The 144,179-nt window shown below is 41.7% G+C and overlaps 3 protein-coding genes and 1 long non-coding RNA gene across 7 annotated transcripts; 3 read left to right on the top strand and 1 right to left on the bottom strand.

Moving 5' to 3' along the window:
* The first annotated feature begins 10,115 nt into the window (after positions 1 to 10,115).
* On the top strand, positions 10,116 to 15,038 carry LOC120223470. The gene is made up of 3 exons (XR_005526306.1): positions 10,116 to 10,207; positions 11,119 to 11,237; positions 12,750 to 15,038. It is a non-coding gene; the product is annotated as an uncharacterized LOC120223470 (long non-coding RNA).
* Positions 15,039 to 42,906: 27,868 nt separating this feature from the next.
* On the top strand, positions 42,907 to 72,209 carry CDC16 (cell division cycle 16). 2 transcript variants are annotated; one of them, XM_039221616.1, is made up of 18 exons: positions 42,907 to 43,096; positions 44,552 to 44,606; positions 44,705 to 44,802; positions 45,792 to 45,830; positions 46,159 to 46,299; positions 47,765 to 47,924; positions 48,881 to 48,972; positions 49,705 to 49,838; positions 50,925 to 51,004; positions 52,053 to 52,102; positions 53,036 to 53,109; positions 54,912 to 55,037; positions 61,119 to 61,271; positions 62,603 to 62,666; positions 65,403 to 65,464; positions 66,667 to 66,802; positions 68,266 to 68,356; positions 71,719 to 72,209. In XM_039221616.1, exons 1-18 carry the CDS (start codon positions 43,049 to 43,051, stop codon positions 71,976 to 71,978), a joined length of 1,863 nt encoding a protein of 620 aa, XP_039077547.1. In that variant the 5' UTR covers positions 42,907 to 43,048; the 3' UTR covers positions 71,979 to 72,209. The 2 variants fall into 2 exon arrangements, with proteins under 2 accessions (XP_039077547.1, XP_039077549.1); XM_039221618.1 differs by lacking the exon at positions 42,907 to 43,096 and having other exon boundaries at positions 44,556 to 44,606; positions 44,683 to 44,802.
* A 9,116-nt stretch (positions 72,210 to 81,325) lies between these two features.
* UPF3A (UPF3A regulator of nonsense mediated mRNA decay) lies at positions 81,326 to 103,520 on the top strand. 2 transcript variants are annotated; one of them, XM_039221621.1, is made up of 10 exons: positions 81,326 to 81,592; positions 82,528 to 82,634; positions 84,034 to 84,140; positions 87,685 to 87,783; positions 87,923 to 88,033; positions 92,007 to 92,062; positions 92,153 to 92,299; positions 97,648 to 97,808; positions 99,948 to 100,245; positions 102,565 to 103,520. In XM_039221621.1, exons 1-10 carry the CDS (start codon positions 81,386 to 81,388, stop codon positions 102,715 to 102,717), a joined length of 1,446 nt encoding a protein of 481 aa, XP_039077552.1. In that variant the 5' UTR covers positions 81,326 to 81,385; the 3' UTR covers positions 102,718 to 103,520. The 2 variants fall into 2 exon arrangements, with proteins under 2 accessions (XP_039077552.1, XP_039077551.1); XM_039221620.1 differs by having other exon boundaries at positions 81,327 to 81,592; positions 92,153 to 92,311; positions 102,565 to 103,519.
* A 3,263-nt stretch (positions 103,521 to 106,783) lies between these two features.
* On the bottom strand, positions 106,784 to 137,534 carry CHAMP1 (chromosome alignment maintaining phosphoprotein 1). 2 transcript variants are annotated; one of them, XR_005526305.1, is made up of 3 exons: positions 137,419 to 137,534; positions 133,980 to 134,110; positions 106,784 to 107,070 (listed from the first exon to the last, which is right to left on the bottom strand). XR_005526305.1 is itself a non-coding variant. In XM_039221628.1 (3 exons), exon 3 carries the CDS (start codon positions 129,404 to 129,406, stop codon positions 126,935 to 126,937), a length of 2,472 nt encoding a protein of 823 aa, XP_039077559.1. In that variant the 5' UTR covers positions 129,407 to 129,460; positions 133,980 to 134,110; positions 137,419 to 137,534; the 3' UTR covers positions 125,882 to 126,934. The 2 variants fall into 2 exon arrangements, 1 of the variants encoding a protein (XP_039077559.1); XM_039221628.1 differs by lacking the exon at positions 106,784 to 107,070 and adding an exon at positions 125,882 to 129,460.
* Positions 137,535 to 144,179: the final 6,645 nt, after the last annotated feature.

Genomic DNA, 144,179 nt, shown 5'->3' with positions numbered 1-144,179 from the left:
GGAATCTGGGCCTGCAGCAGAAGGAGGGAGAAGCACGGGAGGGCATTGGAGGGGAGGCCACGCTGCCCTGCCTGGAGGCATTAGTGAGGGCCACCACCCAGACCTCACCACTTAGCACTAAAACTTGGCTTAAAACAAATTCTTCTTCCTTATGGAGAGTAAGAGGAGCCAGCTCTTTAGAGTTATTTAGTTTCTTATTGCTTGGCTTCCTTGGTCACATACAGGACTTTGATGTACTAGAAGGGGAAAAAAAGAATTGTGCTCAAGGCATCTCTCGAATCCAGTACCTTGTCTTCATCCTGGCATCTCAACAGGACCCTCTATCTTAGAGCCTGAACACCAATTCATGCTAAAAATAAAATTAAAATAATCTTAATAAAATAGAAATTGCTACTGATATTTCCCTAATATAATAGAATATGAATATCTCAGTCCCAAGACAGTATCTCAGTTAATAGGGAAACACTATTGGCATCTGGGCAGCTCAATCAGTTAAGCATCCAACTTTGGCTCAGGTCATGATCTCACAGTTCATGAGTTCAGGCCCCACATTAGGCTCTGTGCTGACAGCCAGAGCCTGGAACCTGCTTCGGATTCTGTCTCCCTCTCTCTCTGCCTCTCCCCAGCTGTCACTCTGTCTCTCTCTGTCTCTAAAAAGTAAATAAACATTTTTTAAAAATAGAGAAACACTAAAGATATTCCTTATGGAGTAAGAAATAAGATACGGATGACTACTATCTTATATATCCTTTTAAATTATGTTGAAGGTATAAGCAAATAGACAAGACAAATCCACTAGGCATGAAAACGAAATGAAATACTTATTGGGCTTTTTTTTCTATTTGTATATGAAATGAGTTAATATCTGAAGAACCCAGAAGAATCAATGGAGAATCAAATTTAAATTGGGAAAAATAATTGCAACTTACATAATAAAGGGTTAATACCCTTATATATAAGGATCCTCTAAATAGAAGAAAAATGCAAACCACGCAATATGAAGATGGGCAAGTGATGTGAACAAAAGTTCACAGAAAAAGAATTGCAAACAGCTCTTAACCTATAAAAAGTTGGTCAATTTCACTTAGAGAAATACAAATGAAATTTGCACTGGAATACCATTTCTCAACTATCAGGTTCGCAAAAATATCCCAGATCGTTGGCAGTGCTCTGGGAAGAGAAGCAGTGTCCACAGTGCTGGTGGGCATGCAGCAGAGAGCAGCCCCACAGGGGATTTAGCAATACCTGATGAAACTGCGCATGCACTTGGCCTTTGAGCCAGCAGGACCCATTCCAAAGGCACACTGGCAGAGATCTGAGAAGAAATTGCACAAGATAATAATTGCTGCAATATTTGTAATAGCAAAGTTGGAGCTAACCCAAATGGCCATCAAAAGCAAGCTGAGTGACTAAGTTAGGATGCGTTTACACACTGAAGTACTATGCAGGTCCAAAAAAGGACGAAGAAACCTCTCTACGGACTGCTATAGAACTAGGTCTAGGATATATTGTGAAATGGAAAAAGCAACATGGAGAAAAATGTGTAAAATATGCTACATTTATCTAAAAAAGAGGAGATAAAAATATATCTATATATACATGATAAATATATTGGCACACATATTATATATCCTTATATTTTCAGAAATGAAAGGAGTGTCAGCAAAATTAGACTTGTCATCAGGGAGCAGCGTAAAGATGACAGGGATAGAGCCCAGACCTCTTAGAAAAGGCAGTTGTTTGACAGATTTGACACTGGAGCTAGGTAAATATGTTACATATTATAAAACAAAATTAAACTTAGAGAGCATCCCAAATATCGAAAATAAAATGAACCTCAGTGTAGATGCAATTGTTTTCATTACCATATTGAGAGGAACTCTTTCAGTTGCCTTTATTTTTTAAATTTATGTATTTTTTTTTATTGTTGAGGTAGAGTTAGCGCACAATACTGCATTAGTGTCAGGTGTACAACATAGTGATTCCATACTGTACATGGCTCAGGGCTCTCCATCGTAAGTGTGGTCACCATCTGTCACCATACAGGGATGTTACAGTATGATCAGCTACATCCTCTGTGCTGTATTTTCATCTCCTTGACTTACTTATTTTATAACTGGAAGTTTGTACCCCAATCCCCTTCATCTATTCCACCCATCCCCCACACCTCTCCCCTCTGGCAGCCACTGGTTTGTTCTCTGTATTTATCCATCAGGTTTTTGTTTGTTTGTTTGTTTGTTTGTTTGTTTTTTAAGATTCTATATTGCCTTTCTCTGACTTACTTCACTAAACACTGTATCTCTCTAGGTCTATCCATGATGTCACAAATGGCAACCTAACCTTAGAATTAGGATCCAAAATCTATAAAGAACTTATCAAACTCAACACACAAAAAACAAATAATCCTGTGAAAAAAATGGGCAAAAGACACGAATAGACACTTCTCCAAAGAAGACATAGAGATGGCTAACAGACACATGAAAAAATGGTCAACATCTCTCATCATCAGGAAAATACAAATCAAAACCACAATGAGATACCACTTCACACCAGTCAGAATGGCTAACATCAACAACTCAGGCAATGACAGATGTTGATGAGAAAGAGAATCTCTTTAGCACTGCTGGTGGGAATGCAAACTGGTGCGGCCACTCTGGAAAACAGTATGGAGGTTCCTCAAAAAATTAAAAATAGAGCTAGTCTACAACCCAGCAACTGCACTACTCGCTATTTATTCAAGGGATACAGGTGTGCTGTTTCGAAGGGGCACATGCACCCCCATGTTTATAACAAGCGCTATTGACAATAGCCAAAGTATGGAAAGAACCCAAATGTCCATCAAAGGATAAATGGATAAAAAAGATGTGATATATATGTGATACATATATACAATGGAGTGTTACTAGGCAATGAAAAAGAATGAAATCTTTCCATTTGCAACTACATGGATGGAACTAGAGGACACTATACTAAGCAAAATTAGTCAGAGAAAGACAACCATCATATGACTTTACTCAGATGAGGAATTGAAGATACAAAACAGATGAACATAAAGGAAGGGAAGCAAAAATAATATAAAAAGGGGCATCTGGGTAGTTCAGTCGACTTTGACTTTGGTCATGATCTCATGGTTCATGAGTTCAAGCTCTGCATCAGGTTCTGTGCTGACAGCTCAGAGCCTGGAGTCTGCTTCATATCCTGTGTCTCCCTTTTTCTCTGCCCCTCCCCTGCTTGTGCTCTGTCTGTCTGTCTCTCTCTCAAAAATAAATAAGCATTAGAAAAAAATTAAACAAACAAGGAGTGAGACAACACATAAGAGACTCTTAAATACAGAGAACAAGCTGAGGGGTGCTGGTGGGGTTATGGGAGAGATGGGCTAAATGGGTAAGGGACATTAAGGAGAACACGTATTGGGATGAGCACTGGGTGTTATACGTAGGGGATGAATCACTGGAATCTACATTATAGCACTGTGTGCTAACTAACTTGGATGTAAAATTAAAAAATTAAAAATATTAAAAATAGAGGCACCTGGGTTGGCTCAGTCGGTTAACTGTCCAGCTTCGGCTCAGGTCATGATCTCAGGTCCGTGAGTTCGAGCCCCACATCGGGCTCTGTGCTGACAGCTCAGAGACTGGAGCCTGCTTCAGATTCTGTGTCTCCCTTTCTCTCTGCCCCTCCCCCACTCAAGCTCTGTTTCTGTTTCTCAAAAATAAATAAACATTAAAAAAGTTTTTAAAAAATTAAAAATAAAAAATTAAAAATAAAAAGAAATAGGAAGCCAGCTGTCTCACTGCCCACATGTGGGACATGTTGAATATCAAAACAGAAGTAAATGACAATGTACGGAAACACATCAAATATGTCTGAATTTTTGACTTTCTAATGATGTTAAACAAAAACACCATATCCACCACCTTTGGAAGGTGCTAAGAACAACTCATTATTTTGAAAATTAATAATTAAAAACAACCCAGTTATCCTACAAAAGTAAAGCTTATCTTGGTAGAACTGTTCCAGAGAATAAATGTGGAATGGATAACAGAATTAGAATATTTCTATTTTTCACAAAACAGAGATAAGCAGAAATGTGTGCCTTGTGATAAAATATCACAGCACCGCCATGAAGTAGTGTAGCCAAGGAAAAAAAATCGAATCTGAATTTCTAGCTATCACTTTACAGGTAATGCCAGGCATTCAGTCAGCAAAATCCAGACCAAGAAAGTCCACGGGACTAATTATCTGATTTTCTTACAACAAGGAGGAAAATGGAGGGAAAAACTATAACTTAAAGAGATGCAAGAGATGTATCAAGTAAATGCAATTTATGGACCTTTTTACCTAGGTCCTAAGTCAAACAAGCAAACAAGAAAGAAGAGAGGGGAGAGGATAATGGAAGAAATGTGGGCAGTCCCTGAGTACTTAATTAAAGAGCTGTTGTAGGGGCGCTTGCGTGGCTCAGACGGTTAAGCGCCCAACCTCAGCTCAGGTTATGATCTCAGTTTATGAGTTCGAGCCCTGCGTCGGGCTCTGTGCTGACAGCTCAGAGCCTGGAGCTTCTTTGGATTCTGTGTCTCCCTCTCTCCCTGCCCCTCCCTCATTCTCACTCTGTCTCTCTCTCAAAAATTAATAAACATTAAAATTTTTTTAAAAGAACGGTTGTCAACTTGATGTGATTATGGTATTGTAAGTATGTACTTTTTAAAAGGTTCCCTATATTTTGGAGACATATCTTAAGATGTTTAAGGATGAAAAAGAGTTGCTTGGTTTGATTTGCTATAATCTCAGATCACTGCAGGGGCAGTGGGTGGGGGCAGAATGAAACCAGACTGGCCTCAAGTTGGCTTAGGTGAAGCTGAGTGAGGCTACATGGGGGTTTGTTATACTATTTTGCTCATTTGTATTCATTGTTAAATTTTGAGTGGAAAAAGAAGTAGAGTGGTAATTATCGATAAACATTATTTCCGTAAATTTAAGAAGATAATAACAGAAAATATTGGTTATAGGTGCCTTCATAGTGGTAAAAATGCAGAAACAAGGTGGGAAGGATACAGGCTGGCTTCAGGGTAGTGTGGCCTGGGGAGGAGGGGGGAGGGGGCCCAAGCAGGGTACAATGTCAGGTGCAGTGCGATGTCTCTATAGAACAGGACGTTTGCACTTGTTAATTTTCCAAGGGGGTGGGAGAGCTCTTCAATATCCTTGCTCCGTCTCTGTCCCCGCCACACTTCTGAAACACATCAGTAGGACCTGGTAGATGGCGCGCTGAAGGAAGTCAGAGCGGGGTCAAGGTTGCTGATCTTCTAGAGCCGTCAGAACCCTCTACTTCATGTGCACACTCCTGGCAAAACCTGACTGGAAGGGACTACGTACACTCTGTTCTACCTGTACCAAGCAGCTGAGGATGGCCAAGGAAAGCCCGTCTGCATCATCGGGGTACCAGGCTCCTGCTATTGGCCAGGGTTGGCTAGTCTCCTGTGCTGCTTGGCTGCTCGCTCTCTCGGAGCCTTCACAGATGATTATGCTTCTTCTCTCCTTTCTAGTCCCCTCTGCACTGGATCTTTTCATTCGGTAATTCTTCAGTTACATTTATTTTTTATCAGAGTGATATAAGCACATTTAAAAAAATTAAATAGTACAAAACGCTTTGATGAAGAGCAGCAGCTTCTCCCCACAGCCAAGCCCCATTCCAAGGCAGTCATGCTCAGCAATTCTGGCAGTTTCTCCGGGTTTTGCTCTCCATTTTCCAGAAGAATATGCTCATTTGCCATATCTTCTCCACATAAATATAATCGGTTTTTATTAAATCAATAACCAGTTATAGTGCCTATGCCGAACCACTTGTTTTTGAGTCAGGTTGTAATTATATCTCCTTTCTTACAATTTTTTTTTTTCTAATTTTTGAGAGACAGAGAGAAACAGAGTGTGAGCCAGGGAGGGTCAGAGAGAGGGACACAGAATTCGAAGCAGCTCCAGGCTCCAAGCTGTCAGCACAGAGCCCGATGCCGGGCTCCAACTCACAAACCATGAGATCATGACCTGAGCCAAAGTCAGACTGAGCCACCCAGGTGCCCCTTACAATTTCTTGTAAGAGTTAATGGTTGCCTTGTTGTCATGTTGCTTGAGTTTTCTATATATTTGTAGCTACTTTTTCTTAAACATTCCATCAGTCATCAAATGCTGATGAATAAATTCTCAAACACTCAGGAACATCGAATAATCTTTTAGCCCCCCACCCCTCTTCACAGTCCTCCACCTTCCTGCCTCCAGCCGGATGGCATGTGGTGCGGTTCTGGGCCTGCTGAGCTAGTGTGCAGGGAACTCCCTTTGCGGTCTCCCAAGCTGAAAACAGTTGTCCTGGGCACCATGTTTTCAGCACCTTGGTTGTCCGCCGCCCTCAGTGGGATGAAGCACATCATGCCTGAGCTTCCCTAGTGCAGCAGAGGTTTTCGTTTTCTGGGGTTTGTTTTGGTTTGGGTTTGTTTGTTTGTTTTGTTTTGGTCTCTGTGTTAAAAATGCTTTTATTCTCTCATCTTTCTTGATAGAAAGTTTGGTATAAGATTCTAGGATGGAAATTGTCTTTCCTCGGTGTATTAAAGGCACTGGTCCTCATCCTAAGTTGTGGTCATGAGAAATGTTATAACAAATAGACCCTAAATGTATAAAGTCCCCAACACCATCATCATGTAATCCCTGCTCCTCTTCCCGGGTGTGGGTGACCCAGACCAGCTCCAGTCACCTGTGGCTCCTCTACCCACTAGCTCTGTGATGACCTGGGTCTGGCCAGTGGGAGGGGAGAGCTCACAGAAAGCACACCTGCTTCATCGAAATCTTGGCCTAAAACTGGAACATCACTCTGCTGATGCTGCATTGGCAAGATCTCATCACATGGCCACACCCAGGTGTCAGGAGTCCTGGGAAATGTCCCTGACAGGACACCCATTTCTCAGTGACAGTCCCAGACTGTGGCTGGTTGAGCATGAGCTATGTTAATGGATGGCCACCCCTCCGCTGCAGCCACCACCTTCTCTTAAAAATCCAGAGCCATTCTGACTCCTGTGTAACTGTGGGCATGTGGAGGTTTCTTTCTGGAAATGTCTGGGAAGGACCTCATCTTTACTACTGATGTTCTGATGTTCCATGATAACGTGCTTTTATATGAGTCTCTTTGAGTTCGTTCTGATGGAGCCTGTCATTTGAGAGATTCTAAAAATTCCTTCCCCTTCCCCTTTCTAGAAACCCTACAAGTTAGATGTCAGAGACCCAATATTGAGCCTCTGGTTTCCTTTTATTTTCTCTTCTGCTGCCCCTCTCTCTTTTTTTGGCTCACTTTGGAGAGGTCCCTTAGTTTCATCCTCAGCTCCTTAGTTTAATTTTTATTTCATTTTTAATTTTCAAGGGCTATTGTCAGTAATCATTCCTTTTTCCTAGAATCACATTCTTGTTTTATGGACACAACATCTTTTTTTGTCTACCCAAGGTTGTTACTTACAGTTTACTTGGTGTTTTCCTCTAATCCGTTCATCTCTGTTTCTTCCAGACCCTTATTTGGATTCTTTATTTCTCTCTTTCATGTTGGAGACATCCCTCCAGTGTCTGGAGAACAAGGTAGTGGACATTGACTGGAGGCTGTACATACTCTGGTTAATCCAGTTTTGTGGACTCCCGATGTCAGGGCGTGTGGTGTTAGGAGCAGCATGATCTCCTTGGAGATCTGTCTGGAGAACCTGCAAATTTTTAGGGGCAGGGCTGGGAGAAGCGCTGCCCCCGCCCCCCCACCAACCTCAGCCACACCTACTGTGCCTTCGGTCAGAGTCTCCCATACCCCATATCTCCAGAGAAGAAGCTCTGGTATCTTCTGGGGGGAGAACGTGGTCCCCTGCCTCATGAGACACGGCAGACAATGTCAGATGTCCCAGCTTCCCAAGAAGACAAAAAAGCCCCTGCTCTGGGCCTTGCCAGGTATTTGTGGTTCCTGATATCTCTCGGTGCTGAGCATCTCAGGGGTTCTTGGAGGTGAACCCTGTCACTTCTCATCATGCCACGTTGGCAGCCGCCTCTGATCCCCACATCAGTTACTCAAGCTCCATCTTTCTTATCGTGCTTTCCCCCAAGACTGAACATCAGTTGATGATTGTGCCAAATAATCTGTACTGCGTTGGCTATAAAATGGCAACTTTTCAGTGTCTCCGCTCTTTCTACATCTTTCAACTGGCATTTCTCTGTAAGAAAGCCCTTCCTTTCATTTGTATGTAATGTGCATAACAGACAAGAGGAACATCTAGGAAGACAGTGTGTTCCAAAGACCCTGGTCAAAAAGTAAGTGCTACATGTATAGGATGATTAGGAGGAACTTAACGAAGGACCACGGGAGAGAAGAAGGGGAAAAATAGTGGGGGAGAGGGAGGGAGGCAAACCATGAGAGACTCTTGAATGCTGAGAACAAACTGAGGGCTGATGGGTGTGGGGGTTCAGGGGGGAGATGGGCATGGAGGAGGGCACTTGTGGGGATGAGCACTGGGTGTTATATGGAAACCAACTTGACAACAAACTATTAAAAAATGTAAGTGCTACAATAAAGCAAGCTAGTGTCATACTTTATTTATTTATTTATTTATTTATTTTAATGTTTATTTATTTTTGAGAGAGAGAGACAGAGCATGAAGTGGGGAGAGGCAGAGAGAGAGGGAGACACAGAATCTGAAGCAGGCTCCAAGCTGTCAGCACAGATCGGGGCTCAAACTCACAAACCATGAGATCATGACTTGAACCAAAGTTGGATATTTAACCAACTGAACCACCCAGGCTACCCGTAGTGTCGTATTTTTAATAACCATACTTAGCTTAAAATTTTTACTTGTTGCCCAACTAAATTGCTTCTAGATAGCTAGCTACACACACACCCAACACAGGGTTTACTGGCCTCTCCCCAGGCTGCTCACCATCTTTATTCCCGTCCTAGAGTCACTGGGCATCAAAATTGAAAGCCTTGGGCCGTTCTTCAGCACCCCTTTCTCCCTCATCCCCACCCCAACAGACACATCCCCCCCTCCCCAGGAGGCCAGACTCCTCTGACCCTAACCCACACCACAGAGGTACACCTCTGCTGACCGCCCCACCGCTGGATGACTGGATGACTACCCCAGCTTGTGGCCCACCAGCCCTCCTCTGGTCTTGTCTTCTTCCACACACAGTGACAGAGAGCCTCCAGTTCATGGATGTGCTTGTGTTTCTCTCTTGTTTCTGTTCTTCAGTGTTTCCTTCATGTTAGGGTCCAAGCTCCAATTCCTTAGTGTGCTTTTCAACCTTCTTGCTACCCAGCCCTTGATCTACCTCAAGTATCTAGAATATGGAGGAGGGAGATTCCTTTTTATTGCAGATGGTAATACATATAGCCCTCATGTATTTACTCCATCACATTTTATTTTATTTTTAACTCCTTATTTATTTTTGAAAGAAAGAGAGAGAGAGAGAGAGCTCGTGCATGGGAGGGGCAGAGAGAGAGGGAGACAGAGGATCCCATCTGCACTGAGAGCTCAGAGCCTGATGTGGGGCTCAAATCCACAAACCTTGAGCTCTTGACCTGAATGGAAGTTGGACACGTTATCAACTGAGCCACCCACGGGGCCCCACTCAATCACATTTTCAACTATAAATTTCTTCCCTTCTTTGTGCATTTTCTGATAGGAAACTGCAGAGATCATTTTTCAGCTAATCGATGTTTCAGGTGCTCATCCTGAGCATATTGCTGAAGGCTCAGAAATTAGAGTGAGGTGGATACAGTTTCATAATTCACTGTCCTAAAGGCTTCTGGCAACAGAACAGAAATGTCCACTGGCAGTTACGTTTAATGAAGTCTCACTCCATATCCACTTCATTCTCTGCTTGAAAACCACAGTGTTAGGTTCCTTTCCCAGGGCCGCACGTTTGCTTCCTGGGAACACTCGAATTCTGAATCAAGGCCTGAGTCTCATTCAGGAGTGTCTGTCCCAGACTGACTTGGAATCTTCAGTGCCACAATTATTTATACTTGTCCCCGGTGCCACAGCCCAGAAGCTGCCCAGTCTGAGTTCATGTTAATTGCCTGCTAAAACTGTGTCTGGGGTCACACTGCCTCTCTGTGTCGCAGGTCCAGGATGCCCAGCCCCTCGTGGACTCTCGCGCCCCACTCAGCCTCAGCCACCTTCACCTGAAACTCAAGAAGCTGAAGGTAATCTAAGTTCTACCTCAGTTACTATTATAGCCAATGAGGAAACGTCACCTCAGAAACCCAAGAAATGGGAAATGCAGGCTCAGTAAGGGATAAACAGTTCCCGTTATCAACAATGACACACCATGTCAGCAGCCAGTTAGCCTCACTTTGCCAGCGAGGCGCCCGTGGGGAGGAGGGACGGGGGGACTCATCTCCAGTCTTCCTGCAGACCCTTGGTCTCCAGGAAGAGAGGGCAGGGAGGGGCAGGGATGCACAGAGGCAGTGGCATTCCAGAGCAACAGTTAGCACCCTTCCTTCAAACAAGACCATTTCCTGACCACTGCAGAATTTTAGTGCTTCAAGTTTAAGCCATCTGGTGAGAATAAGACTCTCATGGTTATGCTGATAGTAATGATTCCCAAGCAAAATGTCGTGTGCTGTTTATGTGCCTGTTAGTAATGATACCTGAGGTGGGCAGAACAGAAGCTAAATAATCATTCTCAAGCAAATCAGCAGATCAGTCAAGTTTAAAACCTAAAACAAGAGATTTTTCATTTCCTCTGGGCTCCAATCTCTTCTTCTGAACAGTATAAAATACCTCTTTTAAAACATGAAGTGATTTCCTCATTAGCATCACTGTCACAGTTTTGGAGGGTAACCTAATTTCACAAAGAATTATAGCATTGCTGCTGTTACTTCCTTTCTGAGCATATGAGCTTTGGCCCCTTCCTAACTATTCCAGTTTATAGACAAAGGAGTCTGCCTGTGTCATGGTCGCTGTTGAAGCTTTCCACAGCAGGTCTTGCTGGTATTTGTAGCAGCGATGTAAACCCACAGTGTGCGCAAGTCAAAGGAAACTTGGGGTTGAGGCAGTCTGCTCGGCAAATCCGCACGGTAGCAGCTCGGATGCGCTGTGTGTCTGTCCGCAGCTGGAGGAGGAGCGGCTCGCCGTCATCGACAGGGACAACCGCTTGCTGCTGGAGAAGGTGTCCTGCGTCATGAGGACCAGAGGACAGACTGAGAACAGAAGCAACTGCACACTTAAGAGGTAACTGGGGCTCCTGCCTACAGTCAGCACCAAACCCGGAAGGACCCGGAGCGCTTGGCTCCAGGGCCTGCATAGAGAGCTGCCCCTGACCCAGAGCAAGGTCTTTCCATCCTCTCTCTGGAGAGCCCTGCGCTTTTTCCTCCGTTGTCTGTGACTCATAGTGTTGCCGGGACTCCGGCTGACTCCGTGCTCGCCATGGAACAGCGGCGTCAGCAAGAACGCTCAGCACTGCGGGCTCACTGAGCTCCCAAGCCTGCTACGTCGTCTCACTGCCTTCTCCTCATCCCCACCCCATGAGGAAGGGGCTGTTGTGGTTCTTGGTGTACAGATGGGGAAACTGAGGCACTGAGCGGTGACAGACCTTGTCGAGGACCGTACCTAGAAGCCAGTGGGAAGCAAGTTCCTGCCCCAGGGTCTGTGCCCAGGCATTTCTCCTGGGTTCTCATCTGCAAAAGCAGCCAAAGTCGTTGTTTTTCTGCCAGCGCACCACAGGCCCAATATCTGTCTGGAAACAGCATCAAAGGCCATATATTCCCGTCTCCAATGTGGGATGGCGACTGGGAGAGGCGGCCGCTCCCAGCCTGGTGCTGGTGCTGCTTTTCCCCAACCACATTGTTTTTACCCAAAGTGGAGTTCTCTGGGGAGATAGAGAACATCAGCCCTCCATGGTCTTTAAAATCTGCCTATAAATGTTTGGAGACATTTATGAATCCTAAAAGTCCCTCTTCTCTAAGGCAAACAACCCCTGTCCTTTACACCCTACAAATCCCCAGAATTTGCTCATGGGCTACATCATCATCCTTTCCTTTTAAATGCAATGATAATTGTAAGTGACAGCAATGGATAATTGTAATGTAGGTGGGTGTTCAGAAGTGATCAATCCTCTTAAAACCTTTAGCCTATACCTGTCTCCAAGAAGCTCAGAATGATTTCCAGATTTTGCAATAAATTAAAATTTAGTTGACCCTCAAACACAGGAAGTGTGCCTTATAGGGAGGCTGTAGTGGGCCCAGACCACAGCTCCATAGGAGGAGCAGATCATACAGTCCTGCTGGGCTGGGTTTGTCTCCCAGTTCAGCAGTGGTTCACCTGAGGCTACACTCTGAGGAGCCTTGGGAGGGTGGGGAGCAGGCCTGGGTGTCAGGAGCGCCCCTCTGCTTCCTGGCTGCAGCGTCCATCCAGCTCATCACTCAAACCCTGGGGCTATGGGTCAACCTCTGTTTTCCTAGGATAGTTTTAATTAGATTTGGAATCACTTTCTGCTTTAAAGACATATTTAACCTGAGTATAAAAATCACTGTTGAGTGCTACTTACCTTAAAGCGGTTATGAGGGATCCTAGGCTAACAGTTAATCTCCATACAACTCAGGCCAGGATAGGCTCCTACGGGGAGCTTCTCCCACCTGCTGCCTGGATTCTTTTTGATAAAGCAAGTCCCTAGCAGCCTGGAGGGAAATCCACACAATCAAATGCCTTCCCCCCCTCAAAACCTGCCTGATTTGTCACACACAGGAAATAAGGGAAGAAGGAGAGAAAAGAGGAAGCAGAAGTGATTTCAGGAGGTACCAGCCAGTCAGAGGCCCACAGGAAGTCCCTGGGCTTGAACAAGGGAGCCAGACAGAGCCAGACTTCAGGAAACATGAAAAGGATGTGAGGGGCCAAAGGTGGCCTGTGAACCGACCCAGCTCCTCCCACGCCAGGAAATTACTTTGGCCGGCATTGCAAGTCACATACCGCCTCCTCGTCTTGCTTGGATTTTAAACCAGTAGAAGACTTCCTTGCCCCTTCCCTACGTATTTCTCGTTGTTCTGCTCTGGGCCATATGCTGAGGACAAAGGGTGGTTGCTTTGCATGTTCAAACTCAAAATAAATTCAGCTTCGCGCAGCTCTGACATTTGGAGTGTTGAAGTAGAAGGCATCAAGCTAGTTCAGCTAGTGACCCCTCACAAAGTAGTGGTAGAAATGGTGTGTCTCCTTGTGATTAGTTTAACGGAGCCCCAGCAAGAATAAAAGTCAATGATTTCTGTCAAGAATGCATCAGCTTGGGCCTGATAACTGGCCATTTCATTTCTCTGTCCTTTATTTAATAAAACACACACTTTATTTCATAAAACACACTTTATTTAATAAAACACACTTCCACGTGGTGGAAGAGAAGCAGCCAATTTTCAGGGACACCTTGGCTGTTCCCAGAACACTACAAACTAGTTGGTTCAATTAGTATAGATGTACCCAGCCAGCTAACTACTCAGTAGCACAAGTCAACACTGTAAGAGAAACTATATGAAAAACAATTGGGCTTTAACTCTTAACTTTATTTTGCATGGCTTTATTGAAATCTAATTGGCATATGGTAAACTATATATTTTCAGTGTACCATTTGATAAGTTTGACATGCTTTACACCTGTAAGAATATCACTACAATCAAGATAATTACATCTATCACTCCTCAAGGTCTCCTGTTACCATGAATAATTACCCCACCCCTCCTCTCTCCCAGCCACATGCATCCACAATCTGCTTTTTGTCCCTATGGACAAGTTTGCATTTTCTGAGTTTTATGTGAGTAGATCCACACAGTGTCTGCCTTTTTCTGCCATTCGCTCCAACTAATATCATGGTTGAGTGAATCAATAGACCATTCCTTTTTGCAGCTGAGTAGTACTCATTGTAAGGAGCTATCACAGTTTGTTTATCCATTCACTTATTGGTGAGCATTTGGATTATTTCCAGTCTTTGGCTATTACAAATAAGGCTGAAATGAGTATTCATGTTTTTTTAAAATAAAAAACCGGTATCTGCCCAAGACTGACAACTAAATGATGAATGAAGAATCTTAAATATAAGTCACACAGAGAAAGTCTTCCATGCACGACAGCATTAAGGAGGTCCCTGGACCCACTCTCCAGTAAAACTGATAAAAATTATTTTTAAAACAACCCTTTAAAGTCTATGGAAATGGTCCTAAGGATATCCACCATATGAAGAAACATATATCCAAGAAAATCTGCTAAAATGTGATGTGGCAAGAACAGACAGATTCCATAGTATTTGAAATGAGACCTACTCCATTCCCCCTCCCTCCCAGCTCAGCAAAGCAGAGATTCTGCTCAAGGCTGTGAAGCCAAGAACATAGGACTCCATCTCTCTCTAACTCCCCACTGGAAGCTTTCTTCCTGGAAAAGACAGGACTTCAGCATTTATCATCCTGTCTCCAGCTGCCTATTACTAAGACCATGTCTCAGGTGAGAGTGGCCCAGAGGTGAAGGCTTCTTTCTGCCCAGCTCCCACCCAGAAAATGGAGGCTCCACCTTGAGGGTGGTGTTGCTGAGAATACTGGAGCCTGGTCCCCTTGGCCGAGTTCATAAAACAATGGTTTGGCTCTGGAACAGTCAAGCCATAAATATCTATGTGTTCTCCCCCACTACAGTGAAAGAGCATGTCACACAGACAGAATCTTGCCATTCTGAGCTCCAGAACTTTGAATTTTGTCCAGGGTGAGATGCAAACCGTGAAACAAATGGTTCCTGATGTTCCCTCAAAGCAACTGACTTCATTTGCAGCAGAGTGTGGTAAGTTCCAAGCATCACTGGACATGAAATAAAAGACATTCAAATTGGAGAGGAAAACAAAAAGCTGTCTCTATTCACAGATGATGTGATCTTGCATACAGAAAATCCTGAGGAAACCAATAAGAAAAAACCCCAAAACTATTAGAACTAATACACAAGTTCAGCAAGGTAGCAGGACACAAGATTAATATATAAAAGTCCATTGTATTTTTATATAGTTGCTATTAACAATCTGAAAATGAAATAAGGAAAATTATTTCATTTGCAAAAACACCAAAAAGTATAAAATACTCGGGAATAAATTTAATAAAGAAAGCACAAAACTTATATTCTGAAAACTTCAAAACATTGTTGAAAGAAATTAAAGAATATCTAAATAAATGGGAAAAAATCCTATGTTCATAAGTCAGAAGACTTCATATTATTAGGATGGCAGTACTCCCCAAACTGATCTGATTCAGTGCAATCCTTACCAGAATCCCAGTTGACTTCTTTATAGAAATTGTCAAATGGATTTGAAAATTTATATGGAATTGCAAGTCAAAACAACCTCAAAAAAGAAGACCAAATAAGACTCATGTATCCTGATTCCAAAACTTTCTGCAAAGCAATGATAATCAAGACAATGTGGTGCCAATGAAAGGGCAGACATAGATCAATGGAATAGAATCGGGGGTCCAGAAATAAACCCATGTGTCTATATCAATGTATTTTCAATAAAGATGCCAGGACAATTCAATAGGAAAAGAATAGTCTTTTCTGCAAATGGTTCTGGAATAATTCTATATTCATCTGCAGAAGAATACAATTGGACTCTTATGACACACCACATACAAAAATTAACTCAAAATGGATGAAAGACAGGGGCGCTTGGGTGGCTCAGTCAGTTGAGCAACTGACTCTTGGTTTCTACTCAGGTCATGATCTCTTCATGGTTCATGAGTTCAAGCCACACATCAGGCTGGCTGCTGTTGGCCTGTCCTTGCACAGCCCTCTTTGGATCCTCTGGCCCTCTCTCTCTGCCTCTCCCTTGCTTGTGCTTTCCCCAAAATAAATATTAAAAAAAAAAAAGTTCAGACAAAATATAAAAACTCTTATAAGAAAGCATAGAAGTGAATCTTCCTGACCTCATATTTGGCAATGGTATTAGATATGACACCAAAAGCATGAACGAAAAAAGAGAAAACAGTAAGTTGGATAAATTAGACTTAGTCAAAATTAAGAACTTTTGTGCTTTAAAGGACAGTATCAAGAAAGTGAAAAGACAGCCCACAGAATGAGCGAAAATATTTGCAAGTCATATATCTGATAAGGGACTTGTGTATATTTGGAATATACAAAGAACTCTTATAATACAACCAAATGATAAAAAGAAATATAACCCAATTAAGAGATAGGAAAATGATCTGAATAAATATTTCTCCAAGGAAATTATACAAAAGGACAATAAATACATGAAAAAAAATGTTCAACATCATTAGTCATCATGGAAATGCATGTCTATACCACAATGTGATTTCACTTTATACCTACAAGGTTGTCTAGAATCAAAGGCAGATAATAACAAATGTTGGTGAAGATTTGGAAAAATTGGAACCCTCATCCACTATTGGTGGAAATGTATAATGATACAGCTACTTTAGAATATAGTCAGCAGTTTTGCAAATGTTTAAACACAGAGTTACCATATGATTCAGTAATTCCACTCCTAGACACATACACAAGTGAAATGAAAATATGCCCACAGTAAAACTTGTATATGAATATCCACACCAGTGTTATTCATAATAGCCAAAGGGTAGGAACAATACAAATTTTCATCAACTGAAGAATGAATAAACAAAATTTGGTATGCCCACACACAATGGAACATTATTTAGCAATTATAAGGGATGAAGTATTTAAAACAGTATTAAACGGATGAACCTTGAAAATTTTATGCTGAGAGAAAGAAACTAGTCCCCAAAGACAATATATTATATGGTTCAATTTATATGAAATGTCCAGAATAGGGAAATCCATTGAAATAAAAAGTAGATTAGTAGTCACTTAGGGTTAGGATAGTGAGTTGATAGTTAAAGAGTACAATGTTTCTTTTTGAGGGCGATGAAACTGTTCCTATTGACTATGCTGGTGTTTGCACATATCCAAGACATTTGTATGGGATCAGGAAGGAGTTTTTCATCTTAAGAGAACAGGCCTTAAAAGGCTAAATAAAGCTCATTGCTAGGAAGATGGTAGAGTAGGAAGCACCAGGAATCTGTCTCTCCACCAACACAACTGTACAACCAAAATCCATCGGAAGTAATTACTTTGGACTCTACTGAAGCTATTTTGGAATCTATTGAAAGCCTGTAACTTCCAGGAGGGAGTTTTGGGCATTAAATTGTGGTTGATTTCAGTCAATATCAGCTCTTAGCAAAGTAGCATCTACCCATTTCCCACCTACAGATTCACGATGGGCAGCTGTACACACGTTCCTAAAGCAGTCTGTGATAGTCAAAGTGGGCAACAAAAGACCCTCCAAATATCAGGTCAATGCTTGATCTCTGGTTGCTGCTTCTGAACACAAACGTGCAGATGAAGAGGTGGCAGCCATTCTGGTTGCACCTCCCTCACTGTTGCAACACCATCCTCCTCCTGCTGAAGCAACTTCCAGGGAATTTAAAGGACTAGTGTCCTTTACCCACTTATTCTCGTTTTTCCCTTTTTCCCCTTTCGGGAGTCAGACATTAAAGACTTGGACATACAAAAACAACTGCATGTATGTGGCAAATTACAAGGTGTCCTTTGAATGCTCACAAAAAGGCTCAGGAAAGAAATAAGAAGGCATTAGGTTTATACCTCAGGCGGATCCTCAGCACAGAGACAGCCTCTGGAGATAAGAAAATAAATATATTAGTTAATTATATTAAAAATCAGCTAGCCCTGAGGAAGGGGGAGAATCTTATTTCCAGAGCTACCACAGAACTGGATTCAAATGTCCAGTTTTCAATAAAAAATTACAATGCATGCAAAGAAACAGGAAAGAAAGGCCCAATCAAAGGGGGGGAAATGCATCAATGGAAACTGTCACCAAAACTGACCTAATGTCAGATATACAATACAAAGACTTTAAAACAATGGTTTTAGATGCTCAAAGAACTGAAGGAAGAAAGATGTGGAGAAAGACAAGAAAATGAGGTATGAACAAAATGGAAATATTAACAAGGAGATAGAAAACCTAAAAAGAAACCAAAAAGAAATTCTGAAGCTAAAAGTACCATAACTGACATTTAAAAATTTACTAGAGATATTCAAAGGAAGATTTAAGCAGGCAGAAGAAAGAATCAGTGAACTTAAGGATAACACAATGGAAAGTATCCAGGATGAGGAGCAGAAAGAAAAAAGATTGAAGAAAAGCACAGAACCTGAAAGACCTGTGGGACAACATTATGTGGATCAACAAATATATTGTGGGAGTTCTATAAGGAGAAGAGAGAGAGAAAGGGCTAGAAAGAATATTTGAAGATATCATGGCTAAGAACTTCCCAGATATCATCCAAGAAGTTCTATGAACTTCAGGTAGGATGAACTCAGAGATCCATGCTGAGGCATATTATAATCTTTGGAAAGACAAAGACAAAGAATCTTAAAAGCTTCAAGTAAGAAGCAAATCTTACATACAGGTATCATCAATAAGATAATTAGCAGATTTCTCATCAGAAACTTTGGAGACTGGAAGACAGTGGTCTGATATATTCAGAGTGCCAAAAGAAAAAAAAAATGTCAACCCAGAATTCTGTATCCAGCAAATCTCCCTCAAAAGTGAAGGAGAAATCAGGACATTCTCAAATAAATAAGGACTGAGGGAGTTCATTACCACTCTACCTTCTCCCCAGGAAATGGTTAAGGGAGTCCTTCAGGGTGAAATTACTAGTTACTATGCAGTAAATCAAAGCCATATGGAGAAATAAAGACTTCAATAACAGTAAATACATGGGCAAATATCAAAACTACTATTACCATAACTTTGGAACTCCAAATCGTATTTTATACATAATTTCAGAGATTGCTTTATTTAAAAGAATTGTTATTTTATGTTTGGAGCACATGATGTATAAGAATGTAGTTTTATGAAATCAACAACTAAAAAGCTTGGGAACACAGCTGTAAAAGAACAGTTTTTATATATTACTGAAGTCAATTAAATTTAAAATGTTATAACTTTAGGATGTCAAATGCAATCCTTATGGTAACCACAAATAAAATAGCTATAGAATATACCCAGAAAGAAACAAGAAAAGAATTTAAATGTTTCACTACAAAAAAATCAACTAAATGCAAAAGAAGACAGCAATGCAGGAAATGAAGGACAAAAAGCTATTAGGCATATGGAAAGCAAATAGCAAAATAGCAAAAGTCCCTCCTTATTAGTAATTAATTTTTTATTTTATTTTAATGCTTATCTATTTTGAGAAGGGGAAGGGGCAGAGAGAGAGGGGGACAATGGATCTTAAGCAGACTCTGTGTTGACAGCAGAGAGCCTGATGCAGGGCTCCAACTCATGAACCATGAGATCATGACCTGAACCAAAGTCAGACACTTACCTAACTGAGCCACCCCAGTGCCCCAGGAATTACTTTAAATATAAATGGATAAATTCTCCAATCAGAAGACAGAAATTGGCAGAATGGATAAAATCAAATAGATTGAAAGTTTAAGTATGGTAAAAAAAAAAAATCTCATGCATATAGCAACCAAAATAGAGCAGAAGTGGCTCTTCTAATATGAAACAAAATATATTTTAGATACAAAAAGTTTATAAGAACAAACAAGGACATTATATGTTAACAAAAGTTTTAATACAATAAGAAGATAGAAAATTATAAACATTTGTACACCTAAGGACAGACCACCAAAATATATGAAGCAAAATCTGACATAACTGAAGGGAGAAATAGACAATTCTACAATAGTCATTGGAGACTTCAGTATCTTGCTTACAACTATGGACAGAACAACCAGACAGCAGATAAGTAAATAAATAGAAGACTTAACACAACAAACCAACTAGATCTTACATACACAGGACACTCTACCCAACAACAGTATACACATTCTTCTCAAGTGTATATGTGGCATTTTCTAGAACAGATCATATTTTAGACCACAAAGTAAGTACTGATAGATTTAAAAAAGGTAGATGTCGTACAAAGTATCTTCTCTAACCATAACAGGATGAAATTAGGTATCAGTAAAAGAAAGAAAACTGAGAAATTCACAAAATTCTGGCAATTAAAAACAAAATACTCTTTTAAAAATGTTTAGTTACTTATTTTGAGAAAGAGAGAGTGAAAGAACAAAGGTCAGCACATGGGGGAGGGGCAGAGAGAGAGGGTGAGGAGGATTCCCAAGCCACCTCCACACTGTCAGCAAAGAGCCTGATTCATGGCTTGAGCTCATGAACCATGAGACCATGACTTGAGCCAAAATCAAGAGTTGGATGCTTAACTGACTGAGCCATCCAAGTGCCCCTAAATAACATACTCTTAAACAAGTAATAAGTAAAAGAAGAAAACCAAAAACAGAAACTGCTTAGAGACGAATGAAAATGAAAGCACAACATACTGAAACTTATGTGACATTCAGGAAATTGGTGCCAGTGAGGGAAATTATAGCTATACACACATTAAAAAAAAAAAAAAAAGAAAGAAATATCTCAAACAACAACCTAACTTTACTACTTGAGAAACTAGGAAAAGAAGAACAAACTAAATCTTAAGTTAGCAGAAGGAAATAATATAGAGCAGAGATAAGTGAAATAAAGAGTAGATAAACAATAGAGAAAATCAATGAAACTAAAAGTTGGTTCTTCAAAAGCATTTTAAAAATTAACAAAATTTTAGGTAGACACACTAAGGAAAAGAGAGAAGAGACTCAACTTATGAAAATAAGAAATAAAAGTGGAGACATTATTACCAATTCTATAGACATAAAAAGGATTATAGGAGAATGCTATGAAGAATCATATGCCAATCAATTGGATGCCTAGCTGAAATGGAAAATTCATAGAACCACAAAACCTACCAAGACTAAATTATGAAAACAAAGAATCTGAACAAACCTATAATTAGTAAGAAGATGTACACAATAAAAAAAAATCCCCTAACAAAAAAGCTCTGGACCCAATGGCTTCACTGGTGAATTATACGAAATTGTTAAAGAAAAATAATACCAATGCTTGTAAAACTTTTCCAAAAACATAAAGAAGAGGAAAAACTTCTTAACTCATTCTATGATGGCAACATTACCCTAATACCTAAGTTGAATAAAGACTCCACAAGAAAAAAAGACTATATACCAATATCCCTTATGAATATTGATGCAAAAATTCTCAGCAAAATACTAGCAAACCAATTAGCAGCATATTAAAAAGATCATACACCGGGGCGCCTGGGTGGCTTAGTCGGTTAAGCGTCCGACTTTCGCTTAGGTCATGATCTCACGGTTTGTGGGTTTGAGCCCCGCGTCGGGCTCTGTGCTGACTGCCAGCTCGGAGCCTGGAGCCTGTTTCAGTCTGTGACTCCCTCTCTCTCTGACCCTCCCCTGCTCACGCTGTCTCTTTCTCTCTCCTAGAAATAAATAAAACATTAAAAAAAAAATTAAAAAAAAATAAAAAGATCATACACCATGACCAGTGAGATTTATTTCTGGAAACAAGGATAGTTCAACATATTGCAGTCAATCAATATAGTAAACCACATTAACATGGGGCACCTGGGTGGCTCAGTTGGTTAAGTGTACGACTTTGGCTCAGGTCATGATCTCATGGTTTGTGAGTTTGAGCCCCGCATTGGGCTCTGTGCTAACAGCTCAGGGTCTGGAGCCTGCTTTGGACTCTGTGTCTCCTCTCTCTCTGCCCCTCCCCAACCGATGCCCTGTCTCTCTTTGTCAAAATTTTAAAAAAATTTAAAAAATTGTTTAAAAAAAGTAAACCACGTTAACAGAATGAAGGGGAAAAACAGACATGATTATCTCAATTGATGAGAAAGAGCATTTGACAAAATTCAATATCTTTTCATGATAAAAACATTTAATAAACTAGGAATAGAAGGGAACATACCTCCACATATTAAAAGCCATGTAAGAAAACCCATAGTGAATACTATAATGGTGAAAAACTGAGAGCTTTTCCTCTAAGATCAGAACAATTTTGTTTTCAGCACTTTTATCCAACATGGTACTGAAAGCTCTGGCCAGAACAATTAGTCTATGGAAATAAAAGGCATCCAAATTGGAAAGGAAGAAGTTAAATGATGTCTGGTCACAGATGATATGAAAATCTTAATAATTACTTACATACACATACACGTGTGCGCACACACACACACACACACACACACACACAAACTGTTAGAACTAATAAATGAATTCAGCAAAGTAGCAGGACACAAAGTTAATACAAAAAGTCAATTGCATTCTATATGTGAACAATAAACAATCTGAAAAGGAAACTGCAAAAATAATTCCATTTTCAATAGCTTCAAAAGGAATAAATACCTAGGAATTAACTAAGAAGATGAAAGACTTGTACAATAAAAAGTATAACACATTGCTGAAAGAAATATAAGAAGACATAAATAAGTGGAAACATATGGCATGTTCATAGATTGGAAGACTTAAAATTGTTAAAATGTCAATACTCTTCAAAGTGATCTATAAATTCAGTGCCATGCCTATGAAAAACCCAATGACAGTTTTGCAGAAATAGAAAAACGCATCCTAAAATTATATGGAATCTCAAGGGACCTAAACAGCCAAAACAAAATTTTGGAAAAGAAGAACAAACCTGGAGGACTCACAGTCCCTGATTTCATAACTTACTACAGAGTTACAGTCATCAAAACAGTATGGTATTGGCATAAAGACAGACATATGGACCAATGGAATAGAATAGAATGCCTGGAGATAAACCCTTACATATATGGTCAATTAATTTTTGACCAGGATGCCAAGATCATTCAATGGGGAAAGGACAGTCTTTTCAACAAATAGCGCTGGGAAACCTGGACACCCACATGCCAAAAAAAAAAAATGAAGTTGGACTTTTAGCTAAACTATAAACAAAAATTCACAAATGGATCAAAGAACTAAATGTACAACATAAAACAATAAAACTCTTAGAAGAAAACAGAAAGAATCTTCCTATAATTGGATTTGGCAATGATTTCTTGGATATGACACCGAAGGCACAGATAAGAAAAGAAAAGCTAGACAAATTGGACTTCATGAAAATTGAAAAATTTTGTACATCAAAAGATCAACAGTGTAAAAAGGTAACTCACAGACTTGGAGAAAATATTTGCAAGTCTTAGATCTGATAAGGGATTAATATCCAGAATTTGTAGAGAACTCCTAACCCTCTACATGACTCCCTGGACTGGATTCTCTCAGGTCCACTCTGTACCAAATCTTCCAGCCTGCAGCTCCATAACCTGGTTCTGGCAGGAAGTGATATGGACCCCTGGGCACCTTCTTCATCCAGTACCTTGTTATGTGTCTGTCCACTTTTCTATGTAGTGGTCTAGACAACCCCTTCCTTTGGGCTGCCATACCTCAAGGAGCAAGTTTCCCTGCTGTATTCAAATTGAATGAGCAGGTAAACAGCTCATTGATGACCTCATCCCTCAATGAATTTAAATAAGACTCCTTTGTGTTTTTTAATATACAAGGAGCTTTTAAAAACCTGAGAGGTAGAATTTGGATAAATGAAAACACAAGAAGGAAAGAAGATACATGAAACCAGCTGCCAGTTACTCATGCAAACAGAGGAGAAAAAGGTAAAGCTTATCCACAAATAAGGGATAATCCAGAAATACGTGCTTTATGTTGGCACGATAGGCGACAGTGAGACCTGAGCTCACACATCAGTCTAAGCCCAGACTCACACCCTCGCCATGTACTCCATTTCTTTTGTCTGCACCTGACACATGTGAAAGGCATATGAGCCTGTCAAGCCTCAAGTAGCTACATGTCATCTGTATGTGTACATTTTAACCTAGAAAGGAAAGCTCAGGCTTTCCTCCACTGACACAACCATCCAAGCAGTGGTCTCTTAAAAGAAGACCAGGTACAAAGTAAAGGTCTGCGTTGTCCATGAAAACATCGCCTCACTCACAACACTCCCTCCCAGGGTGTCTCAGGGTCCTGGTGTGTGGATAGGAATCTAGAATGTTCTTGCAGACCTCGTATCTCTTCAGCCTTCTTAGTGTACATGGCATATCCTGAGGAAGACTTGACCCCAGTCTAAATGGTGTCCTCCTTGACACTCGCTCTGACTGTACCGTGATGTTCTTTCCCTTTTCCCATGTACCACAGTGTGACATTGCATTCATTTATTTGTGAATTAACCTGTTTACTCCTGTCTTTTGCAAACCACAAGCCTCATGATCACAGAGGACTGTCTACACTGTTCATCAGAGCAGACCCAAACACAAGTGCCTTGCACACAGCAGGGGTTGAGTAAATGTTTGCTGAACAACCAATTGAATGAACTCACCAGTGACTTCCCAGATGCCAAATTTATTTGCTTTCTTTTAAAGTTGTAAAAAAAAATTTCATGTTTTCCTAATTAGAAAGTAATATACATTTTTATCAGAGAATAGAAAGGAAAATTAAAATTATGTATAATTCCGTCATCTAGAGGTGATACATTTTTGTATATTTGTCTGCTTTTCTTATTGTTATACTTTTGCACACATAGAAATATATTAAATACAATTAAAATTGTTCCACATACATAATCTTATATTTATGCACCTAATGTCAAATGAGTTTTTTCACCTACCATAAGTGAAAAGGATTTTTACACCTCATTACAATATTTTCTTGAACACCACTTCACGTGTTACTCACATGTTCTCATGGCCCAGCACCACCATTTCCACAATCAGTTCCTTAGTAGTAGGCCTGTAGGTTAATTCAGAATCCTCACTGCTATAAACAGTGCTGAAACGCACTTTATGCACTAATTTTCCTGCAGATTTTTCTGATGCTGCTGAATGAAATTGCTGATTTTTCACTGTTCTTGATCTACAAAAGTGTCCACCTTGTCTGATCGAATTCCTGCAGTGTGCAGCGTGGGGCCCACTCCTGTTTAGTTGTGGCTCTTCCCCAGCCTCTGAAGCTTCTCCCTCCTGATTGTTTCCTTCTGCCCTGTCATGTCCTCCAGTCTCCTGACCTTCTTTCAGTGCTGGGCCCTTCCTATCTCTCTGCCTTCACTGCACATCACTCCCCTGATGCAGGTTTCTTCACACATCATGACTTCAGCCCCGTTGCCTCCCCAGCCATCAGCCTAATAGATGATTCACCTGTGTCCCACCCAGTAGATCATGTGCTCAAATCTAGTGCCACTACCCATTCCGTATGATGTTGTGACATTAGCCTCAGTAAAGCTAATGCTAGAGTAGCTAGCTCTCAGGATTAAGTGAGATAAACATGCCCCTAGACTCTAAGATACAACCCCCTCCCACCATGCACACATACCCCTTAAGGGCTCTGAAGTGGGAATGCATCTTACAGGGTCCAGCATGGCAGGGTTTTGCTGAAGGCAATTTTCCTTTCTTGGTGGCATATACAACAACGGACGGCAAGCTGTTATCAGTCAACACAGTGCGTATCAGTGTTCCGACAGTGGTGAGAATGATGCTCCGCTGGTCATCCTATTTTGACACCGCTCCCCACATGCCCCTAGCCACATACCTGAAGCCTGTGCTCCGCTCTCCACCCCTGGCTCTTCTGCCTGTCTCACAGCCTGTCGGAGCCAGTTGCTCTTGCTACTTCCTCTGTGTAGCACCCGCCCGTCCCCACCAGCCCTGCCTCTGCACTTCTCATCCCTCACTTGCATCCCTGCGGTGGGCTTCCCACTATGTCTCCACCACTCCCATTCTCCCACAAATGCTCTCTACCGTTTCTCCACAATGATCCTTCCAAAATGCAAGAATGTGCTTGACAGCCATTCTGTGGCTCTGCATTGCCTTCGTGGTAAGTCAGAACTCTGGCTGCATCTGGCCCTCCAGAGTCCAGCCTCTGTCAACCTAGATGCACCTGCCACCTGGGAAGTCCTCCCTCTCCTTGCCCACCTGCTGGCACCTCTGTTGTTTCAGGGTTCTGTCCCAGCATCACTTCTAATTGCCCTGTCTTCCCTCTGTCCTCAGGAAGCCCTGAACATCCCCACCTCTGTGCCCCTAGCACGTTGACAACACTGTGCTGCCTTTCCTCCTCTTTGTTGTGCCTGCGCGCCCTCTCCCTTACCTGGGCCATGACGTCACTGCTCATCTCTGAAGGCCAGCACGTCCCAAATCTGGTACCTCCAGCAGGATGGGCTACCAAACATTTGTGAAACAAGTGAGCAAGAGCAAACTTGCCCTCTTTGGGAGCTCTCTCTGCCTTATGAGCACTCCAGCTCATTCTTTCCAATGCAGGAGGGCTTTTGTTGGTTTTAACTCTGTCAGTATTCTGAGATCTATGCTAAGCAGGGGGAGAAGAAAACAGGAACTTTGAAGATTTCAAAGAGAAAAGAAAACCATTCTGGAAAGGATCACAAACCCAGAGCTGGTGTCACACAGAGCCCAGAGTTGGCAGAAGACCAGGATGGACTGACGGACATGAGGCCCTGGCAGGCGTTTCCTAGGAAATTGCAGACGCACACCATGACAAGGTGCCTGTGGTTTCTTGTTTACTATAAATCCATAGCTATTTGCAATTTAGCAAATAGCAAGTTCCAATTCGCTTCATCGGAGTTATGCATATGGACTCACTGATTCTTGCTTTAGGTCATTTTATTCTATTGTCTGCAAGCATTTGCCAAATGGTCTTATCCTAATATTATTAAGACTCAAAACAATGACTCAACTGATGAATTCATCTGTTTCCTCACACGAAGAAGTTATAAGGAGATGAAAATGAACTCAGCTGATTGATTATATGGTGAAGGAGAGAGGTTTGGTGAAAAATAGCAACTTAGCAGGATGGTATGCAGAAAACATCACTAGGAAGTCATGTGACAACCCCAAATTACTTGTAGCACACTGTGTCCAGAAAGGCAAAAAAAATTAATAATTTGAAAACGTGTGTCAGATAATTTAAAATCTAAACTCTCCCTCTTCATCTTGTCCTTGTTACTGACAAAACCATAATCCTGAATAAAGAAAGATAAGAATTTAATTTTGTCATTAATGTCATTTGTAATTAAAGTAATTTGCTTATTAATGTCCCTAGTGAATCAAATTAAGGAGTTGTAACATCGTACTTACTCCCCTTACGTGTATGTACAGCCACTGTGTTGTGGGACATTTCAGCAGATTGCTTTACTTCGAAGTCCAGTCCATCGTAAGAAATCACATAGACACCAAAGTTTAAATAACACCCCTGCAGCTCCAAGACCCTGTCCCCAAGCATGCCCCAGGCCCCATAGGCACCACCAACCCCCTCATTCAAGGCGCCTGTTCCTTCAGGTAGCCACTGGCCTCACAGGGATCTGAGTTGGTACTGGAAGGGATTTGGAGAAGCCCCAGCCTCCCTGCCTGCTTGCCTGGGATGTTTCTTACAGAGTGTGAAGGCACCCAGGGAATAAGCACCTTTCCCAAAGACGCATAACTAATAAACAATTATTAATTACCGAGGCATTTGGAAAATCTAATTTATTTTTCAATTTACATCAAAGCCTTGAATATTTCATTTCAAATCCTTATTTTTTTTTTAATATTTTTTATTTATTTCTAGGAGAGAGAGAGAGAGAGACAGCGTGAGCAGGGGAGAGTCAGAGAGAGAGGGAGATACAGACTCTGAAACAGGCTCCAGGCTCTGAGCTGGCAGTCAGCACAGAGCCCGACGCGGGGCTCGAACCCACGAACCGCGAGATCATGACCCAAGCGAAAGTCGGACGCTTAACCGACTACGCCACCCAGGCGCCCCTCAAATCCTTATTTTTAATTACAAAACTCATATTTGTTTATTGTGAAAAATCAAATGTCAAAGAGTAGAGTGTGTAAGTCAAAGGTGAGACTTCTCTTGGCTTGAACTCCTTAGAAGTAATCATTGTTAACTTGCTGGTGAACATTGGCTTTTACCCACTACGTATATATATTTGTTTATTTAAATAAAAATGGGATCATAGTCCACTCAGTTTTCTGTAAATTGCTCATTTTCATCTATTACGTATCATGGAAATAGTTTCATGTCAGTACGTAAAGATCTCCATGCCTTCTTAGCAGTTACAAGGTAATTTTTGTAGAGCTGTGCCCTACTTCATTCAGTGGGTTCCGTAACTGTAGAAATGTAGGGTGTTTGCAGGGTCTCACTATTCTAGAGGAAACAGACAGTAGCCCTAGCGCATATGTGTCTTTACATGTCATTTCTGTAACTTATATACCTAAAATTGTTCAACCAAAAGGTACGCACATTTAATTTTCTGATACTACCGCACTGCCCTCCTATATGGTCTAGCAACTTGCACTTTGCAGTGGCTTTAAGTCCCTGTTTCCTCATAGCCCTGCCAGCACGTGACATTATACATGTTTTAGGGTCTCATTCTAACCAATCTCTATTAACTGTCCACTCGTTTTCTACTGGTGTGTCTCTTCCAGTTGTTAATATGTAGTGACTGCTTATATATTATCGATACTTTTTTCTATTATCAATGTCACAAATATTTTTGTTCCATTATTGTCATTTCACCTAAGTTTATTTTAGGGTAGCCAACTCAGACACTCTTTTCTTTTAGGGCATCTAGTTCTAGTGCCTTCCATAAAAAGGGCTCTCTCAAGCTCAGACTGGAAAAATATTCTCCTATATTTTCTCCTAATACTCTTATGGTTTTCTTGATTTGCTTTAAACCTTTAATTAATATAAAATTTAATAAATATGGAATTTTTGTATGTTGTGTAAGTTAGAGATCAAAGTTCATTTTTTCCAAATTTATTGCAAGTTAAAAAATAGCAGTTTTCAATATCAAATATTTTCATACTCTTCCTATTTCACACCAGCTGCTTTCTGGAGGCTTCTGCTCCCAGCAGGTGAATAGCGTATGTCCCCACTCCCTTCCCCGCATCACTGCATGGAGTGGGGGGCCCCTCTGCCTCCTCCTCCGGGGCAGGAAAGCTGGTCTCTACCCCCAGTTCTCTGCATACTGGGCCCAATCTACTGCACCTCATGTTTTATTCACTTCTGCTGCCTCCTTCAGTTGGTTTCTGTCCTCTCAGGCAAATTTGTTCTTTGACATCACTGTATGCTTCATATCTGTGTCATTTTATTTCAGGTTTGTGTCTTTATGTAGAATATTGTAAATTTACTTTTTAATCAAGTCCCAGAGGCTTTTTTCCCCTGTTTTATCCACTTGTTTATTGACATAAATACTGTATTTGCTCTCATTTGTTTTTTTTCTTTGTTTTGTTTCCCTACTTTTTCCTCCTTTATATTGTTTTCTTTAGCAAATGTCAAGAAAATGCTGGAACCTACATTTCAAATCCCTCCTTCACTTATTTACGTTGACTCTTGAAATTCCTCTTTTACAAAACAGGAAACAGATAAAGCCCAAGAGCAAAAGGAGATGTTAAGATAAAGTAAAACAAAGGAAGGGAAAACAGAAGCTCCTAGAAATACCGTTTGTTTCCTGCAGCTGCAGCCCAGAGACTGCACTTTATTTGAAGTGTGGCGTGATGCACCAGCTTGGTGCGGTCAGGAAATGGTGCCTTAGCACAAAGGCACTCACAGTTCTGACAAAGACCAGACCCTAGGGATCCGGGCCCTTGGCGAGGTTATCCCTGTTCTCCATGAAAAGACAGACATGGATGGCCTAAGGAAACAACTCCTTGCCTCTAGATCCCAAATCAGAAACAATTATTATCTGAGTGTCCCAAATCAAAAGATGGCTCTGTTGTCACAAGCATCTTTCATGCCCTGTTTTAAGTTCCCAGGGCCTCAGCTTCTGTGTCTGTACGTGCAGAAGTCAGTGACAGACACGGGGCAGAAGGAAGGACCCCAGGCATAGGACCCCTCAGTCAAAAATCCCTTTCCTCCTGTTGGGTCTGACAGCTTTGAAGCAGAAGAACTTTCCCTAAAGGTGTGCTTGTGCTTTTCCCCCAACGAGTCCCTGCCCCCCAGCCTTGGGACCTGAGGGACTAGTCAGCATGAGGGGGGTGGTTAGCAGAACACTGTTTATGGAAGGGCTCTTCCCTCCAGAAAGAAAACCAAAATCAAACTATTTGAAAGCCGTAGGGTTAGGGAGGAAAGAGCTGTTTTAGAGGACCAGAAGCCTGGAAAATGGTCCAAGAACTCGCAGGAGCCCTTCTTGGCCAAGGTCAGATACTCCTCCTGGTCCAAGAATGTTCATAGCAATGTTATTTATAATAGCCAAAAAGTAGAAACAACCCAAATGTCCATCAACCAATAAACAGGTAAGCAAGGTGGTAGAACCAGCCAGTGGAATATTACACAACCATAAGAATAGAGTGTGGATATGTGCTTCTTTGTGGGAAACCTGGAAGACATTAGACTCTGTGAAGAAGGCAGATACAAAAGACCATATATTGTATGATTTCATTTAGGTCAAATGTCCAGAATATGCAAACCAGCAGAGATGCAAAGTGTATTAAGTGGTTGCCAGGGTCTAGGGGAGGGGAGGGGAGGGGAGGGGAGGGGTGGCAGCTAAGGGGCACTGTGGTTTTCTTTTGGTGGGGAAGGGTCATAAAAGTCTTCTAAATTGGATTTGGTGATGATTGCACAACTCTGAATATAACAAAACCACTCAAATATATACCTTAAAAGGAATAATTATATGATATAACATTGTATCTCAATAAAGCTGCTATGTTTAAAAAGGATTATATGATTGATTCTAAATGAAAAGAATTGTCAGTAAATTGAAATACCCCACTTCCCTTGAATTCTAGTAAATAGATATTTTTCTGTCTTTCCCTAAGGAAAGTATTTCTGATCTGTAATTCTGGTCCAGCAGGAGCTGAGATTGTGATTTAGCAAGGCCACATCCAAGCCCAAACCCCAACAGTAAAGGAGGAGGGGAGAACTCAAAACGCAAAGTGGGAAAAGAAGGCAAGTCTGAGAAGTGTGGTGGGGGAAACGGTGAGGTGGCCATGGGCTCCCTGAAGCCACGACAGCGTTGGTCCTCTGAGGCTGGCCAGGCCCTCCTCACCGCTGTCACACTGAGGACAGCTGCACGTGTGCATGAGACAGCGCTCCAGAACTGCATGTGTTTACACAGTGTGCTTGACTGGCTGGTAGAGCAAAACTATTCTTTGTGCTTCTGGGCTGGTAACTGGAAATCAGTTATGCAGAGAAATAGCATTGGGAGCGAAAGGACTTTGAATGAGATTTCTTCTCTGGCCTCTAAAACTTGTCACCATATTTGTGCCATTGTGCATTTATAATTCTCAAGTGGATTGTCTAATTTACCTTAAAAACCTGTGATTGTTACTAGAACAAATATCTAATTAAATCAGTTTAAAACTCCTGGACATGAAAAAACTAGACCTGATTCCAGAACACATAATACAGAGATGTGAAAGGGACCCCTAGGCATTGGTCAGATGGATAGAGTGTGGCAGGATGCCTTGGAAACTACTCACTTTCTCTGTCAGGTGCAGAGGACCATGCTCATGCTGTTCCATAATAGAGAACATCTATCCTGTGTCAGTGCCTAAAACAAAGGATTGAAAGCCTCATACACACTTTCATTCATTCATTCAACAAACTAAATCTAAAATTGAATTTAGTGATGATTGCACAACTTTGAAAATACCAAAGCCACTCAATATACACTTTGAAAAGCTGATTTTATCGTATGAAATTATGCCTCAATGAAGCTGCTATTTTTAAGAAAATAATATGATTAATTTTAGACAATGTGGATGTGCATCCAGGGATGTGCTGGGCATGGGTAGACCTGGAGTTCAAGATGAGGAAGACATATGTAGACCCTGCCTCATAGAGCTGGACCCCTTGGTGAGGTCACAGGACATAATCACTCTTCACCATATTCAACTCATAGTATAGATTGAGGTTGAATTCGCTACTAAAAAAAAAAAAGAGAGGAGAGAGAAATGAGCTAATTTCAGTCCATTATGCACAAACCCTTTAAAGCATACTTGAAGATCAATAGTGATTCTGTTTTCAGGTTTCTGTGTCTTTTTTTTTTTTTAATATTTTATTTATTTCTAGGAGAGAGAGAGAGAGAGAGACAGCATGAGCAGGGGAGCGTCAGAGAGAGAGGGAGTCACAGACTCCGAAATAGACTCCAGGCTCTGAGCTGGCAGTCAGCACAGAGCCCATTGCGGGGCTCGAACCCACGAACCGCGAGATCATGACCCAAGCGAAAGTCGGACGCTCAACCGACTAAGCCACCCAGGCACCCCACAGGTTTCTTTGTCTTAACCGAATCACCCCAGATCCTTAACTGCTCCTTGCAGTGGTGTTTAAAATCACCGACCTGGAGTCAGGCAGACCTGGATGTGAATTTTTACTCTTTGACTGATTTGCTGAGTGGCTTTGAGCAGATTACTCAATGTCTCTGAACCCCTCATCTACAGAGCAAGGTAATGCAGGAAGCCAGCTCATGCCTGCTCATTATTAGGCTTTCTGTGCAAGATAGGTGCGGTCTTCAGAATTCCTCCCTTTCCTATCATGAAACCTCAAATCAGGCACAATTCTGTGTCAGGTCTAGTGCTCAATTTGATAGGAAAATGGTCTCTTGGTAATGATAGTATACCTGATTTACAAGCCTTCATATTTGCACCTTCTGTACAGTCATTGATTTTTGTGCCTCGGTCCTCGTCCCAGTGACGACATTATTCCCAGAGTTGTGTTTTAGTAGCATGTTCTCTGCAGCCCTGTCCTGAAGAACCCCAATGCAGTGAAATTTAAACAGTCTACCACAGAATTGCAAGTGTCGCTCTCTGGTCATGACAACATTGCTCTATTTCTCTGCTTCCATTCCCAGAAAACCAGTCTATGAAGACTGCCAGATGACTCCACACGGTCAAGAAGCAACTCTTGGTTTGGAAACATCAGGGACCTTCTCATTCCAGGTGAGTCCTTTGCTCTTTCTCTGAGCAAAGCTCAGAGAGTCTTTAGTGGGAGAGTGGGTCTTATTTCACACATGCCACTTAGAGTGAAAACTGGCCATCCAGGAGCTCTGAATTTGAAGATAACTTGAATAATTTAGGTACCAGGTGTGTTTTTAGATGTATTTGTCTCATATTACACTGCGCGTCAAGTCAGTTTAAATATGTAGAACTTTTAAATGCTTTAAAATCACCGTAAATATAAAGAATGGGAAGAGTGATGGGTTGGGGGAGATGGGGGCTGAGCAGGAGGAACAGTCGGAGGAACAGCAGGAGAGTAGGTGCTGCATGGGGTGCCATGGCCCAGGCGGGCACTGGGGGAGGCGAGGAGGGGCCTTGTGCAGGGTGGAGGATCGATCCCTGGGCCCCTCCTCTGTATCACCCAGCCTCCAGTGACAGCTGCACAATGCAGTGGCCACTCTCTCCTTTCTCAAAGACAGGGACACATGGGCCTGCCAGAAACCCTGAGGTCTATTTTGGGACCAGAGTAAAGTTTTTATGTAACTCAAGCAGATTAAAGGTAACCACAAATAGTACTGACCCTCAAGACAGTGGCTGAAACAGAAAGAATTCCTAGTGGTTATTAACCTGCCCCTCCACCCCCACCCCATTGATTCTCAGGCTCTACGACCTGGACCTCATGGAAAATTTCCTTAGCCTGACCAATCTCCTGTCCAGCCAGAGACTTGCACCGACATGAAGTCCTGGGCCAGCCATGGCCTCCCACAATGCTTTGAGGAAAACCAGTGGATGTGTGGAGAAGTGGCGGTCACTAGTGGTGCTCCGTGGAACTGTGGCTCCAGCTCCTGAGTGGAAACGCCAGGAGGCACTGTAGGCTCAAACCACAATTTGGAATTCCAAATTGTCCAAGGATCTGGCTGTTCAGATCTTCTCTCTTTCTGCAAGTGTGGTGATGCTGACGCTCCTTTCCCTAAGCCTTAAACCCTGCTCCCCAACAGATTACTGTCCCCAAGCAGCAGACAGTAATTCCCTATAAAGTTCCTGTGGGCATGAGTTACCTTAACTCCCTCAGACACAGGTATGTGATGTGACCCCTAATCACATCCCTGACTTTGACCCCCTAAATAGAATAATAAATACAGTACTCCATAACAGAAAAACGCTCAAATCACCATACCACATACACTCCACTGTTAGAGGCCTCGCAAAATGAAGAAGTAATCAGGTTCCCTGTGCTCAGGTGAACATGGGGTCACAGAAGCAAACAAACACCAGTACTCTAAAGATTCCAAGGTGATCATTTACCCTAAACTGTTTCCCCTAGAACTTGCATTTGTCCTAAAACCCCAAACTTAGAATTACTAATGGATAAAACAGCAGAAGTCATTGTTGTCCTGACATCCAAGTTTTAGCTGTGGCTTTGTGCTGATCAGCTCTGTGACCTTGCATAGGTTAAGTTACCTGGCAGGGTCCCGTTTTCCTTCAGAGTAGGTATTACAAAGCTGTACATTTATAAACCATCATAAAGCCTCTATTTATATTAACAAACATCTTTTATCTATGTGGAGGCTAATTCAAAAGACAATTGTTAATCAAGAAGATCTTGGTTTTTTCCTCAGGAGCCTTGTAAAAGAACACTCGGGGGCCCTGGTATCTGGGCAACCATTGCCCAGCTCTGCTGGAGATGCTTAACAGACCATCAGACCCTAACTGGGTCACTGACCTGTGTCTAAGTAGGTGTTGGGTGCAGACACTTAGCAAGCCTGCAGCAAACACAGCAGGACACAGGAAAATCTGTCCTCGGTAGGAGAGTCTGCCTTGCGTGACTGGAGGACTCCGTTCCAGGAAAGACTTACGTGAGGATCGCATTCAAATAAAAACAGCCGGGAGGAAGGTAGCAAGCACAAAGCAGTCCGTTGAGAACAGTGCACTCTCCAGGTGGGCGAGCCAGCAGCCGCAGAGGGGCAGCTACTCCAGATCAGTGGTCAGCGAGTCTTTTCTTCTCCTGTTTGTACAGGGTGTGGGTCACAGTGGGGGGGGGAGGGGCACTGAGGTTGTTTCCAGTCATCTGAGGGACTTCTCCTATTGGTGGGGAGGTAGAGTTTTTGGCCCTACAGGGTTCTTAAGGAATTGCCAGGACCATCTTCCCCCAAGGGGTTGGATGGAAACCACAATGTAAAAATATTATAATGAAGCTATAGGTGACCCTGGGTCAGAGGTTGAGGAGGAGAATATTCCACACCTGAGATTCTTGGCCCGGATGCTGGAAGCTGTAAGGCCAGGAAGCCACAAAGTCAAGATGTTGTGTCCTCAGGCTTCTAATGTGTCACCTATTTATCACCGTCCTTGCCACCAACTCATGTCTAACTAACTGCCTACTCTATAAAATCCACAGTAAATGGAGAGTTGGTATTTGGTTAATTTCAAATTTATAGAATTGTCATGTAAAGTGACAACAGAGATCTTTGCAAATCATTGACTTTTTAATAATTATTTATGTCTTTTCAAAGCCTCAATATTTTCCTAATTTCAGCCAACAGGAGTCTACCAGTTCTAATTACTCTCCTGTGGTAACAATATCAAAACACTTCACAATCCCATGAGCAAGATTATTGTTCTCTCATTCCAGAGTAATTTAAATTCTTGACAAACTACTTGAGATGTTTAATATGGTTATACTGAGAATCCATGCTTTGTGTTACTGACTGCATTTCTTTTATGTTTATTTTTTGACAGAGAGACAGAGTGTGTGGAGGGGAGGCGCAGAGAGAGAGGGAGACACAGAATCCCAAGCAGCTCCAGGCTCTGAGCTGTTAACACAGAGCCCAATGCGGGGCTTGAACTCATGAGCCATGAGCTCATGACCTAAGCCGAAGTCAAACGCTTAACTAGCTGAGCCACCCAGGTGCCCCTTGTCTATATTTCATGGACAGTTTCAGGAAAGAATCATAAAACAGAGATTAATGCATATACAATTTCATAAAATTTAGTATTGCATAAAAATAACAATGTACAGTTGTTCCCAGTATTTGGCTGACTTCAGAGTAGTTACACATCAGAAAAAAATTTGGGTTAGGGGTTTAGAATCCCTTGACTGAAAATGTATTATCTAATATAATTTGTGATTTGATTGATGATCTCAATGTCCTGTACTCTTTCTTTACATGATTCTTCATTGTCCCATTTTGAAGGCATAAAGTCATCCTCCCCACTGCCCCACGTCACTCTGCTAGCCCTTGGAAACAGTCTATAGCTGTCTCTTGGCCTTTACCACCCCCTCAGACACCTAAGCAGTGACACCTGATTGGTGCATTTAGGTCATGGAAGAAAGTGGGAGAAAGATTGTGCCTAACACATACACATACCATCCTGGTTGTACATCTTTTTCAATTGCTGCTACTCTCACTGAATATGGTGAATCTGATAAGCACCATGGGAACTGACTACCGTTTTACTTCACATGCTTGGTTAGAATCATGAAGATGAATGTGGTGGTTACAAAGTCCACAGGTGGTCATCTGATGAAACATGAAAGGCAGGGAAGCAAATTCAAATCCTGATGAAGCTGTTACTATGGAAATAAAAAAGTGTTGCTCCTTCTGTGGTAGGATTCCAGTGTAGCCAACCTGCCACACAGCAGCTGGTACCCCAGGGCCCATGAGGGCTCACAGCTGCATGCCTGGCTACTAAGCAATGAAGCATCTGAGGTGAGTGAAAGTTTTGCACCTTATCACTGTAACTGTGGCAGAAGGGAAAAAGAAGAAGAAGGAGGAGGAGGGGAGGAAGAGGAAGAGGAAGTGGAAGAGGAAGAGGAAGAAGAAAGAGGGGGAAGAGGAGAAGGAGGGGGAAGGAAAGGAAGGTGTGTAATCCTGGATAGCTGACAAGTGTGCCATCTGGCCAGGCTGAGGCTGGCCTGGAGTTGCTATGCAAATAACAAGTCACCCACCCAAGAGCAGGTAGGGAGCAGGTGTTAGGATGTTAGGTTTTAACATATGAATTTTGACGGAAGGACACAGACCTCCAGTCTGTAGCTGACACCTAGTTTATGCTTGTGCTTTTTCTCCATCTATGCCCACTGCCACATCATCCTCACTGATCCGATAATCATCCTCCTTAGGTTAGAACTTCTTCCACCATTATGTTTCCCTTATCACACTTACTAACTTGGTAAACTGATATGGCTTATAAATATTTCTAGCAAGAGTATTTGAAATGAGAAATGGTATTAACATTTTGGGACTCATTAACAGAAATGTACCATAGTGAGAACACTGCCTGGCTCTCCAGGGGAGTGCTGTGCAAGCACAGGATTCAGAGTGAGTCCGCCCCCTCACATGAGGTGCATCCAATCCTTGAAGCTCAGAGCCCATCCTCCACAACAAAGCTGATGCACTCACAACACAGGAAGGTATAAAGTGAATAACATGCTGTGTGGAAGATACTTGGAAAATGCAAATGTCTCATACAGATGCTTGTTATTACTTAAAGATTCTCAGGACTTTGAAATGGAATGTCCATGGTTCAGATTCTTCAGATAGTCCAATGTCTCACCAATCCTCTTGATTTAAATGCAGTGAAGTGGAGGGCACCTGGGTAGCTCAGTCAGTTGAGTGTCTGACTCTTGGTTTTGTCTCAAGTCATGGTCTCATGGTTTGTGGGATTGGACCATGCTGACAGGGCAGTGCCTACTTGATATTCCCTCTCTCAAAATAAATAAATAAACTTAAAAAATACAGTGGAGTAGATTCTGTAGCTACCATCAAGACCAGGAAAGAACAAGATGGAAAAAAGTAATAAGCTGTACTTTCAAGATATGTATTTACTCAGTGAAGTCCCTTTGCAGCAAAGCATTTAATACAAGAATACAGTGGGAGAGCCTGGCCGCACAGAATGGAAGAAGATGTGTGCACTTCAACATATCTGGGAAATAGCAACATGATTTAGTTACAAAAGGCTTGTAATCCAAACCGAATTCACTATTTTATTTTGTCTTTTTTAAAATGAGTTTGATAGGGGCGCTTGGGTGGCTTAGTCGGTTAAGCATCCGACTTTCGCTTAGGTCATGATCTCGCGGTTCGTGGGTTCAAGCCCCACTTCGGGCTCTGTGCTGACTGCCAGCTCAGAGCCTGGAGCCTGTTTCAGTCTGTGACTCCCTCTCTCTCTGACCCTCCCCTGCTCACGCTGTCTCTCTCTCTCTCCGAGAAATAAAAAAAAAAAAAAAAAAATTTAAAAAAAATTTAAAAAAATAAAAAAAAAATAAAATGAGTTTGATAGAGAGAAAATTTTAGACTGTATTTGTGATTTTGCTAATTACTCATCTCAAGTATTTAACTTTAACTAGGATATATATATTAATAAAAATATTCCATAAAGACTCTAACCATGAAATCAGGTATGACAAGTCACCTGGCCAGTCTTACACAGAGAAACTCCAGGCCTATCTGAGGTTCCGAAAAATGTGTTTGGTGACCTAGTCACTGCTTTTCAGCTGCTACATAGAGCTTAATAGGCACAAAGGTAAGTGGGAGAACAGACTTCAAATGGCACTGGATCAGACCGTCCAGTTTGGGGACAGACCTGAGAGGTGGCTCAGAGAGATTTCCATGCTGCAAGTTTCTGTCCTTCAGACTTACTAGCAAGACTGCTACTAATAAATGGCATTAAAACACAATGTGATGTAACGTGATACAATATACACTGATATACATATTTATTATAATTACAATATGTTCAGCATGATTGTAAGCACCTTACATAAATTATCTCATTGAGTCTTTACATGCATCAATCATGTGAAGTGTGAACTGTTATCATCCAGTTTACAAATGAGGAAATTGATGCACAGAGAGGTTGAGGAAATTGCCCAAGATCTGAACCAAGGGAGGCTAACTCCAAACCCCCTTCTTCACTGAACAGCACACTGTTGCCTCCCCATGGTGTGGCCTTGCGAGGTGGTTCTGAGGATCGTTTTTTTTTTTTTTTTCATTTCCATATTTTATTGTAGTTTGGTATGGACATGAAAATTCTTTTATATCCTATGGCAAAGTGAAAATGACCACTAGTTACACATTTTATATACTATAGTAAATTCTTAGTTTGGGCACTGAAATTCTCATATCTTAGGCAAATTAGGATCGTTGGTTTCCTTACATGTTACCAGTATATGTGCATGCATAGAAAAGGACATGGCAGATTACTCACAGAGGCGTTAAAAGAAGAATTTTTTTTTGAGAGAGAGAGAGAGAGAGAATGCAAGTGGGGGAGGGTCAGAGAGAGAGACACACACACAGAATCCAAAGAGAGGCTCCAGGCTCTGAGCTAGCTGTCAGCACAGAGCTCGACACGGGGCTTGAACCCACAAACTGTGAGATCATGACCTGAGCTGAAGTCGGACGCCCAACCAACTGAGCCACCCAGGTGCCCCAAGAGAAGAATTTAAAAAAAAATTTTTAATGTGCTATTTATTTCTGAGAGAGAGACAGTGTCAGCAGGAAAGGGGCAGAGAGAGAGGGAGATACAGAATCTGAAACAGCCTCCAGGCTCTGAGCTGGCAGTCAGCACAAAGCCGGACGCAGGGCTGGAACCCACGAACCATGATATCATGACCTGAGCCAAAGTCGGACACTTAACCGACTGATCCACCCGGGTGCCCCAAGAGAAGAATTTTTGAGTGAGTGGGGTTTTTTATGGGTAGTTTTATATTAGTTACTCTGCATTTTCTTTCTTTTTTAGGCCTCTTATTTATAAAGGATTTATCTACCTTTAAAAGGTAATACATGTACATAGTCTGAAATTCAAAAGGCACAAAAAGATACCTAGGGAAAATCCTCTCTCATACCTCCTGTCTCATAGTACTCATGCCAGAAGGCATCGCGCTGTGGCCAGTTTTCCAATTTGTCCTTCCAGGGATAGTTTAAGGATCTTCCTACCTATTCTCTGGTTAGTTTTCTATTTTATCCAAATGGATGCATATGAGAAACACTTTCCTATACTTTGCTTCCCCCCCTTAATATATGTTGGAGATTCTTCCATATCCGTACACATAAAACTGCCTTGTTCTTTTAAACAGATGCATGGCATTCCTCTATGTGAGTACACAGTGACTCTCTTAATCAGTTTCCTACCTATCAGGTTATTAAATTGTCCCTAAACTTCTGGTGTGATAGACAATGCTATAATGGCTATCTTACAAAGAAAGTGATTCTGCATATGTGCAAAATGTATCTCCATGTTTCCCAGAATTGGAAGCATTAGGGCAGAGTTACATACATATTTGGTTTTGGAAGCCAGTCCAACTGGAAATATGCCAATACCACCCTCAAAAATAATATAAGAGAGAGCCTATTTCCCCACACTCTTGCTAACAAAGGATCACCAATGTTTTGGATCTTTGCTGATGTATAAAAGGTGGAACCCTACTGTAATTTTAATTTTTATTGTGAATAAAGTTGAGCTTTCTTTCATATGTCTACAATCCATTTGTATTTCTTTCACTGTGAACTGTATTTTCAGTTATTTGCCCATTTTATATCTTTAGCCATTGGTCCTTTTATAGTGGCTTTACATCTAAAGGAAATATTGGCTTTTTATAACTAAATGAAATTCGCATCTTATAATAGGTCTCCAATTTGTCTCTTACTTGTCTTTTGACTTCATTTGCAGTTTGTCCATCTACATTAAAATTTTTTGGTGATGAGAATGACTTGTCTTTATTATTAATTTTTAAATGTTTATTTGTGAATTTTGAAGGAGAGAGAGAGAGTAGGTCAGAGAGAGGGAGAGAGAATCTCAAGCAGACTCCACACTCAGAGGAGAGCCTGACACAAGGCTCAATCTCACAACCATGAAGTTGTGATTTTAGCCAAAATCAAGAGTCAAATGCTCAACAGACTGAGCCACCCAGGCACCCTGAGAATGCATTGTCTTTATTTAGAAACTTCAACTTTGTTATGAGGAAGTCTCAGCCTATACCACCTCTGTTCTCATCACTTACATGTTACTCAATTTTCTCTTGGATAGAATTGACTGTTCCCTCATGGTCCTTCCACTCCTTCCTGAGTCTTGCATCTTTGCACTTGTTCACTGCACTTACTTATACTCCTGTTTCCTTCTGGTAGGTTGAAAAAGTTCTGTGTGCTACCCCTGGTTGTTCTCTGAGGTAACTTTCTGAGGTAGTGCACAGAACGTTCTCATCTGTGTGCACTAATTGCTAGTTCCATCTTATGCGCATTGAGTCAAGTAAAAATTATTTGTCAAATAATGTTTATTTTTGCATTCACCTTGTCAAAGACTTTTTTTTGCAGCTTTATTGAGCTATATTTGACATATTGTGAAATTTAAAATGTACAGTTTTATGGCTTTTAGTTCATTCAGAATTGTGCGGCAATCGCTACAATCGATTTTAGATTCTTGTCATTACCCCAAAAGTAATACCATGCCCCTTAGTGATCACTTCTCAGCTTCCCCACCCTATCCCTCATTCCTGCCCCTCACCACCACTAGGCAGCTATCTCCATTGATTGGCCTAGTCTGGACATTTCATATAAATGGTGTTAAAGAAAAAATATTTAAATGATATTTGTCAAAGCATGATAAGGAAGATTTTATTCAAGCCTGGGAAACTATCACCACAGGTATAGGGACCTGTGATGGAAATCTGTGGTGAGGAATGGAGATTGGGCTCAACTGTGAATACAGCATAGTGTATTCCAAGTGGGAATTTATAGCCAAGGAGCACTGGGGGTCTCTGAATAGAAAATTGTTAAGAGGAAACATCGGAGTTAAGGTGGAGATTCTGTCTAACCGCCCCCCGTCCCCCCGCCATGCCCCAGCGCCTGGGTGACTTGGTGGGTTCAGCCCTGGACTCCTGGTTTCAGCTCGTCAAGATCTCACTGTTAGGGTCAGTCACTGAGGTAGATCAAGCCCCGCTGTCCTGCTCTGTGCTGACAGTGAAGAGCCTGCTTGGGATTCTCTCTCTCTTTCTCTCTTTCTGCCCCTCCCCCGCTCACTCTGCCTCTCAAATAAATAAACTTAACGAAGTAAAAATTAAGAAGATAAACCGATGTAACAGGACTCTTGCTGAAGACAAGCCAGGGTGATCAGACACCAACTGGGGGATGCAGGGGACGCGGAATTAGGTCATAAATCAAGGGTGAGCACACATGGAGGGTGGCGGTTCTGGCTAAACTGACATGAGAATTCTTGTTAAAATGGGACAATGTAGAACAGAACATGGAAGTCCAACAGTGAGGTCTGGTTGAAAGGGGGTTGAGAAGCGCCTGGGTGGCTCAGTCGGTTAAGCATCTGACTTCAGCTCAGATCATGATCTGCAGTTCGTGGGTCTGAGCCCTGCACAGGGCTCTGTTCTGACAGCTCAGAGCCTGGAGCCTGCTTTAGATTCTGTGTCTCCCTCTCTCTCTGCCCCTTCCCTGCTCATGCTCTGTCTCTCAAAAAATGAATAAACATTTTTTAAAAATTAAAAAAAAGGGGGGTTGAGGGTAGCCTGAGTAGGGTTCAGTCAGTGGGCGAACCCTCGCCAGTGGAATCACAGGGTGTGTGGTCCTTCGGGGCTGGCGTCCCTTACTTAGCAGGTGTCAGCACTTCCCTTTCATTGACGAATCCCACTCCACTGTACGGACTCACAGTTTTAACTGGCCAGCCATTTTAAGGCTCTTACGTTTTTGGTCACGGCTTCCTCTGCCTAGGGGTTCCGCCGCAAGACAACGTGACGGGGCAGCGGGGCGACCCCCGCGGCGATCTGGGAGGCTGGCCCCTCTGCTGCCACCCGGTTGCCGGCCTTGAGCGTCCCGCCCCTCAGAACGAGCTGATGAGCGAACGGCGCCGGACCCAACAACCGGCTGCGCGACCAGAGCCCTCCAGTCTGGGGAAAGGGGTCCATGATCTCGAAACCCCGGCCACCCATGGGCCAAGGGAGAGCCTCGGAACCATCAGCGCGCCCCCAGTCTCTGAAGCCGGAGGGAACGCCTTTGCAAAGGACTTCCGGGGCGGGGTCTAGGAGGGAGCGGAAGGTCCCGGGCGGCGCCGGACCCGGTGCTGGCGGCTGTTTTGCTGGCTCTGGTGGGCCTGGCCGGCAGCGGGAAGGGGGCCACGCACCGGGGCGTTGGACCACGTTCTGCCAGACTCCCCGGCCGCGCCGCCATGAATCTGGAGCGGCTGCGGAAGCGTGTCCGGCAGTACCTGGATCAGGTGGGCGGCCCATCCCGGGGAGCACAGGCCCCGGGGCTCGTTGAGGCAAACGCGCTCGAGCCCTTGTCCTCAGGGTAGCTGTCGTCCTGGTCTTGCTGGCGCACTGTCCTGCGGGGCCTGTGCTTTTGCTCTGGGGAAAACCCCGGAAGAGAGGGACGCAGTGCCCCAGCCCTCTCCGCGTCTAGGAGGGTGCCGAACCCTGAGCGCAGGCCGCCTAAGCGCAGCGCGAGCCTTGCACGTGTTGAGTCCGGCTCTGCAGCGTCCTAACTGCTGGGCGCAGAGTGGTTGCTCAGTACAAACTTAGTGCTCATTGGAAGTGGAAGGATTATTTTAGGAGGGGAATTTCAGAGTGGCTGTTTAGCTAGTTAATGGAAAATTTTCGAGAAGTTTAGTTGTAATTCTTATTTGGCAGAATTTAAGTGAATAAAGATACAAATAAACCTGTTGTGTCACATCAGTACTTTAAAGAATTTATGTTGGGGCCCGTGGGTGGCTCATTCGGTTGAGCCTTGGACTTCCATGATCTCACGGTTCGTGAGTTCGTTCGGGTCACGAGAGTTGGGAGTCTTGCATAGGGAGGGCTCCGTGCTGACAGCTCAGAGCCTGGAGCCTGCTTCGGATTCTGTGTCTCCCTTGCTCTCTCTGCCCCTCTCGGGCTCGCCCTCTGTCCCAATCGAAATTAAGTAAGCATTTAAAAAAATTTTTTTTAATAAAAAAGTTCATGTTAATTTTATCTGTATTCCTGCACTGCCCAGGAATGAACAACAGCTTGTTTGGAAAGTGTCTCCAGAATCATCAGCATTACTTTATCCACAAGGCGAAGTTGTTTGTTTTTAGTGTTTATTTATTTTTTGAGAGACAGCGCTAGCGGAGGGGGGGGGCGGTGCAGAGAGAGGGAGACAGAATCCCAAGCAGGCCCTCATTTTCAGCGCAAAGCCCCGCCTGGGGTGTGAAACCACCAACAGAACCTTGAGCCACCCAGGAATGAGACCGGTCCGGTCTCTACCTTAGGGGCACTTACATTGGGCAGATTTGTAACCAGTCCGTAAGCATTCCTTTTCCCAGATTAACTGGTAACAGAGTTCCCAGTTTGTATTCAAGAACTGTACAAAGGCTGAGAACCATTGCTAATGAGGAGATAACTGCAAAATAATTGTTTAAATTATGTGCTGTTTTAGATACCTGCTCATACATTTTTACAAGGTGGAAGTTAAAAAAAATCCTACCTTCTTGAGCTGTGTGTATAAAAGAACTTACAATAATGTTTTTGTCACTTTGAACCAAAACTCACCTAATTGAAATGTAAAATGGACATGTGATCGATAGACCCTTGCTACATGTAAAAAATTATATTAAAATGTTGACTTATTATATAACATTCTAATGATATTAGATATCTGTTTAAAACTATTGAAATAACAGGACAGTTATTCTTATTTTTTTTTTTTATTACAGCAACAGTATCAAAGTGCTTTATTTTGGGCAGATAAAGTAGCTTCACTCTCTCATGGTAAGTGACAACTTGTAATTTTTTTCTGATTTCTATATTTTAAAAACTTTTCTATTTTTCCTTGTACCTCTGACAGTTTACGTGATTTTTCCTTCCAGAGGAACCCCAGGACATTTATTGGTTGGCTCAGTGTCTTTACCTGACAGCACAGTATCATAGAGCAGCTCATGCACTTCGGTCACGAAAACTGGACAAAGTAAGTGATTGTGTGAACTTTAAAGCCTCCCAAAGCTTTTCAAAAATGTTTTTAGATCAGGGGCACCTGGGTGGTCAGTTGTTTAAGCATCTGACTTTTGGTTTCAGCACGGGTAATGATCCCACGGTTTGTGAGTTGGAGCCCTGCATTGGGCTCTGCGCTAACAGAACTCTCTCTCTCCCTCTTTCTCTATCCCTCCTCTGCACTTTCTCTGTCTCAAAATGAATAAACTTAAAAAAAATAAAAGGTAGTAATTTTTAAAAGTGTCATTAGATTTAATGTCAAAATTATTTAAAAGGATTCTTCAGTTTTTCTTATTGAATATACAGAGAAATTTTCTTATTTCTAATCTCCGTCACTTTTGTCCCCCAATCTAGTCACTCAGTTTTGAAAATTCTGTTTTGTAAATAACTCTGAAATTATGGATATTCCTTTCCATCTCATTACTGCTCATACATGTCAGGCCTTTAATTTATCTGTTTTGTTTTAGCCTCTTATCTCTTTTCTTTAATAACATCTTTCCCAATTCTATTTTCCCTGACTCTTTAACTGTCTTTTAAACTATCACAAGAGTGGTCTTCCTAAAACACAGAAACACAGACTTAATTATAGCACTGACAGTATCACTCAGTGATTTCCTGTCATCTACAGGGTAAATCAGATGCATTAATAGGCACCAAAGGTCCTTTATGATTTCTCTCCAGACTGTGTCAAACCTACCACCACCACCACCAGTACATGTAACATGTATGTAACATGTACCCCAGTCATGCTGACTACTTGCAGTTCCATAGACATGTGATGAGTATTCATGCTCAGTGCCTAGAATGCTGGCCAGCTCCTCCACTTCTGTCCCTTGCACATGTTTTCTTTAACTAGCTAGTACTTTTTCTGCCGTTCTTTCGGAGTTTATATAGTTTATGTCTTACATAGTACTGTGTTTATATCTTCCTGCTATAACCCCATTAATAGATGGATTTCTTTCCTAGCTGTATGAAGCATGTCGCTACCTTGCAGCTAGGTGCCATGTAAGTATGCTCTCCATTTTAATTTTCTTGGTAAAAGTTGAATTATGTTGCTGTTATACAGAATGGAGCTTGGGAGATTAGTAAAGTAGTTCATGAGGAAATGTTTTCTTCTTTAGTATTGTGGGCTATAAAATATTGATTCTCCATTTACCAGAATCTGACATGCATGAAGAAAACTCTGCTTTAGAATTTTAAATTTTAAGCTCTACATTTTAAATCTAAGTAATGATCGGGTAAATTTTATTACCTTTTTAAAGTCTACAGTATACGCGTGTACATGTAGTGTTCGAAGTGGTAGATGACAAACAGTATTTCTGGTTTTACACAGTACGCTGCGAAAGAGCATCAGCAGGCTCTCGATATTCTCGATATGGAGGAGCCAATCAACAAAAGGCTATTTGAGAAATACTTGAAGGATGAAAGTGGCTTGAAAGACCCCTCCAATGACTGGGAAATGTCACAGTCCTCGGTAAGTAGTGCTGCAGTAAGCATGCTTCAGTAACATCAGCAAGAATTACCCACGCAACATGCCAAACATAAACCACTTTCTTTTACTTGAGCATAACCATGTTAAAACAGTTTGGTCGCCACCTTATTTAATTTGCCACTGAAATGCAAGAAGACTCCAAGACATTTCTGAGTCATTAGTTGGAAGCTATAGTTACATCCTCATGTGCTTGAATCTGAAGTAGGCTGACTTGAAATCTTTCTTCTCATATTTGATGCCTTAAATTACTCCCACAGATGGAATAACCTTTCCCCTTCTTACTGTGTTTAGATACCTACCCCCAGGAAACCTTGATTACCATAGTTTGCTTCTTTCCAGGGAGTGGTTTGGTGTTACTATTTATGTTATTTTGTTTATTTCAATTCGTATACTTCATATCTGCCTGAAATCACAAATTCCTTGTTAGCAGAGATTATATAATGTAACATAATAAATGACATTCACACTCAGATTACTAATCTGGACTGTTATTTTTTTTTAACAGCCTTCTTGAGATATCTATTTATGTGCTAAGAAGCACATTTATTTTTCTGCTAATAAACGTTTTCGTGAGGGAGTTTGATATTACCATTATTATTTTTGGGTTGCTTACCATTAATTCACCTGCTAAGAAATGCATGATTTATTTGTAATACATTATTATTTTTTATGAAATTATCTATTTATTTATTTTTATAAGTCGTAAGATACTGCATTGGTGTAAGATTCTCTCATCATATCCTCTATTATTTTTAGGTTTGGATTTTATGATGAATCTTCTTCATCCCTTTATCAGTTTTAGCTGCCCATCTCTGGATCATCTTTAGGTTTAGTTACGTATTTCTTGAGGTTTAGAGTCTAGAATCTAAGTTGGATTGCCGCCTGCATCCTCTTGTTAGTGGCAGTGGTGAGATGGTATCTCTTTGAACACCTACATGTAGTAGCTTTGCAGAGAACTAGCGCTGGTTCCCACAGGGCCCTGTAAGTTAGATGAGGAAAGGAAACTTGTCCAGGGTCATTAGTAAACATCAGAGCTGGGGTTTTATCTCAGGTCTGTCCAGTGCTACAAGTTCATGACCCTAACCACTGTGCATTGTTGCTGCCAGTTTTCCGTGTTTACTAAGATCCTTTCATTGCGATCTGCCTATCAAACTGTCTGAGTTTGATTTCATATTTGTACCCTCTTGGAGACAGAACAGATAAGGAACCAAGTATCAGTGACAGGTGCTACAGTTATAAAGATTGTTGAAGTGAACAGAGCCTAAGAAAGATCGAGAAGTGTTCCTTTGCTTTCCTGTTTCTGTTCATTTATACTGTCTGACAGTTGGGATGGAACAAATTATTTTAGAGGTAAAGAGAAGTCTCAGCCTTAAGATAATAGGTCATTCTGATAAAAACTTAAATTTATAAGTATTGATTTAGTATGTGACTCATTTTTTTCCGACAGATAAAGAGTTCTATTTGTCTTTTACGAGGGAAAATCTATGATGCTCTGGATAACCGAGCCCTAGCTACCTATAGCTACAAAGAGGCTTTGAAGCTGGATGCCTACTGTTTTGAAGCATTTGATCTTTTAACATCACACCACATGTTGACAGCCCAAGAAGGTTTGGAAACTCAGGTGTTTTCACGTTTAGCACAATTAATATTGTTTGGACTTTTTTCTCTGAAATCTGTAGAGTCAAGAGCAGACTATGCATGTTTCAGCAGACCTGAAGCACATTGCAGAGGACAGTGCTGGATTGTGCAGGGCCCTTTGCTGACAGAATCTTTAGGGGTTATGATGCGGTGAGGTCATCTTTTTGAGAAGTAACTTGAGGTAGTATAAACCAAGATCTCAGTATCTGATTCAGAGATGCCCAACGTGGCTTCACCTCAAACCCCAAGGAGCTTTAAAATCGTCAGTGTGTAGGTCCCAGCTCCAGAGAAGTGGCATGGAATCTCTGGCAGTGGGGCCCTTGCATCTGATGTTTTAAAGTTCTCAGATGACCCTAAGGTGTAACTCGGGCTGAGAGCCTTAGACCTAGTATGTCAGCAATAATGCAACGTGATACATGCAAAAAACCGAGAAAATGGGGATATCGTATTATTAATGGTGTTCAAGCACATTTTAGTCTTGTGCAGTAGTTCTCAGGTTGATTTTGTGCCCTAGGGACACTTGATTTTTATGAATTGGGGATTGGACTGGGAGGTTGTTAATGGCATCTAGTGGGCAGAGGACAGGGATCCTGCTGACCATCCTGTGGTGTGTGGGAGCCCAGCATGACAGAGAATTAGCCACACAGAGTGTCAGCACTGCTGCGGTGGAAACTGGCCTGGTGGCTCTTGTATCGGGTGGTGACCAGAATCGCCTAAAAGGCTTCATGGCTCAGCCCTCCGGGTAGTGCTCATCACTTGGGTCTGGAAACCGTGTCTTAGGTTTTCAGGTATATTCTGATTTTTTAATTTTTCTCTTTTGAGTTTGATTTACTTAGACCAAGAACTATAGAAGAATATTTTTCATTGATGACTCTTTTTCCCCATAAGTATTGTGAGGACATTGTTTTCTCTTAACATTTTTAAGAAAAAGAACTACTCGAGTCACTACCTCTTAGCAAGCTCTGTACTGAAGAACAGGAATTGCTACGCTTTCTATTTGAGAACAAATTAAAAAAGGTGAGTAAAAACACAAAGTTAGTATTTTCTTCATGTAACTATTTTACTAAATTTGGCATCTATTCTTTTATTCGTTAAATTTTTTTTTTTTAATTTTTTTTTTTTTAATTTTTTTTAATGTTTTATTTATTTCTAGGAGAGAGAGAGAGACAGCGTGAGCAGGGGAGGGTCAGAGAGAGAGGGAGTCACAGACTGAAACAGGCTCCAGGCTCTGAGCTGGCAGTCAGCACAGAGCCCGACGCGGGGCTCGAACCCACAAACCGCGAGATCATGACCTAAGCGAAAGTCGGACGCTTAACCGACTAAGCCACCCAGGCGCCCCGTAATTTTTAAAAGTTAATTTTTATTAGCACGTTTGTAAGAATAGATTTAGATTACTTGAAATATATGATATGATTCCTTAAAAAAAGCTTCCAGAAGCATGTCTTTCTTCTAGGGATTCCTTATGCTAAAAGATTGAACTATCACATAAATGGGATTGTGTCTGAAAATGAGGATTTGTTTCTTATGCTTCCTGAACTTCTAATTTGTAAAATACTTCCTACCCTGGAATTCTGTGATAAAATTGAGAAGAGAATGCAGCTAATTGAGATGAGGGCTGATAAGATAGGAAGTTAGATCCCCAGAGGCTCACACCTGCCCTGTGTAAACCCTTGAGCCCTTGGGCCAGATCGAGTCTGCCATTTGATTTGTGCTGCACTTTGGGTTCATGTTTATCTTTCTCTGTTGCAGTATAATAAACCCAGTGAAACTGTCCTTCCCGAGTCTGTTGATGGTCTGCAAGAGAATCTGGATGTGGTAGTGTCTTTGGCTGAAAGACATTATTATAACTGTGACTTTAAAATGTGCTACAAGCTTACTTCTGTGTAAGTATATCCATTCATTTCTGTGTAGGAGCATAGAATCCATTCCCATTTTCCCTAATAAGTGTGCAGGACTGCCTTCTGAATAAGTTTGAACTAACGTGATAATTAAAGTAGCCTTAACCGTTTGCACAGTTTACTAGGGGGGGTTACTATTGTCTTAAAAAAGCAATTTCCGGACACAGGTTTATGGACATTTGCAGGTTTATTCCATTACCTTGGGAATAGACATGTCCCTCATCTCAGTGTTTTACAATTTGCAAATTTGAAAATCTCATTCTGGCACATAGTCTCATAAAGTCCTTTCTTTGTTAAAATAGGGACTCTTCAAATCCTGTAGCTGCTGGGTGCTCAATCAGTCTTACTAAGTAGCTAAACCATCTCCCCCCATCCCCCACCCCTGCTACCATACCAGTTTTCCAGTGCATATGATTCACACGTGTCTTTTAGCTAAATCAGATATGCTGGGTTTTTTTTTTTTTTTAATGTTTTATTTATTTCTAGGAGAGAGAGAGAGCGTGAGCAGGGGAGGGTCAGAGAGAGAGGGAGTGACAGACTCTGAAACAGCCTCCAGGCTCTGAGCTGGCAGTCAGCACAGAGCCCGACACAGGGCTCGAACCCACGAACCGCAAGATCATGACCTGAGCGAAAGTCGGACGCTTAACCGACTAAGCCACCTGGGCGCCCCAGATATGCTGTTTTTAACAGATCTTGGGGATTGCTTAACATCCTTGAATTCACAAAAATATTAAATGACAAATACTTACGATCTGTTTAATATTTCAAATTGTTTTTAATCCTTCTTAATAGACTGCTTATTTTATAATTCTCTTGATTTAAATTAAGTATGTGTGATAGTGTTTATTTTTATTCCTTCTAAATAAACCAGAAATTTCCCTTTCATTTATAAGATAATCATTACCTTAACTGAGCCAACCTGAAGATAATGGGTGAAGAAAGTAAAAAAAGTATTTAACCCACAGTATTTTTCATAATGGTGTAATGACTGTGTAACATAGCTAATTTTAATGTGTTATGTTCTGTTCTGTATTGCTTCTGGCATAGTAAATGTGTTGCTTTGACTTTCAGAGTAATGGAGAAAGATCCTTTCCATGCAAACTGTTTACCTGTACATATAGGGACACTTGTGGAGCTGAATAAAGCAAATGGTAAATTTTTAAAAATTAAAATAATAATTGTTAGGACAAAAAAAGTTTTCTGTAACTCTTGAAATTTTGTCTCACAAATCCTGGATAATTGACAACATAATTGAGTTCTCCAACAAAAGTAACAGCTAGTTTAAGAAAAGCATATCAAAGTGACTGAGGGTCAATTCTGTTACCCTAACAGAACAGTGTTTGTTTATCCTTGCTTCCTTTTCTCAAATGTAGTTTGTGGTTTAACTTATATAAGCTTTAGAATATTGGTGGGTAGTTTTTCTCTTTTTTTTTTGTAAAATCCTAAGAAAACTAATAGACAATAGGCAGTAACTGTTTAGAAACTGGAAGGGGGCAGATTTTTTGCTTGTGCTTCCTATATCTTAACATTTTAGGAACAATTTAGTTAAGTTTGGATGGTATTTGCCCTTAAATCTTTTAAACTGAAGAGTGAGCTCTGTCAGGAGTTTAAAAAGCCAAACACTCCCAATTCCAAACCCTTGCTGTTCAAAGTGTGGTCTGTGGACCAGCAGCATCCTGTCTCCTAGAAGCTTGTTGGAAATGCAGCCACTCCAGCTGTCCTGGTCTAATGAATCCAAGTCTATACGTAGGAAACTTCATCATGATGTGTTAGGACTTACATATTACTCAAGAAGAAATCTTGCTGATCTTGAAAGTCTCGTCACTCAAATTGGTTGTGGGTGGTTAAGATGGTCCATAATAAGGGCACAGAATCAGAGATCTCAGTTATTAAGATAAGTGAAGAGCTTTGAAATTACTTCTTAAGCACCATGACATGCTTTATCACGAGAGACTCATCTGGTTTTCCAGTCACTCAAGAAGCACTCATTGTCCACTTACGGGGTAAGGGGCTGGTGGGGGGGCTGTGAATGAAACAATATAGTAGTTGAGTAGTTGTATATTTTATTAGGTAATAGAAAGCTATGAAATCGTTACTGTGAGAATAAATTTGTATGATTGTGAAGAGTTGTAACTAGAGGAAAGTCATACCTTAAAAGTGACTGGATATAATTCTTTTTTTTCTTTTCCTCTAATGTAGAACTTTTCTATCTTTCTCATAAATTGGTGGATCTGTATCCTAGTAATCCCGTAAGTAAATGTAAACCCTTTTGTCTTATGGTATTTTTTTCTTACCTGAACTTTAAAAAAATACCTAACTGGTGTTTAGGTAGTAACTTATATTTAAGTTCAAGTAAGTGATGTTTAGTTTAAGGTGTTATAGGAGGACCTCCTAGTGCTATAGTAAATAGAAGTAGTATTAACTCTTCAGTCCATGAAAGTATTTTTTTTAAGCATCTTAAAATAATAGTTTAAAACACAAATCCTTTTTTTCTGTTTATAGAAATAATATATGCTTATTTTAATATACTTGACATAACAGAAAAAATAGTATGTTGAAAGTGAAAGTCATACTCTCCCCTCTTATAGGTGATGCTGATAATTACTTGGTGGCTTTCTCACGTTGCCCGTACAGGATAACTTACTGAATTGTGCATTGGTTGGGTCACTGGGTCTCCCAGGCTGCCTTGGAACACAACTGGGACCGGACCCAGAAATTAAAACTGAATCAGGAACTGTGTCCCTAGAGACAGAAGTCAGGGATCAAAGCCTAAGCCTCACCCAAGAATCTCTGCCCTTGGCCAGAGTGAAAATAATTTAGAAAGAGGCAGAACCAGTGCAAGAGAAGTTTGCTACTGAGGTCGAGCCTCCTCAGTGCTAAGAACCTGGGTCAAGCCAGAGAGGACACGACTCAGGCTGGTGTTTGTACTAGGTGTGAGGGAACCTCATCTTGTATCGAATGTCGCAGGGACATCATTGAAGGCACCTTGCAGACGAATCTGTTCTTTTTTCAGTTAGGACCCCTCGTAGACAACCTGTCTCAGAGAAGTTTCCAACTTGAACTAGAATAACTTGAACTAGAACATGTAAAGGAACGTCTAGTCCACCCTTTGGCCTAGTATGTTAGAGATTTCCAGTTCCAAGTTAAGCATCTTTGGTGACAGTAAATTTTGAACTTTTTAGGTGTCTTGGTTTGCAGTGGGATGCTATTATCTCATGGTTGGTCATAAAAATGAACATGCCAGAAGATACCTCAGGTATGCATCTGTGGTCTGTTTCCCTCTGTAATGAGCCTACAGGAAGGGATTTCTTGTTCATCCATTTTAATACAATAATCAAGTACTTTAAAAGCAGTATGAAAGAATAAAGAATTGTTTTCAGATTCAGTTCAGTTGCATCAATTAGGTACCTTTTTTTTTTTTTTAATGTTTATTTATCTTAGAGTGAGAGAGAATGCACACATGAGAGCAGGGAAGTGACCAATAAAAAATGAGAGAATCCCAAGTGTCAGAGTGTGCTGACAGCACAGAGCCTGACGCGGGGCTCGAATTCACAAGCCATGAGATCATAACCCGAGTCCAAATCAAGAGTCAACTGCTTAACTGACAGCTACCCAGGCGTCCCAGTTACATACTTTTTATGAGATGTCATGAGGGGAGATAAAAGTCTGTGGTGTAGACCTTGTTCTCAAGGAAATTATGATATGTGTAAATTATTTATAAGTGAGAAGAAATATGAAATAATAATAGAAAGTAATTTGAAAGGTCCTGTTTTTCATTTACAGAGATACTATTCACCTTTTACTTTTGGGACTTCTTTTGTTAATACTTGTGAAGTTATATGAAACTGCATGAGATTAGGATCACTAAATGTGACTGTAAAACAGAATTCTTATGATAGTAAACTGGTTTATATAAGTTTCTGTGTACAGCCCAATCAGAGCCTGATAAAGCTACTTTATTCAATTATTCAAGTACAGAAAAATGTCTAGTATGTGAAGAATTAATTACTAGAGATTTAAAATACTAAAAGTGTGATTTTTTTTCATCCACGTGAACAAAACAGAAAGTGGATCTAAGAGAAAGTGTATAAACTTTGGACATAGATTTGAATTCTAATGCAAGTCCTGCCACTTGCTAGCTATAATTCCTTGGGCAAGTTAATATCTCTGACCCTCTCTTCTTTAAAAATGGGAGTGATATGATACTCGTATCCCAGGATTGTTAGGAAAATTGGTAGGACGACACCTGGGGATCCTGCACTAGGATAGAAACAGGGAGCTCTCTGGTCAGCTGAGTGCTCGGCATTTTAGAAGAGCTTGCTTGTGCTTTTTCCAAGAGCAGGCAGATACTTCAGTTGTGATAGTTCCTCTGAACTGTGCTTCTCTGTTTAGTGATGGACCCCACGTGAATCAAGGAACATTTGAGTGATAGAAAACTTAGAAAATAAAATGCTGGGAAATGGGAATCTCATCCTTTATATTTTCCTTGTTTTGTGGTATGTTCTCTTTATTCCTTGTTGTGGGTCACCGGTGTCTGCTGATTGAAGACTGCTTATGACGGCTGAAGACTGTGTAGTGCAGTCCGCAGAACCAGGGTGCTCCTGCCACCGTCCGTAGGGTGTCACTTAATCTTCCCAGCCTCAGGATCCTGATGTTTAAAATGCAAACAATGATTTTATCTTGCAAGTTACTAGGTGATACATATAAAGCATCTCACATGATGCCTGACATAAAATATGCCCTCATTAAACGGTTGTTGCTACCACAATTAGTGAGGCAAAGCTCCGGGATTAAATACTGTTTGTAAATGCAGAGTGTATTTGTATTTGTAAATGCAGAGTGCCAGTGGGTTCAGCTGTTGGACCTGATAAGTTGTGGGCCTCTCTTAAAATGTCTTAAAATTTTGCTTGTACTATTAAGCATTCTTTTATTTCAAATGAGATTAACAACAATTGTTAAGTATCTAAATGTTAAGAGGTCATGTATTTATTTTATTATAATATCCTTGAATCCATCAGTTTATGTAAAATTAACAAGAATGAGTATCTCTTGTTTCAGCAAAGCAACAACACTTGAGAAGACTTACGGGCCTGCGTGGGTAGCGTATGGACACTCGTTTGCTGTGGAGAGTGAGCATGACCAGGCCATGGCTGCTTACTTCACCGCGGCACAGCTCATGAAAGGGTATGGTAGAGCGCGTGGTGAGATCCACGAAGGGTTGCTCTTGCTGACAGAATGACGATTCCATTATTCCGTTATTACTCCTGTTGCCATTTGGTCACTGAACTAAACAAAAATATCTTACTTGTATCTTTTCGGTGGCTTAGTAACTTATGATTGTAAAATAACTATGAACATTGAGGAAAAGAGGCTGGTGTAGTGATTTTGGCCTAGCAGTTCACTTTCACCAGTACAGAAGGGAACTAGGAAATTGAGCTGAGGGAAGACAGGAGGGTTAGAAGCTCCCTCTCATGCAGGTATGAAAGTATTTGTGAGCAAATATTGTTATTTGTATCCTATGTATGTCCAAAAGGTATTTGATGTAGGCCTTGTGGACTGTATTTGACAGTGTTCTTGATTTTATTTACTTATTATTTATTTATTTTTTTGAGAGAGAGAGAGAGAGAGAGAGAGTGTGCACACATGTGTGCATGATCCAGGGAGGGAGGGGCAGAAAGAGAATCCCAAGCAGGCTCTGCGCTGTGAGTGCGGAAGTTGATGCAGGGCTCCATCTTATGACTATGAGATCTTGACCTGAGCCTAAATCAGGAGTCAGACACTTAACCAACTGAGCCACCCAGGTACCCATCCAGCATTTTAGATTTATATCCATATTAAAACGGTTGATATTAAGTGATGTAAGTGCACCCTAATAGTATCTTACTTTGGGGAGGGGAGTCAGCTCTCCTGTCAACTTGCTTTGGACTTGCCTAACCTTTGCCCTGGCCCTACCTCACAGTGTTCTTTTGTGTGAGCTGTGTCCATCTCCGGAGAGGTAGTGGGAGTGCAGTTGTTCAGAGGGCTGGTCTGGAGTCAGACTTTTGGTGATCCTGGTGATCTTAGCCAAGTATGTACCCTGTTGAAAAATTGGTGTAATTGTAGCACTTATTCCTGGGAATAATTGAGACAATACCAATTAAAGACTTGGAACAAGGTCTGACATGCTTAAAGCACTCAGTAGAAGTTACCTACATTAATTTGTTTGCTTGTAGTATTCAGGAGTGGGATCATATATGTATCTGTATTGAACGTCATGTTGTTCAGTTTGATTTACCTTTTCTGTTTCTTCACAGGCCTCCCAAGTGTAGTCACATTGGGATAGGGCTTTACATATGCATTTGGTCAGGGTGGTAACATATAATTCAGGCCTAATACCAGTGTTTTATTAGAAATAGGCCACCAGGTTAATTGTTCCAGCAGTTACTGATCCACCCAAATGGGCCTCAGTACCCAGTCTGTGACTCTTCACCTAATTCACTGATATGTGTGAGACCTTTCTTTTCCAGTGCTTTGCTGAAACTTGGCTCCTGTGTCTACCAAGACCACTAATCTATCAGTCTGGTCAATTGGCAGAAAAGAAAAGGTCTCCATAAATTACCGTGGGTTGTTTCTTATGAACCCAGGCTAGAGTGTGCTTTTTTATTTATTTATTTTTTTCTGGGTGCTCACAAACCCAGAATAGTTATTATTTGTTTGTTAGTTTCTACCTAAGATCAAAACCAGTGACAAAATTGCTCAATGTAACCAACTATATTCAACTAAATTTTCAAATCGGCTCATCAAGAGAAACATTCTTTTCAATTCTTCCCCATGAGAACAACTACATTCTCTTGATTTCCCTGTGTTTGGATAAATGTTTGAAATTGTATAAATACTTTAAGTTTTCATTTATGATTTCTTCTTAGAGCCACTGGTTATGTAAGAGTGTGTTGTTTAATTCCCACTTATTTGAATTTCCCAAATTTCTTTCTGTTAGGATTTCTAATTGAATTCCATTGTGGTTGGAGAGCATATTTTATATATCTCAGTCCTTTAAAATTTATTGAGGCTTATTTTATGACATCACATGGTCTATTATAGAATGTTCCAGGTGCACTTGAGGATCTGCTCTTTTAGGGTACAGTGTTGTACTGTAATTCTTTGGGTCTCATTGGATTCTAGTGTTGGTCTTGTCTTTTGTTTCCTTGTTTATCTTCTGCCCAGTTATTTTATCCATTATGGCAGGTGAGGTGTTGAACCCCCACAACTATTATTGTTGAATTTTCTCTTTTTCCTCCAATTCTGGCAGATTTTGCTACATGTATTTTGGGTTTCCGTTAGGTTTTCAATGGACTGAGCCTTTTACTATTATAGGAGGTCCTTCGTTGTCTCTGGTAACAGATTTTGTCTTAAGTCTATTTTGTGTGATATTAGTATAATCACACCAGCTCTCTCATGTTACTGTTTGCATGGTCTGTCTTGTTCCATCTTTTAACTTGTGTCTTCAAATGTAAAGTAGGTCTCTTATAGACAATATGTAGTTGGATCATTGTTACATTCGTTCTGCCAATTTCTTACTTTCTGATGGAATTTTATGTGTTATTATGTTATGTAATTACTGATAATGTGTTTACCATTTACTCTGTTTTTATGTTTTCTTTTTTCTTCCTTGTTACTGCCTTCTTTTTTGTTACATATTTTGTTACATATTTTGAAACATTTAATATATTAATATTAATATACTAATATTAAATTCCTTATATATTTAATGTAAATATTCCTTATAGTATATTTTTTGAGCGTTTTGTTTTGGTTTGGTTTTCTAGTGGTTATCTTGGGGATCAATTAACATCTTAAAACAATCTAGTTTGTAGGGTGCTTTCCAGCACCAACAACCAGTTCTCTGATTATCTGTACACTAGCTGGTTCCTACAAGCCAGTTCAGTTCTGACAGTACCTGGACTTAGTACAGACCCTTCACGGGTTAAGCAGTCAGTCCCACAAGACTGCCCCTCCCCACTTCAGATGCCAGTGGTAAGTCCCAGACCACTCTCACTTCTGACTGGCTATAAATCAGGGGTTCCCATGACCCTCTCCTGAGATTTGATGATTTGCTAGAATAACCCACAGAACTCAGGAAGGCATTTTACTTAATTCTTCTGGCTTTTTATAAAGGTGGTATTCTGGAATACCCAGATAGAAGGGGTTCACACCCTTTCCAGGTGAGCCACACTCCAGCACTGCACTGTGTTCACCAACCCAGAAGCTCAGAATCTCTTTGTTCTGAAGTTTTATGGAGCTCAATCTCCAGCCTTTCCCTTCCTTGGAAGTCAGTTGGAACTTTTGTGTCCCCCCACCCTTTCTCACTTGGTCCTTCTAGTGACCAGCCCCCTATAAGGCTGTTTTAAGGCATTACCCTGGGTCACCTTCGTTAGTATAATAAACTCAGGTGTGATCAAAAGGGGTCATTGTGAATAACAAAGAGACTCCTGTCACTAACAAAACTGCAAGGGTTTTTAGGTGCAAGAGGAAGACCAAATACATTTCTTATTTACCACTCCAACCTAATTCCAGTTGTATTTAAAAACTTCATTCTTCTGCAGCTCTGTTCCTTTCTACCTCCTTTGTGCTATTATACAGATTACATGTTACACATCGTAAGCCCCCAACACAAATTTATAATTGTTATATTACTCAGTTATCTGTTAAATCAGGTAGAAGAAAAGAATTACTAACAAATTATATTTGTACTGTCTTATGTTTACCTATGTGGTTACTTTTATTAAATTATTTAAAAAAATTTTTTAATGTTTGTTTATTTTTGAGAGAGAGAGACAGAGACAGAGTACAGGTCAGGAAGGGGCAGAGAAACAGGGAAACACAAAATCTGAAGCAGGCTCCAGGCTCTGAGCTGTGAGCACAGAGCCTGACGCGGGGCTCAAACCCACACACAAACTGCGAGATCATGACCTGAGTCAAAGTCCCACACTCAACCAGCTGAGCCACCCAGGTGTCCCTAAATTCCTTTTTTTTAATGTGGTATTTGAGTTACTGTCTAGTGTCTTTTTGTTTCAGCCTGAGGGGCATTCTTCACTGTCTCTTGTCTGCAACAATATTTCTCAATTTTTTGTTTCTCTGAGAAAGTTTTAATTTCACCCTTATTTTCAAGGATAGTTTTGTTGGACATAAATTTCTTGGTTGGCGCTCTGTTTCTTTTAGCACCTTGAATGTCCTTGATATGCCTTCCCTGGTCTCCAGGTATTTGATTATAAGTCAGGTGTTAATCTTACTGGGAATCTCTTGTACGTTACTAGTTGTAGTTTCTTCCTGCTTAAAAGTTAGCAGTCTGACTATGATTTGTCTGAGTGTGGGTCTCTGAGTATCCTGTTTGGAGTTTGTTTATTTGTTTGTTTGTTGTTTGTTTTGAACGTTGAGGTGTTTTGGCCCGAATAGTCTTTAGTTTCAAATATTCTTTCTGCCATTTACTGTCTCCCTTTGCCTTCTGGGGCTGTCATTGTGTGTATTTTGGTTTGTGTGGTGGCATCCACAGGTCTCTGAAGCTCTGTTCATTTTTCTTTACTCCTTTATCTTGATGTTTCTTAGACTGGGCAATCTCAATTGACCTAACTCCAAGTTAACTGATTCTTCTGCCTGTTCAAACTGCTGTTGAGCCTTCTACTGAAATTTTTTTTTCATTATTTTACTTTTCAACTTGAGATTTTATATTTGTTTTTGCTTTCATACTGTATTTTTTTAATGTTTATTTATTTTGAGAAAGAGAGAGTGCATGCACTCACACATGTGAGTGAGGGAAAGGCAGAGAGAGGGAGAGAGAACCCCAAGCAGAGTCTGCCTGTCAGCACAGACCTCGATGTGGGACTCCATCTCACAAACCATCAGATCATGACCTGAGCCTAAATCAAGAGTCAGATGCTCAACAAGCCTCTCAGGCGCCCCTCTACATATTTAAAATCGCTTATTTAAAGTGTTTGTCTAAAAAATAAATAAATAATAAAATGTTTGTCTATTACATCCAGCATCTGTTGTTTGTCCCAGCTTTCTGTTGCCTGCTTTCCACCCTACTCCCCTGGATTGCCGATTGTTTCCTGGGTCTTTGCATGTTTCAGTTTTTCTAGAGTAAACACCCCTCAGATTGTTGTAAGCCTTTAGTTAACTTCCGAAGTTCGGAAAAGTTTATTTTGACAATTAGGCAGTGTTGATATTGCTTCTATGGTGTAGAGTTTTGGAGGTCCTTACTTGGCCATTTTGGAAGTTCTTTCTCCAGGTAAATCCTCTTCACCTGAGCTGATTCTTGATTAAAACCAAAGCACCTACCAAATAGTTGGTTAGTATTTGTAGACTTTCTTAGATCCATCTTCAAAAAAAATATTATTTTATTCTGTTTGTTTTAATGTAATTACCAGTCTGGCAAGAGATTCAGTTAAGAAGTGGTTAGTGGGGCGCCTGGGTGGCTTAGTCGGTTAAGCGTCCGACTTTCGCTTAGGTCATGATCTCGCGGTTTGTGGGTTCGAGCCCCGCGTCCGGCTCTGTGCTGACTGCCAGCTCAGAGCCTGGAGCCTGTTTCAGAGTCTGTATCTCCCTCTCTCTGACCCTCCCCTGTTCACGCTGTCTCTCTCTATCCTAGAGAGATAAAATAAATAAATAAAAATATTTAAAAAAAAAAAAAAAAAAGAAGTGGTTAGTATTTGCTCTGTAGCTAGAACTGTTTCAGAGGATGTGAAAATGGGGTATACATGACAGACTTTTGAACTCCTTGGGGATAGAACTGATAGTAATTGAGATGAGAGGAATCAACACAAGGGAGAGCCATTTAGCTTAGAAAGTCAGAAGCATTTCCCGCAGGGAAGGGGCACTTGAACAGGTCACAGAGGATAAATGGTGCTGAATCAGTAGAGGAGGGGAAGACAGTCAAGGCCAAGGGTATGACATTAGCATCCTGAAAGAAGACAGGAGCACAGACCTGCCCTTCTGCTCAGGAGGGTTTTGTTTTGTATTGTTTTTACTGTAGGATGATGAAAAATAAAGATAAGTCAGCAGCTTGCTGAGATTCTAGAAGAGGTCTGAAAGTGATAGATTCTAATAGGATTGAAAACCTATTAGACATGTATTATGTATTAGTAAATGAAGTGTTAGAAAAAAAGTAATCACATTGTTTTTGGCTACGTTTAAGTTATTTTGCAGACAGGGTTTGAAATTGGTAAGGTAATTTCTGCTGAATGACAAAGTTTTAGGTGTTGAATATGTGAAATTCTCCAATATTTTTAGGTGTCATTTGCCAATGCTCTACATTGGATTAGAATACGGATTGACTAATAACTCAAAATTGGCTGAAAGATTCTTTGGCCAAGCGCTAAGCATTGCACCGGAAGACCCTTTTGTTATGCACGAGGTTGGTGTGGTCGCATTTCAGAATGGCGAGTAAGTGCTGCAAGTCCCAAAATCCTGTTTTCTTTCTGTAAATGAAGTAAAACCAGTCACTAGAGTTTAAGTGATGAGTGACTCTTCAGTAGATTTTTGTCTTTAAATGTGTACCATTTTAGGAGAAGGAGGCAGACATTTAAAAAAAAAAAAATAGAAAGTATTATGTTGGAATTCTTTAAAAATACTGAACTGGGGTTTTGGTTCCCTTGCACGTGGGCTCCCGCAGACTCAGTTCCGAGACTGGACAGTTGTCGCTGACTGACCAGTGAGCAAACACCATAGGGTGGCCTGGAGGCCTTGCACAACCTTAGTCCGCTCCCTGTTGGTTAGGAGTTGGAGTCACACATTGGAGAAAGATTGCCTGCAGCTCTGGAACAGAGATGCTGTTTCTGTAGTTGCCAAAAATTAATCCAAAAATTCAACTAATTATAATGGCCCAAATTCCTGGTCATTTGAGGTGTTAGTGTAACATTGGATATTTGTAGAATAATTCAGTATCATACTCTAAAGAGAAAAATCTGTAGTCCTTTGCACTAAATTATACATAAATTTAAAAAGAGTAAATTAGTACTACTGTGTTTTTTATGGCATTGTGTGTATATTCTAAGAATAGGATTATCTAGTATTTATAAAAGCAAGTCTGGAGCTGTTGTAAAATGATGTAATATAGGCCATTAGTTTGTAACCAGGCGCCTACGCCTACAGTACTTTCACACTTGGGTGCACGTTCCCAGCAGAGGTCAGAGATGATGTTCTGCCTTCCTGTTTCTGCTCTCAGACTGTAACTGAGTTTGTGAGTTTTTTTTCAGTACCACATTTTTCACATTTTTATACTTTTCGTTGGTGATTTCACTGTTTGAAATGATCCTAAGGCCTGGTGCTGACGTGCTGTTAGTGACCCTAAACACCAGAAGGCTGTGATGAGCCTGTTAGATGAACTCTGTTGCTGGCCGTGAGTTCAGTGTCAGTAAATCAGCTTATGTTAACTAAGGTATCGATCAACAGAAGCACATAGAAAATAGATTATATGTTGAATGGTTGACCAGAGTTTGGAGGAATCTGATCTTGTATTTTTGCCAGGAGCAGTGGCTCAGTATTTGCTAAAACAGTGTTCACAGTGACTTTATAGAATATACTTACCAAGAATAATGAGAATTAACTATATCCTAAAATCTTGAACTCCTATAATGTTAATGCTATAGAATTCATTTTTCTGACCTTTAAAATTGAATTTTAATAAACGATTTATAGAAGTTTACCTCATTTTTCTTAAAATGTTCGTACTTGGTAATTTTGAATAATCTGCAATCTTTTTCCTTCTATTTTAGATGGAAAACAGCTGAAAAATGGTTTCTTGATGCTTTGGAAAAAATTAAAGCAATTGGGAATGAGGTATCTTGTGTAATATCTGTCTCTCTTGTGTTTGCTATTGAATGAAAATAATAATATGGACAGTGTCTTGCCTAGAAGATAACGGGCTAATACTTATCATGGCAAATGGCTTGTTAATGTTTGAATTTCAGGCACTTATTTTGCTGCATAGTTATAAAAATGAATTTGTTTCTAGTTGAGAAGGTAGATGTCAACTGTTTGCTTCCTAGGAGGCTTTGATATGTGGAATATATTTGATGATTTTTTGATATGGGGAATATGTGACAGTTAGTGGATACTAGTGGGCACTGTTAGCATCTCACATAAGATGTTCTTCTCTAGAACTGAAGAGCCTCCTCATGGATTAATGGGTAAATATACAGTGCCCCCCTCTGTAGGAATAAGGTCAGGTGTCATTTTATTCAGACCTATCATGGCTCTTCCTGACCTTGTACTTACTACATATTTAGACCTCTCAAGGTGTGAAATACTTAGCTAGGTTCTACCATATGAAAGACCTGTGCTTGTGAATTAACCTGCCAGCTAGCTTGGATGTGTACTCATGGGTATTATTTTAAAATAATAATAATTTTAAATATTGTCAACTTCTGTAAGTAAGGGATTTGTATATTGCTACTCTTCTAGTTCTTGATTCTTTTATTTTTATTTTTATTTTTTTTTTATATTTTTACTTATTTCTAGGAGAGAGAGAGAGAGACAGCGTGAGCAGGGGAGGGTCAGAGAGAGAGGGAGATACAGACTCTGAAATAGGGTCCAGGCTCCGAGCTGGCAGACAGCACAGAGCCCGACGCGGGGCTCGAACCCACGAACCGCGAGATCATGACCTAAGCGAAAGTCGGACGCTTAACTGACTAAGCCACCCAGGCGCCCCATTCTTGATTCTTTTAAATTCACATCTATTTTGTTTTGTTCCATTCTGATTGTCACTTCCCATTTTCACTCTGTTCCTACTTGGGCAGCCTTGCTTGTGACCCACATCTTCCTTGGCGTTTGTTCCTCTTCACTGACACAGACACAGCTTCCTTGGGTTCCCTGCCAGGCCTCTTATTTGTCATACCTATGAACTTAAAAACACTATATTTCTGTGTTGACACATGTTTCTATATAAAACAGGTTCATTTTTGTTTGTTTATTTTTGAGAGAGCGAGTGAGCTGGGGAGGGGCAGAGAGAGGGAGACAGAGGATCCAAAGCGGGCTTTGCACTGACAGCAGAGAACCCAATATGGGGCTCTAACACACGAACCATGAGCCTAAGTTGGATGCTCAACCAACTGGGCAACCAGGCGCCCCTATAAAAACAGTTTCTTGATGAGCTCAGTCTTGGGCGGCCTGGATGATAAATGTGTTTCTGTTTATTTGGAGGTTGCCACATACCACTTTGCTGGTTTTCAGAGTAGAATACCTTAGGATCTTGCTGCTCTAACTGGACCAGCTGCATCAGCATCACCTGGAAGCTCACTAGAAGTATAGGATCCCAGATCTATTGAATCACATCTGCAGTTTTAGCAACATCCAGGATGATTCTCATGCTCAGAGAAGCTTGAGGTACACTGTCACAGACCACACTTCGAGTTAAAACTGTATTTGTTGATGATTGGAGGGCACTGTGGAGCCTTGCAGAAATTTACAGTAATGGCTTTAAATACAAATGCCCAATACTATTAAAAGTTATGTGAAGATGGGGAAATATTGTTTGCCTTCAGTTGTAAACTGCAGCAAATGTCAAAACTGCCATAGGGAAGCCATGTGCCTAAGAATCATGAAGGACTTGTTTTCATTCTCATGGGCTGTGCCTCCTGGAGTCAGGCTCATAGGAGCTGGAGACTGTGGCTCAGATCTGTTGCATGGTTAGCTCAGACTGACCTACGTGTCTTGACTGTGTCCTAAGCTGTGAGCTGGGTGTTGGGAGGAAATGGGAAACTGACATGATAGATCCTGGCCTTAGACCTGTTGGGGATTGCAGATAAGTAAATCGGCAGTAATGATACAGTGCACAAAAAGGGCCGTGTTTGAGGAAATAAAGGAACCCAAGCAGGAGAGCAGTTAACCCGGACTTGAGGATGGGCTGAGAAGACCTCTTGGATACAGTTATCTTACATTTCTGTCCTGATGAGTAGACATCAGCCAAGCAAAAGTGAGGAAAAGAGTATATTAGGTAGAGAGAATGGTGTGTGCCAAGTTGGAGTTAATCGAGAATGTCAAGAAATGGGTCAGGAAGGTTGAGTGTGGATCGTCAAGGGCCTTGTACCTTACCCTGAGGTGGTTGGGCCCAGACGAGACTCGTTACATGGAGGTTGGCGTAATGCTGGGGTGGCCGATGAATAAGCCTTTGGTAGCTGCTAGGGGGTCAGGGATGACCTGGGTGCCAGGCATAAGAGGCAGGCGCTTAGAAGGTCATGAGGTAGGGGAGCTGGGGTGGCAGGAGAGAAGATAAGAGTCGGGCGGGTGGCATGCTGGAATTGCAGTGCTTGTGAGGTTTCTAAGAGGGAATATTTAGTAGACAGATGGAGAATTTTGGGCTCAAGATACAGAATTTGAACTTCAGCATAGAGGGGCTCATTAACAATGTTGTGCTAATAAAATACCAGCATCCTCAGGAAGTCTCTCCCAATAGGAAAGAAAGATGGAGAGTCCACAAGTACAAGAGACAGGGCAGCCTGCGTCGCCATGTGCAGCGGTGTGGGCTCGGCTGGAAAGTGGCACATGACTCACGGGTTCCATGTTGCTGTATTTCAGGTAACAGTTGACAAATGGGAGCCTTTGTTGAATAACTTGGGGCACGTCTGCAGGAAGCTTAAGTAAGTGAACTCGGTTGTTTTCAGATCAGAAATATTCTTTGTGACTAAAAGTTTACTTAATTTTGTGTAGGTTTCTCCATGTTTTTGTTTTTGTTTTTTAAGATTTTTTATTTTTAAGTAATCTCTACACCCAACATAAGGCTTGAACTCACAACCCTTAGATCAGGAGTTGCATGCTCTACCAACTGAGCCAGCCAGGCACCCTTCTTTTTCCATATTTTTATTTTGAAATCTTCCAGCTTTGTACTTTGCTGCTCAGATACAACAGGCATCAAAATAATTATCTCTAGTGGATTTTGTTATCTCTTTATTTTTATTATCTCAGGTGGTATAATTTTATTTTAGAAGTATAAAGAATTAGGGTGATGGGCACGGAGGAGGGCACTTGTTGGGATGAGCACTGGGTTAGACCAACTTGACAATAAACTAAGAAAAAAGTTAAAATATCTCAAAAAAAGAAATACAGAGAATTATAATAACTGTCATTTTCTTAGATTAAAAAAATGAGTATTCAAAATTAGTTTGGAAGAATTAGAACAGCAGGGTTTAGCTAAAACCATATTGTTTTTCTCAAGGTACCAGTTTTATGATGTGATAAACAGACAGCATTGGAAAAATAGATTCTTTAGTTCAATATGTTTGGCAAACTCTAGGTTACTCAAAATTTAATAGGTTTTTCTATTTCAGGATATGTGGGTACCTTTACTATTCATCATGAGCTATAGTGTTTCCCAAACCTTATTGAACCTTTTTCTCACAAAAGATTTTTACAGGGCAGGAATTGCAGAGAACTTTGAAAATGCTGTTCAAGTAACTTCTTTGGAAGTTCTTAAACCAGAAACCTTTGGTTGCTTTTAATCACGCCCGATGTGGGAGGTTTGTCTTGCCCTAAAGGAGACCTTGCAGTGTGGTGGGGCACAGGACCCAGGGCCAGAGGTTATGTTCTATTCCTGTCTCCCGCCTGTGTCCCTGTGGGAGCGACCTCAGCTGGCTGGGTGACTGGCTGGGTGAGCAGGGCAGGAAGGTCCATCTAGGGAGGTGTCGAGGTACACAGAGGCAGTATAAACATTTTGAATCATTACTGTGATGTACCAGATTCTCTTCTTAGATCTAGAAATTCAGTTCTTTCACTGTAACCACTAATTGTTTTCTCTTTTCCCGTTCTTCCTGCCCCCAACTCCCTGTCTTTTCTTCTCTCACAGAAAGTATGCCGAAGCCTTGGATTATCACCGTCAGGCACTGGTGTTAATTCCTCAGAACGCGTCTACCTATTCTGCCATAGGGTATATCCATAGTCTGATGGGCAACTTTGAAAATGCTGTTGACTATTTCCACACAGTATGTCTAGTTAACATTTACCACTTTTTTTTTTTTTGAGAAGATCTTTTCTAGGCAGTGTTGTATTTACCATTTAAAAATTCTTCAGACAACTTTGTGTTTTCTCCTTCCTTTCCAGAGAAAAGCATGTGTGTGTCATACAATACATTCCAAATTAGAGACAAATGTGAGATTTGTCTTAAGTGTGCAATGAGACAAACATGTGTCCAGGAGGTTTGTTGGCCTCGTCTGAGCTGGGCATTACGTCGGGGCAGGAGAAAAGAAATTCCAGTCTATTTAGGACTTATAGTTAATTCCCTTGGATCACTTTAGTTGGTGAACAAAACAATCTGTATTCATCACAAGGAAAGAATCTCCTAAACCCACATGTCCTGCCTCACTATCCCTAAGACACCGTTAAGAAGCAGGTTGAGTGCCCTGCCCACCACCACACACAGAAAAATAAACCTGTAAACTTTATATGATTCTTTCCAATCTCTCAGTCTTGGTACTTAGAAGAAGTACTCCTTTTGGACATATTAGGACATAGATTTTTATTAGGGATGACTCTAGTATCTACATAAAAAAGAAAGTGTAAGTGAGATAAATACCTAAGATATTCTGTTTTTTTACATTCAGAGTTTGGTTCTTTTAAATCACTGTGGTACCAGGTGGTCTGTGTCCGTGTGTTCTTGGGGCCGGCACATATACCCTGCTCTTGGCTCAGGTTTTTCCCAAAGACGTTGGCTCTGTGAATCTTATGCAGCCAGAAAGTGTCATTGCAAGGATTTTAGGCAACAGCCGCAGTTCCTGTATCTTTGAGCGTTCATGTGGTTTGAAGCTTAGTCTGTACATCGCCATGGCCACCAAGTCCAGGCTGCCCACACTGGATACCCACATCACACCTGTGGCCAGCTGACAGCAGTAGTAAGGAACCACCAGTAGTTTAAGGCATCCCAAGTTCAGAAATGTTAGAATTCAAAGAAAAATGTGGGTCTTAGAATCAATGAAGTAATGGTATCTGGAGAGAAAGGTAAAATCTTAGAAAATGCATAGGGTCAGAGATTTTCAGGTGAGATCAAGTCATGAAGATGCCATTATGATAATAACGAGCTAGGCAGAAGTGTGACCTAACAGCTTTTCTGGTTTGAGTGATCGTTCAAATGTGTGTATTTGAATATTGTATAATTTACCTCTCTTCTGTGATATAAGTAAGTAGAAGACTTAGAAGGTTCTATGTGTAGACAAAGTTGTGAAAATCTTTTTGGAGGAGGGGAATTTCAAACATAAAACAGAGTGATGTAATGACCCCCTGTGTGCCCATCACCCAACTGCAACAGACATCAACTCATGGCTACGCTTGTAGCCCCGCCCCGCTTCCGATTCCCTGTAGTGTTTTGAATGGAGTCCTACAGGAATATTTTTACGTGAAAGAGAAGGCAATACATTTTCTTGTAATAACCATGGTGAATCTTTTCTGGCAGGCCCTTGGTCTTAGGCGAGATGATACGTTTTCTGTTACAATGCTTGGTCATTGCATTGAGATGTACATTGGTGATTCTGAAGCTTACATTGGTAAGATTATAATTTTATTATTCTGATTGACATTGTATCCCATTCTTTAGAATGTTGTATATCTCTGTTTAGGTTTCTCAAATCTTATGTAAGATTTTAAGTTTATCTTTCTAACCATTTACCTATATTGTTAAGAACTCCATTTATTTGTTGGAACAATGCTGTGGGAATTGATGGCTCATTAAGTGTTTGTTCAGATTATAATTGAGTACTTGGCATATGCTAAATACTGTTATGGATTTTGTGTAAAGTGCTGTGATATAGAAGAATCAATCTAACTGTGGGGCTCTGGGTTCTGTTGGTAGAGCGTGTGACTCTTGATCATGGAGTGATGAGTTCAAGCCCCATGTTGGGTGTAGATATTACTTAAAAATAAAATCTTTTAAAAATATTAACAAACAATCTAAATTGCATAATGGGAAAAAAATCTTAGAGACTTTTAATTTCCAATAGTTTCTAATTTCTAATAAATAGAAAAAGCTCTGGCCTTAATACTTTAAAATGAGGTTTATAGCATATTAATATTGATTTTTACATTACATTTGAAAAGTAAGTTGCCTTACGTTCACATTACAGTTCTATGTAATTTTTTAAATAATTTTTTGTAATGATAAGCAAATGTTAAGATAAATTTGGATAGAATTGCTATTCTTGGGCATTCATTTAGTTACAGACATTGTAAGGTGAAGAGGATGAAGAAATTAGGCTTCAATCAAATTACTGTTCATCAGAACACTGTTAACAGTAAAAAGGCATGTCATAGACTGGGAGAACTTACAATTTATAGACTGGTCAGAGCTTGTGTCTAGAATGCAAAAAAATCCTATAAATCAGTTAGGAAAAGTACGATCAAAAATGGGTCCACAATGGGCAAAATACTTGAACAGGAGCTTCACCAAAGAGGCTGTCCACCAAAGCAAATGAATGTGTGTACTATCAGTGCACACCAGGGAAATGAAATTAAAACCATAACGAGATGTGGCTGCACACCTGCCAAAATGGCTACAAATGAAAAATACTGGGAGTGCCTAGTGTTGGTGATGATCTGAAGCAGCTGGTACTCTTTTATATTATTGATGATTGGTGGGCTACGAGCCACTTTGGAAAACTGTTCAACATATCTGCTGAAGTTTAACAGACCTGTCAAATTTGTTATCTGTGGCTGCCTAACAAACTACTTCAACCGACGCGGTTGTATTCTCTCTCTCAGCTCTCTAGGTTGATCGGTGGCTCATTTACTGTCTCATTTCACTAAGGCAGCTGCAGTCAGCAGGCATTTGACGGGCTAAAGGTCTAAGATGGCCTCATGCACAGATGGGGACCTCAGCCAACCCCGCTGGGCCTTTCATGGGTCTTTTATCTCCAGCTTCTCCGTAGCATGGAGGTCTCAGAGTTCTAACGACAAGAACTAATGCCTCAAGACCGCTTGAAAGCTGGAAGTTTCACAAAATCACTTCCATCACATTCTGTTCAGCACAAGTCATGTGATCAAGTGCATTGTCATCAGGGGTGGGAGCTGGGAAATGTGATTCATTGGGGTGTTAGGGTGCTGACCTGCCGTACTGCTCAGAAGCTGCATCAGTTGTGCTCCAGGTGTGTGCCCAATGGATCAAGGGCTCTGTGAGCCAGCGCTCACACGCAGGGTTGTTCACAGCGGCTGTTTGTAATCACACCACCTAGAAGTAACTGGATATCCACGAATAGGAGAATGGAGAAATGAATTGTGGCAGGCTTATGTGGTAGAGTACTATACAGTTAAAAGGACTAACTAGGAAGTCATGCTGTAACGTAGGCGAATCTCCCAGATGTTGACAAAAAGAATATATACTGATAAATACCATTTATGTGAGAATTAGTCATAAGCAAAACTGATCAGTGGTGGTAGAAAAATTTGAGCAGTGATTCCTTCTGGCTTGGAAAGGGGAGGTATTCACTGGGAAGGGCATGAGGTGGTTTTCTGGGAGCTGGAAGTGTTCTCTTTTTGGTGTGGTGGTGGTGATGCGGGTATATGTGTATGTGAGAATTTGCCCAGCTCTCCACACTTTACGATGTGTATATTCGGGCTCGTTTTTTTTTTGTTTTGTTTTGTTTTTTTAAGCTAAAACAGAAAGCTTGAGCTTTGGCACCCTAAAGACCCTGGGTTGAACTCTCAGTTCTGCTACCGAGCCCTGTGGCTTTGGTCAAGTCTGAGCCTCAGTTTCCTCTTTTGTTCAAGGAGAATTGTGAGGCTTAAATGCAAAATTCTTATAAAGCTGGGGAAGGTCTGGAGGTAGGTTACTGAGCGAGACAGACATTTTGCCTGTCCTCACAAAGATAATGGTCTTACAGAGATTTCCAAGTATATCAGTCATTACCGACTATTTATATGTTTTTCTTATTCAGATATAATTGTCATGTAACATCAATTTCAGATATACAATGTAATTCAGTATTTGTATATATTGTGAAATGACCACAGTAAATCTAGTTAACATTCATCACCATACATAGTAAAAATTATTTTTCTTTTGATGAGAACTTTTAAAGTCTACTGTCTTAGCAGATTTCAAATGTGCAATACGGTATTAACTCTAATCGCTGTGCTGTACAATTTTTCCTTTAGAAGGCCTGCATGCCATTGTCTGTCAAAACACCTATTGCTGAAAGCTGTTAGTTTGAACTGTGTAAAATTATTTTATGTCAGAAATGATGGAACCTAATACATCTGTTGGAAATCTCTTATCCATTATGCATAAGATTTTGATATATGGAAAGTGTATTTCCCTTCACTGTGTTTCTTTATGCCCAAGGCTGCGATGGCACCAATGCCAGAATGCCATCAGGTGGCTTTTGTTTGTAACAGGTGAGGGCAAGTGCCCGCTGCTGGCTCGCTTGTGTGTGTGAAGGCTTTAGGGACAGGTGCTGCTGCCACATGGAACTGGAAGTGCATGTGCTTCTCAGTCTCCTAGCAACTGCCTGTGATAATAAAGAGAAAAAGAAGAGGAGAGTGATTGGAATGTTTTTTCCTTCTAAGCTGTACTTGTGCTCATAAAAGTACCACTGGACTTAGGGGTGCCGGAGTCTCAGTTGGTTGAGCATCCAACTTCGGCTCAGGTCATGATCTTGTGGTTTGTGGGTTCAAGCCCCTCATTGGGTTCTGTGCTGACAGCTCAGAGCCTGGAGCCTGCGTTGGGTTCTGTCTCTTTATCTGTGCCCCTCCCTTACTCATGTTCTCTCTCTCTCTCTCTTTCAAAAATAAAAATAAACATTAAAAAATTAAAAAGTACCATTGGAACTAAATGATAGAGGCAGTGCTACATAATGATGGAAATGACAGATAATGGAGTTTCTTATTTTATTCTCCTTGTGGTGTTTCCTTTTAGGAGCAGACATTAAAGACAAATTAAAATGTTATGACTTTGATGTGCATACAATGAAGACACTAAAAAACATTATTTCACCTCCGTGGGATTTCAGGGAATTTGAAGTAGAAAAACAAACTGCAGAAGAAACGGGGCTTGCACCACTGGAAACCTCAAGGAAAACTCCAGATCCCAGACCTTCCTTGGAAGAAACCTTTGAAATTGAAATGAACGAAAGTGACATGATGTTAGAGACCTCTATGTCAGACCACAGTAGTTGACTGCAGACAGCTTTCAGTTCCATTTTGCCTTGGGGGGCGGGGTTGGGGTTTCCTCACACCCTTATCCTGTCTTCAGAATTTCCCATTTCTTAACCTGAACCCAGACTGCACCTCTACATTTAGGAACGGGGACCTGCCAGAAAAGACTGGACTGCACACCTTTGCAACAGGTGTTTTCTGATCCTACAAAACAATTATAGGTAGAGGAATAAAGTGGTAAATTGAATATTATGTCTGTTTTTCCTTTTTCAGTAAACTTGTATTTTCAGACTAATTTTAGGTTTATGAAAAAGCTGCAGAGATCATATAGAAAGGTCCCGTAGACGCCTTAGATTCCGTTCTCATCTTACGTGACCGTGGGACTTTGTCATAACGAAGCACGCATTGGTATGCTACGGGTAACGGAACTCCAGGCTTTATTTGGATTTCACCATTTTTCCATTAATATCCTCTTCCTGCCCAGCACCTTATCCAGGGGCCAAACTGCACTTAGCTGTCACATATCCTTAGGCTCTTCTCAGCTGTGACCGTGTGTCACACTTCTGTGACCACGGATTTGAGGAAGACTGGTCAGATGTTGTGTAGTGTCCCTTAGTTGGAGTTTGAGGTATTTCTCATACTGGACTAGGGTTATTTGTTTTGGGGGAAAAAGTACACAGATGTGAATGAAGTACTTTTGTCATCACATGTCAGAGTACAACATGATTTATCATAGATGGTGTTAATCTTGACCATTTGGTTACTATGATGTCTACCAAGTTTTTCCACTGTAAAGTTCCTGTTTTTCCCTGTCCATAATGTATGATTTAGAAGCAAAGAAAAAAACTTCATGAAGTTCAGCCTATCCTCAGTAGGACCAAGGGCTTCAATGTCTGAAGGGGGGACTGTCTGCACATATTATTCGGAAATCTTCTGTAACAGAAATTAGTGTCATCTCCCATTTATTCAGCCATCAGTTAAGTAATATCAACCATCAATATGTGGACTCCAGTATACATATATTTTAAGTTATAATCCTACACAATATTATTTTAGGGGTTCATTGTTTCAACTTTAGCCATTGGGAGCTCCTTGAGCCTGGCTCCTGTGTCCTGTGATGTAATCCCCGTCTGTTTTTGTAATTGTGGCTTTTTTCTTTGTTCTGGTAAAATATACATAACATGAACTATGGACTTCAGTTAATAATGTATCACTACTGATACAAGTATCCCAGGGCAAGGTGTAGATACAGGTATGGGTGGGGAGCGTGTGGGAACTTGTGCTTGCTTTTCCATTTTTCTGTAACCTAGTGCTCTAAGAAATAAATTGTGTGCATGTGTGGGTATAAATATGGGTAGGTAGCCATTTTAACCAATTTCAAGTATATGTTTCAGTGGTACTTATTTTCAGGGCTTTTTTCTTTTTTTTTTTTTTTATCATCCCAAATAAATTTTGTGCCCATTTGGGCTGGAATGCCACACTTGTCCCTCCCCCACCCCTGGTAACCTCTAATCTACTTTATATCTGAATTTGCCTATTCTAGACCATATAAGTGGAATCATACAATGTTTGTCCTTTTCTGTATGACTTTACCTAGTGTATATATATATTTTTAAGTATTTATTTTTGAGAGAGAGAGAGAGAGAGCACGCAAGCTGGGGAGGGCCAGAGAGCAAAGGGGACAGGATCTGAAACAGGCTCTGTGCTGACAGCAGAGAACCTGATGTGGCGCTCGAACTCACAAACCCTGAGATCATGACCTGAGCCAAAGTTGGACACTTACTAGGTGCCCCTACCTAGCATATTTTTTAGGTTCATTCCTGTTCTAGCTTTTACCAGACTTTATTCCTTTTTATGGCTCAATAATATTCCATAATGTATATCACATTCATCTATGAATGGACAGAGTTATTTCCATCTCTTGGCTATTGTGGATAATGCTGCTGTGAGCATGAGTATATAAACATCGGAGTCCCTGTTTTCTGTTCCTTTGGGTATTTGCTTAGGAGGAGAGTTGGCTCGTGATAATTCAGTGCTTAACTTTTTGAGGAGTCAACCAACTGTCTACAGCAACTGCTCATTTTACGTTCCTGCCACCAGAGCACGGGGTTCCAATTCCTCTGCACCCTCACCAGGGTTTTTTATTCCTTTTTGTTACAGTCCACTCCAGTGGGTAGTAGCCGTTTCATTTCATTTGTGTTTCCCTAATAACTAGTGACATTCTATTTCCTGGCCATTTGTAGGTCTCCTTTGGAGAACTGTCTATTCAGATTTTGTGTCCACTTGTGTTTCTTTTTTTAAGTTTATTTTTGAGAAACAGCACAAGCAGGTGAGGGGCAGAGAGAGAGAGGGAGACACAATCTGAAGTAGGATCCACACTGTCAGCGCATAGCCCAATGTGGGGCTCAAACTCAGGAACTGTGAGATCATGACCTGAGCCGAAATCAAGAGTCGAATGCTTAACTGACTGAGCTACCCAAGTGCCACCTTAGGCCCACTTTTAAATTGGGCTGTTTCTTTTTGCTGAGATATAGGAGTCCTTTATTGACTTTGGATATTAAACCCTTGTCAGACATGTGATTTGTACATATCCTCTCCCATTCTGTGAGTTGTCTCTTCACTCTCTTGATAGTGTCCTTTGATATGCAAATTTTAACTGAATAGAGTCCAGTTTACTGTTTTGTTTACGGTATTTTGGGGGTCATATTTACAAAACCATTGCCAAATCCAAGGTTATGCAGATTTTCACTAAAGTTTTCTTCTAAGATTTCCATAATTTTAAGTCTTAAGTTTAGGTCTTTGATCCATTTTGAATTAATTTGTCTAAATGTTGTAAGCTGTGTCCAACTTCATTCTTGGGTGTGTGGATATTCAGTTTTCCCAGCACCATTTCTTAAAAAGACCATCCTTTCCCCATTGAATAGTCTTGGCATTCATGTCAAAAATCAGTTGATGATAGGGGCACCTGGGTTGATCAGTTGGTTAAATGTCTAACTCTTGGTTTTGGCTCAGGTCATGATCTCATGAACCCATGTTGGGCTCTGTGCTGAAAGCATCAGGCCTGCTTGCGATTCTCTGTCTCTCTCAAAATAAACTTTTTAAAAAAAAAAAAAAAAAAAACTCAATTGATGTCAAATACGAGGGTTTATTTCTGGGCTCTGGATTCTGTTCCATTGGTCCATATGTGTATCCTTATGCTAGTACCACACTGTTTTGATTACTGTAGCTTTGTAGTAGGCTTTGAAATTGGGATGTGTGAATCCTCCAATTTTGTTCTTTTTCAAGATTGTTTTGTCCATGTGGCTTCCTTGAATTACCATATGGATTTAGAATAGTTTTTCCCCCATTTCTGCGAAACAAAATTGCATTGGGATTTTCATATTTTATTTCATTGAATACGTGTATCTTCTTAATATTATGTCATCTGATCCATAAACAAAAGCTGTCTTCCATTTATTTATGCCATCTTAGATTTCTTCCAGCAGTGCTTGTAGTTTTCATTGTGCAAGTCTTTTTCACCTCTTTGGTTAAATTTATTCCCAAGTATTTTATTCTTTTTTTGGTTCTATTATAAATGGAATTGTTCTCTTAGTTGCCTTTTTTTGATTGTTCATTCCTAGTGTATAAAAAACTGGTTTTTGTGTGTTGACTTAGCATCCTGGATGTTTTATTAGCTTTAACAGTTTGTGCATGCATGTGTTGCATGTGTGTATGTGTGCATGTAGGGCTTTCTACATAATAGGATCATGTTATCTGCAAATAGAGATAGTTTTATTTCTTCTTTTCAAATTTGGATTCCTTTTATTTCTTTCCACTTGCATAACTGCTCTGCCTAGAACTCCAGTATTACGTTGAATACAAGTGAGAAGCAGGCATCCTGGACCTGTTCTTGTTCTTAGGGTGAAGGCGTCAGTCTTTCACCATTGAGGGTAATGCTAGTGCAGGTTCTCATCCATGCCCTTCATGGTGTTGAAGAAGTTCCCTTCTATTCCTACTCTATCGAATGCTTCATTGTTTTATCAAGAAAGGTTGCAAATGTTGTCAAATGCTTTTTTAAAATTTTTTCATGGGTCAGTTGTGATGATGAGGGGTATTGAGTTCTGGGTTTCAGGAGTGTTGAGGGAAAAACATGACCATAATGTGGCAGTAGCACATTTTACATGGGCGAGTGTATTTGAGCGGCTTTTTGGGGGCCATGTGGTAGCAGCATGGCAGGCAGAGGTTAGAGAAGTCTGAAGCGCAGTGGCTCTGTGGTCCTTCATAGTCCCAGGGTTTCTTACATACCGGTAGCAGATGCTGAGTGTAGATTTGCCCAGTATGCAAAACAGGCAGGCTCTAGATGGCTAAAGATAAGCTTGTTTAAGTATATTTAAAACAATTATATGTGTAAAAATTGGACTTGGCCGTGTCCGGCTCAAGCTCTCCATCCCCACCTGCTGTGAAGAAGTGAACAAAGTAGGTTTCAATACACAGGGGCCATCTCTGGTTCATTTATACAATGTCTTGAAGGTTTTTTTCCTTCATCATATTAATGTGATATATTACACTGATTTTTTAAAATTAAAAAGAAAAAACTATTTATTTAGAGAGAGGAGAGGTAGAGAGTGAGCAGGGAAGAGGCAGAGAGAGACATAATCCCAAGCAGGTTCCACACCATCAGCATGGAGCCCGATGCGAGACTCAAACCCATGAACTGTGAGGTCATGACCTGAACTAAAATCAAGAGTCAGATGTTTAACTGACTGAGCCATCCAGGTGCCCTCTATGTTGATTGATTTTTGTATGTTGAACCACCCTTGGGATCTTGGGATAAATCCTACTTGGTCATGTTGTGTGATCCTTTTAATAGAATGTTGACTTTGGTTTGGTTGATTTTTTATTGAGGATTTTACATATATGTTCATAAGAGATTTATTGGTCTGTAGTCCTGTAGTGCCTTTGTCTGGCTTTGGTATTGGGGTAATACTGGCCTCATAAAATGAGTTAAGTAGTATTCTTTCCTCTTCAGGTTTTTGAGAAGAATTGATGTTAATTCTTTAACAGTGAAGCCATCTGGTCCTGGGCCTTTCCATGTTGGGAAGTTTTTGATTACTGACTGAATGTCTTTACTTGCTAATAGCTGTTTCCTGTTGAGTCAGTTTTGGTAGTTTGTATGTTTCCAAGAATTTGTCCATCCAGGTTATTCACTTTGTTGGGGAACCATGGTGCATAGTAAGTATCCTGTTATAATCTTTTTTATTTCTGTAAAGTCTATAATATTTTCTCCTTCCATTTTATGATTTTAGTAGTGTGAGCCTTTTTTCCCCCCTTCAATCTGTCTAAAGGTTTGGCAATTTTGTAGCTCTTTTCAAAGAACTTACTTTTGGGGTGCCTGGGTGGCTCAGTCAGTTAAAGCATCTGACTTCAGCTTAGGTCATGATCTTGCAGTTCAGGAGTTTGAGCCCCGCATTGGGCACTGTGCTGATTGTTCAGAGCCTGGAGCTTGCTTCAGATTCTGTGTCTCCTTCTCTCTGCCCTCCCTGCTCACTCTCTCTGTCGCTCTCTCTCAAACATAAACATACATTAAAAAAAAAAGAACTAACTTTTGATCATGTTGACTTTCTCTGTTGTTTTTCTAGTTTCTATTTCATTTCCACTCAAATATTTATTATTTCCTTCTGCTAGCTTTGGTTTTAGTTTGCTATTCTTTTTCTATTTCCTTAAGGTATAGAGTTTTATTGAAACAGGATTTTAAAAAAATTTTAATAGTTTATTTTTGAGACCGAGCATGAGCGGGGGAGGGGCAGAGAGAGAGAGAGGGAGACACAGAATCCCAAACAGGCTCCAGGCTCTGAGCTGCTAGCACAGAACCCGATGTGGGGCTCAAACCCATGAACCGTGAGATCATGACCTGAGCCGAAGTCAGATGCTCAACCGACTGAGCCACCCAGGCACCCCAAGATTTTATTTTTGACACAAGCATTTATAGCTATAAATTTCCCTCTGAGCACTCTTTTTGCTGCATCCCCTAAGTGTTATGTTGTGTTCTCATTTGTGTTAAGGTATTTGCTAATTTTCCTTGTGATATCTTGACTCATTGGTTAAGAGTGCGTTCTTTAATTTACCACATATTTGTGAGCTTTCGAGTTTTTCCTCTATTATGGATTTCTAGTTTTATTCCATTGTAGTTGGAAAGAATACTTTGTGTGAGTTAACTCTAAATGTTTAAGACTTTTCTTGTGGCGTAATTTATGGTCCTTCCTGGAGAATATACCCTGTTCACTGGAGAAGATTGTGTATTCTGCTTTTGTTGGGTGGAGTGGTCTGTATGTCTGTTAGGTCTAATTGGTTTATAGTGTTTTTTTATTATTGTTTTTTTATTTTTTAAATGTTTATTTTTGAGAAAGAGAGAGAGAGAGAGACAGAGTGTGAGTGGGGGAGGGTAGAGAAACACAGAGACACAGAATTTGAAGCAGGCTCCAGGCTCTGAGCTATCAGCCCAGAGCCCAATGCAGGGCTCAAACCCACAAACTGCAAGATCATGACCTAAGCCAAAGTCAGACACTTAACTAAGCTACCAGGTGTCCGGTTTATGGTGTTTTCAAGTATTCTATTTCCTCATTGATCTTCTGCCTACTTATTCCATTATTGAAAATAAGGTGTTGATGTCTGAAACTATTTTTGTAGAACTGTGTGTTTCTCCTTTAGTTCTGCCAATTTTTGCTTCGTGTATTTTGGGGCTCTTTTATTGGATGCATGTATATATTTATATTTGTTACAGCTTTTGGCCCTTTTATCAACATATAATGTCCTTTTTGTCTCTCATAACAGTTTTGCCAGCCCAGCTCTCTCCATTACTATTTACATGGAATAATCTTTTCCATCCTTTTACTTTCACCCTTTTGTATCTTTGAATCTAAAGCAAGTTTCCTATAGACAGCATACTAATGGAACATTTTTTAAAATCCATTCTGGTTCGTATATGAAGAGTTTGATCATTTACATTCAAAGTAGTTACTGATAAGAAATTTATCTTGAGCTGCCATACAACTATTTGTTTTCAATATGTTACATATTTTTTGCTCTTCAGTTCCTCTTTTACTACCTTATAGTTGATTTTGTGTGTGTGTGTGATGTGTCATTATGATACTCTACTATTCTTTTCTTTTTTTTTTAAGTTTTTTTTCCTCATGGCTACTCTGGGGATTATAATTTATGACTTAAATTTATGAGTAAATTTGAGTAATACCAATTGAGTATACTCATACTAATATGAGTAATACTAATTTAGTTTTTGTAGCATACATACACTGTTGCTATACACCTCCCTCCTTTTCTTAATAGTTATTATCACAGATTACATTTTTTTCATTGTTCCCATTAACATTGACTTATAATTACTATTTTATTCATTTGCTTTCTAAATCATGCAAGAAAAAAGGAGTTAGAAACCAAAAACTACAAGTACACTGATACTGGCTTTTATATTTACCTACGTTGTTATCATTACTATTGTTCTTTATTTCTTGATAGGATTCCAAATTGTTGTTTAGCCTTCCTTCATTTCAGCTTGAAGGGCTCCTTCCGGGATCTCTTAAAGGGCACTTGTACTAGTCTACCAGTGATAGACTCCCTTAACCTCTCTTTATTGGGGATGCCTTAATTTCTCCTTCCTTCTTGAGGAATGGTTTAGCCAGAAAAATTTTTGGTTGACAGTGTTTCTCTTTCAGAGCTTTAAATATGTCATATAATAAAGGGATAGGATTATATGCTTCATTTGTTGAAACCCTTGCAAGCCTTCATCCTGACTTCACCAGATCTATTATCCTACATTTTTGCGGTTTCTGAGACATTTATTCAGAGCATTATTAATACTGTATAGCAATGAATTTTCCTGACACATGAAATGCTTCCTTAAACACCAAAACTTTTTATCTTACCCTAACATTGATTTGAGACAAAAAATATAAATAAAAAAGGAAACCGTGGAGCCAGTCTGGGCAACCTTATCATAGGTGTGTTTCTAATAGGATTCCTTTAGGTTTATGAAATACTGACAACTGCTCCTTGCCCCCTTCATGGGGTTTTAGGAAACTGCTTTGGAACTGGTTTTTGAGTCTTGGCTCATTTAAAAGTCACATTTCCAGTGTGTTCATTGGTAGTGAGTAGTTTAAGGATAAAGCACTAGAGTTAGGCCTGAACTTACCTTCAGTATGACACTGACTCCCTTTATCTCTTAAAGTCAGTTACTTCATTCTCTAGTCTCTGTACTTGTAAGTTCTTGGGAGAAAGATGGTATGAATGACAAATACAGCCAACGAAATTAAGGAAAAAATGTGAGAAAATATGAAAAAACGTGGCATTTAAAAATGAAGACCTTAGGGGCGCCTGGGTGGCTTAGTCGGTTAAGCGTCCGACTTTCGCTTAGGTCATGATCTCGCTGTTCGTGGGTTCGAGCCCCGCGTCGGGCTCTATGCTGACTGCCAGCTCAGAGCCTGGAGCCTGTTTCAGTCTGTGACTCCCTCTCTCTCTGACCCTCCCCTGCTCACGCTGTCTCTCTCTCTCTCTCTCTCCTAGAAGTAAATAAAACATTAAAAAAAAAAGTTAAAAATGAAGACCTTACAGGGCACCTGGGTAACTCGGTTAAGCGTCCGATTTCGGCTCAGATCATGATCTCATGGTTCTTGGGTTCCAGCCCTGCCTCAGGCTCTGTGCTGACAGCTCAGAGCGTGGAGACTGCTTTGGATTCTTTGTCTCTCCCTCTCTCACTCGTGCTCGGTCTCCCTCTCTCAAAAAATGAGAACCAGGTTTGGCTGCTGTCCCATTAATAGCTTCGATCAACTGCGTAAAAATTACTGCAAATCCTTGAGGCCCAGTTTTGTGAGTGCCATGGGCCTGAGTAGCGCACTCGTCCCTGGAATGCGGGAATTGGAGGTGAATAAACCCTTTCCGGGCCGGTCACTTTCTGCTCCCAACTGCGAAGCACTTATTCTACTCCGTAGGGAAAGGCCGAGTATCCATTAGTGCTGTCTGCCAACCCCTTCATTTTTCTGAGGTGTAATTGCTGTTCTCTGATAAAACGTTCAGATTTCGTTGGAAAATAATAAAATAGCTGTAAGTACTTTGTGAAGCACGTGTATGCATTTCTCAGGAACATTTAGCCAAACGTGCTCTGGTACCTAACTTCCCGCTGCCCGACTAGTGGGAGAGGCCTTTCCACCCTTCGCCGCTCCCAGACCCACCCAAGGCCAGGCTGCCAGGGCCCGCCTCCGCTTTCCGTCGAGCAGCACTACCAGGTTCCAGGTTCCCTGGGACAGAGGGATGCAACGCTGGACGTGGAGCATCATGGGCCGGGGGGGGGGGAGGAGGGAGGAGGGACGGTGTCGTCCCAGTTCTCGCGAAGTTTCGGCCTGGGAGGGAGGTAGAGGCGGCTCCGCGGCGAGTGCGAGATGCGCTCAGAGAAGGAGGGAGCCGGAGGCCCAGGGGCTGCTGTTGCTGCGCGATGCCCGAGCGGGAGGGAAAAGCTGTCAGCCGTGGAAGTCCAGTTTCGCCGGGAGTCGCCGCGGCGAGAACCCGAGGCGCCACCAGCGTCGTCCTTGGGCTGCGGGGGCGGCACTTGCAAACCTCGCGAGGAGAGGAAAACGGTCCTGAGCAAGGTAGGGAAGGGGTGGGACAGCAAACCTCGCGAGAGGAGGAGGGTCTTCCCCAGGCTGAGCCAGGTCCTGTGTGCAGACCTCGCGAGGAGAAGAGGGACGGTCCTGAGCGTGATGGGGGCGGGGCCAAGGGTTGGTGTGGTTCCCGGGGGGTGGGGCTAAGAAAGGTGGGTGGGCGGGGGTGAGGTGCTGCGGGGCGGGGCAGGCAAACCTCGCGAGAAGAATTGTGGTCTGAGTGAAGACGGGGTGGTGCGGAGGAGGTGAGGGAGGCCACGCGCGGCGTGTTGTGGGAGCGGGGGGTCTGGGCCGGGCCAGCCGCTTCAGCACCGCGGACAGCGGCCGAGGCTGGGGCGGGGACGAGGTGCAACTGCAACCGTTTCCCGCTCCGCCAGACGCGGCCTTTTCTGGTGTGAGGAGGAGGAGGAGCGCCTTCAGCCTGTGTTGTTTCCATATGGGGGCTGCCACGCTGAGACGCTGGGCCCCCGGGAGGCTGTGTCCTCGGCCCGGGCGATGCAAGGGGGCGGCTCGAAGAGGATCCGGTCCGGTCCAGGAAGGCGGCGGGAGGGTACCGCGGGCCGGGGCGACAGGACAGGGGCACCACCGGGCTGTTAGGGTTGCTGCCGCCCTGCGTGCAGGCAGAATGTACGCAGAGGTTTTCTCTTTCAACTCGGGCATGGACAGTAAGCGTCATGCCAACAGTTGTCTGGCTTCCTGAAAAGGAACTGCTTTATGCACAGCCTTTTCTGACCTCACTGATCGCGTTTAGATTACCCTTTTGATAGCCATATTCTCTATGCATGTATTTCGTAGTTTTTCCCAAAATGTGTGTTTCTACTGGACTCCTCGTTGAGATCTCCTTCTGACCCTAAACACAGATGACATTCAGATTATTGAGGCAATAATAGTGAATCAAAACCCACCCAGCGTCCTTTCTCCAGGTGGTCATCAGGCGGCTTCCTCCCAGCCTCACCAAGGAGCAGCTGGAAGAGCAGCTACACCCACTGCCGGCACATGATTACTTTGAGTTCTTTACTGCCGATTTCAGGTGAGAAGGTGCTTACCAACATTAAGAAGCTGAGAGGTCTTGTCACTTGATGAGACATTATTATAGATAATGGAAGCTATGTGTATTTCCATTTTCTTCCCTACATGTACCCAGAAATCAGTGCAGACCTTTATTTCTTTTTTTTTTTTAATAGTTTATTGTCAAGTTGGTTTCCATATAACACCCGGTGCTCATCCCCACAAGTGTTCTGCAAGTTGTTTCCAAGTAGGCAGGTCATTAAATTCCACTAGCACCACTATAGTCTAAAAAGAACAAATACCAGAGAAAGAAACAGTATTCCAGCTCCCAGAAACTGACTTGTGCTCCCTTACATCACTAAGACCCCTGCCCCCACTTCACACCTGCCAGGTTATATCTTTTTCTGTTCTCTTTTACACCTGGGTAGTAAGGTGGCTCTGAAAACACTCTAACAGATCTTTTTATTAACAATGAAAGAGCAGACCTCAGGTTAGACCTTCAAAAAATGACAGTTCAGCTAAATTTTGTGATTTTCACTGTTTTTATTATTACCTTTATTATCATTATTATCCTTTTTATCTTCAGTGTCATGAGTTTGCATTTATGGTAGCCATATAAACTTCTGAATAAATACATTGGAGTACAAAATGTAGGTCCATTCAAAGAAAAATATCACTAACAGGTACATATAGATTTGGTTTAAAAAAAATAGGTGATTTGCAAAGGACTAATGTTTAAGAAAACTAGTACCATTAAAGGACAGGCACTGGACTCAGTGACTCCGGTTGGAATCCCAGTCCTACCTTTTAACTAGCTGCACCTTTTGCACATACTGAATTTCTCCGAGCCTCCATGTTTTCATCTGTGAAATGGGGTTGAAAGTTCCTGCCTATGAAGGAAACTGGTAGTTGTGAGATAGAGGAGAAAGACTTAGTCCTTCTGAAGTCCCCATACCATGTGCTACAATTAATTTCTTTAAAATACATAAAGGTGGTCTCTGAATCAGTGAAGAACTGTTGCAAATATAACGTTTCCAAGTGTGAATGAATCATGATTAGGTTGTATTGCATCATGATGTGAGCTAAGGTAAACCTTTGAATAACCTTGCCTGTGATTTTTCATCCTGGGAAGACCAATAATTTAACCCTGGTTTTGTGTAATAGAGAAACTGACCTTAAGTGTCTTTCCCAAGTTATTAAAATAAGCTCGGGCAATGTTTTGTTTATTTATTATTATTATTATTATTATTTTTTTTTTTTTTTGCTAAAGAATACCCAGGTTGTTGTAATTAACAGAGAGGTAATTCTTTGGCATAAAGGTTTTATTTGAAATAGTTTGTTGCATCTAGAAAAGAAAAAATTAAAATTAAAGAAATCGTGCATTTTTTGCTAACAATTTTCATTGTTATCTCTTATTTCAGTCTTTATCCTCATCTCTACTCAAGAGCATACATTAATTTTAGAAATCCTGATGACATCCTTCTTTTTAGAGATCGTTTTGATGGATATATCTTCATTGACAGTAAAGGTTCGATCATTGGCTTTTTAAACTATTATAGTCTCTAAGTGCGTTAATTATGTTTTGCTGGAATGTTTGTGATGTACTTAAGTTCTCAGATACTGACTTAAAATAAGTTCATAAATTTTGATTGTGTTACTATGGTTTGTGCTTGTGTTGAAAATTGAAATTACATGTAAATCAAAGAACTCTGGCAATTCTTTGTAACCATGACAACCTATTTATGTATTGTCAGAGAGTGAAGTTTTTCATATAAATGAGTTTTCTGGATAAGTGAGCTTCACTTTCTTATGTACCAAAACTAAATTACTTTGTTCATATTCAATGTAAGTTTTCTAAACTATATTATTCACTTATACCTATATCTTAAACAGAGCACTCTTCTTAATCATACCATCTCTGGACAATGTCATGGGAGAAAGGGGATTGCAGTAACGAACCTCAGTATCTGACTGTTGAACAGCTGCCCGCGGCGACAGTGATATTTACCTCTCCTCTAAATCGTCCTAATTCTCTGTACTTTTGGGTCCTCCCTTTGTCCTCCTTCCCTGTCACACTGTCAGGTGTTGTGTCCACTGCAGTCAGGTCTGCATACCTGTGTGTATTCTCTGAACACCCCTCACCAGCCAGCCTCCTCCCACTCCACCCCACCCCTGATAAGTGTTTTTCTCCACTGAGAGGGAGCAAGAAATCCTTAAAGAGTAACTAGCTAAGGTAAAGAGATTCTGTCCTGTGAGTAAAACCAAATTTAATGCTTGAGCTATTTGACATTTGTGTTAAATGGTTGCGCATCCAAGTGCCTTTTTCCTTTATTTTTTAAAAAGTTATGGTAAGATACACATAACATAGATTTACCATTTTAGCCTTTCCCGAGTGCACAGTTCAGTAGTGTTAAGTACTTTCCCACTGTTGTGCAGCCCACCTCCAGAATTCTTATCAGCTTATAAAGCTAAAACTCTACTTTTTAAATAACTCCCCACCTCTCCTCCATCCCCAGTCCCTGGCACCCACCTTTCTGTGTCTTGTTTCAATGAATTTACTACTCTAGACACCACTCCAAATGGAACCCTATATCATCTGTTTGTGACTGGCTTACTTCGTGTAGCACGGTGTCCTCAGTGCTCACCTGCGTGGTAGCAGGCGTCAGAATTTCCTTTTTGAGGCTGAGTAATATTCGGTTGTGTGTGTACCACATTTTGTTTATCCATTTGTCAGTGGACCCTTGGGTTGCTGCCAGCTCTTTGCTGCTGTGAGCGTGGTATGCAAGTATCTCTTTGAGACCCTGCTGTCAGTTTTTTTGTAGATACCATTGCAGGATTGTTAGATCATATTATAGTTTTAATTTTTTTGAGGAATTGGCCTACTGCCTCCTGTTTTCTATAGAGGCTGCTTCATTTTCTTTTCCTGCCATCAGCGCACGGGGTCCAGTTTCTCCATGTCCTCCCCGGCAGTTGTTGTTTCCTGGGGCGTTTTGATAGCAGACTCCCTAATGGGTATGAGGCAGTATCTCATTGCGATTTTGATTTCCATTTCCCTAGTGCTTAGTGATGTTGGCATCTTTTCGTGTGTTTGCTGGCCGTTTGTATGTCTTCTTTGGAGGAAGAGGAATGGAGGAATTTCTGTTCCAAATTCTTTGCCCATTTTAAAATTGAGTTATTTGTTTCTTGTTAAATGTAAAATTTTTGTTAATATATTATGGATCTTAACCCCTCATTGGATGTATGATTCTGTTCCCATTCCATAGGTAGCCTTTGCAGTCTATTGATGTTTCTAATGTGATGTGGTCCAATGTTTCTATTTTTATTTTAGTTGCCTGTACTTTTGGTGTCACAGCTAAGAAAGCATTGCCAAATCTAATGCCAAGCTTTCACTGCATGTTTCCTGCCAAGGGTTTTATAGTTTTAAGTGTCATGGTTAGGTCTTTGATCCTTCTTCAGTTAACTTTTGTCTGTGATGTTACCTAAGAGCTTAACTTCATTGTTTTGCGTGTGGTTATCCAGGTTTTCAAACACTATTTGTTAAAGAAGACTGTCCTTTCCCCATTGAATGGTCTTGGCATCCTCATGGAAAACCATTTGATCTTGTATGTGAGGGTTTATTTCTGGGCTCTCTGTTCTAATCCATCGGCCTATATGTCTATCTTTATGCCAGTACCATACTGTTGTGGTTTTTTTTACCTTAATTTTTTTTTTTTTTTTTTAGTTTGAGAGAGAGTGTGTGATTGGGGTAGAGGGAGAGGGAAAGGAAGAGGGAGAGAGAGAGAGAGAGACAGAGAGAGACAGAGAGAGAGAATCCTAAGCAGGATCCATGCTCAGCAGAGCCTGAGGCGGGGCTTGATTCCACAACTCTGGAATCATGACCTGAGCTGAAATCAAGTGTCAGTCGCTCACTGACTCAGCCATTCAGGGACCCCAATACCATACTGTTTTGATTACTGTAGCTTTGTAGTAAGCTTTAAAATCAGGAAGCGTGTCAACTCCTGTTTAATAAATATCTATGTCCCAGGTATTGTTGATGGAGCAGCGAATCAGACATTGTTTCTCCCATCCAAAGCCCTGCTCTCCTCCTGGTTCTTGACTTTATCCTGGATAGTTAAGGTTAGAACGGAAATATCTTCCAGATAAATAAGAGTTGCGATATCAGAGTCACCTGGCCATTTTTGACAAGGCTTAAGGTGATTATTTAGTGAATTTAGTACCAACATAGAAGTGTTCCATCTGTTGATTAAGCATATAGCAGGTTATCTTAGTGAACATTTCTTGGTATGTTTTCCCCCCTGCACGTAACAACCAAATCAGTTTCTCATGGCTTGCATTCTAAACTTTACTGTTTGAAGCAAACCCTGTCTGATTACTGTGCACACTCTTTGAAGCCCATCTTTTAGTCAAGTGTCTCTTGTAAGCAAGGTATTTCCCTTGAACTCACATAACAAGTTGATAATGGAATTAACCTTTTGAAATTAGAAGAAATTTTGGGGCGACTGGGTAGCTCAGTTGGCGTCCGACTCGGCTCAAGTTATGATCTCACAGTTCATGAGTTCGAGCCCCACATCAGGCTCTGTGCTGACAGCTCAGAGCCTAGAGCCTGCTTCAGATTCTATGTTTCCTTCTCTCTCTGCCCCTTGCCCGCTCACGCTCTGTCTCTCTCTCTCTCTCTCTCAAAAATAAATAAACGTTGAAAAAAAATTAAAATTAGAAGAAATTTAAATGTGACTAAGGAACATATTTAACGGTCTTCTATGATAAACTTCAGTGGGGAAGAGAAGGTTTTATTGACATTGAGTTAAAGTAAAATTCACCATTTGATGAATTTTGAATGCATTCAGTTATATAAGCATTACTACCACATGAGAAATCATTTTATTTAATAAATAAATGCTGTCCTTTGTTCATGTCTGGAGTTTGACATGGAAAGGTTACGGTTGCTCGAAATATAGTTAAAACAGCTTAATATTGTCATTGTTATACAGAGTCTTTAAGAAGGCAAGTGTTATTTTCTAAAATGAACGTAGTGGAATTTCAGAATGGCTTTTGCAATTTGTCTTCTAATAAAGGCCTAGAATATCCTGCAGTGGTAGAGTTTGCCCCATTCCAGAAGATAGCCAAAAAGAAGCTCAAGAAAAAAGATGCCAAAACCGGAAGCATTGAAGACGGTGAGTCCTTTCACAAAGGCTGAATTAGAAAACTGCTAAATCAAATACATTGATCAGATATACTTCTTTTCCCAGATATGGGGAGGAGCATGTTTATTTTCTTTCTTTCTTTTTTTTTTTTCTCTTTTTTAATTTACAGATCCAGAATATAAGAAGTTTTTGGAAAATTACTGTGTGGAGGAAGAGAAAGCTAATGCCAATCCTGAAACTCTCCTGGGAGACATAGAGGCAAAGACAAGAGAACTTATTGGTCTGTTTGTTCATTTCTTCTCTTTACTGAGATATGTACTTATAGAATATGTATTTCTTTTTCATGATTATTTAGAAATTCACACTTGGGACAGGCTTGGCAGGAATATAGAATGTTTTCCAGTTTTAACAAAAATATGGCAACCTGTGAACATATTTCTGAGTACCTGATGGAGGGCCCCAGAGCTTTCAGTTATAGTCATTTTGTTGATGGTTATGACGCTTCCAGGTGAGCAGCGAAGAGGGCATTGGGGTGCTCAGTGCCTGCTACATCAGGGAGGGGTGCTGTGGCTCAAGGCTGAAGTCAGTCATCCTTCTGAAGAGCAGTCCTAGAGATGAGATGCTTTGCCTAAGTGTGAGGTCATCTTGCTGCTCTTCAAAGAAACATCAAGGCTCCTGAGGGACCCAAGCAGATGAATGGATAAACCCAGCCAGAGCACAGACTCTGCTTCGAATCAGGCTTCAGCCCTTTGTTTGCAAGCAGCATATTTTAGAAATGATTCTCCCCTAGTGGCAGGTTGTTAACATGCCTGATGTCCCCATCGCCGTCTGGCTCTGCTCCTCCTTGCCCCTGCTACCCTGTTCCTCTTTGTGGCTGTGTCCCACTCACCCATTACGGCCTCTAGAACGGGGTGATTGCACTATTAATAATTTACATTCCTATTTGCGCATCTCCCCCACCCCCCACTAGAACTGTATTTTCATATTGGTGGTCCCAGTGCATAGTACCTTGTTAGACAAGTTTAGGTATTCAGTGAATGTCTGTGGAGTAAAGTAGTAAGAAAGTTTAACATTTGAAATGTTCTTCATTAGTCAAGTAATGAAGGTTTATATTTTGTAACAGCTGATGTGTGGCTCAAAGAATTTTTAATCCCTAAAGCAAATATTTGTGAAGATGTTCTTAGGATGCATTTGCTCATTCTTAGCACATGTTGACTGGATGTGGGGAGTGAACATGAATGGGACGCATGAGGCCTCTGCCATCACGTAGCTGCCTTGCTCATGGGAAAGACTGTGATAAACACCTGAAAAATAATTAGGCTTCAAGCCAGGGCATTTTCATGGGATCACTGGCACAATGTGATGAAAGAATCCTGGGCAGGAAAGGCCCTCCGAGTCCACATTTGAGCTTAGAGCAGCCGTGCTAAGAGACGAGAGAAGAGGGGACTAGAGACGAGAGCTGGAAGCTGAGCTGTGGGCCCCGAGGAGCAGGATACACGCCTGTGCGCCTGGGACATGGGTGGGTCACCGGCAGAGTGGCTGAAGAAGCACGTGGGTAAGAGGTTTATTCGAGAGGCAGCTGTGACCACTGAAGGAGTGGCATGGCTTGATTAGTTCTCCCCATCACTTCACATGCATTGCTCTGAACGTGACAGGTTGCGGGTACCCTGATAAGACATTGGGCTTCCAGTGGGAGGCTTTGCTTCAGTCCAGGGAGTCTGCTCGTGCAAGCTGGCGGAGTCCACATAAGCTCTGGTGGCTTGGATGTGGGAAGAAAGGAAACAGAAGGAATCCAGGCTCCCAGGAGTTTGACCTGAACAGATCAGTGGATGGAGGCACCATCACTGACGTAGGGCAAGCTGGGGAAGAACAGTACTGGAGGCAAATCGAGATCTCACTATGGAGCTTGTTAAATTTAGGAAGAGCTTAAAAAAGAAGTTAAAAATTATTTATAGAACTCACCCTACCCCAATCCCCACGCACCACCCTCACCGTCATTTCTTTCCTACTTGGTTGTAAATGGCCATGTACAGGATACCCACAGAGAAGGACCAGGGTCTTCCACTGGTGGACAGTTTTGAGACAGTCCTTGGTGGCCAGATACATACCATCCAGCGGCTCCAGCCACCCTCCCACACAAGAGGAACATTCTTTCCCATTCCAAGTCCCTCGCCTTGTTCCTGGTGCACAGGAAGTGGTCATTGTGTGTTACTGAATGAGTAAACGTGAATCAGAATCTGTGATCCCGTTTTTGCCCATTGAAGTTTGGAATTTTTTTTTAAATAAAAAGTGAAGTTTGGATCTTAATCAGGCAATTCATGGCAAATTGCCTTGATCTTTTCTTAGATTTTGGCTCTCAGTGGACTCTTAGGATCTAGTGTGAGTGATGAGGGTTAAGTAGAAATAATTCCCCGTGAGTTGCTGGTTAGTGCAGTGGCACAGCAGGGGCTGTAGGCTCAGGTTCCAGCCCTAAGACTTCACCACCATGTGGCCACGTCCGAGCCTCAGCTTCCCTTCTTCCAGGTGGCTGTGACAGTGCTAAGGGTGCAACAGCTCTCTGTAAGTGGTAAGAGTTATGCTGTTGGTTAAATTAGTGTTATGTTACATGGCCATGTACCTTTTGTTTAACAAATGATACATTTCTATGGTTTGTAAGGCACTTTCTTATCCAGAGTCTCATTTACCCTTCATATCAATCCTTTGAGGTAACACGGGAGGTGTTTTGTAGGAAAAAGGGGAAGGCAGGCGGGATCTCAGTATCGGCTCCCCCACCTGCCCAGGGAGGTCTTGGTCCTATGCTTTGCCGACAAGTCCAGAACTCCCATGGTGAAGAGAAGAGTCCTCCCTATTTGAGGGGACTTGCCTATTACAAAGGGCATCGGCTGTACTCATCCTGAGCCAGAGTTCATGATTAACACAGGAGCCCCCCAGAGAGGTACTGGACTCTTCTTGTCCCCTGTACTTATGATGAAACATAGGCATTTGCACAGCCCCAAATCCAGGGCAGAGCTTTCCTGGCAGAAGCCATATGGTATATTATGGTGAGGTATTCAGGAGTCCTTATTTCCAAGGTAAGAACCCCTGCCCAGGAGCTTTGTAATAAAATTTCTGATTAACTCCTGATCCTTAGGATTCTGGAAATGTCATGGGCAGTCTTCAAGTGCATCCAGGGATTCTTCCTTCCCTCATTTAATCTTAGGTTTTGAAAGATCTGTAGAATAGACCCAAACCGTCTTCTGCCTTCCCACCTGCATCCTCAGCCACTACCACAGGGAACACATGCTTCTCAGAACCAGTCTCTTTGAGAGGCTGTGCCAGGAGGCCCGCCGCATTTGGGCACCAAATTTCAGGTTAGGTTAGACAGGTCCAGGACATGAAAACTGAGGATCGGGTTTGAGTTTACAAAGAGGTTCATTCCTGGGTGGTTGGTGCTGCTTAGATGAAGTGCCATGTGGAGGGTCACTGTCTAAACTTTTACATCTGGTTATTCTGGTTTGTGGAGCGTGTATCATGGGAAATTACAAGAATCTACATTGCTTAAAATCATTGTCTAGAGAGCAGAAAAGGAAGAAGCTCCCAGAATATATGTTGAATCAAATTGAATCTATCACCGTGCTATGTAATGTTATAAAATATCCACAAAAATGCGAAGATACTCGGGCGCCTGGGTGGCTCAGTCAGTTAAGCGTCTGATTCTTTGATTTCGGCTCAAGTCATGATCTCACAGTTTGTGAGTTCAAGCTCCACGTCAGGCTCTGAGCTGACAGGCTGGAGCCTGCTTGGGATCCTCTCTCTCCCTTTCTATATCTGCCTCCCCCCAAATAAATAAACCTAAAAAAAACTATGCAAAGATACTCATAATATTAAGTAAGTCGAATCCATTGTACTCGTTTTTCTTTTTTGCTTTTATAGTGTCTTTGTGAGTAATATGAAGACTCCCTTAAGAATGAGGAATTTGATGCCTACTATGTGTAGAGTTGTCAGTGCCTCTAGGTGACATGATTTTATAGGGATGGAATAGGAACTACCCCATATACAATGTCTACACATCTAAATTGTATTTATTTATTTAAAAGATTTTATTTTTAAGTAATCTGTATGCTCAAATTTACAACCCTAAGATCAAGAGTTGTACGCTATGTCTACTGAGCCAGCCTGATTGTTTAAGGATTAAATTGAAAACAAATATTTAAAATAAAGGAAAGAAATCATATTTTAGAGTTAAATACTACATTACAATTTTTGTGTTTTAGCTAGAAGAACCACACCTCTTTTGGAATATATTAGAAATAGAAAATTAGAGAAGCAGGTAGGTCTACCTTTTTACCTGATGAATATCCTTCCTGTCTCTGCAACATTCGTGCAGACAATTTATACACCTACTTTTCCACATCTTTAGAGGATTCGAGAAGAGAAGCGAGAAGAGCGAAGGAGGAGGGAGCTGGAGAAGAAGCGATTACGGGAAGAAGAAAAAAGAAAAAAGAGAGAAGAGGAGAAGTGTAAGAGAAAAGAAGCAGACAAACAGAAGAGAACAGCTGAGAGAGAAGTAAGGATTAAGGTAATTTTGAGGAGACCTCTCCTCTCTTTTTTCCAAAAGCAGTTCTACTATAGGCATGCCTTTTAGGTATTTAGCTCTTCCTACTTGTAAGGACATTTTCAGTTAGCCTAGTCTCTTATTTTTATAGCTGCGTTTCTCTGCGATATAGCAGTGGTTCTCAAACTGTGTTCCCTGAGCCCTGGGGGTTCCTTGGACATACTGTGGGGGAAGTGGAGGAGGACCACCCAGAGGAGCCCCACAATTACATGTCAGAGTTTGGGCTTTTGCTTACGTTTCCATTGGTGAGAAGACGTACACGTTTGAAAACCACTGGCTCCATGTGTGCTGGCCTTTCTAGATGAAGGGTCACTCCTAGAACCGGGTTTTACTGTTTTCTTTGCAGGAGCAGCAATGGTTTCTACATCTCTTGCCCAGTTTCTCCTTTGACTGATGCATTCATCTGGAAGGGTGGGCTAATGCACAGAAGGAGGTCTTTCCGGTGTAAAATATGTTGCCCCAATTTGAGTCAGCCTTTACTTCTTAGTATTCTGCTCAGATGACTTTACTTATCTTAGACTTCAACCTAATGTGCACCTTCCCTCATTCCACAGAAGGTTTGAGATGCTTTATAGGGACTCATTACAATTGTATCATGAAGAGAAAGAAAAGAAAAGCTCAGGACTTGGGAGAAGATAGAGTAGAAAGGGAGAGGATGGGGAAGAGATCAGAGCCACCATAACTGAGCCATAGGCTGGTTTCTGGTATGCTTGATGAGAAACATAGTGTCATTATCCCTGAGGAAAACACATACCAGTTCTTCAGGGAAGGCAAGGCTTTTTCTAGGCCTTTGCTTCTAAATCAGTTTCTCCTATAGGTGGTCACATGGGGCTCCCCAGCTGTGAGAACAATTTCTTAACAAAACTCTTAGGAAAACACACAGCCGTGTGTGTCCTTGAGGCCTTGCTAGGTTTGCTGCAGTGACAGATAGCCTCGTACCTCACTGTGGCTGTCATTCACTGCTCACCACTGCTGTGGTGACCCACAGTGACCCAGCGGCCGGGGCTGCACCTTGGCGTCTGCTTCCGTGGCCCTCATGCCTGGGAAGGGAACGTGCAGTGCTGCAGGCTCTACGCCCACGTTTCTTTTCTGATTTCACTGGCTAAAGCCACATGGTGGTGCCTAATCTCAGGTTGGGGGCATGTTTGGGAAGCACCAGGAGGAGAACCGGAAGTATCTGATGAACGACACTAAGGAGTAATTTCCGAAGATCGTTTCTTCAGGTGTCTTCTTGAAGGTTAAAGACATCGCTGAAAACCTCATCTGGGTGAAGGATGCGGGGCAGGTCATAGCCCTTGAGCACATTTGCTGCAAAGACAAAACCTGGATGCACAAGATGAGTGGGGAACTGATTGTCCCACAGAAAATGTCTCATAATCTGACAACATTGATGAATTTGAGGAACCCAGCCAAGACTATCAAATAAACACAGTTCATGTCCCCCCGCCCCACCCCCCCCAGTCAGCAAGGACATGGCAAAACCAGGGTTTCCCTCAGGAAACCGTGCTGAGGGCGTGTTTTCCACGTGACTGCAGTTGTAGCGAGCACACCTCTCTCCCAACAAGACTGCATAGGTAGACTTCCTCTGGCAAACCTGTCCTCTCCACCAGCATAAACCAACAGCCCTGGAAAGGTAACTAATCAAATGAAACTTTAATATTACAGAGAAAACGGGGCATCTGGGTGGCTCAGTCAGTTAAGCGTCCTACTTTGGCTCAGGTCATGATCTCGCGGTCCGTGGGTTCGAGCCCCACGTTGGGCTCTGTGCTGACAGCTCGGAGCCTGGAGTCTGTTTCAGATTCTGTCTCCGTCTCTCTCTGCCCGTCTCCTGCTCACGCTCTGTCTCTCTCTGTCTCAAAAATAAATAAACATTTAAAAATATATATATTACAGAGAAACCTTAAGCATTCATCATGATAGAAATTCAGTTCTGTCATGGCCAGGCACAAAATAGATCTACATTTAATAGAAATTTTATGGTCATCGATATGGAAATATTGTCTAACCATCTCATTTATCTTTCTAAACACAAAATCATAGCCAACCCAGTGCCTAATCTTCACACTCTCAAAAGTACTTTTGTCAGTAGCTTTGAGAGTTTTTCAGGAATAATGAAACTTGTAGCTTGCAATTTCAGTTATAATTTTAAGTAAGGCTTAAAGTATTTGAAATGTAGCATTTTATTTTTATGTTTTAAATTATGGAATTGGAGTCCAAAATAAGTCAAAGAAATAAAAAAATTATGTCAGTAAAGTAAACGTATGTTCCTTTCTGTAGAGAAAAGGGAGTCAAAACATAAAGCAAGAGAAAGGGTTATTTTTGTCCAAATCTGGTAAAACAAAACCTTGGTTGCAGATTAGACCCCAGTGACACGGGTAATCAACAGCCTCTGTCCTTAGGGGCGTGTCTGATGTCCTGACCTGAAGGCACACAGCCGAGCCCAAGGTTTGCCTTTAATGAGCATCTGAGCTCCCTTTCGGGATCTCTGCCTTATGGATCATTTGGAGAATTAAAATTATTTTGTAACTTGAAAAATAAAATCTGTGAAGAAATTCTAAAAGAGTTTGTGTGAATATCATAAAACTGCAGATGCAGAGAGATAGCCTCATGGCTATTTTTAACGATAAAGGAAACTATGATGCAAGGAGAGCAACCCGGCTGGTTTTAGTTTCCTCTGAGGGTTCTGAAACTAGGTGTGAGCTTCGGCTGAAGTAGGAAGTTAGGTTACCAAAGTTACAAACAAAATTCCTGAGGACACAAACTGTAGGCAGTAGATTACATTATTAGTTGTGGGACCTTTTTCAAAAAGCTTCTTAAAAATGGAGGTGGGCTGGGTGGAAGCACACAAGACTGGCACCTCCTCCTCCTCCTCCCGTACCTCCTCCTCCTCCTCCCCCACCTCCCTCTTCCCCTCGCCTTCCTCCTCCCTCCCTCCTCCTCCCTCTTTCTCCCCACCTCCCTGGATCTCCTGCCTCTCTGTTTCCCTCTCTCTGGTGTCACCTTAGGCCTCTGCTTGCTTCCCTCTATTGAGAGTTTCCCCCAAGACTTATGGTTTCTCATAAGTGTCTCGTTCTCATCATCTGGTCTCTATTCATGGCTAACCTCCCTGAACCCCTTGAGAGGCCATTCCTTCTCTCCCCCTTGTCCCACATCACTCTGTTTTTGTTTGTTTGTTTTGTTTTGTTCTTGCTGTTCTATTAATTGTTGGTAGCATTTCATGCCACCTAAGATTATCTGGTTCACTTTTCCGATTTTGTCACTGCGTGTACCATTCTCTCCATCCCCACATGGCCACCACTGCCTCAGCCAGAATATCCTGTGAGTTCTTTCACCGTGGGCACTTGTCTCTTACTCACAACCATATTCCTAACACCTAACACAGGGGTCTTTTTCCCCAGTTCCTAGCACATAGCTCCTAAAGCCCTTGCAACCTGGAGGGGTGAGTGTCTTCTCTGTGCCAGAGAGATGACAGGTGGCTGCAGCCTTGGCAGCTTCAGGGTAAGAGGTGATTGCAGAAAGACTGGACGTGATTAGAGGGTTGGAATGCTCAGCCAGCCCTATGACCCCAAGAGATGGAGGAGGACTAAAGATTGAATTCAGTCCCCAGTAGCCAATGATTTAATCATTTGTCGCCATGAAGTGGAGCCTCTGTAGAGTTCCCTAAAATGTGGGGTCCAAAGAGCATCCAAGCTGGTGAACACATCAAGGTGCCAGGAGGGTTCTGCTGCTAGAGAGGACCCAGAGGCCCTGGGCCATTGCCCTGTAGCTTGCATGGTACACCTCTTTGATCTAGCTGTTCCTGCACGTGTGCTTTATAATAAACCAGTGATCTAGTGAGTATAAAGCTTCGCTGAGTTTCGCAAGTTATTGTCATTCAAGAAACTCCTGCATATATAGCCAGTCAGTCATAAGTACCAGTGGCAGCTTGGGATTTGTGACTGGCATCTGAAGTGGGAACAGTTTTGTGGGGTCTGACATTAATTCCAGCTAGCTAGTGGCAAATCTGAAGGGAATTGTAAGACACCAGTCTGTGTTGAGAGTTTGGAGAAGTGGTTTTGGAAAAGAAACCACACATTTGGTTTCAGAAGTATTGCAAGTAAAATAGGTGCACTAAATTATTTGTTGGATGGATGGGCGGAAACATAAACTAGTATACTTCCCTATGGTTTGCTTGTATTACCAGCATATATTGCTTTTTTAATTAAAAAATATGTCAGTAGATACATGAAAGAAAGTGTTTAAATTCATAGATCCCACAGACAGAATGAGGGTAGATAAGGTACTACAACTTTTAGTGCTTGGCTTTACTTTTTATCTGTTTGATTCTTAAATGAACTCATGTGGTTGAAACTTACCTGTGTATAATTTTGCTGTAGTGTAATTTAGAATATGTTCACTTTTATTTTTTATTTATTAAAAAAATTTTTTTTAACATTTATTTATTTTGAAAGACAGCATGAGCAGGCAGAGAGAGATGGAGACACAGAATCTGAAGCAGGCTCCAGGCGCTGAGCTGTCAGTACAGAGACTGATGCGGGGCTTGAACCCGTGAGATCATGACCTGAGCCGAAGTCGGATGCTCAACTGACTGAGCCACCCAGGCACCCCTAAAATATGTTCACTTTTAAAAGTTAGAAAAAAATTCTCAGAAGTATACCTTCTGTTTTTGTTTTATAAACTGACATACCTGTGACAGTTGAATTTCAAATAGTAAACTACACAGAGAACAGCAAGGAGGGCCCAAATTCAAAGAAAGCAACCTGTTCAGGCTGATTCAAGAAAGAGTAAGAAGTGTTTCAAAAAGTCTAAACTATTCGAAAAGTCATCAGTGTAATGCAGCATTTTAAACAATGTTTTTTTCCTTATTACAAAAGCAATACCTGTTCATTTAGGAAAAAACTAGAACTTGTTGATAAAAGGAAAGATCATTTCAGTCCCACCACCTGAAAACCACTATTAACAGTGTTGCCAGCCTTTTAGATGTTGTTCTGCGTGTGTAATCATACAAATAGAGACCAGGTCATTCAGTTTTGTAGCATTCTGTTATTCATCAGCACGAGCATCTTCTCCTCACATCAACTGTCCTCAATCATTGTTCATAACATTGTTCATAACATTTCATTGACTGAATGTTGCCTTATACATTTAGCCAAAAACCTGGTTGCTGCACCATTAGCTTACATTTTTTGCTATTCACACACTTGTGCTCAATGTTGTTTTATATTTTTATTTTTTTATTAAATAACTTCGTCTATACTGTACTCTAAAAGTGATGTTTTACTGACATTATAATTTCTTAGCTTCTTAAGAAGCCAGAAAAGGGAGAGGAACCAACCGCTGAGAAGCCAAAAGAAAGAAGAGAGGAAATGGATATTCGAGAGGGAGAACAGGAGTCCTGTCCTGGATGTGCTGTCCGGAAGCCCATGCTCTTGGGGAGCTCGCTGGAGGAGTCCAGGGAAAAGTGAGCCTGTGACTGTCACTGTCAGAGTCATATATGTCCTTTGTCAGTGCAAGTGCTTGTATTTCATACTGTTTGTGGAATTCAGGGGGTTTACCAGGATATGCTTATCCGCATCTTTATTTCTTCTTGGTCATGCTTGGAACTTGGTAAATGCATTTCATCTGCAGCCTGAAGTCCGTCTTCAAAGCAGGAACATATCGTGCTGCTAGTTCCGTAGTTGTTCCTGTCCTTGCTCCCTTTGGATTCCTGTTGTCAGTCTTTAGGTCTTCAGGATCTCCTTCCCGGTCTTTTGTCCAAATGCTAGGATTCCTGTGTCGGCGTTACCATCCCTGTGGCCCTACCGTGGAATCTGACCAGCAGTTGTGTGGATCCTGGTGGTCCACTAGCCCTGCTTGTCTCAGGCCAGGGGTCCCTGGGCGTGTACTTCTCTGCCTGCTTGTGACATGCAGCTCATGGAAGGAGCGTGAGCAGGGCTTGTGTGGAATGGGACAGACACTGTCTTTGCACCGGGGCCAGAGAGACCCGCCAGGACCTTGTCAGATAGGAGCCCCTCCCTCTCACCCCTGAGCCTCCTCAAGGTTTGGTCGGTGGGGCCACGTGTGTCTGAGCTTCTGGTTCCCCTGGCCCGGGGCTCCTGCTCATGCACTGCATCAGGACACCCAAGGAGTTTCTGGAGCCCAGGGCTGCGCTGCTTCTGAAATGTCTGGAAGTGAATTTGTACTTGGAGGCAAGATGGCAAGGTCGTGGGATTAGGCTGCCATTTGCCCAGAAACATACCAGTCGGAATGACTTCTACTGTCTGTCTTACACAAAGATTTGGGATAAAAAAAATTTTTCTCTCTTTTTGGGGATTCTGGTTTATTGGTTAGTTTATAAAATTAATTTACATATTACTATGAAATCTGTGATGTTAGGACTGTAGTTTCTGTTGTAGGTGTTTGTGTTATGGGTTATGATACAGCAGTGCCTTTTGTCACGTTTCTGGCATGAATCCGCACTTTGCTTGTAGACCCTTTTCTCTCCAGCAGTCCTGCCGTTTCTGTTTTGTGGGGAAGCCAGAAATAGTGTGTGAGGATTTTTGCCATTGGTCGTGGAGGGAAAGACCTTTAAGAAGCAGAGGAGCTAAGGGGCGCCTGGGTGGCTTAGTCGGTTAAGCGTCCGACTTTCGCTTGGGTCATGATCTCACGGTTCGTGGGTTCGAGCCCCGCGTCGGGCTCTGTGCTGACTGCCAGCTCGGAGCCTGGAGCCTGTTTCAGTCTGTGACTCCCTCTCTCTCTGACCCTCCCCTGCTCACGCTGTCTCTCTCTCTCTGTCTCTCCTAGAAGTGAATAAAACATTAAAAAAAAAAAAAAAAAAGAAGCAGAGGAGCTAAGCAGCCACTTATTTATTTACTATTCATTTGTCAGTTTGATAATGTATAAAAATTAGTAAATTTCAATTAATTGTAGCTACACTTGAAGCCGAAACAAGGCTGTCAGTATCAGCTCTGTGTCATGGTGGACACGTACCTGGGGTCCTAGGAAAGTCACATGAACACTTTGGTGTCCGGTACTTTATCTGTAAGGGGGGTTGTTATGTTTACTTTGGGGGGCGTGACTAAAAATTATAAAGCTAAGTATACATAGTACCGTAGCACAGTGCCTATTATCTATGTGTCATTCAAGTCTAATAATAGATACTGTCATTACTATTGTCAGTTCATCTTTCAGCAGTTTTTTTTTGTTTTGTTTTGTTTTTAATTTTTTTTTAATGTTTTTTTATTTATTTATTTCTAGGAGAGAGAGAGAGAGACAGCGTGAGCAGGGGAGGGTCAGAGAGAGAGGGAGTCACAGACTGAAACAGGCTCCAGGCTCTGAGCCGGCAGTCAGCACAGAGCCCGACGCGGGGCCCGAACCCACGAACCGCGAGATCATGACCCAAGCGAAAGTCAGACGCTTAACCGACTAAGCCACCCAGGCGCCCCATCAACAGTTTTTTATTGAATGCCTGTGGTGTGCCCATTACATGCACACTTGGCAGTGTGGTGACGAGCAGACTTAGGTGTTCCCTGGCTATTCTGGAACTTGCGGTATGAATGGGAATACAGGTACTTGTCAAGCAATATACCTAAGGTTACTGATAATTTGAATTGAATCATAGGTCACAGAATGACAGCGATAAAGAGCAAAGGGAGATGGACAGAAGATTCGGAGAAAAAGATCCTGAAACACAAAGATGCCATGTGGCTGACAGCAGAAAGCATAGAGCTCACTGTGAGTTTGACAGGCTTTCAAGGAGAAATGAAGAAGAGCCAAAATGGAGGAAAGGAGGCCCCCCAGACAGAGGGAAGAAGGGGAGTCAGGACAGTGGCATCCCTATGGAGACAGCAGAGCGGCCTGGGAAAGAGCAGAGGAGTGAAGGTGGCCCAGCACCCAAAACGGAGCGCCCAGGAAACAAGGTTCTTCTATTTGTTTGGGATAATCTTTCATTCATCGACTATAAAAGCTTTTATAGCATAAACTGCATGCCTGCAGGCCTTACCTCTGCTTTAGAACAGGGGTGGTTTTAGTTAGCCGAAAGAGAAATTGCGTAGGTGTCTGGGGATTTAGGGTCACACACTCTGCCAGTGGGAAGTCTGCCCCCACTGGGTCCTGTGCTCTTAGTGAGTGCACTGCCCCAACAGTTTGCATTTCATGACACTTGATGGAGCTTTCTTTTATGTAATTAGTAATGTAGTGATTATTAGTAGATAGTTGGATGGCTCATAAATACTCATCAGTTAGATTTGCACAGTCAACACGGGATTGGAATGGCCTACTTAGACCAACAAACAGCTTTTTTTTTTTTTTTTTTTCCTGAAAGATTGAGGTTAATTTTTATTCAGATCATATTGTTGTGGAGCAGCACTACCAACGGGGTGCTTATAGGGCCCCCTTATAGGGCCAGGCCCTGTGGTGCCAGTCAGTCCCGCATAGCCCAGTGAGCAAGGGGCCTGAGGCTACCCAGGCTGCGGCGCACACCCTTGTCCCACTCCATCCCCAACCTCAGCAGGGACACTGTCCACTGTCTGCATGGTTTTGTCATTGCAGGGGTGCTGTGTAAGTGGAAGCATACAGTGTGTGACCTGAGATTGCTTTTCTTACTCAGATATGCCTTCCCTTCCGATCACCCAAAGTGTTGCTGGTATCAGTGATGTTGATTTTTAAAATGTTCCCAGTAAAGGCAAGGCAAAAGCACAGGCAAGAGGAGAACTTTCTTCTTCTTCTTTTTTTTTTTTTTATGTTTTTTTTTTTTTTATTTCTGAGAGAGAGAAAACGCAAGTGGGGTAGGGTCAGAGAGAGAGGGAAACACAGAATCGGAAGCAGGCTCCAGGCTCTTGAACTCACGAAATGTGAGATCATGACCTGAACCAGAGTCGGGTGCTTTAACCAACTGAGCCACCCAGGTGCCCCGAGAGGGGAGCCTTCTTATCTTCACCCCTGGCTAATCGCGTCTATTACTCAGGAGTTTCTCTAGTTGCCTTAACCTCACGTGCGCTAGGACAGTCATGGGTCTTTTTGGTGGAAGGTTTTTATATGAACACTTGTTTTTCAGCTGCCTTTTTATGTAGCAGCAGTGAGTGGTCTTTATTTGCACAGCTCTAGGGGCTGGGACTCCTCTCCATGAACTCTGTGATGCTGTGGTGGAAAAGGGTGCCTTGTGCATAATGGCTCCTCCTTAGGAGGCCTGGCAGGTTATGATGTCCTTTCAGCATCAGTATTGACCCCCATCTGTGCACACCAGTGCTGCTCTGGTAAGAGCAGGACCATGCATATTAGCCCCAGACAGGTGGTGGCATGTGAACCCCGCCCTTCTCTCTGCACCCATGGGGCCCTCCGAGGCCTTTCCCACCCTCCCCCCTACTCAGGCTTCCACTGAGGACAAGAGCAAGCTGCTAAATGCCCCGGTGGTGACTGTGGGGCCCAGGAGTGGTGAGCCCTGCAAAAACACCTCGCTGGACATGCCCACCCAGGCTGCCCTGTCCTTGGGCCCCCAGGTGGCCACAGGAGTGGAGGAGGCCTCCTCGAGGGGCTGGAAGCTCCCCTGAGCTGGGGTTTGGTTGTTCCTCCTCTCCTTCAGGGCAGAGCTGGCTGGCTTCCACTGTTGCTCCTAGTCCTGATCTTCAGTCGTTTCCTCCTTCCCTGGACTCACCATACTGGTGTCTGGAAGCAGTTCAGTAGTGTTTCATACACATTATTCAACCACCATTGCATTTCTCCATTTCTGAGAGTCTAATTAGATGATGGGTTGGTATTTTCTACAAAGGGGCAATTCAGGAATAACCCACATAGAAATTACAGGTGTCAGTAATTATTTAGTCCATGGCCCTAAAAATCCACCTCTGAGGGCCCATGCCTTGCTTGGTCTCGGGCCACGGGTTCACCCTGCCTGGTGATTTAGAGGGGCTCAGATGTGTAAGTTTTCATCTCTCCACCTGGGAGGGCAGATGCCATGATTCTGCTGGTTCCAGGGAATGTTCTGGGTTTGAACAATAACCTTTTCCCAGAGAACTAATTTTACCTTCTTTCAAGTTATTTTAAATATTAACAGTCTTTCTGCTTGTGCCCCCCCCCACACCCTTTTTTTTGGCTTCAAAGTGCCTGGTTTCTGAGATGAGATAGTGCTGTGAAAAAGACAGATTTTTAGCTGATTTTCTTTAGAGGATTACGGTTATCAGATGCTGGAAGTAGAGAAGTTGCTCGCCTTTGGAAGGGTAACCACCGCTCTCTCCTGGCAGGATCGACCGGCCTTGCAGCTATATCAGCCAGGAGCTCGCATTCGAGCACGAGAAGGTGGTGGGGGAACCTCTGTGGAGTGCCCCGACGGGAGCAGGGGTGAGGCTGAAGATTCAGCACAGGGTGGTTCCCAGAAGAACGAAGAGGCAGGGTGAGTCAGCACGCACGTTTGACTGGCACGTCCCACTCAGCATTCTGCAGGTTAGAGAGGGCATTCTGGAAATGTACGAGTCAGCCTTGAATCTAACCTGTAAAGTGAATTTACTCCTTATAAAGAAATCAGAAACTATAAATTTAAATGTGGCATAGCAACATCGAGAAACCATTCTTAAGAAAGCAGTCTTAAAAAAATGAAAAGTTGTCATAAATTTTACTATTTTTAGTATAAACTAGTATGTATCATTTAGCCAAAATAACATGTACTTTGAGTTCTACAGATTTGTAAGTGATCTGCTGGGATCCATATTGCACGTAGTGTATGAGCTATAGTTTGGGGGAAGGGAGGGCTCTCGTTCCATTGTAACCCAGTGACAGAGACATGTGTGCTGTCTGTTCTGAGCATTCCCTGAAGTCTGTGTGTTGTAGCCTCTGTGATAGGAACCTTAACACTATATAAAAATATGACATCTTTAAGTATTACCTCTTTAACAGTGTGGCCACTGACTTTTTTCACAGTCTTTTCATGGATGTGCTCATGATTTATAACCACTGTGACTCAAGGATTGCTGAGATAATGTAAGGGCATTATTTTGGGACGGGGTAACTTAGGTATGGCATCTAGGGTTTTTCTTTTCACAGTCTGAGGCAGTTTTACTTTGAAATGACTCATTGGAGTTTTCTAAAGTTATGTGTTCTACAGTATTTTTTAATGTTAGTAAAAATTTTTAAACATTAATGTATTTTTGGCACTATGCTTTGATCCACTTACTAAATAAAAATTTTAGTTGCTATGGATTTGAAGTCCAGTTGTACTGTTTCAATGTCAAATTTTACATAATAAAACATTGCTTTTTTAAAATGTAGCTTTAATTATTTTGCTGATTGTATCTATTCCATACTAGATATGAAACATTTATCAAAAAACTGAGAACACTCATTTATCATTAAAAATGTCTGACTGTTAGACATATAGTCTATTCTGTGGCATTGCTGTGCTCTTGCACTTGACTCTGGAGCTCCAAGAATTTGGCATGGGGAGGGGTGCAAAGGACTTGCCATGATGTAGTAAGGTCCATGTGACCTGGCATGATCATCCCTGATGGAAAAAGGGTAGGTGGGTAGTAACTGTTTTAGACTTTGTAGACCCTCTGCTCTCTGTTACAACTTGCAAACTCTGCCATTAGGCAATACATAACAAATGGGCAGGGCTGTGTTCCAATGAGATTTATTTATAAAAACATGCAGCAGGCCATATTTGGCTTGTGGATCATAGTTTCCTGATTCCTACTTAGAGTATGGGTCAGACTGGATTTCCTGATCAGTGAGACTCTGTGTCCTCATTGCCCACTTGGGCTTTGATATGTAAACACAAGTGCAGCTCAAAATAGACTGAAGACTTGAACATAAGACCTGAAACCGTCAAATTCCTAGAAGGAAACACAGAGGGTTAACTCGTTGAGACTGGTCTTGGTGATAATTTTTTATATTTTGACACCAAAAGCAAAGGCAACAAAATTAAAAAGAAACAACAGAACTACATTGAACTCAAAAGCTTCTTCACATGAAAGGAACTTATCTATAAAATGAAAAGGCAGCCTATGGAGAGGAAGAAGATATCTTCAAACAACATACCTAATAAGGGGTTAATTTCCAAAATATGGAAAGAACTCATACAACTAAATAGCAAAAAAAATCAAATTACCCAGTTTTAAAAAAGGAGCAAAAGACCTGTATAGACATTTTCCTAAAGCAGACATCCAGATAGTTCACAGGTACATGAAAAGGTGATCAGCATCATTCATTATCAAGGAAATACAAATCAAAACCACAATGAGATACCATCTCAAACCTGTCAAAGTGGGTAAAGAGGAAGTCTTGGCAAGGATGTGAAGGAAAGGGAACCCTCACGTAGCATTGGTGGGAATGCCAAATGTTAGAGCCACTATAGTTTGCCAGTATGGAGGTTCCTCAAGAAGTTAAAAATAGAACTATCGTATGATCCATCAGTGCCACTGTGGGCACAGATCCAAAGGGAATTGGAATCACTACCTTGAAGAGATACCTGTTCACATGTTCATCACAGACTTCACAGTAGCCAAGGCATGGAAACAGCCTTAGTGTCCACTATGGATGAATGAAGAAAGAAAATGAAGTGAATATTATGCAGCCTCAAAAAATGAAACCCTGCCATTTTCAACAGCATGAATGAACTCAGCATTATGCTAAATGAAGTAAGCCAGACAGAAAAAGGCAAATATTGCATGCTATCACTTATATATGTACAGTCTAAAAAAGCTCATAGAAACATTAAAATGGTGGCTGCCAGGGACTAAGGCATGAGGGAAATAGTGAAAGGTTAACGAAAGTTATATGTGATTCAGTTATAAGATTAATAAGTTAAGGATCTAATATATAACATAGTGATGATAGTCGATCTTACTGTATTATATCATTGGAATTTGCTAAGAGTAGAGTTTCCTCACCCAAAAGAAGTAAATATGTGAGGTGCTATTAACTCAGTGTGAATTCTTTCATAATGTATACATTTTACAAATCAATGTTATATGCTTTAAGTATATATTAGAATTTTATTTGTCAATTATACCTCTGTGAGGCTGGAAAATAAGTAAATAGAAAGTAGCCATACCCTGTGAAAGATTCCTGAGATCTGTCCCTGGGCTTCCCAGAAGTCACTTTGAGGTTACTGATTTAAAACAATAATACATTTGTTTAATGGGCTACTTCGGTATAAAACATTTCCATGTACACTCCCTAGTTTTGGCTTAGACTCACTTTTAAGATTGGTTGGGCAGGACAGGACACACATGATCCCCCTTTTATAAACTAGGAAGCAGGTTTAGAGATGTCCAGCATTTGTTGCTGGCAAATCTGAAAACTGTTTTCATATTCGTAACACTTTTATTACTAATTTCCCAGAAACACATGTTTTGAGTTTATCACATGTCTAAGAAATGATATAAATGTTAAAGAATTCTCTTCACATGGGCATTCCCCATGGGAAGTGCAGCTCATCATGATAAAGGAGTGGAATGGGGCTGGCTGCCTGTTGGTTCACTTTATAGTAACTCTTCTGCAAAACTTTCTTTTTTCTGTTGTTTCTCATTTTGGATTCCAGTTTTTGGTTTTATTCAGGTACCTAATTATTTTATTTTTATTTTTATTTTTTAGAGAGAGAGAGCATGAGCAGGGGAGAAGGACAGAGGGAGGGAGAGAATCCCACACAGGCTCCAGTGCAGAGCATGACGCAGGGCTTGGTCCCATGACTGGAATCATGACCTGAGCCAAAATCAAGAGTTGGATGTTCAACCAACTGAGCCACCCAAGCACCCCACAGCTACGTAATAATTTTAGTAATTATATTTAAACATGGACATAGCAAAGCAGAGCATTAACTTTCAGTATTTTAATGGCTCTGTCTTGCTAGTAAATTATAAACACCAACTGACTGAAGTAATTCCTCAAATCTTACATGAAGTAGATACCTTAAAGAGTCTCACATCTTTGGAAATAAGTTTTCACTTGCTTGATAACAGTATTACCAAGTAATCGTCTCCCACTTAATGAGTCACATGAGAGTGAAACACTTGGGGAGGGTGAGGTAGCTCATGGGGCAACAGGTTCTTTACAACAAATCTCAGGAAGGCTAGTGGGTCATGTGGCCCCAGGGACTAAGGAAAGGTAGTCATGGGCCAACCACAGTCCTGCTATGCAGAGGATCTCGGATGGAGAAGGGCATGAATTTCTTCACATTAGTCCATGAGAAAGGATTTTTTATTTCCATCTGTATGATTGAATTCTCATGTTTGAGTCTATTTTCTTAACTCAGATGAAAGAGAGGTAATTATACTTTAGGCAGATTTGTTTTCTGTTCTATTCTTCCTGTCTTTAAGAACATGTCAGAGATTAAAGTGGAGAATTTAAGTGGATATTTGACCTATTTGATCTGTGTTAATTACTACCAAAAAAGAAAAAAATGAGAGAACATAAGTTTATTTTCAGAATGGTAGTAAGCGTCAAGAGGGTTGTTTTGTTTTTGTCCCCTGCCCCCCCAAGCAAATGAGCCTACTTAAATCCACCAGGTAAACCAGGTAAACCTTTAGCAAGGTTTAATGATAGTCATTGTTACATGAAAATTCAGTTTAAACCCTTACTTTAAAAATTTTGTCACTTCAGTGAAGTTTAGAAAAATGCTGTCTTCTCGGTGTGAGTTTCTATTAAGCTGCATTTTGGAGGCTTTCGACTTCTAAGTGTTTATCCTTCTTTGTATCAAAAGCATGTTTGTCTTGTAACATTTTAAATTTCTCCCCAAGTTCTTCACTGTTACACATCTAAAAGAAAAATAATTACATAAGTAACTTTGTATGACCAAAGGGATAAAAGATGTCTTGGCAAGTTTAAACACAAGCAGTCTACCCCATAGAGGAATGGCATTTTTCAATGATAATAGCGTTTTTAGTGGAATAATTTAGATTACTGTCATAGTAGAAAAATCAAGGTGCCAAACTGAGAGCCTTGTGCCTACATATAATTACCCCACTTAATACATGCATGAAGTAGCCACTGACTACATCACTGGGACCATATATTTTTTTAATGTTTATTTTTGAGAGACAGAGACAGAGTACGAACAAGGAAGAGGCAGAGAGAGAGGGAGACACAGAATCTGAAGCAGGCTCCAGGCTCTGAGCTGTCAGCACAGAGCCTGATGCAGGGATCGAACCCACGATCTGCGAGTTCATGACCTGAGCCGAAGTCAGACGCTTAACTGACTGAGACACCCAGGTGTCCCAGGACCATACTTCTCTGAACCAAAAAGTGGAGCAATTGATTTGACCAAGGATTTCTTGTGCTGGTCTGGGGTGTGAGAGCCAGTGTAGGAGATGCTGTTTGGATATGAAACTGCTGGCCTTTCTTAAATATCTTAACAGATGATAGAAACCATGATATTCAGACTCAGGCCTTACTATGGACTAAACTTTGTCCCTACAGGGTTCACATGTTGAACTCCTAACTGCCCCCCCCCCAACAGTGTGACTATATCTGGAGTAAAGAAGTAATCAGTGTTAAATGAGGTCATAAGTATGGGGCCCTGATCTGATAGGATTAGTGTCCTTGTAAGAGGAAACATCAAAAGGTGCCCATGTGTAAGCCAGGAAGGCCTCACCAAGAACCAAAACAGCTAATGCCTTGATCTTGAACTTCCAGCCTCCAGAACTCTGAGAAATAAATGTCTGTGGCTAAACCTGCCCATTTGTGGTATTTTGTTATGGTGGCTGGAGCTGACTGAGACAGGCCTGTCCCAGGAAACATAAGGGCTGAGAGTGTACAGGACATTAGGAAGGAAACCAATGGTGACTCCCCTCTCCTGGATCATTCCAGTAAGATTTGGTCATCCTATGTTAGGAAGAAAACTCCCTCAGGCAAAATTGCCATATCAAAATATAAAATGGAAATATCCTCACACTCACATTCAGCATTTGAACTCCTAACACTACGCCTTACAAACAGACTGACGCAATACAGACAGTAAGCATGCTAGCTGCCCCTGTGCCTCTGCCCACTGCTCATCAGCAGCCATGGCAGAATTCAAACACTGAAATGTCCACAGTGTGTTACAAAGTTACAAGTGTGGGATGTGCTGTAACTACTTCCTACACATATAGAATGTATGTGCTAGAAAACATCTGGAAAGATGTGTACCAATATGTAAGTATACGGTCAATTAATCTACAACAAAGGAAGCAAGAATACACAATGGGGAAAGGATAGTCTCCTCAGTAAATGGTGCTGGGTCCTGGACAGCTGCAGGCAGAAGAAAGAAGCTGGACCACTTTTCTACATCACAAACCAAACCAAACTCCAAATGGATTAAAGACCTAAAAGTGAGACCCGAAACTATAAAACTCCTCAAAGAAATAGTAAGCAGTAATCTCATGGATTACTCCGCGTTAGCAACATATTTGTGGATACATCTCCTCGGGCAAGGGAAGCAAAAACAAAAAAACTATTTGGACTACACCAAAATGAAAATCTTTGGTACAGCAAAGGAAACCACTAACAAAACAAGCCGCCTGCAGAATGGGAGAAGATATTTGCAAATGACATATTTGAAAAGGGGTTAGTATCCAAAATATATAAAGACTATATAAATCATTACTGAAAAAAAATAACCTGATGAATAAACAGGCAGAAGACCTGAGTATATATTTTCCCAAAGACCCAATGGTCTACAGACACGTGAAAAGGTGCTCAACATCACTAATCATCAGAGAAGTGCAAGTTAAAACCACAGTGAGAGATCACCTCATCCTATTTGGAATTCCTAGTTTCAGAGATGAGATAACAAGCATGGGCAAGGATGTGGAGAAAAGGGAAGCTCATGCACTGCTGGTGGGAGTGTAAACCGGTGCAGCCACTGTGGAAAATGGTACAAAAGTTCCTTAAAAAAATAAAAATGGAAATACCATATAACTCATTAATTCCACTGGTGGGTATTTTCCCAAAGAAAATGAAAACACTAATTTGGAAAGGTATATGCACCACTATGTTTATTGCAGCATTATTTACAATAGCTAAGATATGGAAGCAGCTCGTGTGTTCACCGATAGATGAGTGGATAAAGAAGGTGCAGTTTTGTATATACAATGGAGTATTACTCTAGTCACAAAAAATCTTGTCACTTGTGAGAACATGGATGGACATAGAGGGTGTTATGCTAAGTGAAGTAAGACAGAGAAAAAGTAATACAAATGATTTCACTCTTACGTGGAATCTTCAAAACAAAACAAACAGAAACAGACTCATAAATACAGAGAACAAACAGGTGGTTACCAGAGTGGCGGGGGGCGGGGGGGGGGAAGGGCAAAAAGGGTGAGGGAGATTAAGAGGTACAAACACAAAACATACTTAAGCTGTTAGGAAAAACACAGGAACTATTCCACAATTTAATAGCATTTGGAGGTAGGATTAAGATGATTTTTAGTTCTCTAATTTCTAAATAATGACTATATACAAAGAGATTTTCATTGCTTCTCATTACTAATGAATTCAAAACTTATTATTATCAAAACTATACAAGTGCCTGAAACAATATGCCTAAAATTAGGAATTTGGAAAGTTCTTTCCCCAGGGATCTTTGTTAGTCTGCTGCCAAGTTTCTTATTGAAGGACACTGGCGAAAACCACACCTAGGAATTTCCATTCAATTTCTTTTTCTGTTTTTATTATTTGCTTAAGTTCAAGTAGAAACTGTATTAGTACTGTTTTTAACATTCTCTTTAATATGTGTGTTTTAACACCATTTACCTTGAAATGCAGCATGATGAATTTCCTTCTGCTAGAAATACTTTGTCTATGATACTCATTGACCTTATATTTTACAAAGAACCACTTTATCATTCTCTCTTTGTGCTACTTTTCCCTCTTGAGCAGTAACTTAACCAGTTTCTTAGGCTGTAAGTAAAACATATTTTATCATTGCCAGAATCCAGTGTTTGTCATTATATGAGGTTAAGGTTTTTTAAATCATGCCCTTTCTCTTTGAAATTCTGTGTAATATTTACCAGCAAAAATACACACACACACACGCACACACACGTGTGTGTATGTGTATAATTGTGTGTACATATATAATAATTTACGGCCTTACCTTATGGAAATTTTTTCAGGTTTTTGACAGCTGCCCAATGTTGTCCAAATCAAGAAAATAGATCTTTAGGATTATGTTGTCAGGCATGTGAATTAACAAATTTTTTCCTGACACGGATTCAAAGAATAATCCAATAATACTTCTTTCCCAAACACATTCTGTATCTGCCCTAAACATCAGCGCAAGAGAGACAGAGACAGATAGACACAGGCAGAGACAGACCAGGTTATAATAGGCCAACTCAGTCCCACACACTCTTAAAAAGTCACTTGATTTTACCTGTGCTTCTCCACAGAGGGTATCCTTATCTTTCTAATAAAGCCATATTCCCACTGAAAAAATGGTCATCATCAAGGAATTCCCATGCTGCTCAAGTGAAATAACAGTATCTCACATTTATGATGCTCTTCACATTTGTCTGACAACAGCCCTTTGAAGAGGCAGTGTTATCACACCCAAAGGGAGGTTCATACATTCCTTCATCACATTCTCTCTGAGCACCTCTGTGTGGCAGGCATAAGCAGTGAACACAGCAGACCAATCACTGCAGTCTCAGGGCTCATACCCTTCCTTAAACATAAAAGGAGCTGAAACTCCTAAAAGGTAGGGTCTTCCTCAAGTGTCCCAAGTCATAAGTGTCAGAACCAGGTTGTCTAGATCAGGAATCCTTCACCTGAAATCCACTGGTGAGTGCTGATGTGACACTGTTGCTCTTGTGATCATCCATGGCCCTTAAATTAATCTCCCTGATATTATGAATAAGCAAGATCATATTCTTTCTTTCTGTGGAATGGTCTATATTGTTTGTCAGCTCCTCAAAGGAACAACTTTTAAAAAGGTACAAGTGTCATACATTAGGCTCTTTGTAATCCAGCACTAAATTGGTTTCACCATTATCTTGCCATAAATACAAAATGGAGTGATTCAATATTCTAGGCAAAAACTATCACCTTAAGTAACAGATAATAATATGTATTCTCTCTCCACTGCCAAGTAGGCATGTGATCCCTATTGCCTTCTTTCTTCTGAACAGAGCCCCTGGCAGCCTGCTTCCTTCTGACCAGTGCAGCCCCCAGATGTGGCCAGTCTGCTCCCCGCCTGCACCTGCTGGCTGTCACCGGTCAGGTGGTGGACACATGATGTCAGCGAGTGCAGGGAGGCCACAGACCTACCCCATCCTCCTGTATGTGGCCAAAGAGGCCCAAGGGATAGTCAGCCTTTGCACAGAGCCAATATGCAGAGGTGGGAAGATCCCGGGCTCCTGACCACAGTGATAGAACTGCCCACCTCCTGTGGACTTCTCTTAGGTGATAGGGGGGGTGTCCTTTGTTTAAGCAGTTTGAGTGACTGTGTCTATTGCTTGCACACAAATATGATCCTGAATGAAAGGTTCGGTTTTGTTTCAATGTGTGAGAAAGCTTTCATTAACCCCGAGGAAATCCACTGTTTGCACCACAGTAAGTGTGATACCCCACCCCCAGCAGCTCCTGGGGGGGACTTGTCAGAAATGCACATTCTCAAGTGCTACATAAGAACTACTGATGATTGTGGGCTCAGCTCTTATCCTCCAGGTGGTTCTGAGCCTTGAGAAACCCTCTTCACCCCACTATGCTGCCTATCAGACCCAGAGGCCACAGCAGTGCACAGCCATTACCTCCATTTACAAATGACTATGAAGAGAAACCCCAAAGGCTCAAGGTTCTAATGTACAACCAACTGATAGGTTGCAATGTGATAAAGGTATGGTTCCTCTTGAAACTTTTGCTAATTAATCAAGCAATATTTAGGAAACTGTAAAGTCCTCCAGGTTTTCCTAACACCTATCATTTCCATTTAATACACATTTCAGTAACCCTCTTGTGCTGCTTTTAAGAGGTGAATTACAGGGTCTACCCTCTAGGAATGAGAGACGGGACTGCATCTTCTCCCTTCCATACCACAGACAGAAATCCTCACCTGCCAAGAGCACCCTTACACCCTACACACCTACTTTATTCCTTCAGTGAAGATACACTTGTCTGGGTGTGTACGCTGTGCCGGGGACAGATGCCGCATGCTCAGGTTACAAAGCATGAGACTTTTGCTGATAATGAGCTCTCTGTTTGCCAGGAAAATCCGAATACGGTTATAGTTCACTGGCGTAAGGGCTGAAATAAGGTGTGGACAAGGAAATGTATTTTTTAATCAATCATCTTCTCCCCTGGGGCGCCTGGGGGGCTCAGTCGGTTGAGCGTCCGACTTCGGCTCAGGTCATGATCTCGTGGTTCGTGGGTTCGAGCCCCGTGTTGGGCTCTGTGCTGACAGCTAGCTCAGAGCCTGGAGCCTGTTTCAGATTCTGTGTCTCCCTCTCTCTCTGACCCTCCCCTGCTCACACTGTCTCTCTCTCTCTCTCAGAAATAAATAAAACATTAAAAAAAAATGAAACAAAAAAATCATCTTCTCCCCAAGTATACTGGTCTATTTGGGATCCCTTGCTCCTGGCAACAGGAAGCTAGAGCTTAACACCATGACCCTGACTCAAGGCGAGGCACAATCAGGCCGTCCAGGGCAGCAGCCTGTGGCGGTGGTGATAATGGCACCCAGTGGGAGGGCAGTGGTGTTTCCCCAGGGGCCCAGCATGTGCTCACTGCACTTACCCTATTGGTTCTGAGCCGTTCTCCAGGCTTCAAGTTCATTCTCTGGGCTACTTGAGACCCTTCTAATAATTTCCCTTTTATGCTTAAGTCAACTAAGATTGGTTTCTGTTGCTTAAAGCCAAAAACTCCGAAGGAAAACTGACAAACAGGGAGGGAGTTAGAGGCAACAGTAACACAGGCAAAGCTGAGGAAAGAAGTTACACTGGCCTGAACAGAAATACCATTAATATCCAGGAATAAGAATCTGGCAGCCCATACCCTGTGATGGAAAGTGGCTAATCACCGGGGTACCTGGGTGGCTCATTTGGTTAAGCATATGACTTTGGCTCAGGTCATGATCTCATGGCTCATGAGTTCGAGTCCCACATCAGGCTCTGTGCTAAAAGCTCAGAGCCTGGAGCCTGCTTCAGATTCTGTGTCTCCCTCTCTCTCTCTGCTTCTCCCCTGTTCATACTAGTCTCTCTTTCTCTCTCAAAAATAAAGAAAACTTCAAAAGAAATTTTTAAAGAAAGGAAAGTGGCTAATCACCTGTGGTTACCTGGAATCAACTATCCATTGTGGGTTTGTTCAGGTTCGTCCAGGTTTGTTCCATTGCGATCACCACGGAACAATGTGAAAGGCAAAAGCAATGCAAGACTGTAGTGTCGAGTGGGGATTTCTAACAGTCCTGAATTGCAAACAAAACAGCAAACAAAATATCTAAATTCTTAAAACATAAGGCCTGAGAGTTGCAATGCAAGTGGTACAACGGGGTTGAAACAGCCACTTATATGACAGTTGGAACACGGAAAGAATGGCCTCTGAACCAGAACGGAGGTATTTAGGAGTCTTTGACGGGCTCACCAACACCCAAACCCCACTGTTGCTCCCATGCCCTCCCCTCCACAAGGAAGCAGATCTTACGTTCCTCCCCACACCACCGTTTTCACACCTGAAGTAGCCAATAACAAAGCTGATACCGGAAACACTTGGTTTCCATACAAAAAGAACACAGCCATTTACTAATTCACATCAGCCAAAATGAGGGTAACAAATAGAATAGAATAGATTCTGAGTGTAGGAGTCCAGAGAAGGAAGAAAATAATACTAAGTTGGGCTGAATTTATGGATAGTGTGTTGGTTTAAACAAAGGAGAAGTTCTAGTTGTTTGCTTAACTGTTTACTAGGAGCCTAAACTCAGTGGTGGCCCAGTGAAGTTGAGATACCAAAAATTCCCATCACACTTAAAGTGGGCTCTGGAGTGGGCTGGAGGATAGCCCCAAGAGATGTACACGTCTTAGTCTTTGGAGTCTAAGAAGGTAACCGTATATGGGGAGAAAAACGGTCTTTGTACACATGATTAAATTCGGGATCTGAGAGGGGGAGATTCACCTGGGCTGTGTAGGTGGGGGAGGCAGGGAAAGAGTTTACACCCAGGTATACAGAGGAGGTGATGTGCAGATGCTGTTACAAGCCAAGGAAGCCCTCAGCCCCCATCAGCTGGCAGAGGCCAGGATGAGATTGTCCCCAGGAGCCTCCAGTGGGAACAAGCCCTGCTTATACTGATTGTGGGTTCCAACCTCTAGAACTGTAAAAGAATACATTTCTCTGCTTTTAAGATACTAAACTCTGGTCATTTGTCATGACAGCCATAGGCAACTAATACAGGCACCCTGGCTTATATGGGAAAGGAAGACCCAGGAGTCTAGTGGCAAGCCGGTAAGCTGACCATAGCAGGCAGAAGGGCCAGTGTAGCTATCACAATGGCCCTGCCCCAGATAATTCTGGGGGTGACTGATTACCAAGTGCCTAGGGCTGAAAAGGATAAACTGCCCACTAGATTCCTCCTTGGTTTGCATAGTTAAAACCTTTGTCAGATCATGTGAATATAGGCCTGACTTGAGCAACTCTGAGAGAGACATGTCCCTTCAACCAATTTCTAGACTAGAATAATTTCACAGACTAGAGGTCCTCCCCCAGCCAGGAGGATAGCTACACTCCAAGTACCTAGTGAGAACTTACACATTTGTTATGGGACTTATCTTTCTGTAGGCATTTACTGCAGATTGGCACAGATCCACAAGCTTGACTCTGTTGGCAAGGCTGTGTCTCTGTTGGAAAGATGCAGGGGCCAGTATGCTGCAGGAACCCAGGTCACTGACATCTTGTGAGCAACTATGGAGTTGACTGTCTCAAGTAGAGGACACAAAGGGCCAGCATGAGTGTCACCAGTTGGGGTCAGCTTAGGGATGGCACTGCTGTGAACCGGAGTAATGTGAGATGACCTGTGCCTTGGGAGCATCTTTCCTGCTGCTTTCTGTGTCCCACACACATATGCTGCCTCCACCATCACTTCTTTGTGTCCTTGTTTCCTACTGAGGTGCCTCTCCCTTAAATCCTCACTTGTTCCAGAGTACAGCAGCTTGAGCCCCATGCAGACCTTCTAATCCCACAAGGCTCCCAGGCTCCATCTGCACCTAAAGATGTGAGCTACCTGCTATGGACCACTCTCCCCAGTGCCCAGACCTTCTTGGGAAACTCACTCTTCATTTAAGAATCAACTCATTGTTGGGCCACCTAGGTGGCTCAGCCATTTAAGCATCCAACTTTGGCTCAGGTCATGATCTTGAAGTTTTCCAGTTCCAGCCCTGCATCAGGCTCTGTGCTGACAGCTCAGCCTGGAGCCTGTTTCAGATTCTATTTTTCTGTCTGTCTGTCTGTCTCTCTCTCTCCCCTCTCCCACTTGTGCACTCACTCTCACTCTCTCTCAAAAATAAATAAACATTTAAAAAAAGAAAAGGAGGGGCGCCTGGGTGGCTTAGTCGGTTAAGCGTCCGACTTTCGCTTAGGTCATGATCTCACGGTTCGTGGGTTCGAGCCCCGCATCGGGCTCTGTACTGACTGCCAGCTCAGAGCCTGGAGCCTGTTTCAGCCTGTGACTCCCTCTCTCTGACCCTCCCCTGCTCACGCTATCTCTCTCTCTCTCCTAAAAATAAATAAAACATTAAAAAAAANGGGCTCTGTGCTGACTGCCAGCTCAGAGCCTGGAGCCTGTTTCAGTCTGTGACTCCCTCTCTCTCTGGCCCTCCCCTGCTCACTCTCTCTCTCTAGAAATAAATAAAAAAAAAAAAATTAAAAAAAAAAGAAAAGGAATCAACTCAGTGTCTCTTCACCCCCTCATAGCACTAGTTTTCTATTACCACTCCCCTCTGCCTTTGAACACCACAGAAGCAAGCTACTTTATTCATTTCATATTCTAGAGCCTAACACAGGTTCTGACACAGAGTAGGCACTTTTAAATGAGTGAACAAATCAATGCACCCTTCATTGGTTCCACTGTGGGACACTCTCAGGATAGAACAAGAAGAGAATCTGACCATGCGGCCCATGGAGGACCCCAGTCGGCTCCCAGACAGGAGGTCCCGTGGCTGCTCTGCAGCTCTCCTGGGGGCTGCTGCACACCATAGCCAGCCTGTACAAGTTCAGCCAAGTGGGACAGCCCTGGGTGCCCTCATATCAATGAGCCAGTGCCAAGAACAAGGGCTTTCTTTAAAGAGGAAGGAAGGAACAGCCACGATGCCTGAGGCAACTTGAAAATGCCACATGCACCCTGTGTTCCCTCCATTGCAGGCCATACTTGCCCTGCTGCAGCTTGTTCAGCAGGAAATCTGTATGGGTGCTCCTCACCTCTCCTGGGAGGGTCGTTTCTTGTTGCAGCATGACTTTCAGATAACCTGCCCAAAGCAGCAGACATACACATTCTGGGATAGGTGTTGCCCACCATGGGGGCCAGTCAGTGGTCGTCTGTTATATTAGCCTGACAAAGACCTAAACAGAGAAAGTACAATGTCCCTCTGTGAACCGGAAAGAGCAGCATATTGGCAACTGCTGAAGCTGATATGGGTCCATTTTATTACTCTCCTTCTGTGAATGTTTAAAATTTTCAGTAATAAAATGTTAAAAAGAAAATTCATCTCAGATGGGGATTTTTTTTCCAGTTGGTTCATATGTTGACAGATGAAAGAATGCCTTGTCCTATTCCAGTTTTCATTTTTATGGGTCTAATTGCTGAGACTGTGTTGATGTATGAGGGAGCAGAGATAATGTTCAAATTATCTATAATCACAAATTACTTCTAAGGGTTTACCATCTGAGAATTCTCTCAGTCTTACTGAAAGCAAAGAAAGGATTTGTTATTCAATCAGTAGACTCATTAATTTTCTGTTCTGGAAGCAGATCTAGAAGGTTTTACCAGGACTTATCAAATAACTACTAGTCACACCTGCTATTCTTTCATTCTTAGAAGTAAACAGTTTGATCTAGTCAAGAAAACTTGTGGTGGAGGAAATTCAAGGCAGTAATTTCAATACATGTTTGCCAGTACAATATTTTTACAAAGAGTTTACCAAAGCCTCAGATTGCAGATTTAATTAATGCAATTTATGGAAAATAGCCACCATGTAACCTCTGCCAATTAGTCTGTATTTTTAGACCAATGAGTCAAATCAGGCTTATTTTCTCAGAAAAGTATAGCTTCCCTTCCTTCCTTCCTTCCTTCCTTCCTTCCTTCCTTCCTTCCTTCCTTCCTTCCTTCCTCCCTCCCTCCCTTCCTTCCTTCCTTCCTTCTCTCTCTCTCTCTCTGTCTCTCTCTCTCTCTTTCTTTCTTTCTTTCATTTATTTTGAGAGAGTGAGCAAGTAGGGGAGGCAGAGAGAGGAAGAGACAGAGAGAATCCCAAGCAGATTTCATGCTGTCGGCACAGAACTGGACACAGGGTTCCAACTCATGTTCCCATGAGATAATGACATGAGCTGAAATTAAGAGTCAGATGCTTAACTTACTGAATCACCCAGATGCCCCAATAGTTTTGAATAACCTCAACACCCAACATGGGGCTTGAAACCACAACCCAGGGATAAAGAGTTGTATGCTCCACTGACGGAGCCAGCCAGGTGCCCCATAACTTTGTTTTCAGTTAAAATACATGTGAAATTTATGTCTCAAAAATGAGGACCAATTTATACAAAGGAATCAGGAACACATCTTGTTAAGAGATTACTAAATACAGTAAAGTCAAGATTAGACTTATATAGAACTGGCAGTCTGTTTCTTACTGCCTACAGTAATGCAATATAATGTATGTGTAGCTAATTTATGAGTTAATGAAGTAGAGAATATGATAATGGGAATTATATTTCCTCAGTAAATAGCAGTACATGAGTATATAAAACTTTAGTATTGGGCTTTAGGAATAGCTAATTTATTTAAAAACTAATCAATAAATCCTTTAATTTTTGTTCTATACTACTACCAGACATTTTACATGTATTTAATAGTCAAATATATACTGCTAAAATCCATTCTGCCCGGCAACTAGCCTATAAGTTTATTTTTTAATCAATAGCAAGCAGAAATATTTAATTGGATAAAGAATCACTGGAATTGGGAAATATACTTGATAAAAACAGATTTTTAACTGTTTGCTATTTCAGCCCGCCTTTACTAAAAAAACCTGCTGTTCCCCAAATTCTCCTTTCGGAACCAGTTCATTTGCTCATTTTGTACTCATAACCTGATTAAATCTAAAACACATTCATTTTGTTTTCTAGCCTTTTGGAAATCATACTGTGACCTCAAGCTCACACCCTTCTCTGGCCAGATTCCTGAACGGTCTCTCAAATCTTCTCCTCTGTGTCCTTGAACTCATCTTAGGAAGCAGTATTATCATTCAGGTGTGTTACAAACAAACCATGTGCTGTGCCAAAGACTGGCTGACCCATAAGGGAAATAGATCTTACACCACGTCTTGTTGCGCCAAATTACTGGTTCTTTTTGCCATTTGTTCATTCACCCCAACCCTTAAATGCCATCCCTCCTCCAGGTTACTACTTAAGAAATAATAAAGGGAAATCTACACTCCTTCAACATGAGAAATGTTCAGAAAGGTGTGTAGTCTCATGATACTTTCTGCTTGCCTTGAATTCTGTCGAGTAAATCCCACCCATTTGGAGTGGAAGAGGCTGAGTGAGGCCATCTTTCTGCCCAGCCTCCCTTCTGTGCTTCTTCTCTAGCAAGGGAACATGGCTTTACTAATGACAGGCAGCTCCACAGATGAAACATGGGCAGTAGAGTTTCCCACTAAGAACATTCATGATTTTTTAACCACAGACTTCAAGTACTGACTTGGGCTCAAATCACAAACCATGAGATCATGACCTGAGCTGAAATCAATGGTCTGACACTTAACAGACTGACCACCTAGGTGCCCCTCAGGGACCCTAATTTAAAGAACTGAACTCCTTTGGCTTTTTCTCTGCTTGTTTAGATATTGTTTTAAAACTAAAATTACATGATAGGACATTCCTGCTTTACTATAAATGTGATTCATAATACACACAGCGACTTCCTCCTAATCCTGTGTTCCCCAGCAGCTCCAGGAGGTAGGCTGGCTGGGCTCTGGGTTAGCCTGAGTGCTTAAAGTTCATGGTGTATAATGCTGGTTCTCAACTGTGAGACTCTGGAGAACACCGAAGCCTATGCTCTATACCCGTATCTCACTGGCCCAAGAACCAGTAGTTTCTAAAGCTTTCCAGGTGATTTTTTTTCTTTTTAATATTAAAAAAATTTTTTTTAACATTTATTCATTTTGAGAGAGTCAGACAGACAGATAGACAGAGCATGAGCAGGGAGGGGCAGAGAGAGAGGGAGGCAGAGAATCTGAAGCAGGCTCCAGGCTCTGAGCTGTCAGCACAGAGACTAATATGGGGCTCAAACTCACGAACTGCAAGATCATGACCTGAGCCAAAGATGGATGCTTAACCAACTGAGCCACCCAGGTGCCCTATAAAGCTTTCCAGGTGAGTTTAATGTGAAGCCAGCATCAAAAATAACTGATAGGTAGCACGGTGTCCATGGGAAAATACTGGGTAGCAAAGGATGCCTAATCTTCTACTCATCAACCAATATATGAGAAAATGCTACATTCCAGGACTTTGACATGCAAATCTCTGCCCTCAAGAGAAGGGGGAAATGCTCCAGTAAAAGTCAGCAACAATAGGTGTCTGGGAGCCATAAAAAAAGGTGTCTTGCCCAGCCTGGAAGCAGGAAAGGCTTCCTTGATGAGGAAGTGGTACCTGGGCTGACTTTCAAGCAGGACCCAATGCTTCACTTACATGGTGACAGCATTAAGGGTGTGTGTGAGAAATCTGATGTCTTGCCCACTAGAGCTATGACATCAGGTATGACACCAGGGTGGGAATCCACCATGGATATTTTCATGGTGGTTACATATTGGCTATTCGTATGTAATTCAGATGCTTGATAGAATGGAATCCCCAAAAGCCCTCAATACCTTGCCAAGAAGAGGTAAGCCATAAAATCGTACTCTTTCAATATTACGTTCCCTACCAGTGGTGAAAATTCTTGTTTGCACAGTTCAATTACGGCATGAGTAACAATGGCATCTAACATTTACACTAAGTGCTCTGCGCACTTTACGCTAATTCCATAATAACCTTATGTGGTGAGTCTTACAAGTCTACTCCATTTTGCATATGAGGTTAACAATTCACTCAAGCTCACATGCAGGCATGCACACACATATACACACAGTAAGTGATGGAGGCAGGTACAAACGTAGTTCTGTCTGAATTCACAGCCCAAGCTTCAACCACTATGCTCATTATCCTCAGCAGGAGAGTAAGTGTGTGCTTATCATTAAAGCTGTAATGTCCAACTAAGTAGGTCCTTAGCTTTGCCAGTGCCTTACCTCAGTTTTGATGATTGTCAGGTGGTGGAAGTCCTTGCATGGAGAGGCAGCAGCCTGGCTTCCAGTCTCATACATACTGTAAGGCAGGAGAGAGGTCATGGGCTCCTTTTGCAGTTCCACAACCACAAAGAGTATCCAAGGTCAGGCTGGTTTCTACGCTCATCACTCCTGCTTTTTTTTCACCAGCAAGAATGGATGACCTTCACTCAGGTACCCTGTTCCAAGCAAAGTGCCCTCTGCCTCCTCCTTTGCAGGAGCAAACAATACTGGTTGGAAGAGGTTTGGATTTGTGTTGTCACAATACATCACATGAAGAGACTCAGCTGGCCAGCATCAGGTTCCTGGTAGCCTTCCACTTGCATGTGTGTAGAAAGCCCATCCACTCATGTATTCAACTAGCATTTATTGAGTGCCTACAATGTGTCAGGCACTGTGTAGCCAATAGACCTTGTCAGTTCCTGCCTGCCTCACCCTGTAGGCTGTGAACCTGAGATGGTCATTTAGCAGAGCCAGCTCTGCCTGGCAGAAGAGAAGAGCCCCTTGCCACCAGCAAAACCTTCTGGGATCCTGGGCTCCCCCTCCCTCTCCCACCTGTAAGGGGGCTTATAAATGGTCCTCAGGTCCTCAGTTCATCATCCAGTTCCTTCTTGCTGAGGTGGAAAGTCTCTGTCTGACTAGATGAGACATTGTGCTGTTTGTTTCCCATATGCCCTATAGCTTATAGCGCATAGGGCATATTGAAAGTTTGTCTAGATTTTTTCCCCTCATTCCTGTATTTTTGCCTTTTGCATTTAGTTGATTTTCTTAAGTGAAACGTTTGAATTCTTTATTTCCTTTTGCATGGAATCTATAACAGTATTCTTTGTGGCTACCATGGGGATCAATATCCTAGAATTTTAACATTCTAATTTGAATTTGTAGCAGCATAACTTGAGTAGCATACAAGAACTCTGCTCCCTTACCAACTCTGTCCCTTCCCCCTTTAGGTTTTGATGCCACAAGATTACAACTTTATATACTGTATATCCCAAAACCAAAACTAATTCTTTTAAACGCATCAGTCTCCTAAGTAATGTAGAAAACAAGATTTGGAGTTACAAAGCCAAGTTACAATAATACTAGTTTTACAATAATAATTTTTCTTTGTATGTATTAGTCTCTGAAGTCACTTAGCTAAGAAAAAAGTACAGTTACAAACCATTGTTATATTAATACTAGCATTTACAATTGCCCATACATTTACCTTTATGAAGATATTAATTTCTCCACATGGCTTCAAGGTAGTGTCTTCATGTCCTTACATCTCACCCTGCAGGACTCTGCTGAGCATTTACTGTGGGGCACATCTAGTGGTCACAAAGCCCGTGAGCTTTTGTTTATTCTGGGAATGTCTTGATTTCTCCCTCACTTTTGAAGGAACTGGGTTTGCCAGTTATGTGATTCTTGGTTGACAGGTTTTTTTCTTTCAGCACTCTTGATTACTTTGGCCCAGTGTCTTCTGGCCTATAAATTTTGATAAGAAATCTGCACATATTCTCATTGAGGATCCTGTGTATGTGATTTTCTTCTCTTTTACTGCTTTCATGATTCATTCCTTGTTTTTCTTTTAATAATGTGTCTCTGAGTTCATACTTCTTGGTGTTTGTTGAACTTCCTGGATGTGTATACTCAGGTCTTTCCTCAAATTTGGGAAGTTTTCAGTTATTTATTTCTTTGAATACTTGCTCTGCCCCTTTCTCTCTCTCTTCTCCTTCTGGGATGCCCACAAAGTGTATGTTGGTCTACTTGATGGTGTCCTACAATTCTCTTGCTTGCTTTTCTTCTTTTTTCTTTGTTTCTCTGCCTGGATAATTTCCATTGTCCTGTCCTCAAGTTCACTGATTTTTCTGTTTGCTCAAATCCGCCTCTGAATCCTTCTAGTGAATTTTTCATCTCGGTTGTGGTATTTTCAGCTCCAAAATTTCTTTTGGTTTCTTTTTAGGCTTTTGATCACCCTGTTGGTATTTCCATTTTGTCCATACATCATTTTGTTGACTTTCTCCACTTTTCATTAGTCCTTTGAGCATCTTTAGGACTATTGTTCTGGAGTCTTTGTCTAATAGATCTGCTATTAATTCTAACCTTTAGATTAGAATCTAAAGCAAAACTGAGGTTGGGGTGGGTGAGGAGTATGTGTGTGGTGTCCTGGCCCATTAAATATCCTGAAAGTCACTTCAACTGGGGCAGGGAGGGGATTGCAACAATGGGGAAAATAAAATGAGAATGCCTGTCTCTCTGCCTGCACCTCTTTGAACAAAACTAGCAGTCAGCAATCAAAGCACAGAACTCCAGTATTTGGAACACAGGATCCTTTGTACCCACCTTAGTTCCTATAAGTTGTGGGCAAGATGCTCATATGGCCAGGGGTGGGGGGTAGGTAGCTGCCACTGTGTGAAGAGCTAAAATTTACTGTCCAAGCCTTTCCCTGGAAGCTGCAAGCCTTTGACAGACTTGAGTTCCAAATAGTTATATCAGATAGCTTCTACCATTGTTAATTGTTGTCTACGTGGAGGGACAGATTTCCGGTGTGTCCCACTCCACCATCTTCCTGGAATTCTCACTGGGATTGATTGGCTTTTACTATTTCCCTATTTCACACGACCTAGAACTCTCCCATTTATACAAATCAAGAATTTATTAGGCTTCCATGTATTCCACCTAGTCCTCTTCTGGCCCACAGCAAGCATTTGCAACAGATTGGCTGGTGATGGAAGCAAAAAATTAAAATTATGCTCAAACCAACTAAGCCACTAATTGGTGAGGATCAAAAGTGTTGAAACATCTGATTTTATTCCAATGTTTTTTTCTGTTTTAGGATTTTGTGTAGCAGCCAGGCTGGAGAATTTATAATGAAAATATAGCATTCCTGCACTGAATCAATACTAAATGAGGTCCAATTCAGTCTTACAGGGTTTTTCTGTTTGTTCTCCAGTTCTTAAAATAAAAAGCAGTCTGTCCAAAAGGAACATTGGAAGGTAGAGGAAACTGCTCCAGGCTTAGTGAGGATAGCAGTGTAATAGGAAACAGAGGGAGCATTTTCTTGGGAGAAAAAATGAGCAGGGGGTGGGGGTTGGAAGATTGCTTGAGTGAGGTATGGTTTGCCAATGGAAGACCCTAAGTAACTGGACCAGACGTGCAACAGAAAATCAGTCTTGTGGAGACCTTATTTCAGTGTGTAAAGGGTGAGTGAGGGTTGACACTAGAGTCCCCAGACTAAAGGCAGTCTACTGTACTAATACATGTACACAGTGATGAGGGCCTAGGCCAGTGAGGCAGTCACAGCAGATATACTGCTGAAGAAACCTAGCTTGCAACAGGCCAAGCAGGAGAATCAAAACCCCAAATTCCAACCCCAGGTTTAGTAGGCAGTGACCCCATAAGATGTCTAAGTCCAAACCACCAGACCCTGTGATTATGGCAGTTTTTATGGCAAAAATTTAGAGCTGCTAATCAGCTGCCTTCAGAATAGGGAGATCATCCTAGATTATCTGGGTGGCCTAATGTAAAGATAAGGTCCTTCACATGGAAGAAGGAAGCAGGAGATGTAGGTGCTAGCAAGGGCACCATGAGCCAATAGAAAACATAAAGGGAAGCAAATGGATGCTCTTCTAATGCTTCCAGGAAAGGCAGCCCTGCTGACACCTTGACTTTGGCCCCGTGACTACTGAAATGTAAGAAAACGTATTTGTGTTGTTTTAAGTAAGTGAATCTGTCATTTGTTATGGCAGCAATAGGAAATTAATACACCACATGCTCAAAATTACTCAACAGAAACTGCAAGATTGAGAAAAGGGGACAATTTCAGGGTTTTGAAGATCTAGATCAGCTTAAAAGATGCCCCTCTTCATTTTTATGATCCCTGAAGACCCAATTTGGTAAGCATCCTTCTAGGCCTTCATCTAAGACAAAAAGCTGTAATCCACATCAGTATTTAAAACAAAAGCAGTTCATGTACTTAGATTCAAATTAATGAAAACTAAATAGAACCTAAAATGTAATGGTGCCATGGATGCTAAGTGAAAGATGGTACAATTTTTCATTATATAAAATAATTGGATTGAGATCATTTAAAATAGTTGTAATTAAATAATAAAATGAAAACGTAGACAGGGTCTCATTGATTAGAATCAGGATGCTATCATATAGAAAACAGAATTACCAAGGTTAAAAAAAGGGTATTAGGTTACTTTGACTGGAGAGGTAAAAGGAAAAAAAAAAAAAAGTGGAAAGTCACAAATGAGATGAGCCAAGAACATGGTGGCTTAGATGCCAAAACTATTCGTCACCCTCTACTTTAGGATAATATCCTCTGTATTATGAAAAAACTCACCTAAGATGGCAAGTCATGGGATTTAGTTGGCTCCACCTTGAGCAAAGTTCTAGAAAGGATTCTGTGAGAAGTATACACAAAAGAATGTAAAGTCCTAAGGAAAATGTGTTATACATAACATAGTTGGTTTGAGACTGTAGGGTTTCTGGGTGCTGTACATTTTCTTTTCCAGTAGTAATTTTAATCAAGTCAGTATAGATAAGAAAAAGACCACTATATATCCAAGATACCTTATCTTATACCTTCTTGTTGGCTCAAAAGGAAAATATAACAGTAGAAGCTTTTCTCAAGGCACCCAGTGTAAACTGACAACACCATGCACTACTCATCGTGCTTTCCCTGCCAGACTATGCTCAATAAAGAGGGGGAGGCCTGGAGCCTGTACGACCTTCCCAGTATTCTGTAAACACTGTCTTCTCAGTTGGCATGTTAATTATGATGCTATGAAAAAAAGTGCTCCCTGTTCAAAACTGTCTGGAAAGAGCTTACTTAAAGGTAGTCTCCCAATCCTTGGCTACACAGGAAGAATCCTCACGGTACTAAATGCTTCACACACTGTTTATACAAGTCAGCCAAGATGTAGATATTCCACAAGAAGCCCGGCCTAGGGTAGCTTTTCCCTCACTTACCTGACCAAAGAACTGAGAAAACACAACTTAGAAAATATAAGGGGAATAGGAAATAATAGAATTTGGGTATCATACTATGAAAATTACACAAAATAAGACACACACATAAAGATGCTGCTGACATGAAAGCCTTTGCTTTTAATTTGGTCGATACACATTTGACAAAATATTCTGGAACAAAGTAATCCACAAACAGGCACAAGGTATTTACAGTAACAACCGTGGAAAACATACAACTGACATACTCTCAAACAGAAATGTCTACTTATAAAATTTTCTACTGTGAATCTGGAAGACTCTCAGTTCCTACTCATTACCAGGTCTGAAATCCCAATAGGTGGCGGTGTGCCCCAGGAGCAGGAAGTATAGTTCTGATACATTTGGCAGTTAAGGATCATCTATTGGTGTGAACTCACAGGGAGAAGAAAAGAGCCAGATGTGGGGGGGCGGGGGGGGGGGTGGGCGGGGAAGGCAGTGCAGAATGGAAGACTCCAAAGGAAACATCTAAGGACAAGACCTAAGTCATATTCATCTTTCCCAGTCTCCTAGAGGAGAAGGCTGCAAACATTTTCAAACTTACTTGACCTCTCTTCTGTTAGCAGAAAATCAGCAACCCTGAGACTCCAATTTCCATAATGTAAAAGCTAATAAACATCTAGAACTGCTCAAAATTCTAACTTTATATGATCAATAGGAACTTCAAAATAACTTTTATGATCTGAAAATATATCTGCAAATAAGGAAAGAGAAAAAATTCCTCAAATTTTTCATGCCTAATTGTTAAACATTCCAACTAATAATTTCCATTTTCTGAAGTTAGTTTCACAAAAAAAGATACACATTACTGGATGTTTTAAATCAAGTACAACTTGCTCTTGATTGTTAAGTGGACCGTCTACATCTTCATATTATTCAAATATATTTAAAGAAATTAGAGAAATCTTATCCATCTGGAATATAGTTATGAATTTATTAACTTAAGACAGCCACATAAACAAAGGCCATGAAAAAAAGGACCAAATGCTTACCGTTTGTAACACTACCGAGACAAACACGGTATACCATACACATCAACATCTACTGTTCCAACTATGCTACTTAACTATACTTTACACAGTTTCAACAAACAACTTTGCAGATCGTATATCCACACCATATGTAAAAATCAAATTTGCTGCTCCTCCAGTGGCTGTTCAAGAGCTTCCATTAGCTTTTTATTTGCCTCTTCATTATGCCGGCTTTGACAATGAGTTAAATGTTTCTTAAAGCCTCTTGGGAAATTTGATTCAAAATTACAACGTGGACATTTAAGTAAACTTTGCCCATGGGCTGCTACATGATTTTTAAGGAGAGATTCCAAAAGAAAAGCCTTTCCACAGATTGTACATTTGTAAGGGCTATGAACATTATGCTTATTAACCAAATGATGCAAAACAGCACCTTTTTTCATAGCTCTACAGCAACAAATTTTGCAATAATACTTTCCTTTTCCACGCTTCATATATTTTGCAATCTCTTCCTCGGAGATAAAAGCCTCTTTTTCTTCAGTAAATTGTAATACGTTTTTGGACTGCTCTGGACTAGTCATGTCCATTTTGTTCTCTTTACTAAAATCAATAGATTCCACATCAACCTGCTCTTGATCACTGCTTGATTCTTGGCCCTTGCTGTCTATCACATCTAAATCTGCTTTAATATACTCACTGCTACTAAGCTCGGCATCTGAGTTCTCTTGGTTGTCCTTCTTGAGCTTCTTTGAGGAAGGAAATAAAGTGTCTTCTAAGAGTTTCTTAGGTGTAGCTAGTAGTTCCTCCTGAACCAAAATATCACACTTTTGATCATCTATGGCATCTGTCTGTAGGTCATCACCAAGCTCAACTGCCTTCTGAGATTCTGAGAAGATAGCAGATTTGGGAAGTTCCGGGAAAAGGGCATGTTTCCGGGGCTCTGGAAAAAGAGCACGTTTTCTTGGTTCAGGAGAAGCAGGAGGGGCTGTTTTGGTGGGCTCAGAAAACAGGGCAGGTTTTCTAGGTTCGGTATCGAGAGAGAGAACAGGCTTCCAGATATCGGAGGCGGCTTTGGGGGACTCAGATGATCCAGGTTTCCGGGTCTCGGGGAAGACAGGTTTCTGAGGCTCAATAAAAAAGGAAGACTTCCAGAGGTCAGGGGAACCACCACGGGAACTTTTCTGGGACTCAGGAAAATCAAGTGAAGCAGGGGAAGTTTTCCGCTGATCAGGAGATAGCTTCCAAAGCTCTGGAGACCCTGAAGGTTTTCTGAGCTCTGGAGATCCCGCTGGACTGCGGATCTCCGGGGACAATGGGGGCCCTGGTTTGCGAAGCTCAGGAGATAAGGGAGGTCCTGCTTTACGAAGCTCAGGAGACACTGAGGGAATGGTCTTCCAATGTTCAGGTGACAAGGTGGGAGTTGTCTTTCGGAGTTCTGGTGGGCCAGACTTCCACGACTCAGGAGATGCGGGGGGAGACTTCCAGGAACCAGGCGAGACTGACGAAGACTTCCAAGATGCAGGGGACACAGAGGGAGTTGGTTTCCACGGTCCAGGTGAGATAGAAGGAATTGGCTTCCAAGGACCAGGAGACACAGATGGAGCAGGTTTAGCTGGTTTCCAAGGTCCTGATGATGCTGAAGGACTGGATTTCCAAGACCTTGGGGACCCAGGTGGCCCTGGCTTCCAAGAACCTGGTGACACAGCTGGGGCTGGTCTCCTGGGCTCTGGGGAGGCAGCAGGGAATGGCTTCCAAGGTTCAGGGGACTCCGATGGGGATGGCTTCCTTGGCTCAGGGGAGACAGTCCGGGCTGGCTTCCGAGACTCTGGAGATGCAGTTGGGGACGGACCCCAAGGTTCAGGGGAAGCAGCTAAAACTGGTGACTCTGGAGAAGAGGCTGAAGGTGGCCCCAATGTTTCTGGGAAATGGGAGTGTTTCTGGGGTTTGGGATTAATAAGAGTAGCCTTTACTGGTTCGGGAGATAAAGGAGTAAATTTCTGTGCTTCTGGAGAAGGAATGGGGACTGGTTTCTGAGATTCAGAAACAACTGTAACCGATTTTGGAAGTTCAGGAGAAGAAAGAGAGGCAGATTTTGGAGGCTCAGGAGAAGGAAGAGAAGGTATCTGTGGCTCAGGAGAAACAACAGGGCCAGGCTTCTGAGGCTCCAGGGAAGTGAGAGGACTAGATTTTGGGGATTCAGGAGACAAAACTGGGCCAAGTTTCTGTGTTTCTATGGAAAAGGCAGGTATGGGTTTTGGGAGTTCTGCTGAATTAGAGAGTATTTTCTGGTGTTCAGGAAGAGGAGAGCTCTTCCCAGGATCTGTTTCTTTGCTTAGCTGCGTTTTTGGTTTCTCATTCCACTTCTCTGGGCCTGCATGTTTGGATGTGATGTGATAGTACACATTAGAGTACATCTTGCTGGTGAAGAAGCATTTATGGCAGTGGAATAGCTTTGCACTTTTCTGGTAAAATATCATTTTACCTAACCCACCAGCATCCATTTCATCACAAAATTCTGGATGGATGGTGCCCATGTGGATTTGCACATTTTCATAATCTGTGCCTCGGAAACTGCAGTGGTCACACTCCAAGCGTGCTGATGGCTTACGAAGTTCCTGGAATACTTCCATTTCTCTTTCTGTTACAACACACACGATTATATTCTTTAAAAACTTTCAATAGTGCTGCAATAAAGTAAATATTAATTATTTTCAGGGAACATAATTTTAAATAAAATGCTGTTCTAGAACTTTTCATTCTATAACTGCCTAATTTTAAGTCCAGAGTGGCATGTGCATTTATCAGATAATACCTCAATAAAGATTTTGACGAGAAAAGAGAGACGGAACTTTTTTTTTTTTTAAGTAGTGGAGGCCTAACATGGGGCTTGAACTCATGACCATGAGATCAACACCTGAACTGAGATCAAGAATCAGATGCTTAAATGATTGAGTCACCCAGGTACCCTGTGATGGAACTAATTTTTAACTGAGCCCCAGAACTGCTTCTTTTACATATATCATCTCACTTAACCCTCCCAACATTATGACTCAGTATTTTTATTTACAGATGAAGAAACCGGTTCAGAATGGTATCTTACCCAGGTTCTAGGACTCCCAGTGACCCAAGCTTGACTCCAGAATTACCTAGCATGTGCCTTATACCTTGCCTCTGAAACTGCATCGACAAGCTGTCAGCACCTAAAGCTGAGCAAACATCAAAATTAAAGGTAGGCAATTTAAGGCTGAGCAAGAAACTAGATCCATTTCAGAAAGCATTCATTGAACTAAAATTATGAAGATGACTTTTTAAAAATATCAACACACTTTGTAATGTTTTATCCATCCTAATATAAAGTATTTTATTCTTTCATTTAAAATGAATTATTTTCTGTCCCCTGCTTTTCTAGGCACCTGGGTTTAAAGAGGTGTCTTATACTATGGTGCTAACACTAGTTGCAAAGGTAAGTGTGAAGGGCAACATAGGAAAGGCTGTCAAGGAAAGAAGCTCAAGCGCAGATCCTGAATGATGCTGAAGGTGTCTGCTTAGCAGAGGGCAACTCAGATAGAGGACATCCTTGAGTATAGAACTTGCTTGCCAGTAATTACGACTTTTTAAAAGTTTAAACAAGCAAGTTTTCTAGAATGGTGAAAAGTAACAGAAGCTCAGAGGTAAAAAATATACTCATTCATGCAGAACAAGGTATTGACACTGTATTACCTGTTCTAAGACTACACAATCTCTCACAAAGACATGCTACAAATAGGATATTAAACACACTGTTCTGCAAGTTGCTTTAATTTAAATAAGAGAAGGTGGCTCAAGAGATACAAGACCAAGCTCCTGAGGCTTTAGGTAAAGTGAGAAGAGGAGTAGGTTTTGGTGATTCTAGAAACAGAACTGGGCCAAGTTTTTATGTTTCTACAGAGAGAGAAGGTACAGGTTGCAGGAGTTCTGCTGAATTATGGTAAGCATTTTTTAGGACATTTTTACATAGAGGAAGCACTATATTTCCTTGTACATATCTTGAATATGAGGGTATTGCTGAAGGGAAAATTCCTACAAGTGGATTACCTAGGTCAAAGGCTCTTTGCATTTAAAACTGATACATTTCACCTTCCTCTCAAAAAGTTACAGTAGTATTGCATACCAACCAACAGTTCAGGCACAATTCCCCAACTCCCTCATCAATACTATTATTAACTTCTAATCGTTGCTACCTCTTGGGTGAAAACTGGAGTCTCACCATTGTTTTAAGGAGTTTTTCTTTAATGAGAAAGAGTGAACATTTCCCCTTTTTTTATTAGATATGTGTATTTCTTTTGTAGAATATCCTCTGTCCATTTAATTATCTGTAAATAGTCTCTGCATAAAAGAAATCAGTCCTTCTACTGAAGATATTTTCCTAGTTTATCACATCTCGAGTTATGGTGTGTGTGTGCGCTCTTTTTTCACACACAACTGGTTCACATAAAAATTAAAAAAAGGTTTTCCTTATGACTGTTTTAAATTATGCTTTCCCACTCCATTACTTTTATAGCGGTCTATATTATTTTTTCCTACGATTTTGATGGTTTCATTCTTTTTTTTACATTTGTATTTTTACTCTGTTTTGTATAAGGAGTGGGATAGCCCATTTTTTCAGCTTATTTTTTCCCCTCTAAATGGACAGTTCTGTTGTCTCTGCAATCCTTTTCCTCACTGATGTGTAACGTTCCATTTAGCATTTACTAAATTTTGTGTTTATGAATCTATTCTGAACTCTTTTCCTTTCTTAATTTTTTAAGGTAATCTCTGCCCCCAAACTCATATCCCCAAGATCAGGAGTCCCATGTTCTTCCAAATGGACTCTATCCTACTCTCTACCAGCTCTATCTGGTGTGTTCCCCTCAGCATGGGAACGAACAACTGCTAAAACAGTTCTGTAACATACACAGTTTATCCAAATGGAACACAAAGTCTTTTCCCATTACAGCATGTCCCATCCTTTCCCAAAAAGGACATGCAATGTGCTCTGTGCTAATAGTAAATTCCTTCCATGTTACCGGTCCTCAGAAAACCATACAGATTAGAGACACTTACTTATCTTCACAGGATCACTCTTTAATAATTTCTAAAACATAAATTTAAAAGATTGAACATTTCTGGGAAACCTGGGTGGCTCAGTCAGTTAAGTGTCCAACTGTTGATTTCAGCTCAGGTCATGATCTCATGTTTGGCAAGTAAAACATGTAGAAAGACAATGCAGGCTTACCTCAGGCCAATGTTTCATAAAACTAGAAGAATGTTAAAAGAATAGGAAGATTTATCTTAATAATCCCACCTGGCAATAAGTGGCCCTAATGAACAGTCAAGGGATGCTCATAGTAAACAATGGGGTATATCACATATTATAGCACATCATTATATTATAATATCTTCTATGTCAAATTTATTATGACACAGAGGTTAAGGGCCTCTGGGCTTGAGGGAGTCCTGGTTCCACTATACGGCTTTTGATAAGTTGCTAAACTTTTCTATTCTACAGCTTCCTGGACTCTAAAATGTATGTGGTAATTTGTAGCATGTTTAGAGCTAGTACTCAGTGTTATCTCTTATTATTTTATTAGAAACTACAAGGGTACCCTCTAATAAATACTTCAGTTTCTGGTAAATAAATATTTCCCAAATGACCTTGGTAAAGTTATGGCTGACGAACACACAGTATCTCATTCCAAATATACTCAGGTCCCGCTCATGACAGGAAGAGAGGCTTTTTACACTCATGACTTTTCGTAAGCTTATTAAACAAAATTATGGAAACTTTTCCCATCTTCTCAAGAAACTGGTATATAGTAGGAGAAGTATCTTACTTAACGACCTCTCTCCTCTATTCGCCTAATACAGTCCCATCAACAAAACAACTTTATTTTCTATATGCTAACTCACCAACTTTTACCAATACTACCCATAAAACAGAAGTTATCAACAAGCCCAGTAAGTGTATAATACAGGGATCAGATTATGAACTATAAGGGTATAGAGCACTTCCTTCTACTCCCACAGAAACAACTGAGCACAATATTCTATTGCCAGGAAATTTTTACCAAATGAAAAAGAGGATAAAACAAAAGCACAACTCATAAATAGACACAGTGCAACAGTAGAGAGAATGTCCCCTCTTAAGCCACACCCCCGGTCCCAACTACTATCCAAGTCCTGTGGATCCTTTCTATAGGCAAAGCTCTACCACTATTTCTCCTTATTTCTACTTTCCATCGGCTGTATCTCTGTTTCTTGCCTCTCCGGAAATTGTACACTCACTCTACATTTTACAGCTGCTTCTGTAAATGAGTCTGTGTCTGTCTTTGATGAGTACCACTTGGCCTAAGTCTGCCAGCTTTTGCCTGGAACAGCCTCCAGCCACCTCAACTTGTGTGATTAGACAGACTCCTTCGGTATTTCATTGCTGCCTCTTAAATCATCAGCTCTTCCACTCTTCATCTAGTGCCACTCAATCAGTACCTCACCCATCCCATTCCCTTTCAAGCTCCTCACACTTTAAAAGTCCCCAGCTCTCCCACCTGCCCCTTCCTATTTCCTCTTCTTATAACCAACTTTTCTGGCCAATCTCAAATTGCCTGCTACCCAAACCTGCCTACTCCCAAGCCTCATATCATACTCTAGTAATCCCTTTAAAAAATTAAAAAGGGGGTGTCTGAGGGGGGTCAGTCAGTTGAGTGTCCGGCTTCGGTTCAGGTCATGATCTCACAGTTCGTGGGTTCGAGCCCCGTGTTGGGCTCTGTGCTGAAAGCTCAGAACCTGAAGCCTGCTTCCGATTCTGTGCGTCCCTCTCTCTCTGCCCCTCCCTTGCTCATGATCTGTCTGCCTCTCAAAAATAAGTAAATGTTAAAAATTTTTTTAAAAAACTTAAAAAGAATGGTACAAAATTCACTTCTCAACCCCCAAACTCTACCGTATAAACGCATATCTAGCACACATTCCTGCATCGTTATATATGAGTGTATATACCTTTATGAGCAGTTTTTCCTTAAGAAGTTTAAGCACTTTTCAAAAATGTTCTCATCTTAAAATAGTCTCCTAAACGTTAAAAAGCAAGAACATATGCAAAGTAAAACTGGTAGAATAACTATAAATCCAGGACAAGTGCTTTTGGAGCAGGGAAGAAATAAAGACCAATATGCTTTTCCCTGGTAGACTTACCTGCTATCTTCCTAGAAGTCTTAAAAGTCTGTCTTCAAAGGGCAGGCAAGGCTACATGGCTTTCTGACTTAACTACAGAAAAAAAGCCTATGGTACATGAAGAACAGAGATACAGAGATGAGAAGCTGGACCTGAAAAAAAATAAATGAAGTATAATCAAAACTACATTTCTGTGATCATCTGTCGCCCTGCAATAGAATTATGCCTATTTCTCTTGCTGTCCTGCCCCCTTCAGAGCAACAGGGGTCCAATCCAATAAGCTGAACACCTGCTTTAATGAAATACTACCAAAGGTGACCATGGATACTACCCATGAGGCCACCCATGTCTAATTCCACTTTAAAATCCACTACAGAATTAATACTTGTGTTTAACCACAGCACTCTCGAGACCACCATCCCACTTCAGCTGGTATGACAGCACTCAGCAGACAAAACCAGGCATATAAAGCTCTTCACGATCCATCTGGCCCCTGACTGGACTAAGTACTGACCCATCTGTAACTCCCCCACAAACCAAGCCTCCAGACCTTCGCACAGGCATTGCCTGTTCTTTACACTCCCTTTCTTGCCACCCAGCCATCAGGCAAGTTTCTTTATCCCTCACACTGAATTACTCCTTAAATAGTGGCCACTCCCACCCCGGCACACCTCCAATGTAGCCTTCACCCTCTGGCAGTATTAGAGTCTGGCTCTCTGAGGGAAGGGACTACCCATTCACCCTGCAGCCCTTGCACATCCCTGGCACATGGTATATGCTCAGAAAGTAGGTGCCTGTTACCTCTAAAATATCCTGTCATGAAGACTCGAGACCTGACCTTAGATTTACAAGATTTTAAAACTAGAAGAGATCTGAGTGATCATGTAGCCTTTGAATCATTGGGACTTAGAGCAGAAAGACCTCAGGGATCATCTACTTTAAAAACTTCAATGTATGGCTGAGGAAATTCAAACCTAAACATTAAGTAAGTTGCTCAAGATGAAGCAAATAATCAGCATCTGACAAAGGACCAGATTAAAGTTCTGCCATCTATCCAGGTTCTTTCTAATACATCTTGACGAATACACTGGAATTTACTAAGATCTTGACAAGCCAGTATAATATAATGAACAAAATCAGTTAGGATGAATGTACAGAAAACCCACATTCCACATTCTACATTGGACAGAATCTCCCAGTGGATCACTGTCTCCAGCTCTGGGCAGGAAGGACACTTTGGGTTTATAACACAGGAGAACATGCAAAAGAAAGCAACCAGGATGGTAGGCAGTCTTTAAAAACATGTATTGTGGGAGTACAGAAATTGATTAACTTCAAAAGTGGAAGAAGTATGGATTAATAGGTAGTGTCCTAGAAACAGCAAGTGGAAGCCAGCAGAGTTACAAACTACTCAATCATGGACTAGAATGACTTGCTCTGCCAGGTAAGAGCCCTCCCTAATTGTAAGTCAAAGATCAGTATAAGGAAGTAACAGAAGATCCTGATTTCTGGATTCTGGATCTCTGCTGTAACACCATGAGGTCTTTCCCATGGGGATGCTACAGCAATGAGTCCAGAATTCAGCTCCTGAATAGAGGGCAGACACAAAGATTCCTTCTAGCTTCCCTACATGACCCTCTCCCCTTCCACAAGGCTACATTTCAGAGCTCTACGCCTAAGGATTAAAGTAACTCTACAAAGGTTTCGCTCATCCTACTTTCTGCTTCTACAGACTACATGCAGTCCCTTAAAAAAAGTTCCATCATTAGCAGTTTGCCAGTCCACACATCACGCTTATCTCCTATCCAACAGCTTCCTTAAAGTCTAACACCACTGGCTGTCTTTAAAAACATTCTGATGGTTTTTAAAAATAAATGTACAAAATTAAGTGCAGCATGGCTACAACTAATCGGGTTCTATTAGTATATATCCACTAGCATTGCTCTTTACCCTAAAAATTAATTAAAAAGTAGTCAACCTTATTTTTAATTTTAGGTTAAAGAAGAAACTGAATGGAAAGTTTCAGCTTTCATATACCTCCTTTCCTCCTCTGCACACAACTTCTATTAACAGTTGTTACAACCAAGGAAAGAATACTGATATGTTATTATTACTCACTAAGTGCAGAGTTTAGTTAGGGGTCATTCTACCTGCCGTACAGTCTATAAATTTTCACACACACAATGTCACAAACCTAGCATTACAGAACTGGACAGAGTATCACAGCTGTAACAATTCTCTGTGCATCTCATTAACCACTGATCTTTTTACTGCCTCCACGGTTTTGCCTTTTCCCGCACATTTTAAAAAGTTATGGTAAAATACAACAAAATTTACCATTTTAACAATTTTCAAAAGCACAATTTAGTGGTATTAAGTATATTGCAATGTGGTGCAACCATCACAACTATCCATTTCCAGGACTTTTCATTACCACAAAGAGAACCTCTGTACCCATTAAACAGTAACTCCCCACTCCCCCTAGCCCCTGGTAATCTCTATTCAATTCTCTGTCCCTATGAGTGGAATCAGACATTTGTCCTTTTGTGTATGGCTTATTTCACTATTAGAATTGTATTCATTTTTAAGGATGAACCACATTCCACAATTTGCTTTCCATTCATCTGTTGATAGACATCTGGAGCATTTCCACCTTTGGCTCATTTTGAATAAAGCTGCCAGTAACACTGGTGTACAAATATTTGTGTCCCTGCTTTCAGTTCTTTGGAATTTAAACCTAGGAGCGGAACTGCTGGTCTTACAGTAACTCTATGTTAAAATCTGGGGAACCACTGACCGTATTTTCACAGCTGCCGGCTGTATCACTTCACGTGGCTGCCAGCAGTGCACGGGTGTGTCACCTTTTCTACATCCTCCCCAACATCTGCAATTGTTCTTTTGATGACAGCCATCCTAGTAGGTGTGAAGTGGTACCTCATTCTGGTTTTCATTTTCCTAACTTTGAGGTCTGGAAGCATCTTGTGGAGCATCTTGCGACGTGCTTATTGGCCATTTGTATCCCTCGCCCGTTTTTTAAGCCAGGTTGTTTCTGTTGTTGAGTTGTAGAAGTTCTTTACATATTATGGGCACTAACCCCTTCCCAGCTACATGATTAAGTGTCTCCCACTCTGGGTTGCCCAGCTCATTTTTAAGCAGCAACAATGACAAAAGCCCACGCCGACGAGGGGCAGCGAAAACTGCGTCCTGGCCTGAAGCGGAACGAACGCTTTCCTCCCGGAGCCGGTTCCCGACCTCCCCGCTGCATCCCGCAGAGCGTTTCCCGCCTCCTCCAGGGAACGCGGGGCTCGGCCCCCCGCCCCCGCCCCCAAGGCCCACCCCACCGGCGGACCGGGCGCAGGCCGCTCCTCGGTGCACGCCCCGGGCGGGGATCCTCGGACCCGGGTCCTGGCGGGGGTGGGGGGGGGTCCGGCCCGGGCGACAACCCCGCCCCGCTCCTCACCGGTGGGCCTCGGCGGCGTCCAGACACGCGAAAGACGGCGGGTGCCGAGATAGCGGTACCCAGCTGCTCCGCAAGGCCCTGTGGCGCGGCGGCCTCCCGAATGGCGGCGCGGCGCAGGCGCGGGCTGCGGGCGCGCGGGCGTGCGCGCGGCCGCGGGACGGGTCGGTGAGGGCTGATGGGAAGCTGGTTTGGTGTCCCGCGCCCTCCAGCGCGGCCCAATCAGGTCGCAGATCGCCGGGCGCCCTTTGGGATTACGACGGCGGGTGGAGCAGCCGGCCCTGCCTCCGGAAGTGACGTGTTCTGTCCCGCCCGCGGAAGATCCCGGGCGCCGGCCTGGGTTGGTTCCGCAGTGCGGATTACTTTGAGGGACTGAGCGGCCTCAGTGGTCCTGTTCCTTGTTGACTCCGGCCGAGTCTCGGCCTACGGTCGCCCGACCTTTCTGTTTCTCGCTTCTGCCGGGTTTCTTGAGGTGAACACGCCCGCAGACCTGGAGTGGCCGGCGGAAGCGGTGCTGCACACGTAGGTGGCCCGGCGTCACAGGTTCGCTGTCGCGAATGCCTGGTGGACCGACCTGTAGCCGTAGAACCCGCAGCCTTCTGGGTTGTGCAGTCGGCGTCCACTCGTCCTCAGTGCAGGATTCTCCAGTCTGTTCTCTGCTTTGTCCTCCCATTCACTTGGAACTGAGGGCTCTGCGTTCTGTGATTGTTTTTTTTTTTCGGGGGGGCTTTGTGGGGTTTTTGTGGGTTTTTCTTTTTTTTGCGTTCTGTGATTTTTCAGACTATTCTGACTTCTAATATTTAAGTAGTGACACACATTTTAGGGAATTTGCAGATTTTTGCTTGTGTAGCAGAGTGACCCGTTGGTTGTGATTAGATTGAGTCGCTTCGAAAGAAAACTGCACAATTGAAGGTTTTAAAACTATAAGGCAACTGCCTGGGCCTGAAGACTGTACCTGCCAAGGTACACTGTAAACTCACTCCTGGAAGAGGGAGGAGGGACCATTCATCTTGTAAGGCAAAATGAACAAACATTTTAGAATTTCTTTAAAAAAGAGCGTTTTATTCCGGTCTAGATTAGGGTAGCTTCCCGTGATACACATTCTTCGGTATAGGGTTATATACATTTTTTACATAAAAAAGTTATATTTTCTGAGGTAAAGAACACTTTAATTTCTAGTATATGCAGGGCTCTATGACTTTAAAGGAATCGGAATTTTCTTACTTTTTCTTATCTTTTGTGTTAGGAATGCTCCTTTTTTGTTATTTTATTTAACGAAGCAGACATAGTGTGTTCTACAGGCAGAAATAGAGCCCATGCTTTGGGGTTTTGCTGAGTCATGTTGACCTTGGTAAATGTTAAGTATAGCTTCCCTGGGAAGCCCGGAGTAGGATCCACAAACCTTAAAAGTTGAAAATTTCCTTTACCTAGGCGAACAGTTCCCACTCTCCCAAGTCCAAACTGACATGAATTTTTTGTCTCTTAACATAACAAAACTTTCTTTGTGAAAAAGGACAGTTGAACGCCCCATTAAATATACAGACAAAAGACAAACAGCTTATTTACAAGAGAAGAAACATAGATGTCCAATAAACAGTGAAAAAGTCTTCAGCCTTAACAGAAATACAATCCATACATTGTTTTAAATTTTTTTTTTTTTACATTTATTTATTTTTGGAGAGACAGAGACAGAGCACAAGTTGGGGAGGACCAGAGAGAGAGGGAGAGACAGAAGCCGAAGCAGGCTCCAGGCTCTGAGCTGTCAGCACAGAACCTGACGCGTGGCTCAAACCCACAAACCGTGAGATCATGACCTGAGCTGAAGTTGGATGCTTAACCGACTGAGCCACCCAGGCGCCCCATTTTTACCTATTAACTTTTTAGACTGTTACCTTTAATAGGAAGTTATGCCGTGAAATTCAGTATGGGTGTAAATGTAGTGCTGTTTTTCTCATTTTAGGTCTGTATTTTATTTATTTATTTTTTATTTTTTTAATTTTTTTTTTTATTTCTAGGAGAGAGAGAGAGTGTGAGCAGGGGAGGGTCAGAGAGAGAGGGAGTCACAGACTGACACAGGCTCCAGGCTCTGAGCTGGCAGTCAGCACAGAGCCCGACGCGGGGCTCGAACCCACGAACCGCGAGATCATGACCTAAGCGAAAAGTCGGACGCTTAACCGACTAAGCCACCCAGGCGCCCCTAGGTCTGTATTTTAAAAGTCTTGTAATAATTTCAAGTGTTGCTGCTGTAACAGTATTACCAAAATAACTTTTAAAAAAATGTTTTTATTTCTGAGAGAGAGAGCATGAGCAGGGGAGGGTCAGAGAGAGAGAGATACAGAATCTGAAGTAGGTTCCAGGCTCTGAGCTAGCTGTCAGCACAGAGCCCAATGCGGGACTTGAACCCACAAACCATGAGATCATGACCTGAGCCAAAGCTGGATGGTTAACCGACTGAGCCACCCAGGCGCCCTGATAACTTTCAACTCTTACTACTGTTACCCTGAAGGCCTCTCCTGGAAGGTAGTGTAATTTGTCATTCACATCACACAATTTCCAGTTAAAGAACTGGGTAGTGACCAGAGACTTGTAGAAAGATACTAGATTATTATTTCTTCATTTACTGAAGATCTGCCCTCCTGGGGTGGTTTGTCAATTTGTGAACTGTTTGCGGACATATACTTGTTCTGAGCTCTGCTGTCTGCAGATGGGAGTCCCTAGGGTCTGGATGTGGCTGCCAAGTGTGCAGATGCCTCTGGAGCACTGGAGTTCTGAGTTTCTGTTATTTAGGAAGCTGCTGCTGCTGCTGCTGCTGCTGCTGCTGCTTCTTTTTTTTTATGTTTCTTTTTGAGAGAGAGAGGGAGACAGAGGTTCCAAAGTGGGCTCTGTGCTGAGAGCAGCAAGCATGATGCAGGGCTTAATTCAGAAACCTCAAGATCATGACCTGAGCCAAAGATGGACGCTCAACCGAATGAGCCACTGAGGTGCCCCAAGAAGCTTCTTTGGAGCTTTTTTGTCTTCTGTTTTGAAATCCAATTTCAGAAACAAGGTTCTTGGTGGCTGCAGGCCAGAATTTGAACAGCTGTGGTACTTTGTTTTTCCCTCAGGTGTTAGAATTAGTTGTTTCAACAGAACTCTGAATAAACAAACCTCTAGCATAGGGCAACTCTTGGAAGCCAAATGTAGATTGAGATTGGGTCCATTTTATTGAACATTTCTCCAGAAACGACAACATAACAGCAAAACACCCTTTGTTATTATTTCGAATTGAAATTCTGTAACAAAGCTATCATAGATTATATGGATAATTCAAGTGAATGCCCAGTTATTGAGATCTTGGTCTTTTAGAGTCTGGCAATATATTGCCCTAAATTTGAAGTAATCGAAGAAAGCAGAAATTAGCCTCATAAAATCCTATTCTAAAACTAGGCCTTACAGACTTTTAAAGTCCACTATAAGCCTCCTATTTAGCACATACTTCGTAACTTACTTGGGTGTTTTCTCAACTCCTGCTAGATTCGAGGGTGCATACTTGAAGTAGGGAGTGGGTAGATACAGGAGAACTAAAATTGCAGCAAGAAGTGATCACCTCAGTGTCTGTAGTGGAAGATACAGGCTGTACCTGTGTGTGTACTCAAAGCCTACACAGAAGCACAATTGCAAACATAGTGCAGTTTGTCAATGGAAGGTCTAAAATCATGCAGAATTTTTGTCGGGAAAAGGCAGACTAAAATTTCCAGTTCAAACTAGAGCATTAATGTACATCTCAAGGAACATCATAAAAATGACTTAGAAATATAGACATTTACACGTGGTAACTGTGGCATTCTGTTTGTCAGTGTAGAATTGTCAAGAGCTGCTCTTCACCTGCTGGTGTATTTTGCCCTCTTAAGTCACATCTAGTCCTTCATTTCAACAACAGGGCTGCCAAGATTTAGGTCCCTCTGGTTTTCTGTCTTTCCCGTGGGATATATAAGTTAGTGATGTTAGTATTGTTATGAAAGAATGATAACTTGTTCTTTGTAATTAGGAATAAACATTGTCCAATTTCAAAGCAACAAGTTCAGATAGCTACAGTTCTCACATTTGTCTTTGATACCAGCAGGGTTTTCTGTAGAAGTCCGTTGAAGCCTATGTCTCCTCCTTTGCAAAGATCTAGCCTGCAGCTTCGATAGAGCAAGCTGGGATGCTCTGGTCTATCTGCTCCTTTCTTTTTTGACTATGTGGGAAGCTCTCTAGTCACTGAGAGTGGATTTTAGGTGAACAAGTGGCTGGAGTAGCTATAAGACCTCTCTGTCTTTAGGCCAGCCCCTGGGCCTCTCAGAGAGCTTCATGTGTGAAAAGGGTGGAACCTGTTTGCCTTCATGTACTTATTTTGACTGCCTGTCTTGTTTTTAGTTTGTTGTCCAGCTCTGTCATAGTTAGCACTGGCCTTACCTATATATATATATATATATATATTTTTAACTTATTTATTTATTTTGAGAGAAAGAGAGAACATGAGGGGGTGGGACAGAGAGAATCCTAAGCAGGCTCTGCACTGTCAGCACAGAGCCCAGCGTGGGGCTAGAACTCACAAACCATGAGATCACAACCTGAGCCAAACTTAGCTGCGTTAACTCACTGAGCCACCCAGGTGTCCCTGCCCTTGCCAACATTAAAGATAACTTCTTATTGTTCCATGAGTAGTTGGAAGCAAACATAAATTTCAGAAGTCCAGATAAAGGCCTAAGGGAGAAAGATGTTTGTTCTGCCACAGAAACCAGATAATAACTGTCTTTTCTGAGGCTCCCAACTTATTTTCAAATTTTAAAATGCAGTAGATGCCACAAAACCAAAGACTGTAGGGCCAAAACTTTGTAGTGTGATGTTCGGCTTTACAACTTTTGTCTAGACTGACCTGTTGATTCACTGCTTTTTTCTTACTCCTCAGGAAGCAAGCCCTCTCAGGACTAAAGCATTCCATTGAAGAAGCTTACATAATTCAGAAGATTTGACATGATTTGGAAAAAGAAGGGAACATGGAACTTGGAAGTTACCTGAGCTGTAGCTGTGAAGACACAGCTGAAGCTCTGGGAAATATTTTCTTGCTTGAGGTGGATCTATCTTTGCTTCCAGAGGGCAACAGAGGAAGGGAAAGCTGCTTAGACATATTTTTCAGAGGCATCTTGGTTTCCTGAAAAAGAGGTACCATGATGCTTTTTAATGCTATCTAAATTTATTTTAAAAGAAAAAAGGTAAAGAGTGAATGCCAAGCAAGAAAGCTATAGTATTTACTGCTTTCAACCATCTTGAACTGTTTAAGGCCATTTATTTATTTTATTTTTTTAACGTTTTATTTATTTCTGAGAGAGAGACAGAGACAGCATGAACAGGGGAAGGTCAGAGAGAGAGGGAGACACAGAATCTAAAATAGGCTCCAGGCTCTGAGCTCGCTGCCAGCACAGAGCCTGACGCGGGGCTCGAACCCACAAACTGTGAGACCATGACTTGAGCTGAAGTGGGATGCTTAACCGCCTGTGCCACCCAAGCACCCCTGTTTTAGGCCATTTAAATCAAATTTCTGTAATCATGAGAAGGTCTATTCTACTTAACTACTATGACTGAAAGTAAACATGCACTCAGACTCACACAGTCACATTCACACCTCCATTTCTGGGTATCACTGCCACATAAACTACAGTGAATTCCCAAACTGCGACTGATCATCTTATTTAATGAATCAGAAAGCACTTTTAAAATCACCTGAGGGATGGGGTGCCTGAGTGGCTCAGTTGGTTAAGCGTTTGGACTCCTGATTTCTGCTCAGGTCATGATCTCATGGTGAAGTCAAGCCCCAAGAAGTCATGATCTCATGGTTGTGAGATAGAGCCCCACATTGGGTTCTGTGTCCAACCCTGTTCTGGGTATGGGGCCTATTTGGGATTCTCTCTCTCCTCTCTCTGCCCCTCCTCTGCTGTCTCTTTTATTTTTATTTTACTTTTTTACGTTTTTTTTTTTTTTTAATGTTTTATTTATTTCTAGGAGAGAGAGAGAGACAGCGTGAGCAGGGGAGGGTCAGAGAGAGAGGGAGTCACAGATTGAAACAGGCTCCAGGCTCTGAGCCGGCAGTCAGCACAGAGCCCGACGCGGGGCTCGAACCCACGAACCGCGAGATCATGACCTAAGTGAAAGTCGGACGCTTAACCGACTAAGCCACCCAGGCGCCCCCTTTTTTATTTATTTCTGAGAGAGAGAGAGAGAAAGCGTGAGCAGGAGAGGATCAGAGAGAGAGGGAGATACAGATTCTGAAGCAATCCCCAGGCTCTGAGCTAGCTATCAGCACAGAGCCCGATGTGGATATCGAACTCATGAACCGTGAGATCATGACTTGAGCCCAAGTTGGACACTTAATGGACTGAGGCACCCAGGCGCCTCTGTCTCTTTTATTTTTAAAGTTTATTATTTTCTTATGTTTTTTAAATTTTTTTTGCTTTCTTATGTTTTTTTAAATTTAAAGTTTATTTCAATATTTATTTTGTTTATTTGTTTGTTTTCTTCCTTAGTTTATTGTCAAGTTGGTTTCCATATAATACCCAGCACTCATCCCAACAAGTGCCCTCCTCCATGCCCATCACCCTCCTTCCCCTCTCCCCCATCCCCCTCAGCCTTCAGTTTGTTCTTGGCATTCAAGAATCTCTCATGGTTTGCCTCCCTCTCTCTCCCCAACTATTTTCCCCTTCTTCTCCCGCTTCGTCCTCCATTAACTTCCTCCTAATCCACCTATA

This window comes from Hyaena hyaena, unplaced genomic scaffold, assembly GCF_003009895.1.
Source record: "Hyaena hyaena isolate Hyena2069 unplaced genomic scaffold, ASM300989v1 scaffold_992, whole genome shotgun sequence".
Lineage (NCBI taxonomy): Eukaryota > Metazoa > Chordata > Mammalia > Carnivora > Hyaenidae > Hyaena > Hyaena hyaena.
This window is presented reverse-complemented; position numbering and strand designations above follow the sequence as displayed.

Coding starts and splice junctions, on each gene's coding strand:
- CHAMP1 (XM_039221628.1), bottom strand. CDS start 129,406: ATGGAAGTATTCCAGGAACTTCGTAAGCCATCAGCACGCTTGGAGTGT.
- UPF3A (XM_039221620.1), top strand. CDS start 81,386: ATGCGCTCAGAGAAGGAGGGAGCCGGAGGCCCAGGGGCTGCTGTTGCT. Junction 82,635..84,033: donor TTCTTTACTGCCGATTTCAG/GTGAGAAGGTGC, acceptor CTCTTATTTCAG/TCTTTATCCTCATCTCTACT. Junction 100,246..102,564: donor CGGAGCGCCCAGGAAACAAG/GTTCTTCTATTT, acceptor CTCTCCTGGCAG/GATCGACCGGCCTTGCAGCT.
- CDC16 (XM_039221616.1), top strand. CDS start 43,049: ATGAATCTGGAGCGGCTGCGGAAGCGTGTCCGGCAGTACCTGGATCAG. Junction 43,097..44,551: donor TCCGGCAGTACCTGGATCAG/GTGGGCGGCCCA, acceptor TTTTTATTACAG/CAACAGTATCAAAGTGCTTT. Junction 65,465..66,666: donor CACGTCTGCAGGAAGCTTAA/GTAAGTGAACTC, acceptor CTTCTCTCACAG/AAAGTATGCCGAAGCCTTGG.